This window comes from Hylobates moloch, unplaced genomic scaffold (assembly GCF_009828535.3).
Source record: "Hylobates moloch isolate HMO894 unplaced genomic scaffold, HMol_V3 SCAFFOLD_6, whole genome shotgun sequence".
In the NCBI taxonomy this organism is placed as follows: Eukaryota; Metazoa; Chordata; class Mammalia; order Primates; family Hylobatidae; genus Hylobates; species Hylobates moloch.
Window position 1 is genome coordinate 102,972,213 of NW_026652281.1, and position 138,714 is coordinate 103,110,926.

Below are 138,714 nucleotides of genomic sequence, written 5' to 3' on the forward strand. Positions count from 1 at the left end.
TGCACATGGACTTCCTTCTACCTAAACTTTCGAACTTTTTTTAGACACAGGAAGTAGCAAGAAGGGAGATGCCAAGTGACAATCACCAGGAAGATGGTAAATATTTTGCTCACTGAGTATTTTTCCCCCACACTAATCAGAGAAGTCTGGATGTGATGGGATTTGGGAGATTAAGATGTCTCAATATGGGGGCCCTATTTAGTCAACTAATTTCTGCTTTTGTGAGGGACTGTCCTGGATGATTAGTAACCTGTGAGACTTTTCTGCTTAAAGAGTGCATATTCTGACCTCCTTTGTTCTTATTTTTTTTTGCATTGACTGACTATTCTTTTTCTTACCTTTCTTGCCTTCTTTTGTATTTATTATTTTTTATTCATCCATTTGTTTCTCTCTACTAGTTTATAAGTTATATACATTTTCTATACTTTTAGTATTATTCCCCAAATGATAATATGTATCCCTAACTTACATAATTTTTCTGCCTCAGCCTCTCTCAAGTAGTGGGATACAGGTCGCCACCACACCCGGTAATTTTTTGTTTTTTAGTAAAGAGGGTTTCACCGTGGTCTCCGCCCGCCTCGGCCTCCCAAAGTGCTGGGATTACAAGCGTGAGCCACCGCGCCTGGCCCATAATTTTTAAATTGTTAATACCTTAAGTCTTCTTTTGGATAATTCAAAAACCTTACAGTTCTTTATTTCATTTATCTTTCCTGACTTATATGTTGTTATTATGAATTTTAATTCTCTATATTTTTAAAGACTTCACAAGATATTATTTTTTATATAGTCAGTGTAGATTTAAGTCTATCCATTTATTTACTACTGTTTGCTCACTTCCTTTTTCTTCCCAGGCTTCCCTTCTGATATCATTTTCCTTTGCCTTACAGTGATACATACTTTAATGTAGGTCTATTACTGATGAGCTCTTTCAGCTTTTCTTTGTGTGATAATGCCTCTATTTCACTATCATTCTTGAAGGGTATTTTAGATGGGTATAGATTTCTAGGCAGTTCGTTCTCTCTCTCTCTTCCCACTTCCTTTTTTATTTTTTTTGTTTTTGAGACAGGGTCTCAATCTGTTGCCCAGGCTGGAGTAGAGTACAGTGGCACAATCAGAGCTCATAGTAACCTCAAACTTCTGGGCTCAAGCAATCCTCCCACCTCAGCCTCCCAAGTAGTTAGGACTACCACCACACCTGGCTAATTAAAAAAAATTTTTTTTCGGACCAGGCGCAGTGGCTCATGCCTGTAATCCCAGCATTTTGGGAGGCCGAGGCAGGTGGATCACCTGAGGTCAGGAGTTATTGAGACCAGCGTGGCCTACATGGTGAAACTCCATCTCTACAAAAAATACAAAAATTAGCAGGGCATGGTGGTACATGCCTATAATCTCAGCACTTTAGGAGGCCGAGGTGGGTGGATCACTTGAGGTCAGGAGTTGGAGATCAGCCTGGCCAACATGGTGAAATCCCATCTCTACTAAAACTACAAAAGCTAGCTGGGCATGGTGGCATGTGCCTGTAATCCCAGTTACTCGGGAGGCTGAGGCACGAGAATCGCTTCCCCCCGGGAAGCGGAGGTTGCAGTGAGCTGAGATTGCGCCACTGCACTCCAGCCTGGGCGACAGAGTGAGACCCTGTCTCAAAAAAAAAAAAAAAGAAAGAAAGAAAAAGAAAGAAAGAGACAAACAGAATTTGTCTCCAGAATGTTATAGATTCTTTACTGTTTACACAAAAGTCCCACATTTTATTGGTGGTGGTGGTGGTGTTCCGTCCTTTCATCACTTTATGCTACCATTGATCAGAATTATAAACCACCTCTTCCTGAGAGGTGTTTCTGGCAGACAGAGAGTATGTTCAGTGAACAGAGGTACTCCCAGCTAGGCCACAAAGAATTCTTATCATGTTTTGTTTTTTTCCCTTGGTGGTGTTCAGAGTTCAGACACTACTCGCCTCATCAGTCCACAGTCTGATCCCCAGAGAAGATGACTAGAGAAGAGTACCAAGTATCTTTTTTGGACAATAAGTCTTCAGGTTCTTCTCCAGAAAAGGAATTGATACCAAAACCTGATACTTTTCATCTTACCCATGATGCCTCATTGAGTAAATGCCTGGATGTGGGTGATTCTAGCCAGATCCACCCCTATCAGTTACCTTCAGATGTTGGTCTGGAAAATTATGACAGTTGTTATTCTCAAACTCTATCCCTGCATGGAAGTCTTGGTAAAAGGCCTCAAAGAAGCAAGAACTATCAAGAATATAGCATAAAGCCTTCAAATGACATAAAGGCCACCGCTTCACATTCCTGTGGAGACTTACTAACTTCTCTGTCAAACCCTGACTCCAGCACTGGAAGGCTTTTGAAGCTTAGTTCAGGTAACAGCTTCCTGTCAGTTTACAGGTCTTCTTCATAGGCATGAAGATAGAAGATATAACTGAAAATTTTGGAATTAACCCTTCTGAAATTGTGTTAGCATTTCTTAAGTTGTATTTTAGGGTCACCAGTGGTCCTTGGAACCTCCAGAAATCTGTAGGGTATGAGTTTAACATGATATATATATATTAGGGAAAATTTGTAGGAAAGTGAGCATCGCAGCTACTTGCTATTTTAGTTAAGCAGCATCCCAGGACATCTAGTCTTTACTCACAGTCACTTCTGTTCTGAGTTACTTTCAGAAGAAGTTAGTTTCAGGCTAGGCACGGTGGCTCATGCCTGTAATCCCAGCACTTTGGGAGGCTGAGCCGGGCGGATCACGAGGTCAGGAGTTCGACACCAGCCTGGCCAACATGGTGAAACCCCGTCTCTACCAAAAATACACACACACACACACGCACGCACACACACACACACACACACAAAATAGCTGAGCATGGTGGCATGCGCCTGTAATCCCAGCCACTCAGGAGGCTGAGAGGCAGGAGAATTGCTTGAACCTGGGAGACAGAGGTTGCAGTAAGCCAAGATCGGGCCACTGCACTCCATGGGCAACACAGCAAGACTCCGTCTTGAAAACAAAACAGAAGTTAGTTTCAGAGTTAGTGACAGAGATCACTCTTCTGTTATTTATTTATTCAACCAAACTCATTGAACACCTACAGTGTCCCAGACACTGTCCTAGCTCTGGAGATAAAGTAGCAAACAAAATAAAGTTCCATGTATATTTTACCATAATAAGAAGACAGTTCCTACTTTCATAGAGCTTACATTCTCACGGGGTAAGACACATGATAAACATTTTAGCATGTAAATATATGTCAGGTTATGGTAAATGCTGTGAAAAAATTATATAAGGGCATAGAGTGTGATAAGGAGGAGGCGATGCTTTAGATAGAATGGTCCAGAAAGCTTCTCTGATGAGGCATCATAAAAGTAGAGACTTGAATGAAGTGGGAGTGTAAGCCATGTGGGTCTGGGAGGAGAACTTTCTAGACAGTGGGAATGAATACAAAAGTCTTGAGGCTAGAACATACTTTTCATGTACAAGGAACCTCAGGGAGGCCAGTGCAGCCTCAGCAGAGAAAGTAGAGTGTATAGATGAAGTAAGAAAGACGCCAGACTTTTTTCTGGGTGAGATCAGAAGGAGTTGGAGAGTTTGTAGCAAGGGAGTGATGTGATCTCACTTAAGAATTACTGTGGATGTTGGGTTGAGAATAGACTATGGGGAGCAGGGTAGAAATTTTTTTAAAATGCTTTGGAGAGATTGGAATCAGCGTAACAGATGATGATGGCTTGGGCTAGACAGATAGCGGTGGAGGTGCTGAGAAGTAGTCAGATTCTGAATATGTTCTGAAGATGACACTCCATGGTTTGCTGATGGATCCAGGATGAAGTGTGGGAGAAAGAGGGTCAACAGTGATTCTGTGGTTTTGAGTCTGAATAACTAGAAGAACAGAGCTTTCATTTACTAACATGGAAAAGAATGGGAGATACAGATTTTAAGATAAATATCAAGAGTTGGGTTTTGGACATCTTAAGTTTCAGATGCCTTATTAAAACTTTCCAGAGATGCCAATTTGGTAATTGGACATACTAGTCCAGAGTTTAGGGAAGAAGGTATGGCTGGAAATATAAATTTGGAGATTATAAGTGTACGGGTGACAGTAAAACTCTGAGACTGGATGAAATCTCACGGAAAGAGTGAATATAGATAGAAAAAAGATCTGAGGACCGGTCCTGAGCCCTCCAACAATTAGAAGTGATAAAGAGAAACCATCATGGAGAGTGAGAAAGCAGCAGCCAGTAAGATAGAGGGGAAAAAGCCAAGAGGAAGTGATATCCTGGAAGCCAAGTGAAGAATGTGTTTCAAGAAGGAGGGAGTGATCAATGCTAGGTCAAATGCTTCTTCTGATAGGGAGGGAGGGAGCCTGGGACTGAAAAGCGATTATGGTATTTGGCAATGAAGAAGACATTAGTGAACAGCTTCAGGGGATGCATGAGAATGAAAGCCTCACTGAGGTGAATTCAAGAAAAAAATTGGAAGCAAGGCGCTAAAGTTACTGAATATAGACAACCCTTGTATTAGTCTGTTCTCACACTGCTAATAAAGACATACCCAAGACAGGGTAATTTATAAAGGAAAGAGGTTTAATTGACTCACAGTTCCACATGGCTGGGAAGCCTCACAATCATGGCGGAAGGTGAATGAGGAGCAAAGTCACGTCTTAAATGGTGGCAGGCAAGAGAGCTTGTGTAGGGGAACTCCCCTTTATAAAACCATCAGATCTCATGAGACTTACTATCACTGACAACAGCATGGGAAAGACCCGCCCCCATGATTCAGTTACTTCCCACCAGGTCCCTCCCATGTCATGTGGCAATTATGGGAGCTACAATTCAAGATGAGATTTGGGTGGGGACACAGCCAACCCATATCAGCCCCTTCAAGGAGTTTTGCAGTAAAGGGAAACAGAGAAATGGAACTAGCTGGAGAGGGGATGGGGTCAAGGAGATCCTGGTAGAAGTGATCTAGTAGACGGAAAACTGATGATGCCAGGAAGAAAAGGGACCGTTACAAGAAAATGGAATCCAGTCCACCAGTGGAGAGGCTGGTTTTAAATAAAAGCACAGATAGTGGCCGGGCGCGGTGGCTCACGCCTGTAATCCCAGCACTTTGGGAGGCCAAGGCGGGTGGATCACAAGGTCAGGAGATTGAGACCATCCTGGCTAACACGGTGAAACCCTGTCTCTGCTAAAAATACAAAAAATTAGCCGGGCATGGTAGCGGGCCCCTGTAGTCCCAGCTACTTGGGAGGCTGAGGCAGGAGAATGGCATGAACCCGGGAGGCGGAGCTTACAGTGAGCCGAGATTGCGCCACTGCACTCCAGCCTGGGTGACAGAGCGAGACTCCGTCTCAAAAAAAAAAAAAAAAAAAAAAGCACAGATAGTTCATCTATTGTAATAAGAAGGAAGGCAGAGAATTTATTAATACAGATACAGGAGAGTTGGTAGATTTGATGGTGTGATCATGTAGATGTTTTATTTGATTGCCTCTCAGGGAAATAAAGGAGGTTGGCACCTGGCAGTAAGGAAGGAAGAGAAGGTGTTGGAAGTTTGAAGAGAGATGTGAAATATTTGTCTCAGAGAATAGAAGAGTAAATTGGCCAGAGTATTATATTAGGAGAGGCCGGGCACAGTGGCTCACGCCTGTAATCCCAGCACTTTGGGAGGCCAAGGCCAGTGGATCACTTGAGGCCAGGAGTTCAAGACCAGCATGGCCAAGATGGTGAAACCCCATCTCTACTAAAAATACAAAAATTAGCTGGGCATGGTGGGTAGACCCAGCTACTTGGGAGGCTGGGGCAGGAGAATATCTTGAATTCAGGAGGCGGAGGTTTCAGGGAGCCAAGATTGTGTCACTGCACTCCACCCTGGGCAACCGAGCGAGACTCTGTCAAAAAAAAAAAAAAATCAGAAGAACTGGGCACCACTAAGGGCGCAGTTACAATAGTGATCATGAGTTTAAAGTGAGAAAGGTCAGAACAGATGCATTTTTTCTCCAGCTATGTTCCTCTGCTCTGGTGTAGGCTTGGAACACGTGGACGGTTGGATTTAACCAGAATTGGAGTTTTGTCAGAGAGTTGAGGGTGTATGCTAGGGAGTGGTTATTATGACCCTTGGACTACAGGCCAGGTATAGATAGAAGTGAGACATGAGGCAGGCCAGGCTCGGTGGCTCACGCCTGTAATCCCAGCACTTTGGGAGGCCGAGGCGGGCGATCACAAGGTCAGGAGTTTGAGACCAGCCTGGCCAACGTGGTGAAAGCCCATCTCAACTAAAAATACAAAAATTAGCCAGGCGTGGTGGTATGCGCCTGTAATCCCAGCTACTGGGGAGGCTGAGGCGGGAGAGCTGCTTGAACCCGGGAGGTGGAGTTTGCAGTGAGCCGAGATCACACCACGGCACTCCAGCCTGGGCAATAGAGCAAGACTCCGTCTCAGAAAACAAACAAGCAAACGAAAAAAACAAAAAAACTAGAAACTTAAAAGTTGTTTGGGGTTAAAAAAACTTTTTAAAAAATGTCTAAAGGGACATACAGAAGAAGAAATCCTAACAGTTATTTTCCTTCTTATGTTGACCTATTGCTCCCATTTTGTAGGAAATTATCCCCAGGGCCACTAATCAATGACTAAGGAATTATGCACTCACAAGGGGCTGCTGTTGTTTCTCCATAGAGTATGTAGGATATACTTTCTTGTCCTCTTAAAAATACCTCTTTCTGCCACTTACTAAATTCTGGTAAAAAGGAGATAATAGATTAGCCTATTTAATCCAGAGAGCTGGTAGTTACTGACTAGGAATGCTGTGCTTTAGCTTTTAAGATTGGCCGGTGTGCCCATCCTGAATTTTTGGCAGGTCCTGCCCGAGATTTGCTTCCGTCTTTGGTAGTCCCGGCGCCTTCTCAGGCGAGGTGTTGCTCACATCCTGAAGACACGACGAAAGCCTTCTGCAGGAGGGAGCTTGAACTGAAGGAGGCTGCACAGCTGGTCCCTAATGACATGGTATGCCCCTCTCATCTCCCTTTAGAAAAGGACAGAGCAGCAGGATTACAACATCTCTGTGCCTTAATGATCAGCATCACCATGAACACCTAACCAAAATATGGCAAAAGTCTGGGCACAGCAGGAATACAAAACTTGCTAGGACAGGGACAAGTTGGAAGTTCTGCAGGGATGACTCCCTCATCCTAACCCTAATCCAAAAATTCTGAAGAAAGACTTGAAATGAGAAGAAACAAACAAAAATTCCATAAAACTCTAGAGTGGAAATGTTTAGGATAATGTTCTTGAAGGTTATGGTTTGATCCCAGCAAATGTATCTGGGATTGTCTTTCCTCCCTTCTAAGGGAGCTGAGAGCCCTGAACCAGGGGCTAGGGGCCATTCTAGAGCATCAGCCTGCTGGCTCTAGGAAAGGAAGAAGCAAGTCATATCCCCATGCTTTGTTCCCTTTTCTCTTTTCTTTTCTTTTCTTTTATTTTCTTTTCGTGAGGCAGAGTCTTGCTCTGCTACCCAGCCTCAAGTGCAGTGGCACGATCTCAGCTCACTGCAACCTCTGCCTCCCGGGTTCAAGCAATTCTCCCTGCCTCAGCCTCCCAAGTAGCTGGGATTACAGGTGCCCAGCAACATGCCCAGCTAATTTTTGTATTTGTAGTAGAGACAGGGTTTCGCCATGTTGGTCGAGGTGGTCTCAAACTCCTGACCTTAGGTGATCCACCCACCTTAGCCTCCCAAAGTGCTGGGATTACAGGCATGAGCCACTGCGCCTGGCCGCCTTTTTTCTTCTTTTTTTTTTTTTTTTTTTTTGAGATGGAGTCTTGTTCTGTTGCCCAGGCTGAAGTGCAATGGTGCGATCTCGGCTCACTGCAAGCTCCGCCACTTCCCAGGTTCAAGCGATTCTCCTGCCTCAGCTTCCCAAGTTGCTAGGACTACAGGCACACGCCACCATGCCCAGCTAATTTTTGTATTTTTAGTAGAGACAGGGTTTCACCATATTGGCCAGGATGGTCTCGATCTCTTGACTTCGTGATCCGCCTGCCTCCGCCTCCCAAAGTGCTGAGATTACAGGCCTGAGCCACTGCACCCAGCCTTAGCCGCCTTAACATTAGAGGATTTTCAGACACCAAGTTCAGTTCTAGAAACTTTAGATAGATCACTAAGAATGCTGGCCATTTGTCAAAATGACAAATGTTTGTTCTGCAAGAGTAGTAGATAACTCATAAGAAAGATTGCTAGTCCATGTAATAAATTTGTTTACTGCATTTGAGCTGTATTTACCAACGAATTAAAATTCTAGTGAGAAAAGGATGAGTTTATCACTAAATAGAGGAAAAGATCTTTCAGTTCTCTAAACACACCTTAGCATGTCAGATTCTTTTTTTTTTTTTTCTCTTTGAGACAGATTCTTGCTCTGTCGCCCAGGCTGGAGTGCAATGGCGCTATCTCAGCTCACTTCAACATCCGCCTCCCAGGTTCAAGCAATTCTCCTGTCTCAGCCTCCCGAGTAGCTGGGGTTATGGGTGCACACCACCATGCCTGGCTAATTTTTTGTATTTTAGTAGAGACAGGTTTATCATCGTGTTGCCCAGGCTGGTCTCGAACTCCTGAGCTCAGGCAAACCACCCGCCTCAGCCTCCCAAAGTGCTAGGATTACAGGCGTGAGCCACCGTGCCCAGCCTAGAATGTCAGATTCTTAATGTATTTGTATTTTGTTTTCTAATCTAAAGGAAAGTTTGAAGCAAAAACTGGTCAGAGTGCTGCAGGAAAACCTCGTTTTGTCAGAAAAAATTCAACAGTTGGAGGAAGGTGCTGCCATCTCAATTGTGAGTGGGCAACAGTCACATACTTATGGTAAGTTGAGGAAAGCCATGATATATGGGGCCTCTCAAGACAACCGTTTGTTTATAGATGACCCATTTAGTAACCTTCATCATGCTAACTCACGTGGCTGCCTTTGGCCTACTTGGTCATCAGTTTTCCTGACAGTTAACAGAAACAATAATCTTACCGCAGAGAATTGTAATGCAAGTGGCTTGAGTTACCAGATGAAGCTCTTGTCAGTGGAAAGCATGTACAAATGTTGTTACTATTGCCATTAATTTTGAGAATGACACATGCTTTTGTGATTATAACACCAAGAACATGTTCTTTATACAAAGTTTGGAAAATACAAGGAAAATATAACCCCATGATCCAGCAATAACTTCCATTAGTGTTTTTGGTATATTTTCTTCTACCTTACCTCTCTGTATATTTTTTAACTCCAAATTTAAAATTGTGGCTGGGCAGTTGCAGTGGCTCACACCTGCAATCCCAGTACTTTGGGAGGACAAAGTGGGAGGACTGACTGAGTCCAGGAGTTTGAGACCAGTCTGGGAAACATAGTGAGAACCCATCTCTACAAAAAATAAGAAATTAGCCAGGCATAGTGGTGTGCACCTATAGAGCCAAAGAGGCTGAGGCAGAAGGATCACTTGAGCCCAGCAGTTCAAGGTTAGAGTAAACCTTGATCACGCCACTGCAATCCAACCTGGGTGAAAGAGAGACCCTGTCTCAAGAAAAATAATAATAAAAATAGGCCGGGTGCAGTGGCTCATTCCTGTAATCCCAGCACTTTGGGAGGCCAATGTGGGTGGATCACTTGAGCTCAGGAGTTCAAGACCAGCCTGGCCAACATGGTGAAACCCTGTCTCTACTAAAAATACAAAAATTAGCTGGGCGTGGTGGCAAGTCCCTGTAGTCCCAGCTACTCGGGAGGCTGAGGTAGCAGAATTGCTTGAACCCAGGAGGCAGAGGTTGCAGTGAGCTGAGCACTCCAGCCTGGGCAACAGAGCAAGACTGCCTCTCAAAAAATAATAATAAAAAAACTGTGTCCTGGTTTTAAAAAAAATTTACATATAATTAGATGCACACATTTTAAGTTTGATCTCAATCAAAATACAGAACATTTCTAGAAAGTTTCTTCATACCTTTGTGTAGTCAGTTTCCCCTACTCTTGATCTCAAGTAATCACAGACCTGATTTCTACATCCTAATGTTATTAATTTCATGGTATAGGCATTTCTACAATATCACAAGAATATACTATATTTATCTATTTAGTCCTCTATATAGTTGTTTTTATAATGGTTATATAATATTTAGAATAAAATGATTTTAAATTATTTCTAAACATTCAAAAGAAAGACCTGAAGTGAAGGAAAAGACCCTAGAATCAAATACTTTTCTGAGATTAACCTTCTTTCCTTTTGATGGAGCTGAGAGTCCTAATATTTAATATTTATACTATTATAAATAATGCTGCTATTAATGTCTATGTACAGAAATCTTTGTGTACATTTCAGACTATTTTCCTAGGAGACAGTCCTAGAAGTAGAATTAGTGAGTCAAAGGATGGGATATTTTTGAGGCTTTTGTTCCATAAATCACTCCCAAGAAAGTTGTTTCAGTTTACACCCACCTCATCAGTGTACTTGAATGCTCCTTTCACTCCCCTCTGCCAACACTGGGCATTTTTTCAAAATTTGCCATTGTGATAAGTGAAAAATAATATCCTATTTAAGTCTTGATTGTACTACTTTATTATCAGCATAGTTTAGGCCAGTATGTTAGATAAAGTTTGCCCTTGACAGACTAGCTCAGCACCCCTAATCAAATTATGGGTACACGGATTTATACGAGGAACTTGATTTCAAAGTTCTGATGTGGAAGCACTGAATTTCCATTGTTAAATCTCAGCACTAAATAAATAAATAATTCTCAGCACTATCTGATACTCACAGGCCCGAATAATAAAGATATCAGTCTCCACTTACCTACTTTGAAATTAAAAGTAGGTATTTGTCCACTAGATACTTACTTTCATTCAGCCTGGAGGCCTAGTATAGTATTTTGGCTTACTGGTGATAAACAAGCTTTTGCAGCCTTGTTTTCCACCTTCTAGAACCTCCTACTCAAGATGTGATCCACATTAGTATCACCTGGGAGCTTGCTAAACAAGTGGGGCCTCACCTCAGACCTACTGCATTAAAATCTATTTTTAGCAAGATCCCCAGGTGATTTGTAAGCATATTAAAGTTTAAGGCTGGGCACGGTGGCTCATGCCTGTAATCCCAACACTTTGGGAGGCTGAGGTGGGTGGATCACCTGAGGTCAGGAGTTTGAGACCAGCCTGGCCAACATGGTGAAACCCCGTCTCTACTAAAAATACAAAAATTAGCAGGGCATGGTGGCACGCGCCTATAATCCCAGCTACTCAGGAGGCTGAAGCAGGAGAATTGCTTGAACCCAGGAGGTGGAGGTTGCAGTGAGCTGAGATCGCACCATTGCACTTCAGCCTGGGCAATAAGAGCGAAACTCTGCCTCAGAAAAAAAAAAAAAAGTTTAAGTATAGAAGATTGGCATCATTACAACCGGAATCCCTGTTCTTTTACCTCCTTATTATTGCAAGCAATGGTAGTATATTGGTAGTATATTGGGGAAGCTAGGTATAAGTGTCTTAGCCACAAATTCAGTTTCTACAAGTATTAATTGAGTAGACACCATTCTAGATGTTTTCACATACTACGTAGGGAGTGAAGGATGTACAAAACAAACTAAAATGGAGAATACAGTGTGAGACCCAATATCTATTGACTGCCTATGCTAAGTGAGGGTAGGTGTCTCATTGAATCCTCATAACAGTGCTAAGGGGCAGGGTTATTAGCTCTAATGAAAGTCAGAAAAATAAACCAACACGTGCAATATTTGTGTTTTTTTTGAGACGGAGTCTCACTCTGTTGCCCAGGCTGGAGTGCAGTGGCGCAATCTCGGCTCACTGCTACCTCCATCCCATCTCCTGGGTTCAAGCGATTCTCTGCCTCAGCCTCTCGAGTAGCTGGAATTACAGGTGCCCGCAACCACACCCGGCTAATTTTCATATTTTTAGTAGAGACGGGGTTTCACCATCTTGGCCAGACTGGTCCTGAACTCTTGACCTCGTGATCCACCTGCTTCGGCCTCCCAAAGTGCTGGGATTACAGGCCTGAGCCACCGTGCCCAGCCCATGTGCAATACTAAGTGGCTGAATTTTAACTCAGATCTGTTGCCAAACCCTGTATTCTTGCCACCATATCTCCTATCTCCAAGTAAGGAAATGGAGTGTGAAGTTGGGTGCCATGGGGCCCCCAGTTCTCAAGATGTCCATCTGAATACTTATATTCTGCTCAAAGACTAGCAGCTTGGAATCCTTTTCACCCCTGGCTACTGTGCCCTTTGTAGATGATCTTCTGCACAAAAACCAACAACTGACCATGCAGGTGGCTTGCCTGAACCAGGAGCTTGCCCAGCTGAAAAAGCTGGAAGAGACAGTTGCCATTCTCCATGAAAGTCAGAGGTAGGAGAGGGTCTGTCTAGCTTGCTTCTAGAAGCAGATATTTACTCCTTTTATCTCCTTTGTTTTGCGTGGAAAGTTAATATCTATGCACTTTGCAAGTGAACTCCATTCTGTGTGTAAACCTCCTGTATCTGGCCAGTTAGCTCAGGGATTATAAAAATGACAGCTTCCCAGGACACATCAGGGACTAATCGTCTTTGTTGGCATTGGTGGGTTGCAACACCTCGATAATTAGCTTCTCACTGGATCTGATGGGACCTTTGTTTGGGTCAGCTAACGTTTTTGGGAGGTCAGTACATACCCCTAAAATCGGCCATCTGGCTCCTCTGGAAAGTGCCTGCTATTGGTCACGGAAGACATCAACAGCACTTGGCAGGGAGTGATAGAGAAAGAACCCAAAGTGTGTTGTTTCCTTCAGAGGAGCTCAACAGCATCAGTCCTTAAAGAACAGCACCCCCGGCTGGGTGCGGTGGCTCATGCCTGTAATCCCAACACTTTGGGAGGCCGAGGCAGGTGGATCATGAGGTCAAGAGACCAAAACCATCCTGGCCAACATGGTGAAACTCTGTCTCTACTAAAAATACAAAAATTAGCTGGGAGCTTGCTAAACAAGTGGGGCCTCACCTCAGACCTACTGCATCAAAATCTATTTTTAGCAAGATCCCCAGGTGATTTGTAAGCATATTAAAGTTTAAGGCACGTGCCTGTAGTCCAGCTACCGGGGAGACTGAGACAGGAGAATCACTTGAACTTGGGAGGTGGAGGTAGCAGCAAGCCGAGATCGCGCCATTGCACTCCAGCCTGTCGACAGAGCGAGACTCAGACTCAAAAAAAAAAAAAAAAAAAAAGCACCCCCAGGATACAGGCCAGGCAAAAAAAATCAGAAGAGACTTCAAGAGTATGGCTACATTTAGAGAAGCCCTTGAGATTTTGGCATGCCGATAATACACATTTACGAGGACTTTCACTGCAGTTTAAATATAAGCACTCCATCCCCAAACCTTTCATTTGGTTAGCTTTATATTCAGAGGATTAGACCCAGAACCATTCTGGATTTGTCTGAAAAGCTTTTCATTATAATTATTTCAAACATTACAAAAGTAAAGAGAATAGCATAATATGGTTCTCAAACTTGGGTATGCCTCCATATTAACTCGAAGGACGTGTTGAAATGCAGATTGCTAGGCCTCATCCCACAATTTCTGAGTCAGCAGGTCTGGGTTGGGAACTGAACATCTGCATTTCTAATTAGCTTCTGGGTGATGCTATTGCTGCTGGTCTGGGGACCACACTTTGAAAACATTAGGATATATTGCTTTAGTGATGTACAGTCAAAATACTCTCTTTTAAATTAACCAGAAATAATCCTTCTGAAACCATACAGGTTCATTTGTTTTATTTTGCCCTTGATTCTTAGGGGATTTTAAAAATAATTTTGGTTTAATCTTGTTTTCATAATTAAGTAAAACATTTACACAGTCCCAATGTCAACTCTATAAAATAAGATAAATCCAGAAAAATCCAGCTTCCTTTCCTGTCTTTGCTGTCCTTTCCTTCCCTCCCACCATCCTTCTATTGTAGGTGTGGGTGTATATTTGTATTCCCCAATTATTACATAAGAAGACACAGTGTTGCTTTAATATTTCATCTTGAAAATCTATTCACAGTGGTGTATAGAGTTCTCATTCCTTTTTCTAGCTGCATAGTGCTCAGTTGTGTGGATGATATACTACTTAATTAGTCCTCTATTGATGGACATTTAGTTTAACATATTTTGCCATTAAAAATAGTGCTATAATGAATAGTATTATGCATACATTTTTTTCTTTTTGCCAGTGTGTGGATGGCTTTTAACATTAGATGGAATACAGGCCAGGTGCGGTGGCTTGAGCCTGTAATGCACACTTTGGGATGCCGAGGCAGGTGGATCATTGAGGTCAGGAGTTTAAGACCAACCGGACCAACATGGTGAAACCTTGTCTCTACTAAAAGTACAAAATTAGCTGGGTGTGGTGGTGCACACCTGTAATCCCAGCTACTTGGGAGGCTGAGGCAGGAGAATTGCTTGAATCCAGGAGGCAGAGGTTGCAGTGAGCCAAGATCCCACCATTGCATTCTAGCCTGGGCAACAAAAGTGAAACTCTGTCTCAAAAAAAAAAAAAAAATTAGATGGTAATACAGAGTTCAATGCAGCCATGACTATCACCATTAGTGAATTGCAGTGGCAGGATAGATTAGAAGTAGATGTTATGATTTGGGGTAGAAATTGGAGGCCTGATCAGGTGCCAGTGACCCAAGGCTTCTACTTACCTCATCATCAAAGTGCTTTTGAAAGAACAGAACAACTGCTAGCTATATATAAAATGGGAAATGTATTATTGCTTCAGTAAGTTTGGAATATAATCAAACAGAACTGTAATGAAGAAACTGTAAGTCTGCTTTTAAAATAATCATAAATTGGACAGTTCCTTCTATTTAAAGATGTGACTTCATTTCACATTTGTCTTTGGGAAATATTTTGGGTCTGCATGGTATCTCTCTTGCTTTTATGATTTCATGACTGCCTTTTTCCCCTGGGCCTCAGATCCCTGGTGGTAACTAATGAGTATCTGCTGCAGCAGCTGAATAAGGAGCCAAAAGGTTATTCCGGGAAAGCACTCCTGCCTCCTGAGAAGGGTCATCATCTGGGGAGATCATCGCCCTTTGGGAAAAGCACGTTGTCTTCCTCCTCACCAGTGGCACATGACACTGGTCAGTAATACAGAGTGTCTTGGATGCTGCCCCAGAGCCTGGCTTATGGAGCTAGCATGGAACTCACACCACAGCTTCCCTGGTCCACAGAGGCTCTCACCGCCATTGCCACCAGTGTGGTGGTATGTACTCACAAAGAGTAAGAAAGAAATGTATTCTGATTAGATTGTATTAGTCCTTCTTTTCATATCTCTATTTATCTCCCCCTATTGAGTCATTCTTTCCTTCTGCTCACAGAAATAGTTGGCACTTGGTCCCAGCTATTGTATAGATATTGCATAAAGACATTTGGCTGAAAATGTTGAAAGGGAAAAAAACACTAGACATTTTTCCCCTGTGTCATTTGGAACTGTGGTAGAAAGTTTAAAAAGAACATCCGCCAGATTCATCAAACAGGGTTTGATTCCCTCCCGCCATGGTGAAAAGCTGACATCTGGTGTCTGCCCTGGAGCAGCCAACAATTTAGTCAGGGAAAAAAGCAAACTCATGTGATGGGGCCCAAAGCTTCGTATTGGTACTAAATAGGTCTAAACAAAAGCCTAAAGATGCCCTGAAGAGGGAGAAAGAGTGAGTAATGGCCACTGTAGGATTGGAGAAGGTGTCAGTGAGGCTTGTTTGAATGGACGCTGCAGAATGAATAAGAATGGTAGCAGGTAGAGGGGATGCAGAGCCTCCCAGGCCAAGAGTACACAGAAAAGTCTGGAACACCACAGGGGGATAGTGGGGCAGGGATAGAAGTGTGGGACATGGAAGAGGTGTAATGTCATGAGAATGTCCCCAGAGCAAGTGATCGTTCATGAAGGGGGAGACATGAAGAGGTTACTAGGCAAAGCATGTGGCTGAGGACAAGAGCAATGGGGAGAAGCTGCAGAGAGCAGCAGCATGTGCAAAGGCTGGGAAATGGAAAGGGACGTGGTTTCTTCAGGGAGCTGAGGGGCTGAGAGGAGGTAAGCAGGAGCAAAGTTGCACCGCTCTTTGAAGATTTTAGATTGGGAAGGCAGAGGAGTGACAGATTGTGTTTGAGAAGCTTTCTCAGGACCAGGCACAGGAGCTCACGCCTGTAATCCCAGTACTTAGGGAGATCGAAGTGGGAGGATTGCTTGAGACCAGCCTGGGCAACATAGTGAGACTCCATCTCTACAAAAAAAATTTTAAAGTTAGCCAGGCACAGTGGTGCATGCCTGTGGGCCCAATTACTAGGGAGGTTGAGGCATGAGGATCGCTTGAGCCCAAGAGTTCAAGGCTGCAGTGAGCTATGATTACACCACTGCACTTCAGCCTGGGCAACAGAGCAAAACCCTGTCTCCAAAAAAAAAGAAAAACAAAGAAGAAGAAAGAAGAATAAGCAGGAGAAGGAGAGAAGAAGAGAATGGGTTGATCATGTGTGAAGCAGGGACCAAAGGGGGAGCTAGGCAGCCCAAACAAGAGGCAGAGGCAGGCCGGACTAGATATGCCGGTTCTGAATATGTTGGCTTTGGGCTCAGCATCCAGTTTACATGCAGGTGCCCTGTACTTTTAATCCTGATTGGGCATTTAAAAAATCAATGGGGAAAGATGATGTAAGTGGTTCTAGGTATGTTTCTGCTTCAGTGGCCTCCCAGCACGCTAATGTCACCAGAGAGCGTGTAGAAGGTGAAGGATTTTCAACCTAATGCCACATGGTTCTTCTCTTCACCTTCAGGGCCACATCAGAGAGAGAGACAGGTGGAAGGATTAGATAACTTACTTGTACCCCTGATTCCATGCTGTGCAGGGAAGGAGAGCCACCACCACGCTAATAAGACATGACAGTCACAAGTTTCTAAGTTATAAATCCACAGACTTCTGGATTTTAAGTGGCTTCCCAAAAGCAGCTTGTACAGAGGAGCCAGAAGTTTCTTTGAGCTGCAAGGCTCTGAGGGAGCTAGAGCAAGCTTGTGCTCTGTGGAAATGTCAGTAAGAGCAGCCTCCCTGCACCCCTGCTGCGTCTTTCCTGGGCCTGTCTTTGTCTCCCAGGTAGGGCAGCATCAGCCAGTGGCCTTGCATCCCTGAGTTGTTACATTTCAAGGTCTCAGCCCAGTGCGCAGGCCAACCTAATGGACACACCAGGGGGCAGGGAGGAATAATGCACTGCTTTCCTCCACCCCAGCCCTTCCTGCATCCTCCATGAACACTGGATGGTGCCAGCCCCAGAATCTGCTCAGGACACCTCCTAAGGGGAACAAAGAGCCTGGCCCAGCATGTGCCACCCTCCACCCCATTTTCCATTGTCATTGAAAGTGACCAACCCTGCCCCAGGCCAGGCACCTGCTAGGGTTGCTGGCCACTCCTGGGGAAGTCTTCTGTGTTTCTGATTTTTTCCCTGTATGGCACTTGGTCTACAGGGCACGGGTAGGGGTTGCGATGTCAAGGAGAGAGCCAAAGAGTTGTTGCCCTGAGGGGCTAACTGGACTCAACATGGAAAGCGGAGGACCCTTGAAACAAGCAGAAAACACATGGAGCAGAATCCCACACCCTAGGCCTGGCACTACCACCAGAAAGCAAGACAGGTCTGGGATGGAGACTGGTCCTCAGGGAGGTTCTATGTCCAGAGGCAGGGGCAGAGCCACTCTCAGGTTGAGAGTTTTCCCAGCCATACAGAGCAGGTTTTAAAGGCTCTGTCCCTCTGATCCTAACCTCTCCTTTGTCTAACCTGATTTTGCTAGCAAGGGTATCCAAAGCTTTCGACCACAAGGAGGCTGTTAGGGGAGGAGCAGTGGCATTGCTGGGCAGTGGCTGCCATGTGCCAGATTCTGCCAGACCCATTTGGTCTTAGGGTCCTCCCAGCCCTGACTGGGCCTTAAATTCCCTCGGGCGACATCACGGCATTTCGAGAAGAGGCGGCTTTACTCCTACGACGTGGGGTTTTGGGGCTCAGCCATTCTCTCTGTGTTCTTCCAAGCCATACTGCCAGTCACAGGAATGGAGAAGCCACTGGGCCCTCTACCATTGGATGGTACTGTCACCTGCAGTGGAATAGTGGGAGCCTGGCCCAATTTGGAACACAGTTAAATTTGCTTCCCTGTGAGGCTGTTTTGGTGAAAGCCAGAGGATTTGGGTTTCACTCCTATTATGTTCATTTTAAGCTTGCAATTCAAATGAATTTTCCAAGGCTAGAGGAATTGTTCCTCTGCATTTTTTTTTCATTAAACACCTTGCATTCTACCTCTTAACATTTGCTGGTGGGAGGATCTGCCTGAAGGTCCCTGAAGCTCTTCCCTGGGCCACTCAAGGAGACGCGGTCAGCTGGGTCAGGAGGAGCTGCGCTGTGAGGCAAGTCTCTGCTGTGGCCAGGTGCCCACTTGCTGCATGCCGATTCCCACCTGACATCCCTGTCTCAAGCCATACTATTCCGCTACACCCCTGTCCCCAAGGAGAGCTGGGCTTAAGGGATGTGGGGCCACCTGGACAGGAGCATCCCCCAATAGCCTGTGGGATGAGAGGATAAACAATGGTGCTGCTTTGTCTTGTGATCTGGGTCAGGAAAGCAGGCATTTGGGAACTGGCCCTTTTATACCTTTTCTAGCCCCTTTGGGAGCCACCCTCTCCTGGGTAGGCCCTAAAGTCCCATCCAGCCCCATTTTCACAGCAAGGAAGGAAGGACAGGTGGCCCGAAAGCCTTGGCTTGGGAATAACTCTGTCAAAACACCCAGCGCCTCAGTGAGATGATCTGGAAACGCCCAGGACCAGAGAGGCTCCCCTTCCCCTACCAGGGATGTGGAACAGATGGGAGGACATCAAAGAGGAGGCCCCTTCACTGAGGGATGCCTACCCCCCACCACAGGCTAGTGCTGGGTGCCAAGCCAGTCCCAGTTTTGGAAGTCAATGCTGGGGCTTGCTAGAAAGACCCTGACCTGGGAGGCAAGAGGCATAGTCTGGCCTCTAGTCTGCAGAAGCCCCTCCACTCTCTGGACATTTCCTCAGCTATGAAATTACGGAGTCAGATGAGCTACTCTCTTTTTTTTTTTTTTGAGACAAAGTGTCTGTTGCCCACACATACTGGAGTACAGTGGCACGATCTCGGCTCACTGCAACCTCCAACTCTCGGATTCAAGCGATTCTCCTGCCTCAGCCTCCTGAGTAGCTGGGACTACAGGCATGCACCACCATGCCCAGCTAATTTTTGTATTTTTAATAGAGACAGGGTATCACTATGTCAGGCTGGTCTTGAACTCCTGACCTCATGATCTACCTGCCTCAACCTCTCAAAGTGCTGGGATTACAGGCATGAGCCACCGCGCCCGGCCTGGATGAGCTACTCTCTAAGGTTCTGCATTTTCTGTATTGTGAGCCAGAACCCAAAATGACTTGCCTCCGTAGCCCCTGTTTGCAGACTGAGAGCTGATGCCTGGCTCTGGGGCCTCTGCCAATGCTTGTCCCAGGCCGAGTCGGCTGTTTCATCCCTCCTACTGCTGTGAAAGTGGAGAGGGGGCCAACTCTCCAAACCCAAGGCACTGATCACAGGAAGGCAAGCTTTGATGTCAGGACTCCCATCAGGCCCAGCTAAAAGGCTTTGGACTTCCTCAGGAGTCTCCTCAGACAGAATGGCTCTGTGCTAACAGAAGGGCACTCATGAGTGCCTTTTTCTGGGCAAGGCTGCCAGGGGAAGGGGAGAGATTAGCAGTGTGTGGCATGCAGCGGGGTGATGACCCTGAGGGGGTCACTGGGGTGTGAATGTCATTCCCCCGTCATCGTCAAAAGGTGATACGTACCATACAAAAGGTGTCTTTATTGAGGTCTGGGTTAAAATTAGGCACTTGGCCAGAGCAGCAGCTTAAATAGGAGGCAAGCAGCCAGGGGTTAGCCATGCCTGGGGCTGGGTTGGGGTCATGAGGCTACAGGCACAGACTGTCCCCAGGTGGACAGAAGTCGGAGCGGGAAGAGGAGGAGGAAGGGGCCGCAGAGCAGCCTGGGTCAGAGGCCTGGTAGGCCGGCCCCATGGGACTAGGCAGGAAGCTCTGGGTGGCAGGTCCAGCAGGGAGGGGACCAGGATCTCTTGCTCCACATGCCCCTTAGACCCAGGCCTGAGCCTCTGGCAGGGGCAGCCGCACTTGGCGGGGCGGTCTTCCCAAGCCTCACTTCTTCACCTTGGCATCGTAAGTGCCTGCATTCTTGTAGGCGCTCACGTAGCCACTGTCGTCCAGGATGTCCTGCCGTCCTGCAATGCCCTTGCCCTTGCCGCTCTCGTCGAAGCGCTCCTTGTGGGAGCCCGTGTATTTGCTGGTGTCCGTCAGCCGGTCTACAGCACCCCCTGTTTTTGCTTTCTGTTTGGACAGAGTTTCCCCAGGGGCACCTGATGAGGGAGCCCAGCCCTTCCCACCCACAGCCACGATTCCCCACACCCCATTCCGTGGCCACCTGAGACCAGCAGGGCACTTACCGTGACGCCCACATTGGCTGGCTCTTTGCCTGCCACCAGCTGGCAGATGGCATCGAAGGCCTCCTCCTTGCTCTTCCCCTTGAATCGCTTGGTCGCCAGCTCTTCCAGGGCCTTCTTGAACTCCTCATAGTTGATGACCCGAGCAGACTTCCCCCTGCCAGGCATGTGGGCACGATGAGGGTTCCCCTTTCTTTTTTCTCCCCCAGGGGAAAGCACAAACACAGTCGCTGCCACCACAAATTATGCAGTTGCGTTTCTTTCCCACGTTTGGGGAAATCGCGGGGGTCAGCACCTCTGGAGGGCAATAGATAAGGTTTGCCCTGGAAGAAGGACTTTCGTGATCATGGTGTTCCCCTGACCCCTTCTTGATGTCCTCCCTGGTTCCAGCCCCCCAGTTCCCCACCTCCTGGGAACATGAGAAGCAGGGGCTGCTTAGGGCTCACTTGACTTTGGAGAAGACGATGTCCACATCGGTCCCTGTCACGGACTTTCCGTCAGCCACCTTGCAGTCCTTGCACAGCTTGGCCCAGTTCTTGCCATTCATCTCTTGCCCACTGGCCTTGGGGTCACCATGGATGGCAAACTTGCGGAAGCTCTCCTCCAGCCCAGCGATGTCTGTGCTCGCTGCCATGCCACCCTGTAGAGACCCACCTGGGTCATCTCCCAGCCAATCTGCCCTTCCCCTCCCCCAAGCCCAGAACATCCCAGCCTCTACCTCAAACCTGCAAGACCTGGGCAGGTTCTGCTACAGAGTTGGTGCTGGAGCTGCCTGGGGAGAGGGACCAGTCACTGTCGCCCTGGGCCACAGAGCCCCAAGGAAGAGCCCCGGGAGGCACGGTCTTGTCACTAATGCCAGCCCTGGCTCTCAGCAGGGTTCAGCAGATGAAATAATGATGCCCACAGCAGGCTGGGAACAGAGTGGCACTGTCCAGAAAGACTGTGAGGGCAGCAGCTGGGGCCCTGGCTTTGTCTGGCCCTGGCACAAGGCCTGCTTGGGTGGAAGTGAGGGTGGCAGAGCAGGCCCCCTCCCTGGAAGCTCCATGCCAAGCTGGGTTGGGGCCAGGCCAGGCTGCTGGTCGGGCAGGCATTTGGTGAGGACGGCATCTCTGTAAGGGTCATGAGGACCCAGCAAGAGCCAGTCTGGGCATGGGTGCATGCCCTGGGCAGGGGTGCAGCTGGCCCAGCAAGGCCTTGTTACTATTTGCTGTTAAACAAAAACATGAGGGGAGCGGGAGCTTGGGGCTGGCCTGGCCACAGTTTGTGAAGCCTGGAGACGGTTGCTAAGGGAGGGTGGTGCTGCTTGGAGAATGTTGCTAAGGGCAGGATGGTGTCAGGGCAGCTCAGGGAGAAGCTCCCAGTGCTGAGGGGCTGGGCTGGGCTGGGAAGCTGGGGCCCACGGGTGGGGCACGCCAGCACTCCCTGCGCCTGGGGCATAACCGTGGCTTCCTGGCCCCTTGACACGGACTGGGGCTGTAACCTCCCACTGTGGAGTTTTGGGGGAGCAGGAGGTTGGGGGCTAGTAGGGTGGGGGCTGTAGAGTTACGAACCCCAAGAGTCATGCTGGCAAGTGGGGCTGTGGCTGAAACACACTTCCTCATGTCTACACCTCAGACCTCCCCTGGCCACGCCCTGAACTTGGCCACACACCCCCACATTCCCAGCAACCCTGTGCACTCAGCCCTCGCCTGCCACTCCTTGGGCCTTGTACCCCTGGCCATACCTTCAGCCCTCTATCCTCCATCCTCACACCCACAGCCACAGCCCTCGGCCACCAGCCCCCACATATATACTAACAAACCTGCACCGACCCCAGTAATGCCCACAGTCCAGCACTGAAGTGCCCCCCACACTCACAGCCCTCCGCTGCAGACCCCTGGCCACACCCTGAGCCTGCACAGCAGCCTTCTCCATCCCCACACCCGCAGCTCTGGGGCTGAGGCCCCTGGCCACAAACCTGCATCCTTTCCTGAGACCCCTGACCATAGCCTCAGCCACTGACCCCCTCCAATACCCACAGCCCTTTATCAAGGCACCCTGACCCTCAGCACCCCTTTGTCCACACACCTGCAGCCCTCTGGCCACACCCTCAGCCTGCAGTGAAGGCCCCAGTCCACATCCACACACTAACATTATGAGACTCCCAGGTACTATGCGGAGATCCCCTGTGTAGAGACCTCCCTGCCACATCCCCCTCCTCCACTGCCACCTCCTGACCACACCCTCAGTCTCAGCAACCATCTTCTAGCCCTGCCTTTTACACTAGGGCTTCCAGTGACCACAGCCTGGGCTCCGCCCGGCTGCCCCATCTTCCACCGAAAACTCCTCCCCAGTGACCACACTCCCATCCCTAAGTGGCAGTTTCTGGGACTGTGAGCACCGGTGGCTCCTGCGTTGCAGGGACCACAACCCCAGTCCACACTGCACTCCCCTTCCCTTTCCCTGGGTGCAACCTCCCACCAGGGACCCCAAGACCCGCACTTGGTTCACCAAGGGTAACGTCCAGGGGAGCTTGGATGCCACAGGGTGCTTGGCCCAAGCACTGGGCGGATCCTGCATGCAGTGCTCACTCCTGTCTGTGGAAAGATGGATTCTTGATCATCTCAGCGCAGTCAGCTGGCGCTGGGTTGCAGGCCGCAGCACCATGGGTTTGCAGGCCATGGATGGAGTGGCCACACCCGTGAACTGGAGCCACCCGTCCCGCTCCCACTGGGACAGCTGGAGTCATCAATCAGCCGGACCAGGAGGTGGGGGCTGCGAGGCGGAATGCTTGGGGCCAGGGCAGGGCCGCTCAGCTGGCTCCTCGGCTAGGACCGCCGGAGGTTGGGACCCTTTCCAAGCTGTTCCCCCCAACCCTCATCGTGCAGGATACTGATTGGGGTGGCGGGCATCTGTGTCTCCTATGGGCTTCTACCTCGCGGCTGCTCCTGAAGTGTGCGTTCGGACGGGCAGAAGGACGCAGGAATGGACAGATGGACGCGGGAGACCAGGCGGCTCCACAGCTCCGCTCCCTGCAGGCTCCCGGGTGGGACTGCAGCCCAGGCGGCTCCGCCGTATTATCCCCTGTTTCTCGGTCTCCATAGAGACAGCGAGTCCCACCCCCGAGGCTGTCTCGGCGGGAGAGTGACCAAGGTCACGCCGGCCCCGCCCACGAGGCCCCGCCCTCCCCGCGCCTCTCCGAGAGCCGCATCCCGCCCCTCCCCCGCAACTCCGAGGTCCTCGCGACGGCGAGACAAGCGCTCTGCAGTTCGGGGCGCCTTCGGACGGCCCCCTGAGGAAACAGCCTCCCATCCTGGGATGTGCCTAAAGCTCTAAGCAGCCCCAGTCTCCAGGGGAGATCCAGCCCCCCCAGAGAGTCAATCAGAGGCCATTGGGGGGCTGGAGCGGGGCATTGGTGGGGCTTGGGGAATCGGGAAGGAGCTCTCCCTCAGTGACAGGGGTCTACAGTTGGCTCAAGAGCACTGCCATCCACTGAACGGGTGGCACCCCCAGGCCACAACTCCCGTGCTCTCTTGGGTAGGATTCAGAGCCTGGAGCAGTGGGGAAGAAGGGAGGGGACTCCCCACGAGCGAATCGCGCTCGCCCAGACCCAGGATGCTGGCATTCGACGGCAGCCCTCTGCCGGGGAAAAGCTGCGGGACCTCCGGGCTCGGCCCCCTCCTTTCGCCGCCACCTCCCCGCGGCCTCGCAGCCTCAGCGCCCACTGCTGCTTTCGGAGCCCAAAGCCTGCTTTCTCTCTGCTTCCCAGTGCAAAGCCCATCTTTAAGAAAAATAACCTCCTCCAGGCCGCCTTCTAAGGCCTTTCTTAACCACGAGCCGCACCTGAGCACCTCCACAGGGCAGCCTGGGTGGCTACATACTGTACAGGGACCTCCTCCTCGCCCCCGGTCGACTGGCCAGGGTCGGGCTTCTGGATGGCCCGTGGCCCCTGCCATTAAGAAAGTAAGCGCGACGTCCGCAAAAGCATACAAAAGTTTATTGGAGCATCACAGCCGGTGGGGCGGGTATTGCTGAGTCGTGGGGGAGGGAGGCCGATCCCGCCGGCCGTAGGGGCCCCTAAAGTGCACTCGGTGAGGCAAGGATGGGGTGTTGCATAGAGAGTCGGGCCGGCAGCTCCAACTCGGCCCTCTGGCCTCTTGGCCCAGCTAAGCCAGAGCAACCTCCCGGCCGCCTGGCGCCCTGGGCTCGCCGCTGCTCGGGCTCACGAAAACGGCGGGCGCACGCGCCTGCCGCGCCAGCGTGGGCTGTCGGCCCCGGCCCCGCGGGGCGGCCAGAGCGGCGCTGCCCAGGCGCGTCTGAGCCACTGGAATCTCGTCCACGGACTCTGCCGACGCCGAGTGGTAGGCGCTGGCAGGGCCAGCGGCGTGCACAGGGCTGGCGTCCGCGGAATCCGTCGACGAGCTGGAGCGGCGGCCGGGGGCCCTGGGCCCTGCGCAGGTGAAGGGAACATGAGCCCAGTGGCTGCGGCTCGCTTGTAGCTCTGCCTTCCCCTCCCTCGAGTTCCCAGAGCAGGACCCGGACAGGGAGGGAGAGGCACTCACCCGACGCCGGATCCGAGGTCTCAGAAGTTCGCACTTTATACACGCGCCTCTTCCTCTTTTTCTGCAGAGACACGGGGGAGACTGAGGGCCCCACATCGCCAAAAGAAGCAGAGGCGAGCGCCAGGGTAGAGGCTTCTTTCTATCCCACTCCACCTGGACCGGAGGCCCAGCACAGTCCCTCCTACCTGGGGTCGGATCCGGGGAGGCAGGGCGAGAGTGTCTGGGGAAGAGGGTGGTGGAGGTTCCGCTTGGCCACGGGTGGCAAGAAACTGAGAGGGACTGAGGGGGAAGCAGGAGGGTAAGCCTGGGGCCTCTTCCCCAAATCCCTCCCCACTGGAGGTGCTGAGAGAAGCTTCCCTTCCTGTTAGCTCAGAGAAGGGCCAGCCAGACCCATGCCCTGACCTTAGCCTACCCCCTTCTCCTGCCTCGATGGCCCTGCCATGCTAACTGGAGACGCCCAGTGGCACATGCCCAGGTTGCACTCACTTGGCATTCACTGCTGCTGGCCTGGCCTGGCCAGAGGGCTCTGGGCGCATATGTCTGAAGGTCCGCATGTAGAACTCCATCTCCTGGGGAAGGTGGAAGTCAAGGAGGCTGGGAGGCGGGGTGTGGCTCCCGAGCCTCCTGAGCCCTAAGCTCATGCAGTCCTGCCCTCACTGGCCTCTGTGGGACATCTCAGGCCTCATGCCAGGCTCCCAGCCATGCTGGGAAAATCCCATCTGTAGGGTAAGGCTTAAAACACCCATTTCTGGCCCTTGCCCCATCCCCAGGTCCTTAAACCTCATCTATTCAGCCTCTGCCTCCTGCGGGAAGGCTCCCAGCCCCCATGGGTCTATAGGCCCAATTAAGAGAGGCTCAGCCAGGGAGTGGTGGGAAGCTCAGAGCTGCCCGCACCTGCTCCTGGCGTCCCCAGGGATCCAGCCTCTGAACCAATTGTTTTCCCCTGGCTGAGAAACAGGCCTGAGTGTGCATCCACCAGCTCCCGCAGAGCTGAGTCCTGGGCGCACCCCTCGCCCTCACAGAGGACCAGCCACAATCCCGGCTCCCGAGAAGGGGCTGCGTAAATGCACATGCGGTGGTCTCCCTGCCACTACACCAAAAGGGAAGGTAGTAGGTGGTGGAGCAAACAGAGCCACAGCCCCATTGGGCACCAGGCTTATGGGCAAGCCCTGATCTTCACAGCAACCCTGAGGGTGCAGACGCGACCCCTGAAAGCAAAGGGGTCTTGAAGCCAGGTGGTTGCAGGAGTGGCCTAGTCCTGCACCCCCGCCCGCAGGACTCGCCCCAGCTTTGCCCAGGAGGACTCCAGGTGAGGAAACAAAAACCAGGGGAAAGCAGGCCCAGGAAGGGCGTGGTGCGGGATGGGGGCGGGTCCCGGGCGGGGTCGGAGGGGGGAGGGGTTGCCGGGAGCACCCGGACAGCTGTCGCCAGTTCAGCAGCCGTTTCCATGGAGACGGAGGCGTCCTGACTAATGCAGAGAGGACACTGTAACAGCAAGGCCGTCTCTAAAACAAGCCTATGTTTGGGGGCAACGGCTCCAGAGAGGGGCCCCTCCCGCATTCCTGCTGGGGTGGGGGTGGGTGGCTGCCTGCAGGGCCCTGACAGATCTGGGGGAGGAGCCCAGCCAGCGGCCCCGCCCAACCTCTGCCCTGGCTGCTGCTCTGCAGAGGGGTGTGGGGGCACCAGCCTGGGCCGAGGAGCGCGGGGTCAGGGGTCAGAGGCCAGTCACAGAGACTGGAGACCTCAAGATCACTCTCCCCCACACCTCTTTTCTGCCCCAGTGTGGACTCAGTGACCCTCCAGGGTCAGCAGAGGGGCAAAGCCCACTGGGGGGCCCTAGGCTCCAGAGGGGGAAGCAGAGGAGGGGGCAGCGGTAGAGGAGGTCTCAGAAGCTGAGGGGCCAGGATGGGAAAGGCGCCAGGCCCTAGCCAGCTCAGGAAGTCTGAAAGCGTCCCCAGTGAGTCCCCACTCAGAGCCCTGTCCTCTCTCGCCGTGGCTGTCCAGAGGATACTTCCTCAGAGACCTTCAAAACCGTGTATATTCCTGAATGGTACTGGGCCCTCAGCCTCAGCTCTCTGCTTTGTAAAAGGGGACAAGAACACCACTCCTGTCCCCCGGGTTCGCCTCCCTCAAGTCACTGCAGAGGGACAGAACAGAAATTAAATGTCTTTGCTGTGGCCACATTTGGCCCCAAAGCCTTGGCAGGGCAGGGCCGAAGGGCCCGCCCTGCCTCAGTGGGTGCTGCCTATGAGGCTTGAGAAAGTCTCCTGCCTACTTCTCTGGGCCTCCATCTCCTCTTGATGTGGGGCTGGAAACAGTACCCTCTCCCCAGCACAGCTGCCACCATCAGAGCCCAGCACCGGGGCAGGTATACGGTGGTGTAACAGTGGAGTTGCCACCCATAGCCAGCACACCCCAGGCCCAGGCCTGCCCAGTCTTGGCAGCCTGGCCCACAAGCAGTGTCCAGCCCTGGTGACAAGAACAGGAGAGGCAGGGTCCTAGGCCCTCCCCAACCCACCCACCAGCCTCTGTTTGTGTCCAGTTGCCATGAGGCCTCGGGATCCAGGGCTCAGCCTTCCCCCAGCAAAGCCTGCCTGGGGCCCGCCTTCCTAGTCCCTAGGGGCTCCTCTGACGACTGGATCACCCCCACCCCAGCTGCTGACCTCAGGAAGCCATGGGGCGTGGGAATGGGGATAGGCTGGTCAGCCACTAGCCTGGCCAGGCCGGCCAGAGCGTGGAGACCTTAACTCTTCCCAGACCCAGCTTGTGGTTAACCTTCTAGGCCTCAGTATGCACATCTGCAACAGAGGCTGTTCTAAGCATAAATTAGGGTAATGGGTATAAGCGTTCAAGGTCATGGATGAGGAGAAGTGATGGCTCCATCCTGGCCACCCATCACTGACCCCATCGCTGGTCCATCCCTCTCTCTCCTGCTGCAGCCCCAACCTGCTTGCTTCCAGGCTCCCACATCCCATGCCCTACCGTGCATGCTTGGCACCTGGGCAGGTGTGTACGTGGGGTCCGGGAAACACAGGGCTCCCTCTGGCTGTGCCCATGCTTGGGCGAGCGGACACAGGCTCAGCACAAGCCCAGTCCCCGCTGCCCCCAGCACCCCCGCCCCCAGAGGCTGTTCCAGGCTTGCCTCCCTTGCCCTGTCTCCTCACTGGCTGCTCGCTGCACAGCCCAACACCCCCCACACCCAGGCCCCCTCCCACCCCTCATCCTCTATACCTGAATGGGCCGCATCTTGCGAGGACATGACTCGAGCTCCCTGTGAACCCCCTTGGCCTCCTGTGGTGGGCGGTGCTGCACGATGTACTCATAGGTGGTGAGCTTGTGCCACACTGGTGGGGGGAGGAGAGGGCTCAGTGCGGTGGAAGGGGGACCCTGGAGCTCAGAACAGGAGGGAGGACAACTAGCCCCAGGCTGAAACCAGTGTCCCCAAATACACAAAGCCATCGGGTGAGACCTGGCCACCATAGCGAGCCCATACTGGGCAGGGGCATGGTTTCAGGGTCCACCATCCAACTGGGCACCTTCCTGCAATCTGAGGACCCCTGCGCTCCAGAAGGCAGGTGCGGGAGGCACTTACTGAGATAAATGTGGAAGCAGAGCAGGTGCCCCAGGAGGGCTGTGGACAGGAGGCCCAGAAGGATGAGCAGGGCGGCTAGGGCCAGGATGGCAGGGGCCTGGGTCTCCACGGGGGCGGCGGGCAGGAACACGAACCACACATCCGTGTGATTCTTCAGGACTGCAAGGCACAGGCAGCGTGTGCTCAGCCGGGGACGTGATAGGTGACCAGGGTTGGGGGTGAGAATAGGTCCGGAGCCTAAACTGACCTTCAAAGTGTCGGTTGGTGCGCAGACGCATGGGGTTGACAAAGAACTCCACGAAGACATATGTGGCCACCAGCACCAGGAGCAGGACGCCCAGTAAAGCGGATGCAACACTGTGTAGAAAGAGCCTGGGCCCAGCCATGGGTAGCTGTCAGCTCCAGGGAGCTCCAGCCTTGGAGGGCCCATAGGAGTTGGGGCTGTAGGGTCATTGCTATGGGCTCAGAGGGCTGAGGGTGACCCCACAGCCCCAACTCCTCAGAAGCCAAAGGCATACGGCAAAACTGAAGATGGGTGGCCACCCCATCAAGCAGCCCACCTTTCTCTGGGCCAGCTCAGTGGAAGATTCCAGGCCCACCCTTGGCCATCTCAGCCGGCACCCGGGAGCATCACTCTCTGGGCAGCACCCCCGCATAAAACGGGCACAGGTCCTCGAAGCATCCCCATCCCCTCCCGCCTGCCAGGCGGGCTGCAAGGTCTGTGGCTCCCACCCTCAGACAGTGCATCCCGAGGCCCGCGTGCGGCCGAGCTGTCCTCACCGGTAGTTCCGCTCGCCCACACAATTGTTGAGCCACTTGCAGTGGTGGTCGAAACCGCACACGCACTTGTTGCAGGCACTGCAGTGCTTGGAGCGAGCGCTCCTGCAGGGAGAGGGGGCACAGCGCGGTTGGCCGGCTCATTCCCCGCTCTGCGGCCCAGCTGGTCGGGGCGGTTGAGTGGGGTCCGTGGAGGGACCAAGCGCCAGGCCTGAGGCAGCCCCGAGCGAGGCGACGAGGAGCGCGCGCGCCCTCTGCAGGCGCTGCGGGGTAGGTTCCCTGGAGGAGGCAGCGCTCCCGAAGAGCTGGGGGACCCCGGAGGCCGCCGGAAGGGTAAGGAGGTGCACGCCTCCTGCTCTGGGATTGTGCGCTTAGCTGATGTGCCATGAAACGGAAAATGGGCGTCCTTTCCAAGCAAAGACCCCGAGAGAAGCCAGAAGATGCAGGTGTGGGCCCAGGGAGCTGCAGACAGCAAGGTGGGGGGCCCAGGGCCTGCACTGCCCTTCCCGACACCCCTGCACTGCCCTTCCCGACACCTCCGGCAGTGGGCCCGTTTCCCTGCCATTCTATGGGAATGGTACTGGCATTTTTCCAGAAACTTCAGTCTGTGTTGACTAAGAGAAAAGAGGCAAAAGAAGCGCAGGCTGCCATCCGCATGAGTATGCAGATGCTCACCACAGGGGCTCAGGGGAGTCTCTCAGCCCAGGGAGGCACCCGGGAAGGCCCAAAGGCACAACCCCTCCCCCAGAACAGGGCAGAGCCCTGCAATGGGCAGCAGCTGCTGGAGCAGCTGCTCGGAAAGTGTGCTGGCGGGTGCCCAGTGAATGGCAGGATGGCCTTATGTCCAAGTCCTTAGTGCCTTAAGGCTAAGGGCTTGCGCAGTCTGCAGACAGACCCCTTCAACAGGCTTCCTGGGGGGGGGATGGCCTTGGGCCATGTCCCCATCCCTGATCGCCCACCCGAGACCTGGAGACTGGGGGGCTCCAGAAGGGTGGAGAGGGGCTCCTAGAGAGGTAGCTGGGACCAGCCAAGGTGGCAGGGGCGCAGCACATAGTGACTCCTCCATGTTAGCAGAGGGACCTGAGCAAGCCACCTGGCCCCCCTGGGCCTCAGACTCCTCCTGGGTAGACCCCAGGTTAGCAGTATCTACTTAGGGGCCTGGCCGGCCAGATGTGAGTCTGGCTTCGCTATCAGTGGCTGCGTCTGGCCTATCAGCCTTTCTAAGCACTGGGCTCTTCCTCCTCCATGAAGTGAGAAAGCCATGCAGGGTGGCTGCAGGAAGAGCTCAGCACACAGTGAGTCTCAGGCATCAACACCCCTGCCCACCCCTATATGGGAATACTGGCGAGAGATGTGGGGGTGTCACTGGCAGAGCCGCTCATTAGAAATGTTTGGGCAGGGCCAAATGTTTCCTCCTTTAACTGCTGGAATACTACTCCTCATCTTCTGTTTCCAATCACCTTCTCCTCACCTTCTCAGGAACCCAATTCTCTGTCACGCCATCAAGGTTCTTGACTGCATAAAACATGAGGGTTCTGAGGCATCAGGGATGGCTGTGAAGTCCTGGCACCCCCTCTCCACCATGCACCCCACAGCACACTCGGCAGCCACAAGCACCCACACACACTCACACATCCACGTCGCACAAGTTGCAGTGCAGGTCTTCAATGACATGTACATGCTGGCTTCGGTTGAAGATGGGCAGGGGCCCTGCATAGCTCTTGTCCCGTACGTTGGCATCTGCTGGATCGATGGAGACGGCAGTGAGGTGCACCACAAGGTGGCTGGCAAAGATGGCACCCATGCACTGGCCCAGCAGGTTAAAGACTCACTCCACTCTGCCAGCTGGGAGTCCTGCCCCGTTCCTTGCAGCCAGAGAACTCCCCACTGCCATGCCAGCCCGCTTTGTGCAGATTCTCTACCTGTGCCACCTCCTACCTCCAGTCCCCCAAAGCCTCCTCATCAGACCTCTCCAGGTAACCCCTGTGCCCCAAATGGAAAGAGGGAGGGGCCATCTAGGAAAGGAATCCACAGCCAGCCAGCAGTGCCTGCTGTCGCCACCTAGGTGCTCAATCACAGGGTCCTGGCCTCACTGCTCCAGGCCTGGTGCAGGCCCTGGCTGATCTGACCTCAGGCCGGTTTCTGGTTTCAGATTCCAAATGGTGATGTGAGACTGAAAGAGAGATCAACCCCACCTAAGGTCCAAGAACCTGAAGTTTAAGTCCCAGCTTCCTTATCTTGCTTTCACAGGAAGTCACCTCCAAAAGGGATGCAGCCACCCCCCTTTTCAGTAGCTGGGCTAGATGGAGAACCCCTTGCAGACAGGGGTTCGGACACTTGCTACCTCCCCTACCAAGAATCTAGGCACTTGGAGTCCTGGGCTGAGTGTCTGGGATGGCCTGCCATGTTCAGGGCCTGGCCAGGGGCAGCATGGCTAGTCTCTGAAGCTGAAACACAGCTCTTCCAGGACCTATCTGCTCAATGACTGGGCCAAATGCAGGAGACAAGTTTGCTGACAATTTGCTACAAAGTCTGATGTGTAAAAATTCACCCATAGATTCCACCCAGGCAGCCATCCACTCTCCCTCCCTTGATCACACCCGCTTCAGCCCAAAATTCCACTCGTCCTCTTGCTAGCCAGGTAGACATCATTCCTCCATCATTCATGCTCTACCCATCATCCATCTGCCATCCTTCATTCATCAGCTGTCCAATCTCTTTTCCTCCCTTCCTCCTCCTCCCAGCAGCCAAATTTCTCTACATATCCACATAAACCAGGCTCCGCCCTAATGTGCCGCAGCACAGCTAAGAGAGACAATCCTGTGGCCATCACTACCCCTTCTATCCCTATGGCCAAGTCTTCATCTCTTGCCTGTGCCACTCTACAGCCTCCCAACTCTGTGCCTCCTGTCTGAGTTCCCTTGAGTCTATGCTTCACATGGTTGCAGAGTAAGTTTTTAAAAGCTCAGACCCAAAGCGCTCCCTGCTTGCACCCCTACAGTGGGTCTCAACAGCTCTCTGGCTGAAATTCACTCCTCCGCTCGGTGCTAAGGTCCCTTTCCCTCTGGCTTCTCCCAAACCTCTCTGCTATCACCAGCTACTGTGCTCACCATGCCATCCACTCTTTAGACACTGAATGAGGGAAAACATTTACTCCCTGCCTGCTCCAACTCTTCTCTTGCCTCACCCCCAGGGTCATTCATTCACCTGTCTACTGAGGTCTTCTGTTGTGTGACAGGCATTGAGGGATATGGCAGGGGCAAGAGTCCCTAGCACTGAAGAGACTGCAGTCTGGTGGAAAACATGGATTTTTTTTTTTTTGAGACGGAGTCTCGCTCTGTTGCCCAGGCTGGAGTACAATGGCGCAATCTTGGCTCACTGCAACCTCTGCCTCCCAGGTTCAAGTGATTCTCCTGCCTCAGCCTCCCGAGTAGCTGGGACTACAGACGCTCACCACCACGCCTGGCTAATTTTTGTATTTTTAGTAGAGCCAAGGTTTTGCCATGTTGGCCAAGGCTAGTCACAAACTCCTGACCTCAGGTGATCTGCCTGCCTTGGCTTCCCAAAGTGCAGGGATTACAAGCATGAGCCACCACTCCTGCCCAAAAACATGGATATCAATCAAATAATGGGTTAATTACAATGAAGAAAGTTCGTGGGACTATGCCAGTTTATAACCAAGTGACCTCATCTAGTCTGAAGGGGTCCAGAAGGCTTACCTAAGGAAGTATTGTCTCAGCTGAGACTTGGAGAGGAATGGATTCCAGGGACCTGGCAGGTAAAGAGGAAAGGGGGCCTGGCTAGGGACTGTGGCTATGGGGAACTTGTGGAATGCCAACCAGCAGTTCGGCTGAAGTGTGCCTCCAGCTCACAGCTGTCTTGCAAGAATGCAAGAATGAGGGTCTGTGTGGCCAATTTCTGGCTTCTCAAAAGGAACCAAAGTCTGGGTTTTTATGTGAGATCTCTCAATGTTTAAATGTTAAGGAAATAAATAATTTAAAAAACATGCCTATAGAAGGAACATTAAGATCTGTGCATTTTCTTTGTTAACTATCCTGCAGGCTGGACTGGCCCATAGGCTGCTAGTTCTCGGCCTCTAATTTAGCTGGGTGTTGGGAGCAGGGAGAGAGACAAGGGGCTTCCAGGCAGAGACCAGTGCCGTGGAAACAGAAGAGGACAGGGAAAATCACATCAGAGGAAATGGGGGAGAGAGGCAGAGTCCAGAATGCGGAGCCTTGACGCCATGTTGAGCCTCATTTCTTTTCTTTTTTTTTTTTTTTTTTTTTTTTTGAGACAGGGTCTCCCTCTGTTGCCCAGGCTGGAGTGCAATGGCGCTATCTCGGCTCACTGCAGCCTCCACCCCCCAACCCCGGTTCAAGCAATTCTCCAGCCTCAGCCTCCCAAGTAACTGGGATTACAGGCGTGCGCCACCACACCCAGCTAACTTTTGTATTTTTAGTAGAGACGGAGTTTCGCATGTTGGCCAGGCTGGTCTGGAACTCCTGACCTCAGGTGATCCATCCGCCTCGGTCTCCCAATATGCTGGGATTACAGGTGTGAACCATCGTGCCCGGCCTTGAGCCTCATTGCTTAAGGCAGGAAGAAACCATTAGAAAGCTTGGAGCTGAGGCGCAACATTATCAGATTTGGTTTTTGGAAAGAGCAGGAATGCAGATGGGGGCTGTCCGAGGTGAGTGTGTGTGTGGGGGACCCATTTAGAAACTCAGCGGTCATCCAGGGAAGAGAGGCAGTTGGCAGTGGCAGAAACCAGGAGCCAATTCAGTGTCTATTTAGGAGGCAAAATCAACAGGGCTGGATGACTGACTGGATTTAAGTGAGGAAGGAAGGGGGAGGAGCCAAGAGCACGTGGGGAGAGGTGGGGCAGGGGAGGAGGGGAGCCACAGGCCGCGAGTTTGCCTGTGGACATGCGGTGATGCTGGTGTAGGTGGCCTCCGCCTGCCCTCACAGTCTGCTGCACTTACCATGTGGCGTGATCACCATCTCCAGTGCACCAGCCTTCCCTTCAGCTGGGGGCCCAGCACCCTAGGGCTCAGCTTGCATCCCGAAGGCCCAGGCCAGTTCCAGGCCCAAGGTGGGTACCTGGTACCCATTATGACCCTACCTCACTCCTCAGGGGACCTGAGAGAGCCTGCAGAAAGGAGAAGGCTTGATGGAAGGAAGGAGAGCATATAGGCTGGTCAGGCACGAACCAGGTGGTTCTGTGAGCCTCTGCAATGCTCAAAGCAGACGAACCCTGAATGTGGAGACAAAGCCCTCAACCCGCCCCTCTCAGGACAGTCAGGCTTCCTGGGCAGCCCATCTGGCCTCACTGGGTGCCCGCTATGTGATCTCAGGAAGTCACAGAACCTCTGTGCCCAGCTTCTTCATTAGGAAATGGGGAGAATACCTCCTTACAGGATTACTATGAGGACCAAATGAGATCATTCATGTAAAGTGGCTGACGCAGGGCCTGGCACATGTAAGGGCTCAATAAAGGCTACTGCCTTCTGTTTATGATTTGATCTGCTTCTACTTGTCCAAGCCATGGGGTTGTTCATCTGGTTAATCTGGTTTCCCAGGTATCCTGATGGGAGGAACCCAGGTGATCCCTAGTGAGGGGCGTGTCCATTCCAGATCACAGGAGGAATGTCCCATGACACATTCCCATGTCCCATGACTTAACAGCACTAAGACCTGTTGGTCACCTCAGGCAAAGTCCAGTTTTCCATTCACAGAGCTGATGACCAGCCCCTGGGCTCTAGTGAACAAGAAGACCCCAGATGGCACTGCTGTGTCTGAGGATGACAACCTCCTCTAGGGTCCCCCTCCACACACCTACCCTGTCACTCACCAGCCCAGGGCTTTGCGGTTTCCTAAAAGAGCATGTTCACATTTGTGGCTTAATGAATTCTAGTGCTCACATATATCCTAAAGTGCTCCAGGTAGGAGCCTTCCCATCAGACAGAGGAGGAGGCTAAGACCCGCAGAGCTGGCAGGAGCTGCTCGGTCCTGTGCAGCTCCGAAGGTGCTGAGCAGGGACAGAGCTCACCACAGACTCGATGTCCCAGGCTTTTAGGCTTATCCCTGCCAACCACCCTTAGGCCGCCCTCACCTTCCCCACAAGAGTCATCTTTGTGAAGGACACTCAAATAGGAACTCTCCGGAAAAGAGCACAGAGATGCCTGCTTCACTGCAACCCCTGGCCTTGCAGCCACATCCTCTGCTTCTGGGAGCTGTGGCCAGGGAAGGGGCAATCACACCACTGGGCTCAGGCAAGTCTGGGTTTGTCACTATTCCCAGAAGCATTCAGGGTATCTCCATCCCATCTCTTGTCACATTCAACCTCACTCTAAAAGGGTCTGATGTACAGAATCAATGTGCCCATAAACAGTCCTGGGCACAGTCTGTCCATAAATAAAACCATATTTTTAAGGCACCAGGACACTTACTATGTAAAAGAATTCTACGGTGACTCTTTGAAAAGTGAAAAATTCTTTGATAGATGGACTAATTACTCCCTACTTCATCCTTTGTTCAGCTCTGAACACAATTAGCGTCAGGATGGTTTGAGGCTCCTCCTTCTACGACTGCTCCTGTGGTGCCTCTGTGGACAGGATTCACATCTTTGCAGGGCTTGACATGCTCCTAGGTATTTTAGGCATGCCCACTCACCCTATCAGGTGGAGAGGTCAGGTGGAGGCTGGAGGCAGGCTGGGAAGCAGCAAGTCCCCAGGACTGGGCCTGCCCTGCTCCACTCTCCTGACTGTGCTCCCCGAGGCTCTGAACCCGGCTTTGGGCCTCCGCTGTGCCGGCCATCCTTTGCCTCCCCACTTCCACACACCAGCCCTACACTTTCCCAAGGATACAGCGTAGCCAGCGGGCACCCAGTGGTGAGGCAGGAGGGGAACAAGGACCCCAAAGCCGATCACAGCAAAGAAGAGGTACAGCAGCCAGGCCACAATCTGGAGCGGGTGAGGGGGCCAGCTCCACCCATTCCGGCGGGATCGCTGGCCCTGCAGCTCGGGGGAGGGTCCGCTGGGCTGCGCCGGCGCTGTCCACACACTCTTCTCAGGGGCCGTCTTGTTGGAGGGCTTGTTGCAGATGTTCATCTCCAGAAGGAGAAACAGTAGAGAGAGCATTAGCCCAAGAGGCCAGGCTGGAGCCCAGGGCCCCGTGTCTGCAGCCAAGTTTCAGTACAGGGGAAGTAGGCTGCGACAGCTACTCTGCCAGGGAAACTGGGGTCCTAGCACAACAGAGATGAGCAGTGGGGAGAGGGTGGGAGTGGGCTGCTGTCTCAAAGCCCAAAGCAAACCCTGGCCCCAGCCTGGCCAGGACAAGGTAGGAGGGCCCAGGGTTTATTCAGGACACAGTGCTGCTGCCTGTTACTCAAAGTGCTGTCTCCACAGCCATCACAGTTAAACCCAATAAGACATGTTCTCATCTGGTAACAATATCAGGCTGGGGCCAGAGTGATGAGAACACATGCTGATTCTGTTAGGATTAGTCACCTCCTTCCTGAGGTCCAAATGCAAGTGTCAGACACCCCCGCTATCCTTTGCTCAGGGAAACGGGGAATGGGGTGCCCAGAAAGAGGATCTGCCCTCTGCCCCACAGTGGACAGAAAATCCCTTTAGGACTGGGGGAGCCTGAAGCTCTGCCCCATGCTGCCTGAGGGGTCTCAGCTGGGGAGGGGCCAGCACATGAGAGGAAGGGAAGGATTCCTCTTTAGTTCCCTTCAGCAGCAGAAATGACCACGTTTCTCTAAGTACATCTGGGCCTGGTGTAGTTTTGTACAGAAAGGTGGGCTAATGCCCTTGGACTCAGAGCCAGACACCAGATGGCATCAACCACCCCCTCCACCCACCACCCTCTAGCTGGACAGCTGGCCCAGTGGCCAGGGATGAATGCCAGGCAAGACGGGGTGGGCTACAGGAGGAAGACCCCCATCCCTAGAATATGGGCCCAAGATGGGACAACAGCCCGGGCAGGCAGCACCACACCTGGGAGACAGGCCAGCTCTGTGCTCGAGGAGGGAAGGCCAGGAGCTGGGACTAAAACCCTGGTAGCTGAACTCTCCTTTCAGGAGCCCCTGCCCATGAGACAGGGAACCTAAGCAGAAAGGGTGCCGCAGACCCCGACTCAGTGCATCTTCCTGGATCACCTTTCTCACTTCTCAATCCACAGAATGAGGCTTGATCTTCAGAGCCAACTGCAAGCGTTGCCTCATCCAGGAAGCTTTCCCTGATGCCCTGAGTCAGGGGGCCCTTATGCTAAGTCATTGTTGGGCAAATTACTTTGCCATTTGGGACGCTTTGCAATCCTCATGTCTGCCCCCCGTCAGGACAGCTTTCCCCAAAGGCAGCAAATGTGCTGGGTGGGGTTTATTCATCTCTGTCCCCTACGTCCCTTCCCCCAGGCACCCAGAATTGTACCTTGTACATAGTAGATCCTCAGTAAATGTTTGTTGACTTGAAAACATCTGAAATAAAAGGAAACGTGGGCACAGTAAATGGTGTGGAATCCTGGTCCACCCTAAGCCATCTGGCCCGCTTTCCCCTGCCTTCCATCCATCCAGCCCTGCCCTCTTTCTGCAGGGTCATGAACCCATGCCTCCCGCAGCCCATCTCCCTCTGCCGGCTGGCTACCACCCTGACTGCCAGACACTCCTAGCCACCCTGCCCTTCAGCCCACCTGAGGTTCAGAGCCTCCTGCAGGCCAAGCCGAGCATTATTTGAAGTGACCTCTGAGTGGTCCCATCTCAAAGCTAAATGGAGGACTTAGTTTTCCCCCAGGGATTCAACTGGTGGTATTTTGGTTTTGGGTTCAGGGGTTTTTTTTTTCTTCTGAGACAGGATCTTGCTCTGTTGCCCAGGCTGGAGTGCAGTGGCACCATCACAGCTCACTGTAACCTTGACCTCCTGGGCTCAAGTGATCCTCCCACCTCAGCCTCCAGAGTAGCTGCAAGTACAGGCACGCACCACCACACCTGGCTACTTTTTTAATTTAATTTTTATTTTTTTGTAAAGACAGGGTCCCACTATGTTGCCCAGGGTGGTCTCCAACTCCTGGACTCAGGACCCAAGAGATCCACCAGCCTTGGCCTCCCAAAGTGCTGGGATTATAGGCGTTGAGTCACCGTGCCCGGCCTTGCTTTGTTTTGTCTTGTTTTTTGTTTTTGAAACAGGATCTTGCGCTGTCACCCAGGCTGGACTGCCGTGGCGCAATGATAGCTCACTGAAGCTTCAATCTCCTGGGCTTAAGTGATCCTCCTGCCTCAGCCTCCTGAGTAGCTAGAAATACAGCAGCGTGTTGCCATGCCTAGCTATTTATTTTTTATTTTTGCAGAGACAGTCTCACTATGTTGCCCACGCTGGTCTCCAACTCCTGGGCTCAAGCGATCTTCCCACCTTATCCTCCCAAAGCACTGAGATTACATGCATGACCCACTATCCCAGCCCTCACTTTCTTTTGCCTGTCCCCAAAGATAGCAAATCTTTGTCCTTGTATTGTGGAAATTGTCAAAGGTCATCAGGTCAAGCTCTGTGAATACAATTGGGCTGGATGGTTCTGCTCTGGGGCCAATCTCTGTGGCTTGCACATCAGCTCTCCAGTGACACCATCACTACGGCAACTACTTTGAAAGGAATCCATGAATTTGGATTCCTAAATTCTGGCTCTCCTTTTGCCATCCCCAAACCTGAACAACCCTACACCTTGCAGGAGTTTCCAAAGAGCAAAACAGAGGCATGCGGCTGATCTGGCCCCACTGCCTGGCAGCAGCCACAGGCACCCCCAGTGCTGCTGTATCCCGGATTCCTGAGGCAGGAGGAGTCACCATCTGCAGCCAGGTGCCCGCCACATACAGCCTTGGGGATGGCTCTGACTCCAAATCAGGATACCCCCTTGGCCCAGGAAGGGAGCACTTGTCTGAGGCTGTGGATGTGGCGATGGTGCTGCCAGGCAGACCTCCCTCAGCAGACGCAGCATTCCGGAATAGACGCCCAGGCTGGCCCAGAAGCATGCCCAGGCCAGCCCACTCTTCACTGACGACATTTTCTCCCGCAGAGTTGGTGGCTACAAATTCCTTCGGCCCAAAAGATTTTGATTAAAAGGGCTGGGAGGTCGGAGAGAATCCAAGATGGGGCTCCCAGGCCCATGGATGGGACCAAGCACTGTCATCAGACCCCAGGACTTCTCTGGCTGTTGCTCCCCTCTCAGCACTTTTCTAGGAGACCAGATTGAAAGACATGTGGCTCCGTTCCCCAACAACGTGGCCAGCTGGCACCCTCTGACCTTGGCCAGTCAGCACTTATCGGAGCCCAGCCTGCGCACTTAGGATGTAAACACAGATGAGACCGGGTGCGTGCCCTCAGGGGCTTATTTTCTGGGACCCGGACAGACACGAACAGATACCAGGGCAGTGGGTGAATGGGCATTTTGGCAGCCCATGCAAGGGCCAGCCATCCAATGTGGCAGAACAAAGGGTGGACAGGTGGCGGGGGTGGGGGATGGCGGAAGGAGGGAATGGACAGCAGGACCCAGTGAGAGATGGGACCGGAGTTGCGGGGCTCAGATCACAGGGGTCTAGGAGGCCAGGTGAGGACACATGGGCACTGCTGGAAGAGCCACATGGAGGCAAAGCAGGCTGAAGGCATGAGAGTGACCCAATGGCTCAGGGTGCTTCGGAAAACTTTCTAGCCAGTGGGGAGGAGGGCATGGGGGAAGCGGCACCACAGTGGCCCAGCAGGGAGCCCAGCAGCCCTGTGCTTTGGGAGAAACTGGTCAGAAGGTGGCGGTGAAGCCCACAAGCTCCTTGCTGCCCACCTGGCTACCCCCAGCTGCATCTTTGCAAGGCTCAGAGGTACACGGCCTTCGGAAAACATTCTTCATGTACCTTTTACTGCCACAGAACAAACCATAGAGAATTAGGCTGGCCAGAATAAAGGGAAGACAGGAAGGAGGGTGTCCCGTGGCCTGGGTAAGCCAAGGATCCATGTGGCTTCTAAGGCATGCAAGAGGGGCTGTGGAGGCCCCTCCCTTGTCCCCCACAAGGTGAAAGCCATTGGCAGGATGACAGTAATCTGTTCACGTTAACATTCACTTGCTAAAAGCCTTAGATGGTGTTTTCAATATAAGGTTAGGCTACCTTAATTAATTATTATTATATTATTATTATTATTATTATTATTATTATTTAGACTGAGTCTCACTCTGTCGCTCAGGCTGGAATACAGTGGTACAATCTCAGCTCCCTGCAACCTGCATCTCCCAAGTTCAAGCGATTCTCCTGCCTCAGCCTCCCAAGTAGCTGGTATTACAGGCAGGCACCACCACGTCCAGCTAATTTTTATGTTTTTAGTAGAGACGGGGTTTCACCATGTTGGCCAGGATGGTCTCAAGAACTCCTGACCTCAGATGACCCACCCAGCTTGGCCTCCCAAAGTGCTAGGATTACAGGCATGAGCCACCACACCCTGCCTGGGTACCTTAATTTATATGCTTAAGTCAAATGAAGGAAATCTTAACATTTTAAGTTCTCATTATGAACTACATTATAGCTACATGAGTGACCCACTTTCCTCCTGCCCACCTCTGCTCCCAACAAAAAAAACATTTAGGAATGTTGTTGTGAAATTCATGCCTAGCATTCTCAAAGTGAAAAGTACCAGCCCTGGAGAGACTGCGGGCATCCCTGGATTCCTGCAAGCTACCTGAGGGCTTCAGAATCAAGTTAATTACTAAAGAGAGTTTGCCAGGAGAGGACAAGGAACTGGGAGGGCAGGGTGATGGGGTCAGAGGAGAAAGCGACGGGGTTGAAGCAGGTGCTTGGAGGACCTTGCACCGCCAATGGGGAGATGCAGGTGGGATCAAAGGAAGAGGGCTGAGCCTGGAATAGAGCCCTTTTCTGGTTCCCGAGCTGCCACTCACAGATTGAGGAACATTGGGGCAAATTTCACAGATCCACTTCTTTGGATCTCTTCTGTACTCATCTTTCAACAAAGTTCAGTGAAGCAATTTGGCAACGTCCAAGTCTGGCGAAACTTTAGAACATATATGCCCTTTGACCCAGACATTCCATTTCTAGGTATTTATCTTATACATATACTCACAAAGATTTAGTGCAGCATTGTTTGCAATAATAAAGGACAAAAGACAATACAAATAAACTATGGCACATCCATACAATAAAATGCTAGGCAGCATCAAAAACAAGGGAGAAAAAAAGAAAAAAAAAAGGATGAAGTAATCTTTGATACACAATTAAGTGAAAAAGCAAGATGAAGAACACTTGTAGATGGAGCTACCAAGTGAATAAAAACAAAGGGGGCCGGGCGCGGTGGCTCACACCTGTAATCCCCACACTTTGAGAGGTCAAGGAGGGCAGATCACTTGAGGTCAGGAGTTCCTGACCAGCCTGGTCAACCTGGTGAAACCTCATCTCTGCTAAAAGTACAAAAATTAGCTGGGCGTGGTGGTGCGGGCCTGTAGACCCAGCTACTCAGGAGGCTGAGGCAGGAGAATCGCTTGAACCCAGGAGGCGGAGGTTGCAGTGAGCCCAGATCGTGCCACTGCACTCCAGCCTGGGCAACAGGCGAGACTCCGTCTCAAAAAAAAAAAAAAAAAAAAAGGGGGGGGGGGGGGGGGGGGGGCGGGGATGGATAGACATCTACAGTCTTATATGCACAGATTTTCTCCAGAATGAAATGCAAGAAACCAAACACAGGAGCAGCCCCTAGGAAGGAGATCTAGTGGTCCAAGAGCCGTAAGACAGAAATTGCATTTCCTGGTACTCCTTTGAACTGTTCAAATATATATATATTTTTTATCATGAGCATGTACTGCTTTTGAAAAAAATATATGTCAAATAACAAATGATTAGGGGATGTCACCTCCTGCCTTCCTGGCCCCACTGAGCTGCCTTGTGGACAAAACACACTTATGTGATCTAGAGCCCTGTTATCATGCCAGACAAAGAATTCCTGCCTAACAAGGGGGCTTGGTTTTAGTGAAATGTTTTCTCACTCTTGAAAGCAATTCTAAGACGCTCGGCTGCAGAGCTATGAGGAAAAGCCACAGAACTTCCTATGAACTGTTAGGGATCTTGTCAAAGCTGGAATCACACAATCAGACAGCACAACAGAGGAGCTGCTAGGCAGGACCTGCTTCATCCTTGGCCACAGCCAACTCAGCTACCTGAGACTCCCAGAACCCGAAGGGAAAGTGCACTCCACAGGAAACTTTTGTTCCCATGCATCTTGTCCTTTTGCTAGAGGACTTGTGGTTTCCATGTGAGAGATTTTCTTCTCTTTTCTTTCACTTTTTTTTTTTTTTTTTTTTAAGACGGAGTTTTGCTCTTGTTGCCCAGGCTGGAGTGCAGTGGTGCGATCTTGGCTTACTGCAGCCTCTGCCTCCTGGGTTCAAGTGATTCTCCTGCTTCAGCCTCCCGAGTAGCTGGGATTACAGGTGCCCGCCGCCATGCCCGGCTACTTTTTGAATTTTTTTTAGTAGAGACGGGGTTTCACCATGTTGGCCAGGCTGGTCTCGAACTCCTGACCTCAAGTGATCCACCCACCTCAGCCTCTTAGCCACTGTACCCAACCTACTTTTTTTTTTTTTTTTAAGAGACAGGATACTGCTTTGTTGCCTAAGCTGGAGTGCAGTGGTGCGATCACCGTTCACTGTAACCTCAAACTCGTGGGTTTATGTAAGCCTCCCACCTTGGCCTCCCACAGTGCTGGGATTACAGGTGTAAACAACCATGCCCAGTCGGGAGATTTTCTATCTATGAGTATTCCTAAATGAACTTTCCGTTTCCCCCAGGATCTGCTTTTGAAATAATTTTCACTGAGATTTAACAGATGCCCAGCTGAACTACCTAAAGGAAAGCTAGAAAGAAAACACTTCACGGTACACAGTTTTTTACAGTGCAAAAAGTCATTTACAAAAGATTCTTTAGGGACGAGTACTTTGTTTATTAAGATTCCCCACAGGTGCCAGAGAAGTCTCTGGCCTTAAAATTCTGAGAAGCAGCTCTAGCTCAACTAACGGATGCGCATCACACAACTACCAAAAATTAAACTGGAACTTCAAGCTGTTCCCAAAGACCTCTCAAGTCACTGGTCTCAGACGTGGCTGGGCCCTCACTTTCTCTCTCATAAACAACAGGTGGAAGTCTGATGCTGGTTGGACGCAGTGGCTCATGCATGTAATCCCAGAACTTTGGGAAGCCGAGGCGGGCAGATCACCTGAGGTCAGGAATTCGAGACCAGCCTGGCCAACATGGTGAAACCCCGTCTCTACTAAAAATACAAAAATTAGCCGGGCATGGTCGTGGGTGCCTGTAATCCCAGCTACTCAGGAGGCTGAGGCAGAAGAATCTCTTGAACCCAGGAGGTGGAGTTTGCAGTGAGCTGGGATCACGCCATTGCACTCCAGACTGGGCAACAGAGCGAGACTCTGTCTCAAAAAAAAAAAAAAAAAAAGTCTGATGCTATGGCAAGAAAAGCTTGAAACCCCAATTATTCCTGAGTTGACATGGTTTGCAAACATTTTCTGTGCCATTCTCCTCCTGAAGCAACCACTGCAAATTGTTTGGGATACAAATGAAGCCAAGGAAAGGGGACAAGAAGGAGGGAGTAACACAGAATAGAAACAAGGCCAATGAAGAGAGGCCAAGGTTGTTGATTTCAACCAGGAAATCAACTCATATGACTGTAGGAGCCAGCCTTGGGGAACACCCACCACGCAACAGTCATTAAGAACAAAGTTGTGACAGAACAAAGAAAGAAAAACAAAAACAAAACAAAACAATCTGGCTAATTAAGCACCACTGTTGCTTTTACTGCATCTCATCGTGATTATCTGTTTACAAACCCATCTCCCACAGTGAACCACCAGTTCCACAAAAGCAGAGACCACCCCTCACCCGTGTCTGAACCCAGCTCTCCTTCAGTAAAGGAAGTCAAGCCACTTTTTTTTTTACCATCTCTGATGTTATTACCCCAATCCAAACCTCCAGCATCGCTCTCCTACAGTGTTTCCATGATAATAACGAACACCAGCATTTAGAGGGCACTTATTCTGTGCCAGGCACTGCTTCAATGGAATTCACTCATTCAATCCTCATAGAGCTCTAAGGAAGGTCCTATCATTTCCAACTGTTCTTGTAGATCCCTGTAGTCACTGATTTCAGATGTGACTGGCCTCTCACTTCCTCATAAAAAACATGCAGAACACCCACTCCCATCATGAGGACACTGAGGCTCAGAGACACTAAATGAGTTATTTTAGGAGGCACAGCTAGATTGGCAGAACTAGGATGGCCCTCAGCTGACTTCCCGGTATGTCTGTCACAACCATGCTGCTCAGCAGCCAGAGTGAAGTGAGCTTTTCAAACGTGAAACTCATCCAAACTCTTCTTTGGGAGGCCAAGGTGGCTGGATCACCTGAGGTCAGGAGTTCAAGACTAGCCTGGCCAACATGTTGAAACCCTGTTTCTACTAAAAATACAAAAATTAGCTGGGTGTGGTGGCAGGCGCCTGTAATCCCAGACTCGGGGGGCTGAGGCAGGAGAATCGCTTGAACCCGGGAGGTGGAGGTTGCAGTGAGCCGAGATCATGCCATTGCAGTCCAGCCTGGGTGACAGAGCGAGACTCTGTCTCAAAAATAAAAATAAACAAAAAATAAAAAGCTCTTCTGCCGGTTGCAGTGGCTCACACCTGTAATCCCAGCACTTTGGGAGGCTGAAGCAAGAGGATCCCTTGAGACCAGGAGCTCGAGACCAGCCTGGGCAAAATAGTAAGACCTCATCTCTACCAAAACCTTAAAAAATCAGCTGAGCGTGGTGGTGGGTATCTGTAGTCTCAGCTACTTGGGAGGCTGAGGTGGGGGGATCGCTTGAGCCCGGGAGCTGGACACTGCGGTGACCCATGTTCACACCACAGCACGCCAGCCTGGGTGACAAAGAGAGACCTTGTCTCAAAAAAATTAAAAATTGGCCGGGAATGGTGGCTCACGCCTGTAATCCCAACATTTTCGGAGGCCGAAGCGGGTGGATCACCTGAGGTCAGGAGTTCGAGACCAGCCTGGCCAACATGGTGAAACCCCGTCTCTACTAAAAATACAAAACGTAGCCGGGCGTGGGGGCGGAATGCCTGTAATTCCAGCTACTCGGGAGGCTGAGGCAGCAGAATGGCTTGAACCCGGGAGGCGGAGGTTGCAATGACCCCGAGATGGTGCCACTGCACTCCATCCAGCCTGGGTGACAAGAGCGAAACTCCGTCTCAAAGAAAAAAAAGAAAAAATTAAAACTCTTCCCATGGTTTCCTTTTAAAACAGACCCTCCATGACCAACCCCTCCATTTCAATACCAAAGAGCCTAACCCGACCTGAAATCACTTTAGTCATGTATGACATCCGCTTCCCAGCCCCCTTCCTTAATGCTCTGGGTTCTGGAGACGGGCCATGTCTGTTCGGAGTCCTCTGTGCCCACGCCTGGCACAGAGCCTGGCAAAGAGTAAGCGCTCAAGGAAGATCTGCGAACTTGATGCATGCTAAAAGGAAGCTCCGCGCTCTGCCCGGGCCCTGGAACTCAGGCCACCGGCTCCAGGCGGAAGCGAGCCCACAGCCGACCAGGCAGCAGCATCCGCTACCCCGTGGCTCAAGCCAGGCTCCGAGGTGAGAAACCGGGCGGGGACTCCTCACCTGCGCGTCGCGAAGGCCGTGCCAGATGGGCCCTGCCAAGGTCAGCCAGAGGTTCGGGCCCCACGCCTGGCCTTCCACCCTCCCCGGGGCAGCCGCGCCTCAGACCCTCGCGGTAGGGACGGTCCCCGGGACTGGGCAGCAACGCGCCCGGGAGCGGGGCCCCATCCCGGACGGAGACTGGGCCGGTGAGTCCTCGGGCTCTGGCTCTGGCTCTGGCTCCGGCTCTGGCTCCGGCTCTGGCTCCGGCTCCGGCTCCGGCTCCAGCTACAGCAGGCTGGAGGGGCGGCCAGGCCAGGCCCAGACTGGCTGGGCCTCGTCCGGCGCTGGGCCCGTTCCCCTGACAACGGCGCGGGCTACGGCGCCCCACAGCGGCCAAACCGCGCTGCGTCACTCCGCCCCGGTCCCCCGGCCGGGGCGGGGCTTGCCAGGGACCCCCTTGGTGCCCAAGTCGGCCCATTCCCAGATTCTTCCTAACCTTTCGTCTAGAAAATCCACTTTTCCCTACTCCCGAGTCACAGCTTGTCTCCCCGAAATCCTAACATCTCAAAAGCGCCCCCTTCCAGTTTCTATCCTGAGACCACCGCTCTCAAGAAGAGACCTCCCCCAACGCCAGTCGACCTGCACATTTCAATGAGCTTATGTGCTGGAACATCCATGATATCCCGACCCTTCTGGGAGCTTACAGGTTAAGGGGCAAACAGATCTAGACAAATAAATTACACCACTAAAAATGCAAGTACCCCAGAATATAAAGCGAGAAGTGTAAGAGCTTAAAATAAGTAGCACAAAATATCTCATTTATGTATTGCCTTTAAATCAAGCAAAAATGAAACCCCAATCTTCCAGGCTGATGGGAAATTCAATCTTTTTTTTATTTTTTAAACTGGTCTCTGTTACCCAGGCTGGAGTGCAGTGGCACGATCACGGCTCTCTGCAGCCTCGAACTCCTGGGCTCAGGCGATCCTCCCACCTCAGCCTCCAGAGTAGCTGGGACTACAGGCGAGCACCATCACCCCCGACTAATTTTTGCATTTTTTCGTAGAGGCGTGGTTTTGCCATATTGCCCAGGCTGGTTTCGAACTCCTGAACTCAAGCGACCCGCCCACCTCAGCCTCCAAAAGTGGTAGGATTACAGGCGTGAGCCCCTGCCCGGCCGGGAAATTCAGTCTCAGTCTCCACTGGACTCCTCTTAGCTAGGTAATTCCAAAGGACTCATGTTTTCCTACAGCAAAAGACAACAATCAAAAACAAACAAGCAAAAAACCCTCTGGTCAGGGTTTTGTCTGGTACTGAGGCCACAGCCATTGCTCCAGTCCACAAAGATTTTCAGGTCTGGGCTCTATGAGGCCATCCCTGCTGAGGCCCCTGCCTCTCCCTGGGGCTGCCAGGGACAGACACCTGCTTCCTCTGCTCCATGGCCTGCAGCCTCCCTTCCCTTTCTCTACCTGGGAGACTTCCCTGCTAACTTGGTTTCCCTAAAAGTCCCCTCTCCTCTTCTCCTTGGAGACACTCAGAATGGAATCTTCTATGAGCTCAGGCTTTCTCAAAAGACAGGAAGACACTTTGTCTTCTGCTATCTGTCCTGTGCACATCTGCAAGGCAGATATGACAGATAGGGAAAGAAAACATCCTTATCTCTAAAATGTATAAGTCACAAGCATACTTATTGTATGTTTTATTAGGCAACATAACTACTCCTGCTCTGTCACATGACAGGTGTGTGGGTCCTTGTGCAAGTGACATAACCTATTACTTAAATTCTTGTTTTCAAGACTGATAAACTCAATGTGAGATAAATATCAATGCTATTCTGGCTTCAGAGTACAAGCTGACTACTTAACTCTTACCCGGAATTGGAAAACTTCGGGTCAAACAGAGATCATGACCCAGAAATCAAGGTGGAGGATGAGGCTGGACGCAGTGGCTCACACCTGTAATCCCAGCACTTTAAGGAGGCTGAGGCAGGAAAATCACTTAAGGCCAGGAGTTTGAGACCAGCCTGGGAAACATAGAGAGACTCCCATCTCTACAAAAGATGAAAAAAATAGCCGGGCCTGGTGGCCTGTGCCCATAGTCCCAGCTACTCACGAGGCTGGGGCAGGAGAATAGAATCACTTGAGTTCGGGAGTTCAAGATTGCAGTGAATTACAATCATGCCACTGCACTCCACCCTGGGTGAGAGTAAGATCTTATCTCTCAGCTGGTCTCAGTGGCTCACGCCTGTAATCCCAACACTTTGGGAGGCCGAGGCAGGTGGATCACGAGGTCAGGAGATCGAGACCATCCTGGCTAACATGGTGAAACCCCGTCTCTACTAAAAGTACAAAAATAAGCCAGACGTGATGGCATGTGCCTGTAGTCCCAGCTACTCCGGAGGCTGAGGCAAGAGAATGGCTTGAACCCAGGAGGCAGAGGTTGCAGTGACCCGAGATCGCACCACTGCACTCCCGCCTGGGTGACAGAGTGAGACTCTGTCACAAAAAAAAAAAAAACTTATCTCTCTCTCTCTCTTTTTTTTTTTTTTTTTGAGACGGAGTCTCGCTCTGTCTCCCAGGCTGGAGTGCAGTGGCGCGATCTCAGCTTACTGCAACCTCCACCTCCCGGGTTCAGGCGATTCTCCTGCCTCAGCCTCCCGAGTAGCTGGGATTACAGTTGCCTGCCACCATGGGATTGCAGGCATGAGCAACTGTGCCCGGTCAGATTTTATCTCTTTAAAAAATAATAAATAAATAAATAAATATTTTAAAAAACAAGGTGGGACTGGGCATAGTGGCTCACACCTGTAATCTGAGCACTTTGGGAGGCCGAGGCAGGCAGATCACTAGAGGTCAGGAGTTTGAGACCAGCCTGGGCAACATGACGAAACCCTGTCTCTACCAAAAATATAAAAATTGGGTGGGCATGGTTGTCTGCACCTGTAATCCCAGCTACTCGGGAGGCTGAGGTGGGAGGATCGCTTGAACCCAGGAGGCAGAGGTTGCAGTGAGCCGAGATTGGGCCATTGCACTCCTTACAGGTGACAGAACAAGACTCTGCCTCTAAATAAATAAGTAAATGCAAATACAAATAAAAATTAAAAAACAAAGTGAAAGATGAGTCCATATATTCCCATAATAAGGGGAGGGACCCAAAAGACCCTGCATCCACTTGACTCAGGGGCTTCTCTCCTGGATGTCCCATTGGTGTCTGGGATGTAACACATCCCCACATGCCCCCTTTGTCCTTGCCACAAACCTGCTCCTCCCCTTGGGCCCTCTGAAGGGCACCACCATCTACCCAGTGAGCCCATCTGTACACTCAGGCATCTTCCCATGTCTCTCCTGCTAGTGCTTGCCCACCTAAACCAGACAATGCCTGTGACCAGGCTGCCCTCACTCTGAAACACATTCTGTGTCCATTCTTCCTGCTTCACCCCAGCCCAGACCACCAGCATCTTCCTTGCTGAGCCTGCAGCAGCCTCCAGTTCTCCCTAATATCAGCCTGCCCACTTCCGGCCCATCCTCCTCTCAGTTGCCAGACTATCTTTCCTTCTCTTTATTTATTAGAGGAGGTGGTAGTCTGAATAATAGCGCCACAAAGATGTCATCGCCCTAATCCCTGGAAACTTCGAATGTGTTACATGATATATCAAAGGGGATTTTGCAGATGAAATGAAGATCTCAAGATGGAAGAGATTATCCCAGGTTATCTGAGTGAGCTCAATGTAGTCACAAAGGTCCTGATAAGAGGGAGGCAGGAGGGTCACATGGGAGAAGGACCACGTAACGACAGAGGTCAGAGAGATTTGAAGGTGCTACACTGTGGGCTTTGAAGATGGAGGAAGGGGCCTGAGCCAAGGAATGCAGGCAGCCTCTAGATGCTGGAAAAGGCTAGGGGGCAGACCCTCCTCTAGAGGCTCCAGAAGGAATCAGCCTGCTGTTACCTTGACTCTAGCCCAGGGGGACCCATTTCCAACTTCTGACCTCAAGAACTGTCAAGACGACACAATTGGCAGTCATTTGTTTCAGCAGTAATAGGAAATGGATACAGTGGTTTGCAAACAGGGTTAAGTGCACATATACATGACCAGTGAAAGCTGTTTTCAATTGAAACAAAAATCCAAGAGACAGCTCAGATTCCTTTGACATCTTTTATTTTTTGAGCGGGCGGGTTGGGGGGTGGTTGGGGGGGCGGGGGATGAGTTCTCTCTCTGTCACACAGCCTAGAGCGCAGTGCCATAATCTCGGCTCACTGCAGCCTCCGTCTCCTGGGCTCAAACGATCCTCCCACCTCAGCCTCCTGAGTAGCTCGGACTACAGGCATACACCATCACACCCGGCTCGGGGATTTTTTGTTTTTTTTGTACTTTTGGTACAGACAGGGTCTTGCTATGTGTCCCAGGCTGATCTCCAACGCTGGAACTCAAGCCATCCACCCACCTCAGCCTCCCAAAATGCTGGGATTACAGGCATGAGCCATGGCATCTGGCCTCCCTTGACATCTTTTTTTTTTTTTTTTTTTTTTTGAGACGGAGTCTTGCTCTATCACCCAGGCTGGAGTGCAGTGGCCCGATCTCGGCTCACTGCAAGCTCCGCCTCCTGGGTTCACGCCATTCTCCTGCCTCAGCCTCTCCGAGTAGCTGGGACTACAGGCGCCCGCCACCACGCCCGGCTAATTTTTTTGTATTTTTAGTAGAGACGGGATTTCACTGTGGTCTCGATCTCCTGACCTCGTGATCCGCCCGCCTCGGCCTCCCAAAGTGCTGGGATTACAAGCGTGAGCCACCGCGCCCGGCCTCCCTTGACATCTTTTTGCGTGACTCCAAGCCAGGCTCTGTGAGAAGATGACTCTCTCACCCCAAATCTGCTTTTGAAAAGCACAGGCAATTTGATTATGCTTTTTTTTTTTTTTTTTTTTTGAGACAGAGTCACCCAGGCTGGAGTGCAGTGGCGCAATCTTGGCTCACTGCAACCTCCACCTCCCAGATTCAAGCAATTCTCCTGCCTCGGCCTCCTGAGTAGCTGGGATTACAGGAGTGCACCACCACACCCAGCTAATTTTTGTATTTTTAGTAGAGTTGGGGTTTCACCAGGTAGACCAGGCTGGTCTCGAACTCCTGACCTCAAGTTGATCATGCTCTTTCTGAGTCTGTCATCCTTGTGTGGTCCCCAATCCAGAAGCTGACACTGCGCAGGGCATCACCGACTGAGGAAAGTCACATGTTGCCTGGCAGGTGCCAGAGAAATCTTTCTAATGTGAAAACACCACCTCATCAGCCTTGCTCAAGAGATTCCAGGGCTCCCTTTTGCCTTTAGGATCAACTGAAATGACACAGTGTGGCTTCCAATGCCCTGCTGGGCAGGCTTCTGGTATGTGGAGCTTCTTCCTGTCCTCTGTGACGATTCTGCAGCTCCTGGAACCGGCAACATCTGTTTTCACCCTCAGGCCTCTTCCCACAGGGTTCTCTTTAACTTGTGTTGTTCCAGCTCCTCCCGACAACACCCCCTCCCCAACCTGGCCAATTTCTATGAAAACTTGAGACCATTTTATAGAAGTTGGCCCCTTGGGCAGGACTTGTTCCTAGCCAGAGCTGCAGCCAGTGATTCGCAAGGCAGGTCTGCCCAGGATAGAACAGCCAAGGGCCACAGGGAGAAAAAGGCCAACTGTGGTTTTCCAGGTGTGCACACACATGTGAGCTGACTTACAGGGCTCCTGGGAGCTGCCAGAGGAGACTCCACAGGGGCAAAGCCGGATCAGCCCACCCTGGGCCTGAACTGACAGATACGTCCATAATTAGAGCCAGTGTGATCCCAGGGTTCCGTGCACTCTTCACCTGTCCCAGGGCAGGTTAGTGGTTCAATCTTAATGGTGCCAGTTATAAGATGGTGACCTTGGGTAATTTTTTTTTTTTTTTTTTTTGAGGCGGCATTTTACTTTGTCGCCCAGGCTGGAGTGCAGTGGCACAATCTCGGCTCACTGCAACCTCCACCTCCCAGGTTCAAGTGATTCTCCTGCCTCAGCCTCCTGAGGAGATGAGATTACAGGTGCCCACCACGCCTGGCTAATTTTTGTTTTTGTTTGTTTGTTTTTGTTTTGCTTTTTTTTTTTTTTTTTTTTTAGTAGAGACAGGGTTTCACCATGTTGGCCAAGCTGATCTCCAACTCCTGGCCTCAAGCGACCTGCCCGCCTCAGCCTCCAAAAGTGCTGGAGATTACAGGCGTGAGCCACTGCACCCGGCCATAAATTCTTCAACTTTAATAATCTCAATTTGCTTGTATTTAAAATGGGGGTAACGATAGCTACTTCCTAGGGCTGTGATGAGGACTGAAAATGTGGCCATGCATATAGAGCACCCAAAGAGTGCTCGATGGGTAGTAATCACGGGTGCCTCCCATCCAGACCGTCCTTGTCTTTCTACCAGGAAATGATGCTGTCCGCATCATCAACGAGTGGAATTAAATTTAAAATTATTAAATTAGACTGGGTGGGAGATGATCAGCCACAGCTCTCACTCTCTGGGCCCACTTCGTCTGGGTCACAGTACCCTCTCCAGTGGGCCCTGGATGACTCAGCCCATCCACTTGGCTTGTCTTCATGGCCACCAGCATCTCTTGCCCTGGCCTTCTGACTGGCTCTTGATTTCCACGGGGCCCTCCCTGTCCCTGTCCCCACCCTTATCAGTCCATTCTCCTTACAGCCTGTGGCTGTCTTAGAACAAAAACAAAATTTTAAAAACCCACGCCAAGCTGATTCTTTTACTTCCTGCTTACAACCCTCAACAACACTCCCCACTCCTTAGGGAGAGTTATTTCCATATACCATGAAATTGGAATAGAAACCTCCTCCTCACTGTGGCCACCGCAGTCTCCAAGACCTTGCATGCCCCCTGGCTCGGGCTGACCACAGTTCTGTCTATCCCACGGCCTTTGCATTTGAAGCTCACACTACCTGGAAACTTACTTCCTCTGGGAAAGCCCTCTGTGGTCCCCAGAATAGAGACCATCACTCCCATAGCATCATGGGACTCTGTTTTCTCGTTCCTTCTGTCCGGGTCTCCTTGATTGTGTAATGATCTGATAAGGGCCTGTCCCTCCAGTCAGACAGAAGAGGAGGGAATTATTATTCCTCCCACAGGGGAGGAATAATGTTTGTATTGTTTACTATTGCTTCCCTAGCACAGAGCCCAGAACATACTAAGCACTCAAGAAATGTGTGTTGAGGCCACTGTAATCCCAGCACTTACTAAGCCCAGAACATACTAAGCACTCAAGAAATGTGTATTGAGGCCGCTGTAATCCCAGCACTTTCGGAGGCCAAGGTGGGAGGATTGTTTGAGCCCAGGAGTTCAAGACCAGCCTGGGCAACATAGCAAGACCCTGTGTTTACAAAAAATTTAAAAATTAGCGGTGCATGATGACGCATGCCTGTAGTCCAAGCTACTCAGGAGGCTGAGAAGGGGAGGATCCCTGGAGCCCAGGAGTTCGAGGCTGCAGTGACCTATGAGTGACTGCACCACTGTAGCCTGGGCAACGATGCAAGACTTTGTCTCTAAAAATAATAATCATAAAGAAAGAAATGTGTGTCAAACACATGAAGAATAAAAAAGGATAGTGCTACTTACAGGAATTCTTCTGTGAAGCCTTTTGTAAATAACCAAATTATTTTTGTGTAAAAATGGACTTTCCTATATTATCCCACCTCTTCAACATAGTAAATCTATTTTTTCCATGTCCCTTGTTAAGCTTTTTGTAAAATTTGCTGCATTCAAGGCACTTTCCTCCCATTAATTTTCTTCCCTGTTAAGTGGTTTTTACGACCACTTCATGCTTTAAGAAAGAAGTGCTATTTAGTATTTAAAATATTCTCTCAGCTTCCTTGGTGAGATCTTTGGCAACCTTCCTACTGTTGATTGTAACCGGTGCGACTTGGAACACGATGTCACTCTTCCAGAACTCTTCTCAGACCTAGATAAAACTTACTCTGTGTCACCAGTTGGGGACAAGGTGTTTGGAAACAGTACCTTATGCAACAGAACTGCTGGAGGGCCGCCCCTCAGAGGCAAATGAAATAAAAATCATGGTGTGTGGAAAATGTGCCCGCAGAGTCCTAGGAACCAAAGATTTTATTTTATTTTATTTTATTTTATTTATTTATTTATTTTTGGAGACGGAGTCTTGCTCTGTCGCCCAGGCTGGAGTGCAGTGACGCAATCTCGGCTCACTGCAAGCTCCGCCTCCTGGGTTCACGCCATTCTCCTGCCTCAGCCTCTCCGAGTAGCTGGGACTACAGGCGCCCGCCACCGCGCCCGGCTAATTTTTTGTATTTTTAGTAGAGACGGGGTTTCACCGTGGTCTCGATCTCCTGACCTCGTGATCTGCCCGCCTCGGCCTCCCAAAGTGCTGGGATTACAAGCGTGAGCCACCGCGCCCGGCCGGAACCAAAGATTTTAAAGCTTCTCTGCCAGTAATTCAGTTTTTATTTTATGTTTCTTGGAAAACTGAAGTCTTGCATTTACCACGTGTCACCTAAGATGCAGAAAGGGGGAAAAAAGTGATCCTAGCTGGTGAAGACTTCCATTCAATGGCAGCCTGGTCCAAGCTGTTCTCTTGCAACTGACTCCCGCCTCTCCCCCACCAGCCCCCTCCTGCCCCTGCACAGGCTCCCTGGGGAGGGGTATTTCCTTTCAGTATGAAATCTGTCTTTTTGCTCGCTCATTTCTATGGGGAATGACACATCCATGCAAAGTTGTTGGCTGCTCTTATTTTATTTCAAAAATGTGCTGGCCTCAGACACCTGAAGTTTTCCTCGAATACTTTAAAGCAAATTATGTGCCGGAACCTCTCAGACCTGCTCTCACCGGAATTTCCTTTGAGTGTTCATATCTCAGAGCCTTATGTAACCTGACACAATTATCTGAAAAAGCTTGGGATCCAAAAGAAAGGTGTTCTGAGCTAGGAATGAAGGTCAGAGCTGGGAAAGAAGTGCTCTCCCCTGCCTGGGGACTGGGTCACACTTCACTACCACAATGCCCAATTCACGTTCCAAAGAAAAAATACTAAACCTCTGGCAGGGTGACCAGTGGGTACACTCGCTTTATTTCTCTGAACAAGGAATCGCTTAATGAGGGCTCCCAGGACATTACAAAGCCTTGGACCTGGCTGGCGGTTAAAAATATTTCGATAACCACCTCCAGCTTCTGGCCTTCCCAGGATGGAAGCAGGAGTGGCTTGCGCCCCTTTAGGAGAATATCCCCTCCGCTGACTGCAAAAATCAACCTAGCTGGAGAGTTGGGGTCTCATGCCGGAGGTCAGTGCTGCAAATGGGGTACAGGTGGGGGTCTGGAATTCACATTTTTATAACAAGTGGTTAGTCTAGGTGATTTGACTCAAGCCCGGCCCAAGACTCCCCCGCCCTAGCCCACTCCCAACACAAGGGGGAAGGACAGCGAGGACATTAACTGTAAGTACAGACCTAAAACTGGGGGCAACCAGGAGATGACCCCGCATTCTGGAAAGCCCTCAGGCCAAGAAGCTCTTTTTCTTCTTCTTTGAGAAATATCAACCCTGCTCGATATTTGCATACCAGCGGTGAGAGACCTCCACGGAGCAGAGGCACCACTCATAGGTGGTTGACTTTTCAAGGAATTCGCTGGAGAAAATTGTAGGCAAGGCTGTGAACAAATCCCCCCTCCATCTGGTTTCAGTTTATTTAAAAAGACAACACACACAGGCCTCTCCACCAGCAATCAGAAGACAGCCACAGCTTCCCCAGGGGGCGTATTAGCCACCAGGGGTGGGGCTGAATTATGTATATGCAAATAAATTAAAACAGCCAGCCAACAGCAACTAATTTTTGTATCTTTTGCAGTTGTTCTGCCAAGAAAAGGCCTGAATCGGGGTGACGGAAGCTGTAAGGAGACAAGCTTTGGAATGAGTTTTAACAATCAAGTTGCCTTAATTCCGTCGTTGGGAGACTTGTTTTTAATCGAGCAGCAAATAGCAAAAGGTCAGTAGCCTTATCCTTATGTATTGGATAAGGATAATGATAGTACCTACTTCATAGTGATGATGTGAGGATAGTAAATAAAATAAAGACCAAGCAAGCTAAGCACAAGGACTGGCATGCCACAAACACACAACCACACTGGAGGATACAAGACAGATCCTAGAAGGATTTCATCCAGAGTCAATCAAGCTCTCCCTCCAAATGCTGTCAGCTGGGGCTTGCTTTCCGCCTGGGACTGGTCCAGAAAGCCCTGTAGAGCATACTCTCTCTGTTTCCCAAACTCAAGGACCCTAATCCCTAAACATCTGCCTTTAATCCTGGAGACAGTAAAAGTTCGAAGGAGGGTGCCAGACACAGGCTGAAAACACAAGTGATGCTCCTGGCTTTCTGTGTCTTGCTGCCCCCTCTCTCGGTAACTGGAGGGGAGGTGTCCTTCAGTTCCGTAACTGAAGGACCTGGTTTCCAGGTGCCCAGCCCAGATGGGATAGCTCTGAAAAATGGTGGGGGCAGGGGGGAGTTCAGTTCATGCCTAGGGTAATCAGAGGGGAGTCGGCAACCTCCAGGGCTCCCACACTACAGGAGCAACGTGCTGGAGCCCACAGGCTTCCACCTGCCTTGGGGCTCAGCCTTTGCATATTCAGGGGTGCTTCAAGCTCAGTTTGTTTGAACAGACCTCTACTCTGTCCCTCATCTGGATGCAGGAACAAGACTCCCAGCCTCAAGGATCAGTTAAGGCCAGCAGTTCAAGACCAGCCTGGGCAACATAGTGAGACCCCTGTCTCTACAAAAAATTTAAAAAACAATAGCCAGGTGTGGTGGTGAGCACCTGTAGTCCCAGCTACTATGGAGGCCTGAGATGGCAGGACCGCTTGAGCCCAGGAGTTCAAGGCTGCAGTGAGCCGTGATTGTGCCACTGTACTCCAGCCTGGGTGGCAGAGCAAGACTCCATCTCTAACTAAAAGTAATAATAATAATAATAATAATAAAGTAATAATCATAGTAAAATTTAAAGGTGATAATAATAATTTCGTCAGCCTCCACTCTTCCCCAGATCCATTTCCTGTCCACCTGGGATGGGGGTCTCATTTGCTCAAAACCATTTCAAGCTCTCCTTTGCCCTCAGGATGAAGTCTAAGATGCCACAGGTGACCAACACAGCCCTGTATTAACACAGTTCTCAAGAGCCCAGACTTTGGGTTCAGGTACACCTGAGTTTGAATCTTGGGGCTGATCCAAGACTCCAACGCAAGTGGAACTTGAGAGCTTGAGCAATTCCCTTCACCTCTGGAAGCCTCAGTTCCCTTGAATGTAAAATGGTGATAATGACAACTACTATAAAGGCTATGATGAGGTATCTGCACCCAACCCAGGGCTTGGGACACAGCAAGAGATTTGGAGGCCAGTGCGTGGCATGAAGGTTGAGGATGTGGTGGGGCACGATGGCTGCCAGGACCAGCTTTAGACACGCTGAGGCTGAGGGGCCTATGTGTGTCCAAGGGAAGTGTCCAAGGGCAGCTGGACATGTGGGCCTGTGGTCAAAAGGGAGGGCTTGGCCAGAAAGCAAGCAGGGAGGTCGCCAGCATGTGAGTAGAAAGATGAGCTCATGGTGTGGGGAGGGCCGAGGGTGAGGCCTCCACAGCCAGAGCTTCACCCACAAGGAAGAGAAGCTGGAGAAGGAGGCTGAGAAGGAGAGGCAGTGAGGAAGGAGGAAACCTGGCAGCCCCAGCTTTGCAGGCACCCAAGGGAGACAGGGCTTGGGGCAGGAAAGAGAGGCCAGCAGGGCCGAGGCTTTGAAGAGGCCAAATTAGCTGAAGCTAGAGATGGGTCTATGGGATTTGGGGACTAGGGGGTTACGATTGGGAGCTGGTCCCAGGCAAAGGCCAGGAGGGGAGAGTGGTGATGGTGATTATGGACAACTTTAGAGAAATGCAGCTAAAAACAGTAGGAGAAAACACAAGAGAGATGCCTTTTTTTTTTTTTTTTTGAAACAGAGTCTTGCTCTGTCACCCAGGCTGGAGTGCAGTGAGTAGTACAATCTCGGCTCACTGCAATCTCCGCCTCCTGCATTCAAGAGATTCTCCTGCCTCAATCTCACAAGTAGCTGGGACTACAGGCATGCGTCACCACACCTGGCTAATTTTTGGATTTTTAGAAGAGGCGGGGTTTCGCCATGTTGGCCAGGCTGGTCTCGAACTCCTGACCTTAGGTGATCCGCCTGCCTTAGCCTCCCGAAATGCTGGGATTACAGGCGTGAGCCACCGCGCCCAGCCACAAGAGAGATGCTTGTGGAAAGGGATACGGGCTTGAGGTTCCCAATGGGTGAGGCTAGAGCCAGTACACTTGCTGCTGGGGCCAGTAGTCAGTTGCTATATCTGTGGTGCCCAGCACAGGGCCTGGCATGCAGTAGGAACTCAATACAAGTTTGCTGTCTTTGAGGACAGGGAGCAATGGGGTCTAGGACCCTGACCACTGGCAGGAAGAGGTACCCTCTGCCATTCTGCCAAGAGGAGGCGTGGTGGGGCTGAAGGCATGAAGCAGAGTGCAGGGCAGGGGCTCCTTGGGAATCTGCAGCCTCTTAGCTGCAGAGGGAGGAGGAGGTGACAAGTCAGTGCTGAGTGCTCTGCCCCAGGAACCCAAGTACAGTCAGAGGACAGAGCGTGAGGGCTCCTGGAGTCTGCCACTTGGTACCCCCTACTGTAGACATCTGTTCCCTCCTCCTCAACCCAGCAGCCGGTGGGTTACCTGGTCTTTAGCTCCTTCAGAGCCGTGCTCTCCCTACACGGCCAGCAGAGGGTACCAGTGAGCTGCTGGACTGCACTGGAGGAGACCAGAGCCAGCCTGCCCACCCCTTTGTCCTCCAGAGCCTGGGGCGTGCTAAGGGTTTGGTTAACCAGGTTTCTGACCAAGGTGGGTTGGAGGCTGGGACAAAGGACTAAGGGAGGCTGGGGGCTGAGGGCTTAGCGACCAAGTGGCTCAGGGGCTCTGCTCCTGGTCACCCTTCATTCCTCTGCCCTGCCAGGCCCTGCTTTATCTGTTGAGGCTCCCGCCCACTGCCCCTCTCCGCTTCTCTTCCCTGGAGGCCCCTGACAGCCTAGACTCCTGGTTCTAGCAGAGGCTGGTTTTCTGCCCCTAGGCAGGCACGACTTGGCAACAGGCCTCAGACAGGGCTGGGCCAGCTTCTCCCAGCCATGACTGCCCTAACCACCTCGTACTTCTAGAACGTCTCCACCTAATAAGGGATAAGGGGTCAGTGGCTGAGGAGGCCACAGGAGCTGGAGCATAGGTCCTGGGAAGGAGGAGGCTTGGACTAGGAAGTGGGATGAATGGGCAGGGGGAGTTTATATAAAAATGTGGCAGATGGTCCAGTCCCACCAAGACCCAAATCCCATAAGACTAATGGCTCTGCCTGAGGTGGCACGAGGTTCCAGAAGCTGAGCTGGAAACACCCGCTTCCTCATCCTAACCACGTTATACTCTTCAGCCAAAAGCAAATCCCAACATTGCCTCCCGGCAAGTCTCTCCCTATGGTGGCCTTCACGGTTCCTTCCCAGGACAGTGTAGGACCCTACTTCTGTCTCTTTCCTTTCTTGCCTTCCTGCCCCATCCCCCTACTGTTCAACTCCTGCTTTAGCAAGTGCTGGTTCTATCTGTGTCGCCTTGACCTTGAAGGCTCCCCAGGACCCTCATCTCAGCTTCTACTCCCTTCCCCACTCCAAGGGGAAGACTCCAATGGACTGAGGCTGGAGAAACCACAGCCAGAATCTTGGTGGGATGGCTAAAGCTGGAGGGTCTGGCCAATCCAAGCTCTACAGCTCAAATCAGGAAGTCAGGCCAGGGGCGCTGTGTCTGCCTCCAAGCCTGGGCCATATATTCACTGCAACAGCAATCAGTGACTTTGGAAAGGGAATGTTTCCCTGAGTTTCTAGAGGCAGGATGACCCAGACCAAAGTACAGAGAGTTACCAGAAACACACACAATGCACACAAATGTACTCATTTGCACACACAGGGTCACGGCATAGGGAGTGACACAACCAAATGGCCTGGACAAGCCACAGAGTCCCATGGACACAAGTGCTTGCAAACACAGGCACACAAGGTCGTGTACCCAAGGTCAGGCACACACACCCTCCTCATTCAAGTCCTGCCTCCCAGGTCTGGGGCTTGCCTGTCTTCTGTCCTTAGGAGGAGGGATAGGTGGAGGCACAGGAGTGGCTCAGGGCAAATTGGTCCTCCACCCAGAGTCTCTCCCTTTAGGTGGGTCTGGCTCCCAGCCCCCTCTGAGATTTCCCTGGCTCACCAGGGGGCTGTGTCTGGTGGCAGAGAGGGCTTTGGAGGAGGCATTGCCCTGAAACCCTGGCAGAGCCTGGGCACCTAAGAGAGAATGAGCAACAGGGCTAGGAGGTGTGACAGGGAGTCCACAACCTCCCAGGATCTTGGGAGGGCAGGGATGAGGCATTGAGCACGGCCTGGAGGCCCACGGGAAGCAAGGACCCCTCTGCTGAGGGCTGCACCTACTGCTCTCAGCATCAAGCCTGCAGCCAGGTACTGGCACCAACTCCCAGTGCCTGGCAAAGCCCTGGCATGGATGCTAGGCACAGGGTGCCAGACACGGAGGTGGGCAGGGTGGGGGGCCACTGGGCCACACACAAGCATGGAGACCTTCACACACGCAGGCAGAAAAATCCACCCACACTCATACCACTTATTTTACCCCCTGGGGGTTCAGGGGAGCAAGGCAGGGACCACCCTGTCCTAGAGGCTGCCTTCACCGACGTCCCTCTGGCCTGGCTCTTGGGGTTGGCGGGGGTGGGCCATAAGTAATGGGAGACCTAGGTGCTTCCTCTGACACCCCACCCCCCACTGACCCCCGCACACATACATTTGTGAGGCAGGAAGTGGGTTGTGCGTCCCCAGGGTTAAGCCCTGGAAGGAAAGGGAAAGACGGGGCAGAGACTCCAAGAACCCGGATCGGTCGTCCTGCTCCCCCGCCAGCCCGTCCCAGGCAGGTTTTGTGGCCGCGAGCTGCTCAAGGGTGAGCGCGACCACGTGGGAGTGCGGCGCGTGTACGGGCGCGGGCGGCAGCGGCAGCGGAGGCCAGGTGAGCACCGGCTGGTTCCCCGCGGTGTTCCTGCAGGCTTGGCGGCCGCAGTGGTGCGATCAGCAAAGGGCACCGGGATGCCGATTGTGCGTGTCCTCAGGTGTCCCGAACAAGCGTGAGTGGCATGTGCTCACCTGAGCGCGGCGGCTCGGCGGCCCCGGGCGTGTGGGTGGGGGCGCGGCGGAGAGCTGAGGCCGGGCACCCGGGCTGGACCGACGGGCCCTCTCCCCGGCACCGCCCGCAGCCAGGCGGCTCCTCGAGCGCAGCAACTTTGGGACTTTGTTCCGGCTTTTTCCAAATCGAATCTGGTCGAGGGGGCGGGGCGGGGGGGGGCACCTGCCCTGCAGGGGGTGCCGGGAGAGAAGTGAAGGAAAGCCCCGCCCCCGCCCCTCCCGCTCCCCGCCCTCTCCCCCGCCCCCGGGGCTCTTTATAAGCTCGGCCCGAGGGCGAGCAGGGAAAGCGAGTGTCCCTCCTGCGCCCCAGGCCGGTGTTCCCCCGCACTCCGCGCCCCGGCCTAGACTCTCTCTCTCCCCGCTCCCCGGCCCGGCCCCCGCCCCGCCCCGCCCCAGCCCGCTGGGCCGCCATGGAGCGCTGGCCTTGGCCGTCGGGCGGCGCCTGGCTGCTCGTGGCTGCCCGCGCGCTGCTGCAGCTGCTGCGCTCAGACCTGCGTCTGGGCCGCCCGCTGCTGGCGGCGCTGGCGCTGCTGGCCGCCCTCGACTGGCTGTGCCAGCGCCTGCTACCCCCGCCGGCCGCACTCGCCGTGCTGGCCGCCGCCGGCTGGATCGCGTTGTCCCGCCTGGCGCGCCCGCAGCGCCTGCCGGTGGCCACTCGCGCGGTGCTCATCACCGGTGAGTGCGCGGGTCGCGGAGCGCGGGGACTCCAGGCTCGAGGGCGGGACTGGACACTCACAGGACTGACTCCCCATGGGCACGGCCAAGGCGGGCTCCTCAGCGCAAGAGTGGGAGAGGTCTCCACCCCTGGGTGCAGGGAGCGAGCCAAGTAGGGAGCGCCCGGCACCTCCCCAAGCCCGGGTTCACTACCTGCCGCTGCGGGGAGTGTTGGAGGGAAAGTGAGACAGGGAGTGGGCAGGTTCGAGAAGGAAACTGACTGGTGGCTGAGAAGAGGGAACCTCCTGGAGTTTGAGAGTTTATGCCATTCCGTTCCCCAAGAGAGCAGTCACAGGGGACTTTGGAGGCCTTGAGAAGGGAGGATCGTTACCCCTTGAACTCTGCCTGCCATCCCCACCTGAGATACCCGTCTCCCATTCCTGGGGCCAGAGGGAAGAGCTTAGATGGGGAACTTCTCCACCCCACCCATCCCCCACTGGCTGGGATCCTTGGAGTTCAGAAAAGCTTGAGGTCACCATGAGGGGCAGCTGGACATTCAGCTGTCTTTCTGTCTAGCCACCCACTGCCAAACTGCTGAGGCAGTAGTTCGGAGCCTGCACCCGGCACCCCACCCCCAAGCCCTTCTGGTCCTCTGTGCCCAGGAAAGAGCTCTTGGAGAGCTGGGCTCAGGTACCTCTGGCCTCCTAGCTGAGCTCCTTTGTCTGGAGCAGGGAATAAATCTGTCACCAGAGGGAGGGAAGGGGAAGGGGGGCTGGAGGCCTGGCCGGAAGTGGGGAGGGGGAGAAAGGCCAGGGGGCACTGACTCCATTGCATCGGGGGAGGAGCAGCCTGGTCTCTCCCCAACACCCATGGCTTTGGACAGGTGCTCCAGGCTTTGTCCTTGCACTGGGCCTCTGCTGGGGCAGCCAGCAACCTGGCTTCTCAGAGACCTCGGTCTAGTAGGGGCCGTGTGTGATCAGATGGGGCTGGGAGAATTTTCTGGAGGAGGAAATCCTTGAGTGGGGCCTCGGAGGATGAGTGGAGATAAGTGGAGTATGAAAGGGATCTCGGATCAGAGAAAGGATGTGGGACAAAGGCTTAAGGCAGGAGTACACATGGTCTCTGTAGGGTACAGCCAGTCTGGCTGTGGGGGTGGGGAGAAGGGGATATGAGGTGGTTTCCTTGGGAGGGGCCATGAACCAGGTAAGAAGCCAGACTGCTGAGGGAGAGTAGGGGGGAAGGAGGCACAAGGGCCTTGCGCTCCAGCAAAGATGGTAGAGATGGGGAAGCATTCGGGCTGGACAGGAGAGACCCAGGTTCCAGGAGCAGTGTGAAGCCTCAGCGGACGCCAGTTTCAGGGGTTTGAGGGAGGAAAGTCAGCAGACACCCCTGGTATGAAGTAGGGGCCAGGTTGTGGGCTCTGCCTCTGGGGACAGGGCAGATCCCTTCCTGCTTTATTTGTGAGCCACCTCAACAGGACCCAGGCCATCTGCAGGTACTAGTAGCCTAGCTGGGTAGTCTTTCCTGAGGTCTCACCTCACGCCTTTGTGCTGCTGCTGTTGCTTCTGGCCTTGAGCCTGAGAGAGAGGTGAGAGGAGGGATGCTTTCTCTAACTTGGGCTCCCCCGATCTCTGGTTGCAAAGCTGGGGTTGGGGGAGAGAGGACCACCCAACCTGCCCTGTACAAGCATCAGTAAGCCTTTAAGTTTCCCAGGGCCCGAACACTTGGGGGTTGTCTTTCAACACCCGGCTGGAAGACAAGTAGGTAACCAGGTTTGGCCTCACCTGCCAAGAACACTGTGTTTTGGGCCTGGCAGAGCTGCTACTCCCCCTCTCCCTCCTAAGAATGCCCAGAGAACCACTTGCCAAGGCTACTTCTGGAGCTCAGCTGTGGGATCAGGGTTTGGGCTGAGGATCAGGTGCCTGTGTGCACACATGTGCACATGTGTGCGCCAATCGGTGGTAGGGATTGAGCCCGTTGTGAGAACATCCAGCAAGGTTGGAAGTATGTACAGGTATCTGAGGGTGTGCACGTGAGCAAGAGGGTGTGCAAGATGTGGGTGATTGTTGGGACCACAGAGCTGAGGCCTGTGGTCAGCTCAGGTCAGAACTGGGAGGTCTGTTTCCCTTGGGAGAACCTGTCTGCTCTGAGAGGGACCCGGACAAGTGCACATATGCATGTGTGTGTCTACACACACACACACACACACACACCCACATGCTTGCCTCCCTCTCCAAGGCAGACTTGCCTGGCAAGTATCCCTCCTCAGCAGGAGCTCGAAGACCCCTGCCCAGTGCTGTTTTCAGTAGAGGGAGTGGAGCTGAGATGGGGAGACAGTACTGAGCGGTCCAGGAGTAGGGAACCAGAGCTGCTTTGCAGCTTCTGTTCCAGAAGATGGGGGTTGGGGGGCAGGGTTGAGGGCCAGGGGTGGGAGCAGGAGCAGAACAGAAAGCCTCCCCACTCACTGGCCTTTCCCCTTCCCTCACTGGCTGCCCATGGAGCCAGGATCAGCATGGGAACAATCAAGGAGGCAGGGGCTTATCAGTACTATGGACCCCTACACTGGCTCTGCCTGGTGGTTCTTCTCTCCGCATACCAAAGACAGAAATTAAGCCTCCAAGAGTGTAACTGACCTCGGTCACACTTGGCGGGTGTGGGAAAGGATTCAAATGTAGGTCTGTTCTCTTCTTCATCTATCATGGTCCCTGTCCTGGAGGCAAGTAGTCTGGGGCTCAGAAAACACCCGTTGCCACTGACTGGAATTTCAAGGGTCTGGGTGAAGTGGGGATGGGCCTCCAGCTTGCCTCCAGCCTGAAAAAATAGTAGAAGGTGTTGAGGCTGGGAAGGGAGGTGGGGCTCATGTTGTACAGGGCCTGAGCCAGGGAGCTTGGGCTTCATTCTGAGGACTGTGGCAACCTTGGAAAGGTTTGCAGCACAGAGGGATATTGTCATTTTTGGAAAGATCCCTTTGTCTGCTTAGGTAGAGAAGGGCTTCAAGAGGGCAGGAAGGGACAGGACTACAGAAGGGGCTGCTTCAGAGTCCAGATTAAGGAAGGAGAGGCGTAGGCAGTCTGAAAGGAAGAGAAGCCGGATGTGGTGGCTCACATCTTCAGTCCCAGCACTTTGAGAGGCCAAGGTGGGAGAATCACTTGAGCCCAGGAGTTCAAAACCAGCTTGGGCAACATAGTGAGACTCCCATCTCTCCAAAAAAATTTAAAAACCAGACAGGCAGGCTGGGCGCAGTGGCTCACGCCTGTAATCCCAGCACCTTGGGAGGCCGAGGCAGGCAGATCACGAGGTCAAGGGTTAGAGATCAGCCTGACCAACATGGTGAAACCCCGTCTCTACTAAAAATACAAAAATTAGCCAGGCCCGTGGTGATGTGCACCTGTAATCTCAGCTACTCAGGAGGCTGAGGCAGGAGAATCGCTTGAACCCGGGAGGCAGAGGTTGCAGTGAGCTGAGATCACACCACTGCACTCCAGCCTGGGCAACAGAGCGAGACTCTGTCTCAAAAAAAAAAAAAAAAAAGAAAAAACCAGCCAGGCGTGGTGACACAGGCCTGTAGTCCCAGCTACTCAGGAGACTGAGGAGGAAGGAATGCTTGGGCCCAGGAGGGGAGGCTGCAGTGAGCCAAGATCATGCCACTGCACTCCAGCCTGGGCGACAGAGCGAGACCCTGTCTCAAAAAAAAAAAAAAAAAGAGAGAAAGGGAGGCTCCTACTAATACTGTACCTGTGCCTGTAATTAGAGCTGTGGCCTGAAATCAAGAAACCAGAACCACATTGGGGCCTGGGACTGTCCCAGACCTGACCTGTGTGAATTTGGGAAGCAACTTAGTATTACTAGGCCTTAGTTTCCTCTTCTGTAAGCACATTAGTGGGGTAGCCATGGGGAGTCAGGCAGATGACAGCTGTCACAGTTAGTGCCCAGGGCTCAGCTAGAGGGGCAAAGCCTGCCAGGGATAGGCCTAGGGAAGGAGTTAGGGTTGTTGACTGCTGGTGGCTTGGGTTTGTAGGGGCCTGGATTCCATCCAGACCCTGGTGATTCTGGGGTTGTCTCAAGCTGGGCTGGGCCACAGTGGAAGTTCACTGACTGCCCTGGCCTGGCCAGGCTGTGACTCTGGTTTTGGCAAGGAGACGGCCAAGAAACTGGACTCCATGGGCTTCACGGTGCTGGCCACCGTATTGGAGTTGAACAGCCCCGGTGCCATCGAGCTGCGTACCTGCTGCTCCCCTCGCCTAAAGCTGCTGCAGATGGACCTGACCAAACCAGGAGACATTAGCCGCGTGCTAGAGTTCACCAAGGCCCACACCACCAGCACCGGTCAGTGGCAAGTGTCCACCAGAAAAGGGTGTGGCAGGGGAGTGGGAAGGACACGGGGACTGGAAGTTTGCTGCTGGCTGACCTAAGGCTTCCCTCCTCTGCTCTGTGACCCCAGGCCTGTGGGGCCTGGTCAACAACGCAGGCCACAATGATGTAGTTGCTGATGCGGAGCTGTCTCCAGTGGCCACTTTCCGTAGCTGCATGGAGGTGAATTTCTTTGGCGCACTTGAGCTGACCAAGGGCCTCCTGCCCCTGCTGCGCAGCTCAAGGGGCCGCATCGTGACTGTGGGCAGCCCAGCGGGTGAGTGCCCACCTCACTGGAGCAAAAAGGAGCCCCCTGAGGTGGGGGAGGGCTTAGGGAGCCCCTTGCCGAAGCTGAGCTGCCCCACTCCCAATCCATCCGCAGGGGACATGCCATATCCGTGCTTGGGGGCCTATGGAACCTCCAAAGCGGCTGTGGCGCTACTCATGGACACATTCAGCTGTGAACTCCTTCCCTGGGGGGTCAAGGTCAGCATCATCCAGCCTGGCTGCTTCAAGACAGGTGGGAATCAGGGCTGGGGGTGGGGTGAGGGTGGGGAGTGGGGCTGGGAATGGTCTTATGGTGGCAGGTCAGGTTTGATGAATGCTCGTGGTTTGGGTTGGGTGTGGTTTTGGCTGGAGACCTGGCACGGGTTAAACAGTCCTAATTGGCTTTGGCTCCCCCAGCTGACCCCGCTCTGACCTTGCCACTCCTTCCCCAGAGTCAGTGAGAAACGTGGGTCAGTGGGAAAAGCGCAAGCAATTGCTGCTGGCTAACCTGCCTCAAGAGCTGCTGCAGGCCTACGGCAAGGACTACATCGAGCACTTGCATGGGCAGTTCCTACGCTCGCTACGCCTGGCCATGTCCGACCTCAGCCCAGTTGTAGACGCCATCACAGATGCGCTGCTGGCAGCTCGGCCCCGCCGCCGCTATTACCCCGGCCAGGGCCTGGGGCTCATGTACTTCATCCACTACTACCTGCCTGAGGGCCTGCGGCGACGCTTCCTGCAGGTCTTCTTCATCAGTCACTGTCTGCCTCGAGCACTGCAGCCTGGCCAGCCTGGCGCTACCCCACCACAGGATGCAGCCCAGGACCCAAACCTGAGCCCCGGCCCTTCCTCAGCAGTGGCTCGGTGAGCCATGTGCACCTATGGCCCGGCCACTGCAGCACAGGAGGCCCCTCGAGCCCTTGGTTCCTCCCCGAAAACCCCCGGCATTACGATCCCCCAAGTCTGTCCTGGACCCTGGCCTAAAGAATCCCACCCCCCAGGCCGGGCGTGGTGGCTCACGCTTGTAATCCCAGCACTTTGGGAGGCCGAGGCGGGCGGATCACGAGGTCAGGAGATGGGAGCTTGCAGTGAGCCGAGATTGCGCCACTGCACTCCAGCCTGGGCGACAGAGCGAGACTCCGTCTCAAAAAAAAAAAAAAAGAATCCCACCCCCACTTCACACCCACTGCCGATGCCCAATCCAGGCCCGGTGAGGCCAAGGTTTCCCAGTGAGCCTCTGCGCCTCTCCACTGCTTCATGAGCCCAAACAGACCCTCCTGGCACGACGCTCTACCCTGCAGCTTGGAGAACTCCGCTGGATGGGGAGTCTCATGCAAGACTTCACTGCAGCCTTTCACAGGACTCTGCAGATAGTGCCTCTGCAAACTAAGGAGTGACTGGGTGGGTTGGGGACCCCCTCAGGATTGTTTCTCAGCACCAGTGCCTCAGTGCTGCAATTGAGGGCTAAATCCCAAGTGTCTCTTGACTGGCTCAAGAATTAGGGCCCCAACTACACCTCCCCAAGCCACAGGGAAGCATGTACTGTACTTCCCAGTTGCCACATTTTAAATAAAGACAAATTTTTATTTCTTCTAAAATGCGGCAGGTGCTGTTTGGAGGGGGTCACTGGCTGGCTGGCTGAATGACACGGTGTGGCCATGTGACAGGGTGGCAACTCCTGGGGCTCAGCGTGGAGGCTGGGACTCCCCTGGTAGACTCTGTGGTTCACACCTCCCCCTCCTCCACTGACCTGGGGCAAATCATTTAAGACCATGGGTTTCCTCATAGTGAAATGGGGGTAATGACACTGATCTCAATTGCTTGAAGCAACTGGGGAGGCCAGGGGGGCCTCCGGGGCCAACACCTAGCTCCCCAGGCCTATATGTATCTGAGCCTCCAGCAGAAGAAGGGGCTATCTTCCTGGGACTCCCCAACCCTGAAGAATCTCGGCTGCTGACTGAGGGAGGGAGGTGGAGGATTAGGCAGGGTTGCTTAGCAAGGTGGGGTCACGGGGGAAGTTAGGGGTCATGGAGAGGTACTAGGGCCTAAACGAGACAGCAGACAGTTGGGCTTAGAGAGGGCAGTTTTATTGTCTCAGAGGGGCAGGGCTGAGGGAGGGAGCTGAGGAGCAACATCCCCTCAGGCCCCAAGGACACACACACTCTATCCTTCCCATAGGCCATGGCTCTGGGAGCAACCCACAGAAGGGAGAGGAGGCTCAAACTGCCCCCAGGCCCCAGGGTTCTCAGGTTAGGGAGTTAGGGAGGAACATGAAAGTGACCACATGCTTCTTAGACACATCAGCAGCTGTAAACACAGGGCTGAGGGGGCCTCCTTGCTCTGGAGGGGGTCTTGGTCCATCCTTGGTGCGGGGGGTGCCCAGCCCCTTTTCAGGCCTAAGAACAGTCTCTAAGAGGGTCAGGAGAACTGGGCAGCTGCTAGGACAGCGTACTACACCCCGGACAGGCAGGTGAGCCACAGGCTTGTCACAGACCCCACCCCCGCCACACACACACACACACACACACACACACACACACAGAGTGCAGTTGAGAGCCTTGGGCTAGGACGCTAGAAGATAGGGATGTAGTTGTCGATTTTGGCGCGGTGGCGCTGGGCGATGCATTCAGCAATCCACACGATATTGCGACACTCCTGCTCCTTGAGCTTCACAAAGGCATAGAAGACACCAAAGTGGAACTGGTTCAGGAAGGCCAACTTGTTCAGCTTTACCTGCGGACACAGGCAGATGTGGTGTCCAGGTGGCCATGGCCACAGAGTCAGGTCTAAACCACCAGGTTGGCCTCCCTCTGACAAGCAGACCCTGCAGACTCACCTCGTGCTCAAAGAATCGGTCCTCCAGCGTCTTGTCTCCAGGGTTGCTACCTGCACCCTCGAAGAGCAGCTTGTACTCCTGGCCAGGGGGGTGGGAGGAAGCACGAGCATGAGGGTTCTGGGTGGGGGTGCTTGGTGACAACACACCCAACTGCTGTCCTGCCAGCTGGGGCACTCACCGGGTAGTAATCGGCCACATTCTTGACCTGCTCATAGTCGTCAGCCCGAGCCAGCTGCGCCAGGCCCTCAGGGTAGAGCCGCCCACAGTGTGGAAAGAGCTTGGCACGGTCCTCTTTGGACAGCTCTGTGCCGAAAGAATTGATGGTGATGATGAAGGCGCGGCGGTCTGCTTCAAACTGTGGAGCCAGTGCACAGGTAAGGAGAGAGGGAGGAAGAAGGAAGCAATAGCCAGTCAGTTGGCAGAGCCTCCCCAGGCCAGGGCTAGCGGGCACCAGCAGGCAGGAGAGCGGACAGGCACTCACCTCCAGGATGGGGCACATGGCATCGGCCGTAGTCCCGCCTAGTAGGGTGCAGAACTTGTAGAAGGACTCCAGGTAGGCCTGTAGAGAGCATGGAGCTTGCTCAGCACAGGCAAGGAGGCTATGGAGGGCTTGCTAGGCACAAGCCCTCACAGCTCCCTCCTCCCCTCCCTAGCCCCTTTCAAGGTGGGTACAAGCACACCCATGGATGGGCCAGGGCAGCCCTTACGGCAAAGCCAATGAAACACTTCTGTGAATCAGCCAAGTGGCAGCTGCCCACAGCCTCCCACCCAGGAGTGCCAGGGCAGGGCCCACCTAACTGTCTGCTTCAGGTTACAGTCTCCTTCACCCCCTCATCTCACAGAAGGCTGGGCTCGCAGGGGTCCTCTGACTTTCCCCTGCTGCTCTGCCTTCCTTTTCCCCAAATCTTTCCAAACCTCCCCTTCCTCAGCCTCTGAAAACCAGGTGTGGCTGGATGCGGTGGCTCACGCCTGTAATCCCAGCACCTTAGGAGGCCAAGGCGGGTGGATCACGAGGTCAGGAGTTCAAGACCAGCCTGGTCAAGATGGTGAAACCCCGTCTCTACTAAAAATACAAAAAAATTAGCCAGGCTTGGTGGCGGGTGCCTGTAATCCCAGCTACTCGGGAGACTGAGGCAGAGAATTGCTTGAACCCGGGAGGCAGAGGTTGTAGTGAGCTGAGATCATGCCACTGCACTCCAGCCTGGGCGACAGAAAGAGACTCTGTCTCAGAAAAGAAAAAAAAAAAAAACAGGTGTCTGTGGGCTGGTGAGGAAAGGCCACGCCTGAAAGTCCACAGGGATGGCAGGGACTGAATGCCCCTGGCCCTCTCTGCCACCTTCCCTTACAGAACACCTCCTCCTCCCATCCTCCAGGCAGCCCCTCAGCATCACACAGCAGGAACAAAATTGTCAGGCCAGTTCCTGCTGAGGGATGGTTATTGCCTACACGGACGTCAGCTGGGCACAGTACAATGGCAGGCACATGGGCTGCCGGCGGGAACAAGCACTCCCTGCCCAGGCAAATTGGATCTGCTGGGCATGAGGAAAGAAGGGGTCAGCCCAGGCCCGAGGTCCCTCCCAATGCTCACTCACAAAAGCAGCCATGCTTCCTCCCAACACCTCTCCATGCCAAGGAAGGTGGATGATCTTACGGGCCCCATGGGAAGCTCCCTTGTAATGGCCACCCTCCACTCAGACCTCCCTGGTCCCATCTGCTGGCATGGGCTCAGAGACTCTGGCTCCACAGGCTAGAGACTATTCTTCCAGATTGTAGGCAAGGGTTGGATGGCATGGAAAGCTTTTCATACTGAGGTCTGAACTCCAAGGTGTGGAGACCTTTCCACCAACCATCAGCCAACTTGGGCTCACAGGCTCTGCTGGGTGGTGCTCCAAGAGAGATGAGATGAGACCCAGGAGTCTGTGAGCCCAGGCCTGCCCTGGCCAGCAATGCTGGGCAAGCCCGACTCAGGGGAAGGCCTGAGAGTGACCTCTGGGATCACGGGAAACAAAAATCTAGGACAGATCAGGAAGTAAGAAGCCTGGAAGAGAGGGGTGACCCCAGCACAGAGGATCCCAGGAATGAGAGGGCCTGGGTGGCAGAGACAGCTGCCAACTCCTCCCATGGCTTGATGGTATCTTTCACAGTCCCTCTAGGGGTCTGTCCCCAGCCACCTCCTTCCCTGTGGCCAGCCAAGCTGGATATGTCAAAAATCGCACAGCCTGCCCAGTGGGGCCTGCACTTCTTATTTGTGGGGGAACCAACCAACCAGGTCTTGAGCTCCATGCCCTGCTACCCACCCAATTGCTTAGCCAATCTGTACCAATCCCAGGAGAGGCTGATCCCAGGGTCAGGGAGGCTGGTGGGACTCTCCTCTGGAGGCTAGGGCAGCTAAAGAAACTGGCAAGATCCCAGCAACCCCGGTACCAAGGTCACCTTCCCACCCCCGCCCTGTCCCCTAGAGTCTGCCAATCCACGGCTGCTGCACCAGCTGCCTACTGTTCCCACCTGCTGGGTGGTTGAGGGTCCACCTAATCTCCCATCTGTGGTCACCGGGCTGGGACATCGCCTGACAGGCTGGCAGTCCTGGCACAAGGCCCACAGCATTGGGTCTGTGTTTATGAGCTAGTGCCTGGGCAGCCCTCGCTGGCGACTCCAGCTAGAACCAGTCAGGCCCGGTGAGGGCATGGGTGAGGCTGGCGGACAGCCGCACCCCTCACCCTGTCTCAGGGCAGGGAACCTGGCAACAGGCCAGCTAGGCGCGTGCGTACATGCAAACACACACACACACACACACACACAAACACACACGTGTGTATGCTCTCTCTCCTCTCAGCTAACTGGCTGGCCTGTGCCCTATTAGCGGAGCGGGTGAGAGCACTCACTTTTGCAAACAAGCTGAGCCACGTGTGATCCCTGGCGCTGCCAGTGACTTATTATGTGCTTTAGGCAACCCACCCTACTTCTCCGAGCCTTTGGTTTCCCCATTTTCACATGGGGATAACGACACCTTCCCAGTTCCTAGCGCAGTCCGAAGGATTAAAGAAGCTGACGACCTTCTCACCTCTGGTTTTAGGCCCTCTAATCTGCTCTCCACATTGTGGTTAGAAGGGGCTTTCTGAGAAGACTCTGCTCTGTTGGAAACCTCCACTGGCTGACCCTGCCCACGGGACTATGTTCAAACTTCTGGCCTTATATTCAAAGCCCTGGGTAACTTGATCCCATGCCTGCCTTTTCTTCTAGACATCCCCCCGTCCATCTGGAATGTGTCCTTCCACAGCAAACTGCCTGCCACTTGGCCCATGCTCTATGCTTTCCTTTTGCACGTGCTGGTCCCTTGCCGACACCACTGCAACCTCCAGGCAGGCCCTTCCCCTACCACCAACCCTCACTGTGCTCTGGCCCAGGCCCCTGCAGGGAGATTGGCGGGCCTGGGCTCAGCCTGCAGCCGAATGTCCGCCAGCTTGCTCCAACCAGGGCAGGAGAGGACTCTCACCCAATAGACAGGTGAGGTCAGCAGGTCCCTTGGCCAGGGCCATCCTCAGCCCTGCTTTGGGGCCTGCCCACTGCGGATCCATGTTCCTGACTACAGCCCATCTGGGGTCCTGGCACTATAGCTCAGTGCCTCACTGCAGCCAGAGCAGAGTCTATCCCAAACACCCCTAACCTAACTGGTCTCAGGCTATTTTTTTTTTTAGTTTTTAAACTTTCCTCTCCTCTCCGGTCCCCTGGCTCTTTAATCTCTTTGGGCCAGGGTAGTGCTGACCCAGAAATCCCCAGGGGTTGCCCAGTCTATGCTACAGCCCGGTGGGAGGCAAGAGGTGGGCAGGGGATAAGGACAGTGGGAAGTGGCACTGACTCCAAGCTTGGGAACCTACGAGGGACATGAGGACCTGGCTATGCCTCGCCAGATCCCTCCCCCCACCATAAGTGAGCACACTGTTGCCTTTGCTCAAGTGCCTGTCCTTGCTGGCAATAGCTTAGGTAGGGCGGTTCCAGGGGCCACGGCCTGGGTGGTAGCCCGTGACCCTCCTGGATGCTGGGGGAGTGGCTGTCCAGGAGCCAGCTGTAACAGGCCAGCGGTGGAGCACCAGCCACTCCTGCTGATTTTATCTGAGCCCGCCACAGGCACTATGGGATGGAGAACCTGTTCCACACAGCCTTGTGCCCAGCATGAGAGCCAGAGAATAAGCAGAAAAGCCCCTGGGATAGGAGCCTGGCATAGCTGCATCCTGTCCCAGCACCTCACATAAATCACCGCCCTACCACTTCCCCCAGCCCCACCCACTGACAGGCCAATCCCCCATGGCTTGCGTGGGGCATTACCTTGTAGAGGGTGTTGCGGATGATCTCGATGTTCATCTCATCAAGGTCCTGCTCTGAAATGCAGTCCTGGAAAAAAGCCGCTGGGGAGGAAACATGGTTTGAGGGGTGGGCAGGTGGCCTAGGCCAGAATCCTGATGTTCAAATACCCTACATGGCACAGAGTGCCCGTGCCACAAGGCCCACAGGGCTGCGTATTGAGGGGTCCCCAGCCTGGGCTGTTGCCTTGGAAGTGGCAGAAGCAATGCTCTGGGCCATGTACACTGACCTGAGCTTCTCCTGCCTCCTTGCTCCTAAAATTGATTTATAAAGAAGGCAGCTAGCCATAACATGATCTAATCACCGCTGGGGCAGACCCAAGCTCAGACCATGCCAAAGACAGGCTTGCATAAGAGGCCGTGACATCCTCCCTTCTGGAGGGGCAGCTGTGGATTCGGGGCCTAACGCCTACTTCTCTACACTCCCCAGGAAGGCCTGGCGCCCACATTTGGAAAACCAGCCTCCTCCTTAGGACAAGTCCAACAGCAGGGTAGGCACAGACCAGTGACCCAGGGGGCCACTGTGGGGTTGGAAAGAGAGGCCAGAGCAGGATAGAGCACCCCCATCCCCCAAGAGGGCCTGCAGACTCACTGGTCTATCTCTTCATTAAAAATGGAGAAACTGAAGAAGCCACAAACAGCCCAGAACCAGCTCAGAGCTGCTGGGAGAGCCTACAGCAGACAAGGTCAGCAGGTAGGGCTCAGGCCTCTCAGCTCAGAACCCAGTGCAGCTTAGAGCCCTGTGGTTCAACCCTGGTGGCTTCTTGGAGATGGTACCCCAGGCCCAGGACTCTGGCTACGAGGACACTTAGTGCCTTCTCCTCAGCCTCCTAAGCAGGCAGGAACTAGTACTGCCTAAGCAGGGCTCTGCAGGAAGCTCTTGATTCCCCTTCCCTGGCTTCTGACATGGACCTTGCATCCTGCTGGACGCTGTCTGACCTGGCCCAGGGGACCTGCTCGGTGGAGGGAAGTGGCGGTGTTTGCTTCGCTCCTTGCCTCACAGGCAGCCACTCTGGCTCTACTCAGGCTCCAGCTCCAGGCCACAGTCTGTCGGAGCTCTCAGGACTCCAAGGGACTTGGGCCTCTCTCTCACTCTTCTCCATGAGCTCAGCCCTCCTCTGCACTCTGGGAAATCAGACTGCTTCACAAAGTGAGACAGTCCCAGTCAGGCCCTGGGTAGCCTGCCTGGCCCAGCAAAAGCAACAGGACAGGAGCAGAAGAGAGGTGAAGTGAGGAGAGAATGGGAGGAGGAAGTTGAAGGGAGACAAAGGTAAGCAGCAGTGGGCAGGTCTCACTTTTTGGCTCAGGGTCACCCCCCAGCGGGTCCACAAACTCCACCCTGCTGCGCTGATGCTGACACCACTGCCCACCTCCCATGACCACCACAGCGGCTCACCAAGAGGCGTGTCCACCAGAATGGCATTGTAGAGCTCAGCAGGTGTCTGAGCAATGTTCACGGCCTCCATCTGCTCGAAGCTGCCTAGTGGGTGGCACTTGGGCACGAGCTCAGCGATGGAGCGCTGGTGCAGCGTGCCCGTGATGAGCAGGATCACGTTGTCGATCATGTAACTGTAACTACAGGGGGCAGGCAATAGCAAGGAGCCCATCAAGGTGGGGGCCGGGAAGTCCTGGCATAGCACCATGCCCTCGCCCCCCTGCACAGGCCATCACCCCTTAACAATGTGTGCTGACTCAAGGGTGCTGCAGATAAGCACCAGTGTCTCCTCTCCCTCCCCATGTTCCTCTCAAGCTTCTGACCACCCCCACTGCCAGAGGCCTAGGACAGACACAGCCCCCCTCAAAGAGGGGGGCAGGGGATTCATGCCCTGTGAGGGATTGAGACACTAGTTAACTACCCCACAGCATGAACAGCATTCTAACAGGACACGGGAACGGGGCATAGGAGGTGAGATATGCAGCCCAGCCCAGGGGGTGAAGAGTGTGAGAGCCTGGGAAATTAAAGGGCTAGGAGAAGAAAACGTGTTCTGGGAAGAGGGAACAGCATGTGCAAAGGCCTGGAGGCACTCACTGAGTGATGGATGCATTGGAAGAACTGGCACGGTCAGGACTAGCAGAGGGAGAGAAAGGCGCAGCAGCCGGCAGCATGGGGCTGCAGCGGGCGGCGGGGGGCAGAGGCTAGGCCTGGAGGGCCCTGGCTTTGTTTTGAGCACTAGGGATCTATGAGCAGGGTGTAAGCAGGGGAATCGCCATCCAGTTAGGGTCACTCTGTCCCCCAGTGGGGACAGAAGAGGAAGAGGCAGAGATAGCGACAGGAGGAAAGGCTGAGGAGTGGAGTGGAGAGAAGCTTCTCCAGGGAAGGCCAGCAAGGAGCCAGTGGGGGTTCTCTGGAGTGAAGGCCCAGGTCAGGCAGACCTGCACAGCCCATGCCAGAGATAGAGAACTGTCCTCTTCTTTTAGGGCCTGAGGCCAGGGCTGGGCATTCACCTAGGACGGCCTGGATAAGACCCAGAGACCTGAACAGGAGGCTGGGTCAGGTCAATCCCAGGCCGAGGCTCCCATCACTCTGCCCTGCAGAAGGCCAGTTCTGTGGGGTACATGGGCAGCAGAGGGGGCTGTGGAGCTGGGGAGGGGTGAGACTGCCCAGTTCAGACTTGGCAAGGGACAAGGCTCTGCCTCCAACCAGCTACAAAGGGGCTGAGGCAGAGTTCTGTGTAGTCACCTGTGTGGGGATGCAGTGAAGGGCAGAAAGCCCCAGTCCACAGTTAGGCTGCAGTAGCCACAGCTATCCTCCAGTCTGTCACCAGAGATGAACTCAGGGTACGGGGGAGCTAAATGAGGCCTAGGGGAAATTCCTCCAAGGTCAGGGTGAGGCACCTATAGGAGGATAAAAGTTGGGGTGGAGGCTGTTCTGAGCTGGGCACTGAGCACGGGTCTTGTCCTAGCTTCTGCGTGGGCCACAGCTAGGCCCCTGCCCTGTGACAGGACCTTGTGCAACTAGTGCTCAGGCTGTCCAGGGAAGACCTTGGTAGGAGGTGTCTTCCCCATACTGAAGAAAGAAAGGAGGGGAGGTGGCAGCCCAGGGCCCAGGCCTCGGCTCAAAGCACTGGCCACTGGGGGAGCTTCCACAGGGCCCTCTAGAAAGGCGGCAGGAGGAAAAGGCCCCAGCTCCTGTCCTGGCCTGACCCCCACTCCCCCTGCTTGCTCTACACTACCCCAGCTCCCACCCAGCCTGGCGCCCTGCAAAGACCTTTGCTCTCCTGGGCCTGGGGCCAGGCAACTGCCCTCTCTCCACCCCCAATCTGGCTGGGTCAGCTACAGGATGTGCACTGAGAAGAGACAGTCCCCTAACTCCCAACCATAACTGAGAGCCTCAAGCAGGGCCCACTTGCAGCTGCAAGCCAAGAGGCCCAAATGGGCAGCCTCCTGCCCCCAACCCCACAGTGCTGGCAGAGTAAGGGACCTCAGAGCTCGCCAGAGCTTTGGGCCATGGTCTGCAGCTCCAGCTTGCATCTTTGTGCGTGGACAGCACACACACCTCCTGCCTATGAGGCCTCCAACATCTCACATACCCCAGAACCCATGCTGCATACGCGCCACCCCGTAATACTCTAACTGCACCCCATCCAGCCCCAGTGTAGCCTTGGTGCTCCCTGAGACAGCCACAAATCCCCTGCCCCCAAGCAGAAGGATGCTTTCTTATGCTCTCACTCCCTTTCAGACGGGAAGAGGGAGAAAAATCACACCCAAGGCCCACCTTATGCAAGTGATCCCACAACCACTAGCATTACCAGCCCCACTGTCAGAGCAGATAAGGCCCAGAGAGGGCCAGCACCAGGCCCTATCACACCACAAAGCAGAGGAGCTCCACGTCCCCATGGCAAGTGTCCACACACCTCCACCCATGGCCAGGGCCCCCTGCCTGGCTCTACATACCTCACCTTGTCTCATTTTCTCAGAGGGATCCCCACCAGTCAATTTCCTCTTTTTCAATCTCCCCCTCCTTGCGCCCCCCACTCAGGGCATCTGTTTATGTGGGGGAAATGCTGAGCCTAGTAAGGGCCACTCACAATCACACCACCCCAGCCCCTTCAAGGCCCTCTTCAAACCCAAGCCAGGCCAATCGTGGGCGATCCTGTGCCAGACCCAGCACTTCCCTTCCCGGGCTGGCTATAAGCTTGTTGCTGCTGCAGCCCTGCTTTTCTCTCCTGCCCAGTGAGGGGCAGAATCCTCTTTTTCAGGAGATGAGAGGCAAGACAGGCCTGGCAGAGATGAGGCTGGCCCAGCAGTCTGCCTTTCTCCCAAGGCTGAGGCCTTCGGCAGGCAGGGAAATCCTCCTCTTCCTCCTTGCCTGGCTTCAGCAGCTGCCTCCCTGCCCCCAGAAAGCCACTCCACCATTCCTCCCCACATTTGGCCTCAATAGGAGGGAATAAGGTTCCAGCTGGTCAGCATCTCCCTCCAGGGGAAGACAGCTGGGGAGTGGAGGGCCAGCTGCCCGCCAGGCCAAAGAGGCCCTTGTGGGGTGGGGGTGGGGCCGTCTGTATTCCTCTGCCCAGAGGTCCTCCCTTGCCCTGTGCCTTCAAAACTCAGCTTGGGCCCACAGACATCTTGGGTTGGAGTTTAGGAAGCCACTTCCTCCAAGAAGCCTTCAGAGTCCCTAGCCAACCCTGCCCCTCTGCTGTGCCCTTTGGTGCCACCTGCTGGAACAATATGGCTTCTCAACCCTGGGGGGCTGGTCTGGTGCTGGTGAGGCAGCCATGATGCCTGGGTAACCCTGCCAGCTTGTCCACTGCAGTCCCCAGCAGGGGCTCTGGTGAGCTGCTAGTGACAGTATCTGTATTCAATCACATCTGGGTCCTGAAGAGCCCTGTGCAGAGTGGAAAGTGAACAGAAATATCACTGTTTCCGAGCTCTGTCCATGGCCTCAGCACACCACCTCTCGAGACTTAGTTTCTCCTCCATATCAAGATGAGTGAGGGCCAGGCATGGTGGCTCACACCAGTAATCCCAGCACTTTGGGAGGCAGAGGTGGGAGGATCTCTTAGCTCAGGAGTTTGAGGCCAGCCTGGGCAACATAGCAAGACCTCATTTCTATTAAAAAATCAAAAAAATTAGCCAGGTGTGGTGGCATGCACTTGTAATCCCAGATACTTGGGAGGCTGAGGCAGGAGGATCACTTGAGCCCAGGAGATCAAGGCTGCAGTGAGCTATGATCATGCCACTGCACTCCAGCCTGGGCAACAGAGCAAGATCCTATCTCAAAAAATAAAATAAATAGAAGATGAGGGCGGGTGCTGTGGCTCACGCCTGTTATCCCAGCACTTTGGGAGGCCAAGGCAGGTGGATCACTTGAAGCCAGGAGTTTGAGACCACCTTGGCCAACATGGTGAAATCCTGTCTCTACTAAAAATACAAAAATTAGCCAGGTGTGGTGGCGCACACCTGTAATCCCAGCTGCTCTGGAGGCTGAGGCAGAAGACTCACTTGAACCTGGGAAGCAGAGCTTGCAGTGAGCCGAGAACATGCCACTACACTCTGGCCTGTGCGACAGAGTGAGACTCCAGCTCAAAAAAAAAAAAAAAAAAAAAAAAAGCATATGAGTGAGGTGTGGCTCCAACAGAGATAGTGAGCTCTAACCTGCTCATAAAAGTCCTGCCTCTCCCCGAGGCCCAATTGGGTCCTTCCACCTGGTCTGAGCCTTCTGGGCCTCACGGAGCTCCTGCATGCTTGACCCCAGGCCCAGGAGAAGAGTGAAAGTGCTGGCACTCCTTCAAGGCAGGAGCCAGGTCTAGCCCAGGACCCCAAAACCACAGCAGGCCTACAGCCCTCAACTGCAGAGTCCTGCCATGGACCCAGAAACAGTGACTGTAGATAGCAAAGACAGGAACTGGGCAGGGGAGTGGGGGCCAGAGGAACCTGATGCCCCTCTGTGACCAAGCAGGGCCCCAAGGTTGGGGTGACAGGTCCTGGAGAAAATCACAGATGTGCTCACAGGCCCATTAGGCATTTGAGGCCACTGTCCTGGGACAAAGCCTCTTTCCAGCTGCCCACTCCAGGCTGGTGGCACTGAGGCCCCTGACACAAGAGAAATAGGGGCCCTCAGATCCCCCAGGTGGTGCAGGTTACCCAAGCCCAGGCTCTGCCAATGGGCACCTGGGCTAGGCCCCCTCCAGGGAGGCTCACTCATTCAAAGACAAAGGCCTTTAAAGCCCACCTGGGACTCCCCAGAGGCCACACTCACTCCTCCCACAAGTCTCTCAGCTTCTCTTCCAGGACCGACTCTCTCAAGGGAAAACATCATGGAATGGCCCAGATCAAAGTCCCCTCCAAGGCCAAAAAACCCTGACAAACACTATCCCAAGTCTCACAGCAAGGTAATGACTGGGCTTGGGCACGGTGACATAACAACATGTTAGTGGCATGAAACTGAGCCAGATCCTCTCAAGAGCACATGACTACAGTCCACTTCAGGGGCCCTATCTCACTCAGGCTGTCGGCCCCATGCCAGAGAGCTGCCTCATGCCAGACAGCTGCCTCTTCTCCAGCCACCTACTCTCTCCAGTGGCCTCTCTATCCCCACCTGATCCTGGAGTCCTCCCAATGCTGTGAAGCCACCTGTGACCCCCAGTTCCATTTGCTAAAGCTGCTCACAGTCCTCTCCAGGCACTGTCTATTCTATCACTGGTGCCATCCCACTGCATCCAGGCATCTCCCTCCCAGCCCCAGGCCTGGCCCAGAGCAGGTACTGGTTATGTGTGTGGCTGAAGGCTGGCCAGGACCTACAAAAGCAGGGGACACTGTCTCTCACACAGAAGGGCAGAGGCAGCCTCAGCCAGCTCCTGCTTTCATCACCTCCTGGCAGAAGCCTGCTCCAGCCAGCCTGGGGCAGCTCCAAAAGCAACTATGAGGCCTTGAGGTATGGAGCTAAGGTGACCTCTGTGATGGTCCCAACCTCTGTCCCCAGCTGGGCCAACTTTGTCTGTGGGCAGTCAGGGCACTGTTCCCTCAGGTCTTCACACCCAGGACAGGTCCTCTCGCTGATGCTTCTACTGCCTGGAGGACTGTACTCTCCTCTCTGAGTACATTCTTCTGGGTTTTCTAGGGTAGCTTCCTCATTCCCAGAGTGGGCGCCATACCTGGAGGCTGTTGTGTGGGGCACAGAGCCAGGTGCACCATGCTCGCTACTCAGGACATGTATAGTTCCCTCAACCTAAAACCCCCCTATTCCAATGCTTCCCTTAAATGCTTTTCCCCTCAGCCAAACTAGCCACCTCCTCGGGGAAGCCAATCATGAGCCCCAGCCTGAGGGAGCTCAGGCCTCTATGGAAGGCTTCACCCCTTCCTGCAACACTCCACACACACACTGGGGATGGCCTGCTGGGGCAGAGTGGAGAAGGAAGAGTGGCCAGAGAGGTAGGAGTTAAGTCAGAGAGGTATCATGGGAGCAAAGAAATAGTTAAGGGGGCTGGGAGGTGGACACCGCATAGTAGTCACGCCTGGAGACCTTGGCAACATGAAGGTCGGGGTGGCTTTAGCCAGGGCCTTGTGGTGGAGTGACGGGACTGTTGAAAGCTCGAGGGATGAGGGGAAATGATGGAACAGACAGTGAATGTAAAAGTTTAGGTCCCACGAGATGATTTTTCATTATTTGAGCTTGCTTAGATACTGAAGAGAAGAATTTGGAAGGGAAGGTGCCTGCACAGACAGGAATGCAAAGGAGTGGCCACTCGGCATCCAGGGAGTAAGGTGAGGGCACTCAGAACATTGGTGGAAGGATCCAAGAGAAAAGGAAGGGCACTTCTGCCATTGGAATGGGGTTCGGGGGTAGGGGGGCAGAAGCAGCACTGGGAGGCATATTGGCTTCTACTGTCTTTGTGAAGAAGGTGGGCCATCTGCCCAAGAGGAGGCTGGGGGCAGGAGAGCAATGGTGTTTAAGACGGGAAGGTGGTCTTTGCAGTGCTGGTGGGGTCTGCAGGGTGCTGAGTAGGTAGAGCCAGAGGCTGCCAGGCAGAAACAAGCTGAGGCTGGCTAAGAGGGTGAACATGCATGCCTGGCAGCAAGGATGACCCCCCTCAAGGCTGGCTTCCCCAGCTTTCCTCCCGGCAGTGGAGGTAGGGGGAGGGCGGCTCCAGGCTGGAGGCTGCTGGGATTCCTCCAGGGCTGGGGGGCTGCCAGCCGGGTGGGACCATGAGTCGGACGGCCAAGAGAGCTGCGGATGTTGGCAGAAAAGTGCTCGAATGATGGACCAGGGAACTTCAGCTGGGGAGGGCGGGAAATGAAGACAGAAGGGGTAGCAGGGGAGGAAGCAAGGCCTAGTGTCCCGCTGAGTCCGGAACCCGTGTCCCACAAGGGACTGAGAGTGGGCTGGAGGGCCTAAAGCCTGTGGGTAGAGAGGGTGCCTGATTCAGCAATTTCAGGGGTGGAGCAGTTCCAGGTGGTGACATGGGCCTGGGCAGCCATCAGTGGGGGTGGCTGAAGTGCAGACCAGAGGAGCAAAGGAGCAGGTCATTGGAGATGACGAGGTCATGGACCAAGCAGACACAGGCCCTGATGGGCTGACACGTGACTGCTGAGCTCCTCCTGAGTAAGGGCAGGAGTGAGTGGCTGGTAGGACTGGAAGCCACAATCACCCATGAATGGAAGGGGTGGGAAGTGGCAGATTCGGACAGCCTGCCACAGGACAGCACTTGGCTGCTTTAAGCACCCTTGGTGCTTGCAGCCAACCTCCAGCTGCGGTTGTGCGGCCTCAGTCACGCTCAGAGCCCTCTCCAGTTTCATGGCCTGGCAGGCTAAGACCAAGACAGGCCAAAGGCTAGCTGCACAGGCAGGTGGGCTAGTGGGCAGTGGGATGGGTGACATCTACCCTCTGACCATGGGCATGGGGTCAGGCCTCCTCTGGCCAGCCTAGCTGGCAAGGCCAGAACATTCACTAGGAAGCTGAAGCAGCCTTGTGCAAACAAGTCTCAGGCTGGGCTCTGGCAACAAATGTACTGCTTCCTGGTATGTCCTCAGCTCTGGCTTTGCAGCAAGGAACACAGAGACCAAGGCCAGGGAATGATCAACAGATGGGGAGCTGCAATGTGACCCCTAATGTGGCACCACAAGAGACACCCCATTACCAGCCTCCTGCCCCAGTAGGTCCATGTTGGCATACCTTGATGGAGGCCAGGGCAGCAAGAAGGCTCTCAGGAAAGGAGGCCTGTGGCCAGGAGAGGGCTTGCTTCCTAGCTTGGGCATGTTCCCTGGCCCTTCAGGTGTCCCAGCCTGTGACTCCTGCCTGAGAATGCAGCCCTTTGGCTGCAGCACTTCCTTGAGCAAGTGGATCCTGGGCAAGTGGCTCCTAACTGCAGGGGGTAAGAATCAGGTCAGGCAGCAGGCATCTAACTCTGTCTCTGTAGGGACAAGTGGGGCAGGTGTGCCAGGTCCCAAGGAGGAGAGTGGGGGCACCATAATCAAGGAATGGTAAAAGTTAGTCAATACCCAGAGAGTTCAGGGAAATGCTTCACCATACTGCACACTCACACTCTGCCAATGCAGGGTACTCTCCTAGATGCTAGCCACCAAGCATGCCTCTGCTCACTACCCCTGTGGGGCCACCACCTAGGCTGGGGCTATTTCTTTGTCCACCAGGACTTGGCTCATGGCTCTTGGGACATCCCTGCAAAGGGACCCTCTCTACCTCCCTGTGCAGTCCAGGTGCCCTCCCTGAGCCTGCAGATCCCAAGGTCCTTTCCTCTACTCAGCTTCTCCAGGAGCTTGATGAAGGCAGAGCTGTGCCCAAGGGTCAGACAATGAAGAAGCTGGGGCAGCCAAGGGTCATAAGAATGGGGGCCTGCCCACCTGAGTTCCTGAGGGCTTGCGTCAGAACTGAGAAAGGCAGCTAGACGTTCAGCCTGCTCCCTAACTCTACTCCAACCCAATCTCCCTGAGACCCAGGGCCATGGTCAGAGCAGATAGAGAATGGGCCTATCCTAAGACCTTGGCCTTTCAGAGCTCTGTCCATCCCCTGACACCTGAACCCTGGCATGGGGATTGGGGCCTGGTGAGTGTTCTGTTTGGGTGCTGTAGGGTAAGAAAAAGGGCTCCCACCTTCCCAGGTTTCCCTGCCCCAGTCTATGTGACTGAGGGAAGAGGCTTCATCCAGCACTACTGCGTGGGACACTCTTGCCTGCTCACCATATCTTCAGCCAGTAGTGAACGTGCTGGTGACCCCATTTTATAGGTGGTGGCCTGGAAGTCCAGGGTTGTTGAATGACCACGCACACAGTCAGGGAGGACTCTGAAGGTAGGGCCTTGTGACAGCTGGCCTGACAGAGCTGCCATCAGCTCTGACAGCTGACACAGGCACGAAGGCAACTAGCCTAAGCCACACTGGGGCCAGCTTCTGCAGGGGTAGCTATCCTGCCCAGGTGAGAGGAGAAGGCGGTACAAGGCACACTCACGTAATGAAGTCTAGGAAGCTGGCGAGTGGCTCATAGGCATGGTTCCTCATGTGGCGGAACTCCACCACCATCTTCTCCTTGAGCCGGTCATCGATGACTGACACCGTCAGAGGTGATGCCTCGTTGGCCAGGAAGTTACCATAATCAGTGCTCTGCAGATGCAGTTTCAAGTCTGAAACCCAAGGGCAGGGGGTAAGGGCTAGCCTTGCTGGGCCTCCCCAAGGGTCCCAAGTCCCCATCCCCACCCCAACTCAGCCCCAGCTCTCCCCTGCAGTTGTGTCCCGCTACTACCCTGACCTCCATCTCCCTGTTGGCTCAGGGCCTACCACAGGGCAATCAGCTAAGGCCCTGGAGATGCACCAGATCTTTGGGCCACAATCCAGCACATGGAGCCCCAAAGTTCGAGCATAAGAGGAATAGTTCCTCCCCAAGATGACAAGACAGCCTGGGAAACTCCAAGGTCCAATCCACAACCCACAGCCTTTGAAGCCCTTCTGTATGTTAAGCTGTAGGCTGGCCCTAACCTAGAGCAGGGTAAGTCATGAGCCCTGCACTCCAGGGCCTCAGGGTCAGAGGGGCAAGCCAACACACCCCGAGGCACATGAAATACAGGACATGCCTGAAGCTGTGGGAGTGGAGAGGGCACCAAAGATCAGACTGAGAAGATGAGAAGGCCACAAAAGGCTGGGCCACAGCAAAGGGCAGGGGCAAGAAAGTACAAAGGAAACAGCCAGGAGGATGGTGTGAGTGACAAGCGTCCTGCAGGGCAAATGAGTGGCATGCGGGGGAGGTGAGGCTGGCAGGAAAGACTGAGCGTCCCTTTAGAGTGGCTGGAGACAGGCAGACCAATCCTGAGGGTTTTCCTGAGCATTCAGAGACGGGGTGAGGGAAAAGGAAGGAGAGGCAGAGTAGAAGGGCCCGGGGGAAGCAGGCCAGGGGAGAGGCAGTGGGATCCCGATGAGAACCTAACAACAGTCTCCCAGAGTGTTTTGTTTGTTTGTTTGTTTGTTTGTTTTTAAGAGATGGCATCTTGCTATGTTCCCAGGCTGAACTTGAACTCCTAGGCTCAAGTGGTCCTCTGGCCTCAGCCTCCCAAGTGGCTGGGACTACAGGCATGTGCCAGCCAGAATGATCTTTTTAAAACACAAGGCAGACCATGCCATTCATTGGCCTTAAACTCTCCCCTACTCCTACTTCACTCAGAAAGAGAGTCCCTTCCGGACCCCTCATGTGATGGTCCCACCGTCCCCGCTTTACCTCTCTGACAGGTCCTGCCATTCCCCCATGCTCACTATCCCCAGCCACGTCCCCACCTCAGGGCCCTTCCTTGTCCCCTGGCCTGAAAGTGGAGCTGTCTCCCTCCCTTCCTTCACATCTTTCCTCACACGCCCCCTCTTCAGAGGCTTCTCCAGCAGCCCATCACTGTCCCTTGTGTTATTCTTCTTAGTAGTACTTATCCCACCTGATACAGGACACAGAAGCTCCCTGGAGACAGTACCAAGGACAATGGCTGAGAAGAGACCCAGGCACATGTTGGCGGAGGCTGGCTTGGAAGACTACATGCCTCTCCGTCCCCTGGGGAGGCTGCCCAGGGGATCAAAGGCGGAGCTGCACTTGGGACCACCTCCACATGCTGTCCTGGCCACGGCCTCCCCAGGTGTCTTTGAGGCTCAGGAGACCATGCTAGCCTGGGTTGTTTAGAGAGGAAGGGAAGTGGGGCATATAAACCCTCTACAAGCTTAGGGGACCCCTGTGATGCCCCTCCTGCTGTACTCCATCAGGAGAAGACAGCCCCAACCTGGAGTCAGGCGTGCTAAAGGAGAGATGGAATATAGCACGTTGGAGATAGGGGTATGCACAGGTCTCTGGAATGGACGCCTTCCACCTGCATCTCTGGGGGGCTGGTGGCAGGCCACACTCATGACCTCTGTGGCTCCTGGGCACTCACGGAGTGAACTTCAACCTCCTGAGGCCTGCAGGAGACACCTGCTGCCTTCACCATTACTCTGCAATTGACCACTACTTTTCTCCTATGGCCACTCAAAAGGGCATAGAAAAGATAGCCAGGCAAGGCAGGCAGAAGCCACCAGCCCCTGTTCTGCTCTGTGAACCCCAATGCCTTTTTGCCTGGGGGATGTGCACTCTCTTACATCCTTACCCCAGGCCATCTGCAATGAGCCCTTGCCCTGGGATCTCTTCTCACATCCTCACCACGTCTAACCAAGCCCCAGCTACTCCTAGAATAAGGCATGGGTGAGAAAAGATGCTTTGCTCAGTAAACTTGGGTGGTTGCAGTATTTCATTACCCATTTGGTTGTTAACTGTTCTTAACTGTAATTGATGGTCATTGCTGAAATAATATATTGCCTGTATTTCTACCTCTAGAAGTGGGTTTCATGTGCTAGATTTTAATATCCTTGAGCTTGGGCAAGTGTGCAAGCCTTTTTTTTTTTTTTTTTTTTTTTTTTCTGAGATGGAATCTTGCTCTGTTGCCCAGGCTGGAGTGCAGTGGCACGATCTCGGCTCACTGCAACCTCTGCCTCCTGGGTTTAAAGGATTCTCCTGCCTCAGCCTCCCGAATAGCTGAGACTACAGGTGCATGCCACCATGCCTGGCTAATATTTTTTTATTTTTAGTAGAGACGGGGTTTCACTATGTTGGCCAGGCTGGTCTCGAACTCCTGACCTCGTAATCCACCTGCCTCAGCCTCCCAAAGTGCTGCGATTACAGGCATAAGCCATGTGTGCAAGTCTTTTTAAGAGAAACATGATTTGTACAAAACTGAGATTGTTAATGCCCCTGATGTGGTTTTTGTGGATGTGAAATGGTGAGAATATTAACTGGTTCCTCTTACTGTGGTATTAAAATGAAGCCTTCTTAATTTATCAAAGTCATGTTCATGCTCTGATTTTATATACTTGGGGTTCTGGCCCAGGCCTAGCAAGTGCTGAAATCTCCACTAGGGGAAGCTGCAGAGCAGATGGCAGCTGGGAGCCAGGACTGGAATACAGTTCTCTGGGTCAGACCCAGGCACTGGTGAGGCAGCTGCCAGACCAAACCTGTCTGCTTATTCACACAGCCACTGCAGCCAGCCAAGAGCCCTTCTCAGGCCAGGAGACTTCTTCCTTTTCAGCTATAGCCTGGGCCTAGAAGCCAGGCCAGATGTACAGGGTGAGCTCCAGGGAAAAACTCAGTCCTTTGGGTGGTGGCACTCCTGCCAGTGACTCCACTATTCCCTGGGACTGGGAGTCTGGACCCTGGTCTGGCCTCCTGATCCCTCCCCTCCAAAGCACCAGGGGCTGGGCCTCACCCGGGCATCTGTGTACACACTGCTCTTCCAGGCCCTGGCACAAGCTGCTGGGAGGCTTCCCCGAGTGAGCTGTCACCTCCCACTCAGGATCCTCATGAGCTCTCAAGCAGCATGAAACTTCCTCTGCTCCAGCCTCCCACTTTGCTCCGCATGGCTTCTCTCCCTAGCTCAGCAACTTCCCCACTGCCAAGCACCTTTCCCCTCCCTAGGCCTCCATGACTCTCTATCCAACACCTGGCACTGGTCAGGGGGGAGTCCCCTCATCCCAACATGAAGCAGGCAACCCAGATCTACTCTAACTGGAAACACATGGGCTGTACGGTGTTCTCAGCCATGCCAGGAGCAACCTGTGTGCTGGACCTCTCAACCATGCCCATTTCAGCCTCAGGAACAGAAATCAGACAGAACATGAAACCTGTCCAGAGTCCCAAAGTTGGGGCGTAGAGGGGCTGGGATGTGGAGCAGGCCTGGGGGATTCTATCTGTCCCCAGATCTGGTCTCCTCCTCTCCTCCCCACTCTGCACCTCCTTTACCGCTCTATTCCCCAGCCCTTGACGCAGGACAGGCTTTTCAGATACAGACTCAGCTGTCCAGACAGATTTCAGTCCCAGATGAGCTGGCAGGTGGTGGCAGAGGGGTGAGAGAAGCCAGGGCATGCTTTCTTCCCCTCCTCAGAGGCAGCCTGGACACTCACTGCTCACCTGACAGGCATGGACCATCAGCACTGTCACTGGACTGTCATCACTCAGGGACAAGTCCCTCTGGCATCCCTTGTGGCACCATCCATTCCTAGAGAAGTCAGGAATGTGTGCATGTGAATGAGGGGGCAAAGCCAAACAGCGGGCTCTCTTCTGCAGGCCCCCCACTCCTGGGCTCAGCACGGGCCTCCAAGCAAACACCCCTGTGCCTTGGCTGCTGCATTCTGCTGACGCTGCATCTGGGGAAGCCACAGCTCCAAGCACTGCTGGAACGCAGGCGGCTGGGTGGTTTCTGCTGGCGTTTGTCAGATCAGAGCAAACCCGGGAGACTCTACTGAGAATCCTGCCCAAGGCCTGAGGAGTCTTCCTTACCAGGAAACTTATTTTTTAAAAGCCCCCAGGGACGATGTCAAAGGGCTGTTCCAGACCACTTTCCCTGGCCAAACCCCACATCTCCCTGTGACCCAGGGAAGGGGGACAGCCTGCCAGCCAAGAAGGCGACTTAGAGGAGGAGGCCTGCTGAACCCTCAGCTCACCCATGAGGAGACCACACAGGGCTTCTAAACCAGCTCTGGCCCTATTGGAGAAACCTAGCTCCCAGACCCAGTGGCTGGCAGCCCCAAGCCCTAATTCAGTACTGGTCAGGCCTAGGACAAGGCTGGTTGGGATGCTCCCTCCTCCCCAGCTTCCTGCTCTCTGAGGGATGCGGAGGAGGGGATGTGCCTGGGAGGGGACGTGACTGGGAGCAGGATCTAAGCACAGAAGGAGAGGCCTGGAACTTGTTGAGCGCTTTGTGGGAGACCTGGCCACCCAGCCCTGGCCCAGCCTCTGAGGGCAGCCAAGGACGGCAGGGGCTCTGGGAAGCCAGGGGCTAGTTCTGCTCTGGGCCTTGGGCTCAGCAGCCTGACAGCCTCAGTGATGGCCACTGAGAGGCCCAGACGTGCCTGGCCGAGGCATGAGCAAGCAGTGTTCTGGCTAGCACAGACTCGGGGGACTGCTCTGGTCTACCCACAAGCCCAGCTGTCTACCCCAAATCCTCCCATCCATGGCCCAACACCAGGAATGTCTGGCCAGCTTGGGATCTCTCACAGTAAAAGACTTCCTTGAAGGCTGATTTCTCATGTTCAAGAAGATGCTGCTGCTCTCAGGAAGTTCTCTCTGCTGTCTGACCTAAACACCAACTCAGAAGCAGCAGACCAACTTGGTCTCCCAGTGTCTCCAGCCTTCCCTCAGGCCTAGGCTTGCTCCTCAGTCTGTACCCCAAGACCTTCCCACACCTCCTCTGCTTCCCACATTCTTGTCCCTATGTTCAGATGACTCTCCCCCCAACTCCATCTCCTGGCACTACCCAGGCCTTCTGCCCCACATCTTGGCTCCCTACTCCCAAGACCACTCTCCACACCATCACCAGAATGAAGTCCTCCAAATTGAACGGTTCGCTGTCACCTTCACCCAGCAGTCCATGTGGCCCTGAAGCTGGAGTTCTGCCTCTCCCCCACAGCCTGTGAGGCCCCGTGCCCTCAGCCCTAGCATTACCTCAGCCCTTGACTGGTCTAACAGTGCTACTTGCTGGCCGGAGTGACCTTCCTGTGATCTCTGCTCCAGCAAGTGCTCTAGGGAAGTCCACAGACTGCCGGAAAGAGAAGCCCTTGAAGTGCAGGAAATAGTGCTGCTTTCTCAGGCCCACAGAGAGGCTGGGTTGGGAAGACACACCCCCAGCCTGGAAGTGAGAGTCCCTGCCCTCCCGCTCCACAGGCCAGCCCTGTCCACCCTGAGGTTGCCTGCGTCAAGGACCATTGCCCTGGCTCCAGCAGGAGCAGCTGAGGTCTTTGAAGAGGCCTGGGAAGGCTGCAGCCCAAGACCCACCTGGCATGGCTGCCCCTCTCAGGGGTCGCCAGGCTGCACCAGACTCAGGCTGGCCACACTGGGCCCCAGCTGGCACCCCTATCACCCTAGCCCTTGATTAGTAGGAGGGCATGGGACACTCAGCCTGCCCAGTGCTTTCTGCTCTCTGTGTGACAAAGTATGGGCTTGGCAGCCAACCCCAGACAGGCCTTGAGAGGTGGCAGCTGGGCAGCCCAGCCCCCGCCCACTTCCTGAAACTTTTCCCAGATCCTGCCAACTCAGAAGGGGATCTTTCAGCCTCTCCAGGGCTCCTAGGGTCAGATGGCACACGGCCTTTTCAGCCCCCAGGCCTCTGCAGTTCCTCCCCAAGGGCTACAGGGAGGCAGAAAGGAGGGTCCTGGCCCATGCCAGAAGGTTGGTCCCACATGCCCCAGGGCCCAGTAGGCATGGAGGCAGCCTCTGGCCAGCATACTAGGCGGGGCAGCCCCGCTCGAGGCTCCCCCGTGGCCTCATGGCCAGCCCATGGAGGGGTCTTGCTGGCCAGCTGGCCACAGCAGAGTGTGAGAGGACAAAGTGTTTCCAGACTTTACTTCTGCTTTTCCAGAGGTCACTCAGTGAGGCTCTCCTGGGGAGCTCAGGGGTTTTCAGGAATTGAGGCCCACTGAATGGAACCAGATGTGAGAACATGCTCCCTAGACTCTGGTGTGCCCACAATGCCATTCTCTGCAAGGGTGACAGAGCCTTGGAGCCTGTTCTACCACTCCCCTGGGCCTGGCTGAGAAGTCTGCTTTGAAGGGACTGGACCTGGGCTCTACCTCCAATGCTACAATTTCTACTGGCTCAAAGTAGGAAAACTCAGACAGATGGACCGATGTGGACAGATGGCCAGGCTGGTGGCCCAACAAAGCGAGAGCTGCCCTGCCCCTCCTCGGTGAATGTGCTGCGCCTGACCTCCTCCCTAGGCTCAGGGGTGGGAGGAGACCTTTTTTTACATATCAGCTCCAAAGCAGATGTGTGCACTGGCTGGCTGGATCTGCAAGGTCAGAGCACCACATCTGGAACTCTCAGTGTGGGAGCCACAGCATGGAAGCCATTAACCCTGGGTTTACCTGGGGCCTGCAGCACAGTATGAGTGTCCTCTTCAGCCCCCAGGCCTCTGCCAGGGCCCTTCGCAGGCTCTCTGCAAACCTCACATAACACCAATTGACTAAGTAACCCCAAGTTCCAACACTTCCTATCAAATGCCAGCTTTCCTCCCTCCCCCAATGCCATCTGCCATTCCCCATCCAGAGCCTTGGCACTACCACCCTCAACTGGGGTATCCATGGCACCTTTCCCTGGCCAGTGCAGGCCCACCCATCACCCATCAGCTGATCTATCCCACAGCCCCAGCCCCCTCTGCAGATCCATTTTGCCAGATCACTGGCTTCAAGACATCATTCCTTAGGCAGCTGAGTGGGACAGGGGAGAAAGAATCTGGGCTTCAGAGCCACAAGGACCTGGGTTCAAATCCTGTCTACAAACTGGCCCTAAAATACTTGTGGAATCTCTCCGGAACCAGGCCCCTGGCCAGTCACCGGGTTAACAGGTTCTGCAGTGCCAGCCTCCCAGGGCACTGCATGGACACTGAGCAAAGGCAGTGGTTTACAGAGAGCTAAGCACAGCATACCACAGTCCATTTCTCCTGGCAGACACCATAAGCCCAGCAGGGTGTAGCCTTGACTCCAGGCTGTTGCTTAGGCTGTCCTACTAAGTCCTGTACAGAAGGTACCTGTTCCTCTTCTCCATGGTCTGTCCCAACCCTTTCCCAGGCCTCTAGCATGTCCTCCTCCCTGTCATAAAGCCTGCAGGGGACCTTGTGCAGCATGAACATGCTAACACTCTGCTATCTCCTGGGGAAAGAGAAACAGGGCTGGCTCAAGAGCCGGGGCTCCTGTCCCCAAACCTACATCTCACCTATCAGCAAGATCATAGAGAGCTCTGAGCAGCCCCAGCAACCTGGATAGACAGAGGCAAGGACAGAACTCTGCACCACCCACCACACCCTGAGTTGCCCTGAGGGTCTCAGGAGCAGGCAGGGGTAGTATAGCCAAGGGCAGCTCTTGCTTCATGGGAAACTTCTGGGCTGGCAGGCCAGCAGTCCTGGGAAGAACCTGGAGTCTCCTGCTGGCACGGTCACATGCAAGTTACTAGGTTTCAGGTGGCTGAGGCAGAGCTCCTGCAGGGAAAAGACAGTAAGTTCTCCTTCTTCGGTCCCTGGACCCACATTTTGTTTCATGCTAGAGGTTTTTCAGTGAGGTGAGGCACTCACAGTAGGGGAATGGGGCCGATCTGCAGAGATGGTCCAGCTGACACCAGGGGCCAGTGGCACCAACCACCAGCAACATCAGACACAGGGATCAAATGGGAGAGTCACCTCCCAAGTCCAGGAAGCAAAAGGATGTCTGCCCTGGGTTCATCACCCCACTCCCTGCTCTGGGACAGGTGGCAGGTGGTGGCAGAGACACATTTAATTACCCTCATACTCTCAGGAACACCTTGTCCCTGCGGCTGGGAGGATGAAAGCATTTCTCACATCCTAGGAGGAAGTCAACTCATTTGACAGTCAGGAGGGTGCCAGGCAGGCGACAGTCCCATGTGCCAAAGGGAGGGGCAGAACTGGTTACTGCTGCACCCAGGGCAAGTTCCAAGAAGCTCTCCTCTGACTGAGTGGAGATCCGCCTGGACAGCCCGTCACCAGGCCGTCCCCACCCAGGCCCGAAGGCTCCATGGGACTGGCATGTCCCAGGAGACACAGGGCTTGCAGAGCAGCTTTCCTATGTTCCCTGGCCACAGCCCAGCCTGAGAATCAGACAACCCAGCCTCACCCTGGCAGGTGGGGGCCGCACTCTCCTCTGTCAATGCCCTGCACTTTGACCGAAGCAAGCTCTTTCTTCTCCAGGTTTGCCACCACGGTTATAGAACCTGCAGGTTGGGGTGGATCTGGAGCTGTGAAGAGCTTCTTTTCATTTTCCCAAAGATGTGAGTTTGCCTGGGCATGAGTAAGAGGTAAAGTGGTCTGGCCTGGCCAGATGCCAGGTAGCCCAAGGAAGGCCAGTTATGGCAATGTGCTGTGCTCAAAAGCTGGCCGAGGCTGGGCACGGTGGCTCACACCTATAATCCCAGCATTTTGGGAGACCAAGGTGGGGGAATCACTTGACCCCAGGGAGTTTGAGACCAGCCTGGGCAACATAGTGAGACCTAGTCTCCACAAAAAATAAAACAAAATGAGCCCAGCGTGGTGGTACGTGCCTGTAGTCTCAGCTACCTGGGAGGCTTGAGTCTGGGAAGTTGAGGCTGCAATGAGCCAAGATCATGCCACTGCACTCCAGCCTGTGCAACAGAGGGAGACTGTCTCAAAAAAAAAAAAAAAAAAACCTGGCCCATGCCCATGTCTAGCTTCTGGGTCTGCTGGCCTGCATCACGTGAGCAATCCTGTCAGCTCTTGATGCTGGGCTCCTGTTCCACATGCACAGCCATCTTAGGAAGGACATGAAGGAAAGTTGGGGCTCACTCAGGTAGAGGTGGAGGGGATTTCTAGGGCTCCCTAGAGGTGGCTGTTCTCAGTGAGAATAAGCAGGTCAGGCTGGATCCTGGCTGGAGCATCCTGCCAGTTCCATGGTGCCTAGAGCCAGCCCAAAGGAGAAAAGTAGGAAATACTCATTTTGCTTTGACCTAGGCCCTGTGTTTGGGATCGTGGGATCAAACCTCATCTGGGGCTGTGAGCTCATGCACTATCAGCATAAAGTCCCATTCCCTGCGGCTCATGGAAACTGGACAGAGGCTGGGCGTGGTGGCTCATGCCTGTAATCCCAGCACTTTGAGAGGCTGAGGTGGGAGGATCACTTGAGCCCAGAAGCTCAAGACCAGCCTGAGCAATACAGAGAGACTCTGTCTCTACAAAAAATACAAAAATTAGCCAGGTGTGGTAGCACGTGCCTGTGGTCCCCACTACTCGAAAGGCTAAGGCAAGAGGATCACTTGAGCCCAGGAGGTCAAGACTGCAGTGTTCGTGCCACTGCCCTCCAGCCTAGGTGATAGAATGAGACCCTTTCAAGAAAGAAACAAAGAAAGAAAAAAGAAAGAGGGAGGGAGGGAAGAAGGAGGGGGAAAAAAAAAGAAAGAAAAAGAAAAGAGAAGAAAAAAGAAACTGGACAGAGCAGCCCAAGCCAGAGGTAGAGTTAATCCATCCCATACCTTTCCTTGGCAGAGCCAAGAGGCTTGGTCCAGGCAAGAAGATGGCAGAAGCAGTAACTATACAACCTGGTCCAGTACAGCACCCCCAGGACCCCACCCACCCTGCCTTTCAGCCCTCCCCTCAGCGGCCCTGCTCAAGGGCCTTGTGGGACAGGTGTGGGGGCAACAGTAACATGCCAGAGTGAGCCGGTGCTGTGGACCTGGGCTGGCCCCTGGGAGGGACGTGGTCACCTGCTGGACCACACAGTGAAAGCTAGGTCCAAATGACTGAAGCCACTGGGGGAGGTGAGAGGCATGGAGCCTGGGCAGATACTGAAGGGTGACATTCCAGGACCCTGTGCTACCCCAGGCCTTGTGATGTGGTATGTAGTTTGAAGCTTAAAGGGTTGGGGGCACGGGAAAACAGGCAGAGCTGAACCCATGACCTGGCAGCCTCAGGGCCCTGTGTGCTACATCATGGATTGCAGCTCATCTGTATTCATCAGCTCCCAACCCTTCAAGTTCCAAGCTAGATCCCATGTGGCAAGGCCTGAGGGAAAGACAAGGGCCCCAGAAGCAGGGTCCTTTTTGCGCAACTACCCCTTCCTGAGTTGAGGGCCAGTTCACAGAGATATAGTCCAGGCATCCTTGAGTGAACAAATGAAAGAATAGATAAAGGGGGAAAAAAATCAAAGAACATAGAGTGATTGGACAGGAACTGCCAAGACAGGTGTCAGGAGACCATAATTACGCCCTTGGGCCTTACCTTGGACCCAGCTTCCCAGATGAAGAGAGCTGAATAACGGTACCTCCAGGAGCCTGTCCAGCTATGACACTGTTCTAGCCTTGTCAGGCCCAGACCACATTGACTCCCTGCAACCCAGCCCCTGAGGGCCCCTCAGGGGCTCCCAGTGAGATCAGTGGCCTGGATACCCATGGAGCAGCCTCAGAAGAACTGATGACAGCTGCAGGGGAGACCCTGGGGCTGTGGAGCCTCTGAGTGGCCACCAGCACAGGGACAGGGGCAGGCAGTAAAGGCTGAGTTTCAGATGACTCCTCAGAGGGGAAAGCCCCATCCACCAGCCAAGAATGAAAGCCTCTGTTGAGGTCAAGGCCTGAAAACCATTGCCTGAGCATCCAAAGCGGGGCAAGGTCTGGGCAAGTGCCCAGGGCCAGGCAAGAGCTAGCCAGGAAAGCAGTGTCCAGCACCAGTCAGGGCTGCTCCTCCACATATTCCTTTCCCCTGCCACCAATCTGCCCAGCAGTCCTCAGGACCACCCACATTCACACAGGGGCAACCCCAGCCCTGTCCCTCGTGCCTACTCCTTGGTTCTTCAGGGGAGTTGCTAGGTTTGGACACACATAGCAGGTGCCCAGGCCACACAGCAGCAGCCTAGCCTACTAAAGCACCCTTCGGGGCCTTGATTTTCCTGACTCTGAAAAGGAGGAACATTCTAGTGCAGGATAGATTTTTTAAAACATCAGCCAGGGAGTAGGTGCTGGATGAGGCAGACGCCAAGGAGGCTAATGGAGAGGCCTCCAAACTGGGGTACAGGGTAGGAGAGACTTGTCAATCAGCTGATGATAACCCATCGCCAGCCTGACCGTGTGGACCTGCAGTGCTTACATGGTGTTCAGGTGCCTGGTTCGGCATCTCCCGGAGTCACCTTGCATATATGTGCCTATACATGCCACATACATCCTACATGCCCCTCAGAGGGAGTGCCAAATGAGGTTGAGGAGAGAGAAAAATTCATCCTCTGTCCTGAAGACAAATTTTCCCTCTCCTGGAGAGGCCAGGGTGGCAAGACAAGAGTGGTAACTACCTAGGGAGGTGCATGGTTCTAGGAGCCTGAGAAGTGTAGCCCTGATCCCTGGGCTGCCTCAAGCGCCTACTTGGAGCTCCCAAGACCCTTAGGTTCATAGCACACTGTGCTGTACCTACAGCTCCAACTCTGAGCTGCTGGCATGACCCAGGTGAGGGCAAATGAGGACAGTGTGGTGGGCAAGGCTGGAGCAGCCTGCACTGGGCACCAAGGCAGAGAGCATCAGGAAATGTCCCCTGGCCTTCTCCTTCCCAACCCAGGAAGATAGGGCATAGGGAGGTGAGGGTGGGTAGAGGTACACAGACAGGAGACACTCAGTGACAAGCCCTTCCTCATCTGAGAAGGCCAACTGGGACTTAAGTGAGGGAGTAGAGCCCAGGGCAGAGACCCAAGGGACAGTACTGGTGGCAGCTGCCCCATGGAAAAGCGGAGGAGAGAGAGCCTGGATGACTTATGGGGTCCAGCCACACCTCCCTCCCCAGGCTCCTTGACAGTGGAGTGATCCTGGCGCACCCCCTTGTGGTGGAAGGGAGGATGGCACTGTCCACAGCGAGGGGCCCCTCTGGTGAGAAGAGGGTACACCAGCTCCAGTTCCCTTTCAACACATCCCTCCAATTTAATCACGGCCTCAGACTCCTGGTCAGCATCTCCCAGTCATCAACCTCTGAGGGAGTGGGACTACAGGTACCCACAGAGCTATGCAGGAATGTCTCATTCCTCTCTATACAGGAGTTGGGCCAGGCGCGGTGGCTCACACCTGTAATCCCAGCACTTTGGGAGACCAAGATGGGCGGATCACCTGAGGTCGAGGGCTCGAGACCAGCCTGACCAACATGGAGAAACCCTGTCTCTAGTAAACAAACACACACACACACACACACACACACACACACACACACACACACAAAATTAGCCAGGCATGGTGGTGCATGCCTGTAATCTTAGCTACTCAGGAGGCTGAGGCAGGAGAATCACTTGAACCTAGGAGGCAGAGGTTGCGGTGAGCCAAGATCGTGCCATTGCACTCCAGCCTGGGCAACAAGAATAAAACTGTCTCAAAAAAAAAAAGAACAGGAGTTGGCCAGGCGCAGTGGCTCACACCTGTAATCCCAGCACTTTGGAAGGCCGTGGCTGGAAGATGACTTGAGCCCAGAAGTTTTGAGACCAGACTGGCCAACATAATGAGAGCTTGTCTCTACCAAAAATAAACAAAATCAGCTGGGCGTCGTGGTGCGTGGTTTGCAGCCTAGGTGGTCAAGGCTACAGTGAGCCATGATGGAGCCACTGCACTCCAGCCCAGGCAACAGAGTGAGACCCTGTCTCAAAAAAAAAAAAAAAAAGAAAAAGAAAAGAAAGAGAACAGTAGGTGGATATAAGCCTGGAAAGCCAAACCGGAGACCACATGGACCTGAGTTGGTCATAAGGAACTGGTCTGTTTTGCATGAGTGAAGACAGAGCCTTCGGAGGGACAAGGCTGAAGGGGACGTGGAGGGAAGCATGGGCATCCTCAGCCCTCTACACTCTTGCTCTCCCTCTCTGCCAGACCCTCCCAAGTCTCCAGTTCCCTTTATCTAAGTCTCAACTCCTTTTGTCTCTACTGCCTAGTATGTGTCTAATAAAAGCAAGTGCTTAATAACTCAGAAACAGGGAAATCTATGATATGGTGCATCCCTGGGGTTGGCGGGGGGAGACTTGGCTTTTCCTCCCCCACACCACCAAAGCTTAGTGGCCAGTGACAATAGAGCTGTCATGGCTGGGCGCAGTGGCTCATGCCTGTAATCTGGGCAGATCACGAGGTCAAGAGATCGAGACCATCCTGGCCAAACGGTGAAACCCCCTACTAAAAAACAAAAATTAGGCAGGCATGGTGGTGGGTCCTGTAACCACTACTTAGGAGGCTGAGGCAGGAGAACTTGAACCAGGAGGCGGAGGTTGCATGACCAAATCCCCACTACACTCACCTGGCGACAAATAGACCCTGTCTCAAAAAAAAAAAAAAAAAAAAACTTTCATCTATTGAGCATCCACTCTGGCTAGGACTGTGCTGTTGAATCCTTACAACCTACGAATAAGTGATTTCTGTTTCATTTTACAAGTGGGCAAATACATCTCTGCATCACACAGCTGTCCAGAAAGGGAGCCATGGTCTGCCTGATGCCTGGCTCCACACAGAACTCAAGAAAGGTTCTGGCAACCCATAGGGGCCCTAGGGTCCTGACCCTGAGCAGGTGCAGATGACTTACAGACGGTCATATCATGTCCTTGCACCTGTCCATTCTGGATGCAGATCCTCCTAACAAGCGGCAGTGTGTCTGACCACTGAGCTCAAAGCCCAAGAGCAGCTACAGGTTGGGAAGGGGACCTTGGTGCTATAGTAGGCATCCTGACCACAGCAGGAAGAGTGAATGGGTGGCCTGACAGAAGGCCCCAGACAAAACTATGGGAGGCAGACCTGGGCCCTCAGGGACAGTGGTTCTGTTCCATCTCATTCCAAGTCTAACAGCCATTAATGCAGGAGAGACTCTGCTATGTTCAGTGTGTGCCACTTAAGAAAGCAGGGAGCCTGGGCAACATAGTAAGATCCTGTCTCCACTAAAAAATAAAAAATTAGCCAGACATGGTAACACATGCCTGTACTCCAGCTACTTGGGGAAGGTGAGGTAGAAGGATCACTTGAGCCCAGGAGGTTAAAGCTGCAGTGGGTCATGATCATGCCACTGCAATCCAACCTGGGCGACAGAGTGAGACCCTGTCTTAAAAAAAGAAAAGGAGCTAGGCGTGATGGCTCATGCATGTAATCCCAGTACTTTGGGAGGCCGAGGCAAGAGGATCACTTGAGCCCAGGAGTTCAAGACCAGCCTGGGAAACATGGCAAAACTCCTTCTCTACAAAAGATACAAAAATTAGCTAAGTGTGGTGGTGCAGGCCTGTAGCCCTAGATACTTGGGGGGCTGAAGTGGGAGGATTGCTTGAGCCTGGGAGGTCAAGGCTGCGGTGAGCTGTGTTTGGGTCACTGCACTCCAGCCTGGGCAACAGAGCGAGACCCAGTCTCAAAAAGAAAAAGAAAAAAAAAACAGAAAGAAGGAAAGAAAGAAAGAAAAGGAAGCAAGCAAGCAGAGAAATGAGACTAATATATTCCAGAAGTGTATTATGCAATGTTTAAAATAAGGTGTTGAAGCATTTCCGTCTCTGCCATCAAGAAACCCTAGTCACCCAAAAACCTTATATTACTAAGGGCCCTGAATGGCTGACATCTGCCTATGCTAAGAGTACTTCAAAAGGCCTAGCAGGGGTTCATGCACTGGCTCCACCTCGGAAACCAGGCCCAAGAAATCGCTGAGTAAACCCAAGAAAAAGTATATGTTATCACCCACCAGAGCAAGTTCTGACAAGACATCCTGTGGCAGGGATTTGGAAACAGCAGTTATTGGCTCCTGTGGGGACTCTTACTGACTTGACCATAAATAGCTTCTCAGATAAAATCGGGCTAAAGGCCAGGCGCGGTGGCTCACACCCGTAATCCCATCACTTTGGGAGGCCAAGGCAGATGGATCACAAGGTCAGGAGTTCGAGACCAGCCTGACCAATACAGTGAAACCCTGTCTCTACTAAAAATACAAAAATTAGCCAGGCATGGTGGCACACGCCTGTAATCCTAGCTACTCAGAAGGCTGAGGCAGGAGGATCGCTTCAACCCGGGAGGCGGAGGTTGCAGTGAGCCGAGATTGCGCTATTGCACTCCAGCCTAGACAACGGAGCAAGACTCCTTCTCAAAATAAATAAATAATAAAATCGGGCTAAAGTATATGCCAGTGCAAGATGTAACCAACAAAGGGAATACAGGAATGGGGGTCAGGAGGAAAAGGCAAAGGACAGACAGAAAAACAGCCAGTTAGGTGGTCACCTGCTCACAGGAGCTGTACCTGGACAGGGGCCCTGCAGCTCTGTCCAGCTGACATGAGAAGAGTCCAGCTCTGGCCTGGGCCCTCAAGCACCCCCATCGGACTTGGGAGTCTTCAGGTGTAAAGAGAAGTGGCTTCATGGGGGTTCCCTAAGACTCAGACCAGCCCTACAATGCTGCGAAACAAAACCTGGACCACAAAGGTCCCAGGCTCTCCAGCACAGGCCTCAGCTTTGATGGCTGCTGGGTGTGGGTACCCTTCTCTTTGCTTACCTATATGTCCTAATTTTCCTTAAATATCTTTATTGAATGTTTCAAATTATAAAATGTGTTCACTGTAATACATTTAAACAATAGAAGAGTACATAAAAAGTCAACATTGAAACCTTCCCCCTCCCAGCCTCTATAAATCCCTCTCCCCAGAGGTTGTCATTCAAGACAACTTGGCGCCTGTGCTTCCAAAAACATGTGTATGTCCATCTGGTAGTCTACCAAGATGGGATTACAAGTAACGCTTTGCAACTTTTCACCTAACAATATATTTCTAAATCAGCCCTTATGGAACTTCACGCTTTGAGCACTCTCTCGTAGCATTCCATTGTAAGAATAGACCACGGTTTATTTAACCAGACCATAACCAAATCACTGGATATCCCATTGGTTCTAGTAGTTTGCTGTTACCAACAAGGCTGGCGTAAACACCTCTGTACATGCTATCCCATGCTAATCTACGGGACACAATCTTGTAAGTTGGGTTGCAGGTCACACGGTATACACATGCAGTGTTTTGACAAAGGGGTGACAATGTATACCCCCTGGAGAGTCTACACCAAGTCATCCTTCTACCAACTTTTTGGAGTTAAAAAATTATATTTAGTCAAAAAGAAAACAAGAAAACAAAAAGCCACCATGCCCCAGCATCATGCAGGAAGAGACACGGCAGGAATCTGGAGGGAGAGCCCGGCTGTCCCTCTCTCTGCTCCGCTTGCCAAACTGGGCTCTATGCCAGGTGTCCTCGTTAGGCCACACTTGTGTCCACTTGGCCCACAGTTAAGGCTGCTCTCTAGCCTCCTGGCAGGACTTGTGGGCAGAGCTAGGCTTCCAAGGCAGGCTTGCCCTGGCTACGAGCCAACAGATGGCCTGGCGCGGGCCTAACTGCTACCAGCCAGTGTACTGGTGACTTCCAGGTTAATATCTTTAGTGTTACTTCCTCACACAGCCAACTGCCTGCCGGACTCCCTCAGACATCTGAGATAGAATACTTCCCCTCCCACACCGCAATCTGCACCCTTAACTTTCCTAACCCTTCTCTGGTAGCCCCCATCTCAAAAGGATCTCCAGCATCCACCCAGTCATTTATTAAGCCAGCAGTCTGACTTCTAACCCCCTTCACCCCACATCTAATAAAAACTGGACCAATCTTGTGGGTTTCATTTCCCAAGCTGATCTCTGACCTGGTCCTTCATCCCCCCTCATTCCACTCCAGCCCTGGTTAGTCCATATTCTCCTACCTGGAGAGCTGCAAGAGCGGCTAGCAAGTGTCCTGCTTCTGGCCTGCTCCCGCAAATCCATCCTCTAGAGCCTCAGAGCAAGTTTCTTTTTTGTTTATAACTGACGTGTAACAATTTCACATATTTATAAGATACATGTGATATTTTGATACATATATACACCGTGTAATGATCAATTCAGGGTAATTAGCATATCCATCAACTCAAACATTTATTATTTCTTTGTTTTTGAGACAGAGTCTGGTTCTGTTGCCCAGATTGGAGTACAGTGGGGGTGATCCTGGCTCACTGCAACCTCTGCCTCCTGGGTTCAAGCAATTCTCTTGCCTCACCCTCCCAAGTAGCTGGAGATTACAGGCATGTGCCACCATGCCTGGCTGATTTTTGTATTCTTAGTAGATATGGGGGTTTCACCATGTTGCCCAGGCTGGTCTCGAACTCCTGACCTCAAACGATCTACCTGCCTCAGCCTCCTAAAGGGTTGGGATTACAGGCGTGAGCCACCACACGTGGCCTATTATTTCTTTGTGTTGAGAACATTCAAAATCCTCTCTTACAGCAGTTTGAAAATATATAATAAATTATTGTTAAATATAGTCACCCTATGGTATAGAACTTATTTCTCCTATCTAGCTGTAATTTTGTACAGATTAACCATCCTCTCCCTCAGAGCAAGTTTCTTTTTTTAAAAAATTAATTATTATTAATTTTTTTTTTTTGAGACAGGGTCTCTCTCTGTTGACCAGGCTGGAGTGTAGTGGTGTGATCACAGCTCACTGCAGCCTCAACCTCCCACGCTCAAGTGACCTTCCCACCTCAGCCTCCAATATTATTATTTTTTTAGAGATTGGGCGGGAGTGCGGTTCTCACTATGTTGCCCAGGCTGGCCTCAAACTTCTGGGCTCAAGTGATTCTCCCACCTCAGCCTCCTAAGTGGCTGAGATTACAGGCGCGAGACACCACGCCAGGCCCAGTGAGTTTCTAATTGTATCACACCACCAACCCTACCTCTTCCACAATTCCCCATTTCTTCACCCACCGAGGGGTTAGGTTCCCACCCTGGCTCATGACAGCGAGATGCCAAACCTCCCCCCTGCCTAGCCCTAGCCTCCATTCCTGCTCTGGGGCCTCATCCTCGCAGGCGGCAGCAGCAGCAAGCTGGAGGGGAGCAACGAGTGCAGCAGGCTGCCAGACACCACCACCAACCCATTCCAGTTCATCCGCCACTGTGCACTGGGGTCTCCTTGTGCAGCAATGCCACTGCCCAGGGCAGTGGGGCCAACATGAGGGAAAAACTTCAGGCTTGTGTGGGGCCCAGGCTCTCACAACTCAACATGCTCGTTCCCTTCCTTCCACAGAGTAAAAGCTCCTTCCATTGTTGCCTTCTGCACATCCTTCTTCCAATGCCCTCCCCGAGCCCCCAGCTCCTCTCTCTTGCTTGTAGTCACTAGATTGCCAGTACCATGTCATCTCTTCCTTTGGATCACGTTTGACTCAGAGGAATTTGGGACTGAGCTAAGCTCATCTTGCTGTCCAAGTTGTGGTCATCTAATTTCACCAATTCAATAGAGTTTCCTTTGACAAACAAAATGAAATGTATAAAATATTTCCAGGCGGCTGGGCGCGGTGGCTCACGCCTATAATCCCAGCACTTTGGGAGGCCGAGATGGGCAGATCACAAGGTCAGGAGATCAAGACCATCCTGGCTAACACGGTGAAACCCCGTCTCTACTAAACAAAATACAAAAAATTAGCCGGGTGTGGTGGCGGGTGCCTGTAGTCCCAGCTACTCAGGAGGCTGAGGCAGGAGAATGGCGTGAACACAGGAGGCAGAGCTTGCAGTGAGCGAGATCGCGCCACTGCACTCCAGCCTGGGCGACAGAGCGAGACTCCGTCTCAAAAAAAAAAAATTTCCAGGCAAGACCATACACAGAAAATCCCAAACAAGATATTTCCTACACATTAACCTTAACCTCAGAATCTCTCTCTTTTTAAAAATTTTTTTTTACCATAACTCTCATCCTTCCTGAGCAATATGTCCTTCTAAGACACCCACAGCCTTCCAGGAACCAGCCCAATGCATCTATCCAGACCTCGCTGCTGTAAACCCTCGGCACACACTCTACTTTCTCCTTCTACCTCCCAAGGCTGCTGTCATGCACGAGGCAGTTTCATGTTTCTGAGACTACTAATGCCATTCCTTCTCCCTATGCTCTTCCCACCTCTTGGCCTGGCTAATTTGGGGCTGGGGCGGGGGGGGGTGGGGGGGCAACAGCTTTAGTGAGATATAATTCATTTGCCATACAATTTTCCAACTTAAAGTGTACAATTCATGGTTTTTAGTATACTCACAGAATTGTGCAACCACCCCCACAATCAGTTTTAGGACTTTTTTTTTTTTTTTTTTTTCAGATGGAGTCTCACTGTGTCACTCAGGCTGCAGTGCAGTGGTGCAATCTCAGCTCATTGCAACCTCCACCTCCCAGGTTCAAGCAATTTTCCTGCCTCAGCCTCCCAGGTAGCTGAGATTACAGGTGCCCGCCACTACGCCCAGCTAATTTTTTGTGGTTTTGTTTGTTGTTTGAGATGGAGTCTCGCTCGGTCACCCAGGCTGGAGTGCAGTGGTGCAATCTCGGCTCACTGCAAGCTCCACCTCCCGGGTTCATGCCATTCTCCTGCCCCAGCCTCCCGAGTAGCTGGGACTATAGGGGCCCACCACCATGTCTGGCTAATTTTTTGTATTTTTAGTAGAGATGGGTTTCACCACATTAGCCAGGATGGTCTCGATCTCCTGACCTCGTGATATGCCCACCTCGGCCTCCCAAAGTGCTGGGATTACAGGCATGAGCCACAGCATTCAGCCAATTTTTTGTATTTTTAGTAGAGATGGGGGTCTCACCATGTTGGCCAGGCTGGTATCGAACTCCTGACCTCGTGATCCCCTCGACTCAGCCTTCTAAAGTGCTGGGACTACAAGCATGAGCCACCATGCCTGGCCAGTTTTAGGACATTTTTATCACCCCAAAAATAAAGCCCATACCCATTAACCGTCACCAACCACATAACATATCCCCTCCCTAAAGTACCCTGCACCTACTGTGCCCTCAATGCTGTTTTGATGGTCACTCAGTTTGCCTGTTAGACAGGCACACTTGCCCTAAGCAAGACCTGTGTGACATACTTGTATTAGCCACTCAAGGCCCACCATGGCACCTGTCTCATAGGAGTGACGGCAGGGAATGACCACAGTGGAGCAGCTGGCCTCTCCAACTGTTCACTTGGTCCCAGGCCCCGTGCTTACACTTCATAAATATCTCAGAGACCCTAATATTATTCTCATTTTACAGCTGAGGATAAATGACTTGCCCAAGGTCACAAAATCAGTTAAGTGGCTGCGCTGGGATCAGTTCATCAGTAAGGTCTTCTCTAACTGTCTAGACATTGTCTCTGCCCATCCACTGCTGCCACCTTCTAGCCTCACCTTCTTCTGTTCTCATTAAGGTCTCCTATGACCTCTGAATGGCAAAACCAAATGGAAGGCTGACTTTATCAATCTCTTGGCCACATTTGGCACTCACTACCTCATTTATTTTCAGGCTCACCTTTGGAGCTACCCACATTTCAGGGAATGACTTTGGCCTTTTTGGCAGGACCATCATCTTCCCCCAAGTCCTTTGATCAACTGAAGTGCTTCCTGGGGGAGGGTCCCATCTTCAGCCTCTACTCTTCTGACTCCATGGTTATCTCTTGGGGACCGTGGACACACCGCTACCTCAATCTCCCAAGCTCAGAACTGTCATACCTGAGCACCAAAAATAGCCTTCGTATCTCCACTCAGATGGCTCACAGATCCCTCAATTTCATCTTCTCACTCCTCCAACCTGTTCCTTCTCCTACATGCCACCGTCATTTCATTTTGCCACCTACACAGTTGCCTAAGCCAGAGATGAGGACATCAACCTTGACTTAATTCTTCCCCCAGCCTTCCTACCCAACTCTCAAGTCCTATCAAATCCCCTTCCTAAAATTCTCCTGCAATACTCCCAGCCAATGCTTGAGGTAAGGCTGCCTTCACCCCCAGCCTGGATTACTATAAGAACCTGCAAACTGTTCCTTCTGCCTCCAGGGTGGCCTCCACCTTCAAATTGCAGGTATCCTCTAAAGTACAAGTCTAATAGCTTTACTATCCCATCCCCTGCACTCAGGACAGAGTCCTTTCTATGGTTTTTACAATCCTTCAAGAGCTAATCTCTCCTTAACTTTCCAACCACACTCCTAACCACCCCACAGTCTGTGCTAAACGACTTGCCACACCATCAACATTTGCATCTGCAGTTTCATGTGACATTGCAACTGGAGATTGGCCAAGCCCAGCCTGGAGTCTCTCTTCTTCTTGCATAAAATTGTCTCTTGTGAAATAATGTTGAAAGGCACAAAGAGATGTAATGGACAGAAGACAAATGAAATCAGGGTAGAGAGGGATAAAGTGTTCTGGACAACAGCCAGCACATCACACATGGGCGCTTCACCCATGGCCTCCAACGATCTAATTCTCTGGCTGAGAAGAACAATCTTCAGGACCACTAGCTCACATGGAAGTTGAGAAGGTTACAGGACTCCTCTTGAGTGTTAATTATATTTCTTTACAACAGGAGGGAGATGTCCTGACTGGCCCAAGTATCAGGTAGAGCTCCCATTCCAAATTAGGAAACTGGCATTCTGGTACTCATCAGCTGAAGTGGTGCTACGTAATCCAGCAAGCCATTTGCTTCTCTGTATTTTCCAAGTTTCTGAGTAAGAGAAGAGCTAAACTAGCCATGGAAAAAACCAAGAATGATGTCCAATACAGTATCAATGAGAACCCCATATGACTCAGATTATGGTCTCTAAATACAACTTTTTAATAAAAAGAACCAAGTCTCCTAAGAGAAATGAAGACTACGTCTGGGTCAAGAAATGTTCAAGGTAAGATTAGAACATACGGGCATCCCAAGCCAGACGGAGTGGCTCACACCTGTAATCCCAGCACTTTGGGAGGCCGAGGTGGGTGGATCACCTGAGGTCAGGAGTTCAAGACCAGCCTGGCTAACATGGTGTAACCCCATCTCTACTAAAAATTAGCCACGCGTGGTAGCGTAGGCCTGTAGTCACAGCTACTCAGGAGGCTGAGGCAGGAAAATTACTTGAACCTGGGAGGCAGAGATTGCAGTGAGCTGAGAATGTGCCACTGCACTCCAGCCTGGGCAAGAAAACAAGATTCCATTCCAAAAAAAAACAGACATCTCAGATAGTAAGGAAGCTTTCAACAGCTACAGGGTTACATAAAAAAGACTTGGCAGTCAACTGAAAAAGCTTCCACTGGCCAAGAGACAATTTAAGCATCAATAAGGTTAATCAACTGAAACATAATAAATACATTAAAATCCATTAGTGTGTTATAATACTAAACAAATCTTGGTTGGTTTAGTCACAAAGCCTCATTAGTCATTTTTGGAGGATGTCAACGAAACAACTCATTATTTTGAAACCTGGTAACTATTGGAAAGAAGTAAGCATTTATCTTAACCTCTCCTATACAGACTGTATCTCAGGATAACTAAGTAGTTGATTACTCAAAGTTTACAGGCATAGAAGTAGTCAAGCTGGCAACTACAGAAGGAAACAGAATTAGAATAGCACTATTTTGCAACCCCCAATGAAATGATGGCTCCAGTCAATAAATGTCAATTATTCCTTACATCATAAAAAGAGAAACTAGGTATTATGTGCCTCCCAATAGAGGTACAAACATTAGCTGGATGTAGTGGCTCATGCCTGTAATCCTGACACTTTGGGAGGCTGAGGTGGGTAGATCACCTGAGGTCAGGAGTTCCAGACCAGTCTGGCCAACATGGTGAAACCCCATCTCTACTAAAAGTACAAAAAAACTAGCTGGGTGGCTGGTGCCTGTAATCCCAGCTACTTGGGAGGCTGAGACAGGAGAATTACTTGAACCTGGGAGGCAGAGGTTGCAGTGAGCCGAGATCGCGCCATTGCATTCCAGCCTGGGCGACAGAGTAAGACTCTATCTCAAATCAAAAAAAAAAAAAAAAAAAAGAAGTACAAACATCACCTATTAAGTATCTACAAAAAAAAAAAAAAAAAAAAAGAATTGAACCAAAATCTGAGCAAGCCTCTAGAACTACTATTAATTTAAAGTGGGAACAAGGGACAGAGGAACAAGTTCAACTATATGTCAGAGATGGGATCAGTAAAACTGAGATGGATGGAAAATCTATAAATCAAGTGATCTAACTTCAATCTATATATTAAAATACTTGAGAGAGTATCAACTGAAATGTATGGATCATATTTGGATCCCAATTGAAACAAATCATATTTTAAAAATTTGAGACAATCAGGGGAATTTGAACACTAAATGGACATCTGATTACATTAACAAATTACTGTTTTTAAGGAAGGAGGAATAATATTGTCATTTTTTTAAATACTCATGACTTTTTTCAGAGACGCTGAAATATTTACCACTGAAATGGTATGCTGTCTGGGACTTATTTTTGAATAATTTGGGAGTGGGGATATAAATGGAACTAGCATTGAAACAAGACAAGATAATTATTCTATCAATAAGAATTTATGATTGTTGTAGTTAGACGATTATTACTTAGGGGCTCATTATATTATTGCTTCTTATTTGTATATGTTTGACAGTTTGACAGTATCCATAATAAAGTTTTCTTTTTTTTTTTTTTTGAGACGGAGTCTCACTCTATTGCCCAGGCTGGAGTGCAGTGGCACAATCTCGGCTCACTGCAAGCTCCGCCTCCTGGGTTCACGCCATTCTCCTGCCTCAGCCTCCTGAGTAGCTGGGACTACAGGCGCCCACCACCACACGAGGCTAATTTTTTTGTATTTTTAGTAGAGACGGGGTTTCACCGTGTTAGCCAGGATGCTCTCGATCTCCTGTGGCCTCCAAATCTGGATTACAGGCTGACCACTCCCCCATCAAAAAAAATTTTTTGTTGTTTTTTTTTTCGCTCTGTCACCCAGGCTGGAGTGCAGTGGCGCAATCTCGGCTCACTGCAAGCTCTGCCTCCCGGGTTCACGCCATTCTCCTGCCTCAGCCTCTCCAAGTAGCTGGGACTACAGGTGCCCGCCACCACGCCCGGGTAATTTTTTGTATTTTTAGTAGAGACGGGGTTTCACCGTGGTCTCGATCTCCTGACCTCGTGATCTGCCCGCCTCGGCCTCCCAAAGTGCTGGGATTACAAGCGTGAGCCACCGCACCCGGCCAATAAACAGTTTTAAAGAGAAAAGAGGAAAGCGAAATTCTGGAGGGTACAGGTACAAACAATACTGAAAACAAGGGTTAACATTTACCTAGCGCTTACTCTGTCCTTGGTGCTGGGCTAAGTGTTTTACATGTTGTAGCTTGTTGACATTTCACAACCTGTGTGAGATAGGTTCTGTTAATATACCAGTTGAAAAACCCAAGGCCCAGAGGTGTTAAATAGGTTATCTAAAGTAGTCCAGTAATTGGCAGGATTGGAATTCAACCCCAGGTTTGCCTAACTCCAAAGTCCACCACACTTTGTGCACCAAGTGCTGGAGGGATGGCTTGCATGAGGGATATGAGGGATAGAAATGTGTGTGAATGGCCAAGCGTGGTGGCTCACACCTGCAATCCCAGTACTTTGGGAGGCCAACGTGGGTGGATCACTTGAGGTCAGGAGTTCGAGACCAGCCTGGCCAATAAGGCAAAATCCTCTCTACTAAAAAATACAAAAATTAGCCGGGCATGGTGGCACATGCCTGTAATCCTAGCTACTCAGGAGGCTGAGGCACAAGAATGGCTTGAACTGGTGAGGTGGAGGTTGCAGTGAGCGGAGACTGCACTGCACTCCAGCCTGGGTGACAGGGCTACACTCTGTCTCAAAAAAAAAAAAAAAAAAAGAAAAGAAAAGAAAAGAAAAGAAAAGGAAAGAAATATGTGTGAATGAGCAAAGGATCCCTGAATGCCACACTAAAGATCTAGATGGTATTCTACAAGGTGGGGGAGGGGGCGGGAGGGTGGGTACCTATGTTGAGCGGTGTTATAGGAAAAATGTGTAGAAAGAATGGCCTAACATGTTTATGGGGGATGATAGAGGGTCCCCTGGGAAGATGAGAAGAACGCTGTACCCCCAGAAGCTCTGTTATAGGACAGCGGACAGCAGCAGGAGTGAGGAAAGTCAAGAAGAGAAACAACCAACCCAATGTCTATTGATGATTAATGATGTTCACCTTAGATTTAGGCAAATAAAGACCTTCGACAAGTCCCAGGCAGTCCACAAAACTCACATAAAGCTCCAACTGTGTGCCAGGCCCTGTCCCAGGCAGCCTTCCTCTATTTCTCCCCTTTTTCCCACAGTAAGGGTAATCGGTTGCTGGCAGATGCCTACAACCTAGCATCCTAAAGTGCTCTCCTTCCCCACCTCCACTCACATAAGTAAGGTAAACAACTTTTCTTGCAGATGTACGTTAACATCATAACACCTATAATTATTGTACTGCCGATTTTTTTTTTTTTTTGAGACAGGGTCTCTCTCTGTTGGCCCAGGCTGGAGTGTAGTGGTGCAGTCTTGGCTCACTGCAACCTCTGCCTCCCATGTTCAAGCAATTCTCCTGCCTCAGTCTCCCGAGTAGCTGGGATTATAGGCGCCTGCCACCACGCCCAGCTAATTTTTTGTATCTTGATTAGAGACAGGGTTTCACCATTTTGGCCAGGCTGGTCTCAAACTCCTGCCCTCGTGATCCACCCGCCTTGGCCTCACAAAGTGCTGGGATTACAGGCGTGAGCTACCGCGCCCGGCCTGTACTGCAGATTTACATTAAAATCATAACACCTACAATTATTGTATTTTTAACAGTAAGTTTTCTATTTTAAAGGTATTTATTTTCACTTTACTGGTCTAGTTTGCAAGGCAAACAATAAATGATTTTTTAATTTGAGCTCACTTTTAACCTCAAGAAGTTTCTGATGAGAAAATGTTCTCTAGTGGGTGAATCATCTGGCCATCCTCCCCCCACCCAGCTACCAATTATGAGGCTATCAGCACCTCTCCTCAAGAGTACCACTTGAGGATCAGGGATCCCCTCACATCCTGGCCACCCTTCCCTTCCGTACCACCTGCAGAGGGAGTGGTTGGCAAGGACTGGAATTAGGGACATCTCTAACTCAGTACATCTGTTGGAGCTGTGCCTCAGAAGTCAACGCCACTCTGGAGCTGTGTGCCGAGAAGAAAGGGGAACTCGGTTTCTCATTACTCTTGTGCTCAGAAACCCTGTCCCAACAGGCATCCTCCTCGCTGAAGGGGTGGGATTAATTGGCCAAATACTTGTATATGAACTTCCAGACCTGCAAGGGCCACCCTTGTTCTCCCAAACATTGCCTTCAGGAGATACTGCCCAGCCAGCAGTTCAGAGTTGGAAGAAAACCCTCGCTAAACTGGCTCAGCAATTCCCCAGGAAGGCTCACCCCGCAGGCCAACGCGAAGACACAATGATCCCAAAGACCTTAGTGTCTTGGTCGGGGGAGGGGGAAGAGGTGGGGGACTTTTCCGCTTAGCTTCCTAAGCGTTGCTACGGGACAGCTCCTGGGCTACGTCAGGGTAAAGAGGCCTGTATGGCCACACCTCGCACCGACCAACTACCCCCGAAACACCCTCTCCTTCCAAACCGCAGGGTGAGCACGAGAGAAAAGGTGGCCCAAGTAGAGGTGAACAACTGCGGTTCTTAAAGCCTTGTTTGCGTTTGGGCCCGCGCCGAGCCACAGCTAAAGATAGATCCCGCTCCCGCGCGTCGGCTATCAGCCCCAGGATTCCCAGAAAGGCCTCTCAGGCCCTTCAAGACCCCCGCTTCCGGCTTCCCGGCCTACACCTCTGAACCCTCAGGCCCCGGCCAGCCTCTATCCCCGCCTTTCGCGGCCCCGGCTCACCCTCCAGCGTCTCGCACTGCACCAGGTTGAGGTAGTCGGCCTGGCTGAGCACCCCGGCCTTCAGACCGCGCACCAGTCCCTCCAAGTAGCCATTGTCCACGTTAAAATAAAGCTCTGGGAAGAACGACATGGCTGCTGCGGGAGCGGCGGGACCGGAGAACCTGGACCGGCCGGCACGAATCGCGACTCCCAGATCAGCTGACGCCGCGTCCCCAGCGGGCTGTCAAGTGCGTCAGGTGACGCGCAAGCGCCTCACGTGACCACAAGGGGGCGTGGTTCTGAGCGGCGCCCGGCTTCCGGGTGGATGCGCGGAAGCGCGGCGCAGGCGTGGGTTGGGGGATGTCCCTGTGGCGCCTGGACGCTAAGAAGAGGACGTTTGAGGCCGGCCGCGTGGTGGCGCCCGTGGCCGCAGGGATTTGACTGGGCCTTCTCTAGCTTTCCCGGGTTTGCTGCATTTGGCGCTGCAGGGGCGGGCAGGGTAAAGAAGGGAGCGAGCCCTTCTCAAGCTTGGAAGGTTTCCAGACTGCTGGGCCAGCCTCCTCCCCAGAGGGAAACTGAGGTTCGATTGAGGCAGGAGGATAGGGTCTGGAGGCAGGGAACTTGAGGCCAATACGTGCTGAATTCTGAAGCTGAATCAAGGGAAGACAGCAAGGTCTGGGGCAGGGAACCGGAGGCCAACTAAGGCGAACTTCCTAAAGCTAAACCAAAAAGAAAAACCCCATCTCCCCATGTCCAAGTAACAAAGGATCAAAGGCCACTGTCCCCACAACCCTCCCCCTTCCACCACGTCTCAGTTGAAAGGGAGAGTGCCTTGGATTGGCTGCGGGCCAAGCACGGGGCCATCCCTTCGTCTGCATAGGGCGCCAATTCACCTTAGCCCCATTTATGCCTAGTGTTCCATTATTGGAACGCTAAGCATATGGGAGTTATTTATATCCTACTGCTCAAGGTCATGGCCAAGGTCTGATTGCAAAAATTCAAAAGATTGCAACCTCAGGCATAAATGGGTTAATTAGCCATGGACCCAACCCTTCATCCAGATAAGGGGTAACAGACAGGGACTGCAAAATGGGTACTTAAAACCCAGAAAACTGTAACTGAGCCCCTTCAGCCTCTTGCTCAGGCCCACTCCCACCCTGCGTAGTGCTTTCTCGCTTTAACAAATCCCTGCTTTCTGCTTTCTTCCTGTGTGTCATTCGTTTGTTACTTTCTGGGTTTTGTTCAATTCTTCGTTCAAAACGCTAAGTACCTGAACAATGCACACTCCCGGCCTTCCCTCTGGTAACAGGATGAGGGGCAGGCTTTGCGTGGAAGTAGCAGCAAGCAAGCCCTGGAGCCTAAGGCTAATTCGTTAGCCAGTAGTGATAGCCCCTGTGCCACGCTGCATCCTGCTTTCCCCGCACTTGCTGTACAAGATTTTCTGGAGTGTGGCTCTTCTCTACTTTTCCCAGGGGCACCAGGACCCCTAAAAGCGCCCGTGTATGTGCCTCCTATGATAGGGTAGCCCAGGCCCTGGGATAAGAGTATGTGTGGTTTCTTGGCTTGGCGACACTCCCAACCCCTCCATGAACCCTCCCTCCTTTGACGGCCACGTTTGAAATAATCACAGCCTTGGGGTTGGTCCCATCCTTTATTCGCATTTCCTTGCCCCTACCCTAGCCCCGACCCTGACGTTGGCCAGCTAGGTGCGGCTGCAGGGGTTCATGGCAGTACCCAGCTTTCGGCAGTAGCAGAAGGCATTGAAGAAGCGGCAGTAGCACGTGGCACACGGGTCACAGCAAGGCACCTGCTGTCCCAGGCAGGACTCATGCAGCCTTACGCAGCGACGTGAGGAGCGGGGCTCGCGGTCCTGCGGGTCTAGTACCTGCGGGGGTGGGGAACCAGCACAGGCCTCTAAAGACAGATCCAGGGACCTTACCTGTCCCAACCTGTGCAGGATGGCAGTGGAGCATGGGGAGAGGTGGTCTGTAGTATCGTCGCTGGCGAGGGAGTTTGGAGCTGGGGAGAGGAGCTATTACCCAATGCCCCCTCCCAAGGGCCACCACCTTACCCTTTTCCCTGAGCAGTTACCTCTGCCAAGGCCTGAGCCTCCTGCAACAGATCCTCTTCTGCCTGTTCTGCAGTTGTCTTCTTCAGTGGCGCCCGTAGGCCCAGGCCTGGGGCAGAGGATGTGAGGGCAGGAACCCCCATGCACAAAGCACCCACCTCCCAGGGCAGGGTTTGGGAAGGGAGAAAGAGGGTTTATGCCAGGGGAGACAATTTGTAACCAGAGGGTATTCAGGCCCCGCCCAGTCCCACCCTTGCTCACACTGACCTGGGAGCTCTGGGAACAGGGCCTGGTCAGGCCTTCTGATGCCCTCCAGGGGGGCCAAGCCCATCTGGGCTCCTTGCGTGGCAGGCAGTGCCAGCAGCAGGGCACAGCTCAGCACCGCTGCGGTCAGCATGGCCTGGCTCAGCAGGAAGATGCACCACTTAGTCCCTCTTCAACCTTGGAGTCCCCTCTAGGTGCCCAGATAGAGACCCCACAGAGAGGAGGAGTCCCTGCCCAACCTGAGGACTCACCTCTGCCTCCGGGATTCTTGCCTAGAGAGTTCCCGGCCACCCCGTGCCCTCGGCTTATATGGCAGGGCCTAATGAAGGGCCACACGTGACTGATCCTGCAGCCAGGCCGTGAAGGACCCTTCCTGGAGGGTGGGGGCACAGTTCAGGCCCTCACTCCCTGAACCTGAGCCTTTTGTTCTACAAGAGGAGTGCCTATCTCCAATTTGGGGTGAGGTTTCCAGGAGCCAATTAAAATTTGGGAGCAAGAGAGGGTGCCCAGGGTCCCCAAATTTCCACAGGACAGGGACCTAGGAGCTGAGCAGGGCTGGAGCCATTAGCAATAACAAGGCAGGCGGCCCTGAAAGCTTAATTTAATTTGTGGCCCCAGAGATGCTTACTCAACCCCTATGTGGCGTGTTGTTTCCTGTGCTTCCAAGAATTCGGGTCAAGGACATTGGAGAGGGTGATGAGCCAATGACCACTGTTGGGCCGGGGTAGGTGCAGAACCAGAACCTGGGTTTCTTTGGAGGGAATGGGGAGGGAAAAGCCCACCTAACCAATCCTAGGCCCTCCTGACTGAATTTCTGGTCCTCCCCTCCCTTTCTCCCTCCAGGTTTCTCCAAGACCCCCCACTGCTGCTCCTGTCCCCAAACCCCTTTCCACCTGGGGTTCCTGGAAGCCAAGGAAACAGAACGAACTGTTCCCTGGGTGGGCGAGCCACTGCAGAGTACAAAGCTTTCAGGCCGCCTGCCTCATTAGCGCTAATGGCTGCTCCCTTCCGCCCTGTGTCGTCAGGACTGTCTATGCCTGGTCTCATCAGCACAAGGCTGGGGTAAGGACTGCCCTTTTGTGGAGACGGCAGGACATACAGGACCCCACTGCCCCTGCCTTCCTTCACCCCACTGCAGAGCTGTTTATCACACACGTGTCCATCTGGGAAAGGAATGCAGGCTGAATCAACTTTGAGAGGATCACAAAGCCCCAGTGCACAAACTGGATTGGCACAAGGCAGTGGAAAAAAAGATGAAGGGGGACAGGTATGGTGGCTCACACCTGTAATTCCAGCATTTTGAGAGGCCAAGGTGGGAGGATCACGGGGCCAGGGGTTTAAGACCGGCCTGGGTATCATGGTGAGACCACGTTGCTACAAAAAATAAAAAAATAGCTGGGTGTAGTGGTGCATACCTGTAGTAGAGGCTGAGGTGGGAGGATGGCTTGAGCACAGGGATTCAAGGTTGCAGTGAGCTATGACTGCATCACCGCACTCCAGCCTGAGTGACAGAGCAAGATCCTGTCTCAAAAAGAAAAGAAGATAAAGGGTGGCCAGGCACGGTGGCTCACGCCTGTAATCCCAGCATTTTGGGAGGCCAAGGTGGGCGGATCACTGGAGGTCAAGAGGTCAAGACCAGCCTGGCCAATATGGTGAAACCCTATCTCTACTAAAAATACAAAAATTATTCAGGCATGATGGCACATGCCTGTAATCCCAACTACCCGGGAGGCTGAGGCATGAGAATCGCTTGTAACACGGGAGGCAGAGACTGCAGTGAGCAGAGATCACACCACTGCACTCCAACCTGGGTGACAGAGTGAGACTCCATCTCAAAAAAAAAATGCTATTTAAAATGAAATGAAGTAATCCATACTCCCAATATTTATATATACTGGGACATCCAAGAAATTAAAATCACACCTCATTATGTCTTTTTCTTTGAAACAGGGTCTCACTCTGTCACCCAGGCTGGGCCTGGTCAGCACCCATGCTATGGAGAGCTCTTCATGGTCTGGTGTGGACAGGGTGGGAGTGGAAGACCTCCTCCCACCCAGGTGCTCAGTGTCTTACCTCACCTACGAGCAGTGGCTGTCTTCACCTGAGTGTGTGCACACAGGTGTATCAGCCCCATGGGCAGTGATGGACGAGGGCTGAGGCACTCACAGGGCAGCCCATGCCCTGGTCAGGTCCAGTGGGGGAGAGATCAAGAAAACCCACCGCCAAAACACAATGAGCTGTGATCACACCACTGCATTCCAGCCTGGGCAACAAAGCAAGATGCTGTCTAAAAAAACAAAAACAAAACTAAACAACAACAACAAAAAAAACAGCCAGGTGTAGTGATTCACACCTTCTTGAGCCCAGGAGTTCAAGACCAGCCTGGGCAACATAGTGAGACTCTGTCTCTACAAAAAAAAAAAAAAAAAAGATTTAATTAGCTGAATGTGGTGGTGCACACCTGTAGTCCCAGCTACTCAGGAGACAGGGAGGAGGATAGCTTTGGCCCAGGAGATTGAGGCTGCAGTGAGCCATGGTGGTGGTGACTCACGCCTATAATCGCAGCACTTCGGGAGGCTGAGGCAGGCAGATCACCTGAGCCTAGGAATTCGAGGCCAACCTGGGCAACATGGCAAAACCCAGGTTCCATTTAAAAAAAAAAAAAAAAAAGGCCAGGTGCGGTGGCTCACGCCTATAATCCCAGCACTTTCAGAGGCCGAGGTGGGCAGATCACGAGGTCAGGAGATTGAGACCATCCTGCCTAGCACAGCAAAACCCTGTCTGTACTAAAAATACAAAAAAAAAAAAAAAAATTAGCCGGGTGTGGTAGCGGGCACCTGTAATCACAGCTACTTGGGAGGCTGAGGCAGGAGAATGGTGTGAACCCAGGAGGCAGAGCTTGCAGTGAACCGAGATTGCGCCACTGCACTCCAGCCTGGGTGACTGAGCGAGACTCTGTCTCAAAAAAAAAAAAAAAGTTTCACGGCCGGGTGCAGTGGCTCACGCCTGTAATCTCAGCCTTTTGGGAGGCCAAGGTGGGCAGATCATGAGGTCAGGAGTTCAAGACCAGCCTGGCCAACATGGTGAAGCCCCACCTCTACTAAAAATACAAAAATTAGCTGGGCATGGTGGCACGCACCTATGATCCTAGCTACTTGGGAGGCTGAGGCAGGAGACTTACTTGAACTGAGACCCAGGAGGCAGAGGTTGCAGTTAGCTGAGATCGTGCCACTGCACTCCAGCCTGGTGACACTCCAGCTTGGTGACAGAGTGAGACTCTGTCTCAGAAAAAAAAAGTTTCACTATGTGGGTGATTTTACTGGTAAGGAACCAGCTTGATATTCCCAGGACAATGCTTGTTGGCAAAAGGACCTTCAGAAATATGTGGCATGTCCTGGAGGAGGATTTGGGAAACCCTAGGGGAGGCAGAGCCTCCTGAGTGAGGGTGTGGGCCTGGAACACAGGGACTCTGTGCAGGGAGGAGAAAGGGGAGAGTGTGCGTGCTCGTGCCAGAGACCACATGAGGACAGAGAGGGGTGCTCAAACCCTCTCCCTTCTCTCCTTTTTCCTCCTGCAGTGTACTCCCCTTCAAGGGCCCTGTTCCCACTTTGTCCAGGGGAGAGGGTGGGGGGTGCAGGGAAAAACTGCAAGCACCCGTGGCTCTGTCAATCAGGGTTGATTTTGAAACCCCTACCCAGCCCACTGCCCCTGCCCCAGAGAGCACAGCCATGTGTTTCCTGTGAATCACCTGTAGGATTTCCTAAGGCAGAGATTGCCTGGAGAGGCACGATCTCCTCAGTCATTCAGGGAGAGGAGAAGGATGGATGGGGGTTCTCTCAGGCTGGTGTATTGAGCCCTGAGCTAGAGGGGATCTGTGATGGTTAATTTTATGTGTCAACTTGACTGGGCCAGGAATGCCCAGATATCTGGTTAAATATTATTTCTAGGTGTGCCTGTGAGGGTGTTTCCAGAATCGTCCAATCCTTTGAGGGTTGGAATAAAACAAAAAGATAGAGAAAGTTGGTGCCATGGCTCATGCCTGTAATCCCACCACTGTGGGAAGCCGAGGTGGGAGACTCTCTTGAGCCCAGGAGTTTGAGATCAGCCTGGGTAACATAGGGAGACCCCATCTCTACAAAAAAATTTAAAAATAGCCAGGCACGGTGGTGCACATCAGTGGTCCCAGCGACTCCAGAGGCTGGGGTGGGGAGGATCGCTTGATCCCAGGAGGTAAAGCTGTAGTGAGCCATGATCACACTACTGCATTCCAGTTTATGCACACGAGACCTTGTCTTAAAAAATTTTTTTAAAAAAAGAAAGAAAACTGAAAACAATCCAAATATCCATCAACAGCAAAATGGATAATAACATTATATTGATATAATTGGGCCAGGTACAACAGTGGCTCACACCTGTAATCCTGGCACTTTGGAAGGCCGAGACGGGTGGATCACTTGAGCTCAGGAGTTCAAGACCAGCCTGAGCAACATGACAAAACCCTGTCTCTTCAAAAATTACAAAAATTAGCCAGACATGGTGGCGCAAGCCTGTAGTCCCAGCTTCCCGAGAGACTGAGGTGGGAGGATTGCTTGAATCCAGGAGGCAGAGGTTGCAGTGAACCAAGATTGCACCACTGCATTCCAGCATGGGTGACAGAGTGAGACCCTATCTCAAACAAACAAACAAACAAAAGTATGTTTATATAATTGACAACTATACAGCAATGAAAAGAGAATGAACTGCTGCTACACACTGCAACATGAATGAATTGCACAGACATAAGGTTGAATGAAAGAAGCATGCTGCAGAAGGGAGTGAGGATAGAATGATTCCAGCCCTATGACATTCAGACCCAAGCAAAATTATAATAAATGGTGATAAAACACAACAGCGGTTAACTCTGGGAGGGTGGGGAATTATTGACTGAGGGGGGAAATGAGGAAAACATGTGAGGCGTTGGAAAGGTTTTGTATCTTGATCTGAGTGGTGGTCACACAGGTATATAAGTATGTAAAATTTCATTAAGCTGCACATTTAAGACTTGTGTATTTTGCTAAGTGCAGTGGCTCACACCTGTAATCCCAGCACTTTGGGAGGCCAAAGTGGGCAGATCACCTGAGATCAGGAGTTCGAGACCAGCCTGGCCAATATAGCAAACCTCGTCTCCACTAAAAATAAAAAATTAGCCAGATGTGGTGGTGTGTGCCTGTAGTCCCAGCTACTCAGGAGGCTGAGGCAGAAGAATCACTTGAACCCAGGAGGCGGAGGTTGCAGTCAGCCAAGATCGTGCCACTGCACTCCAGCCTGGGTGACAGAGTGAGACTCCATCTCAAAAAAAAATAAAAAATAAAAAAAGTATTGTATTTTTTGCTGGATATTGTGTCTCAATGAAAACATTTTTTCTTTTCCTTTATTAGTGGCTCAAAAAATAATGGAGTGTCTGGCTGGACATGGTGGCTCCCACCTGTAATCCCAGCACTTTGGGAGGCTGAGGCGGGTGGATCACAAGGTCAGGTCAGGAGTTCGAGACCAGCCTGACCAACATGGTGAAACTCCATCTTTACTAAAAATACAAAAATTAGCCGAGCATGGTGGCACGTGCCTGTAATTCCAGCTACTCAGGAGGCTGAGGCAGGAGAATTGCTTGAACCCTGGAGGCGGAGGGTTGCAGTGAGCCGAGATTGCACCACTGCACTCCAGCCTGGGTGACAGAGCGAGACTCCATCTCAAAAAAAAAAAGAGAAAGAAAGAAACTTCCCTCATCTCTGTAGCTATTTGTGTAACTTCCCCTATCTGTGTAACTACTGTTAACTGTGCAGCTGTGGGCATGTCTTTAGGAAAGCCTATGTAGCTTCTCTTGTCTCTGTGGTTGCAGGTATGTTTTAGGTAAGTCTCCCCATCCCCCTCCCTGTGCAAGTTCCCACAGAGCTCACCATTTGCATGCCTGAAAAGGGGAGGAAACATTTTCCTGGGAGCCTGCTGATTACGCAAAGAACAAAGGCCTCTATCCTGGGCCTTGCTCCCTTATCTGTGCAGCTGCAGCTTGATTTTTCCCCAGGCTGCTCTATCTGTGCCTGTAGAATTTTCAAAAGAATTTTCAAAAGAATTTTACCAAGGACTAGCCTTAGCTCTCTGCCCAACTGCTTTTTTCCTTTTCTCCTCCCTCAGCATCCTATAGGAGAAAGTCACCTTTGTCTCCAAATTCCCTGGTCCTGGTTTTGAAAATCCTGCTGGCACCTACTGCTGAAGGCTGTGGCTGGAGAATTCAGTGAGCTACTTTGTTCTGGACAGGATCTGATGGTCCTCACTTGACCTAAGCTGAGCTCTCCCAGGCTGTGAGCATCCCCAAGGTCAGCCTGTGACTCTCACAGAAGTTCTGACCTCCAGAGCCTTCCCCCTGCTGTGGCCTTTGGGGTAGAGTAGGTTACATAGGCCAGCACCATCTGCCAAAGTCAGGGCCAGAAACCTATCCATGGGAGCCAGATTTGGCTTTTGGCTTGGGCTAGTATTGACTTTGGGCACATTTGCATCCCAGAAAGAATAATTTGGGGTATGGGATTTCATGTTTTCTTTAGTACAGCCTTGAAAGCCACGTGTACAGGGTGTTTTCTTACGAAGATAGCAGTCGGGCTATATTTGAGTAGTCCAGAGAAGTTTAAACTACAGAGATGTCTGGATATTGTCACAGTCTTGTCTGAGGTCAATAGCTTGCAAGCGGTAGAGCTGAGAGTCATACTGGGGAGTCTGACCCTGTAATGACCCCCTGGTCACTATGCTCGGAAATAATGACACCTGGAGTTGTATTTTTCAGCACAGATTGACTTTGAATAATAAATACGTAAGAATATTTCTCCAGTTACACACACACACACACATATACACAATTATGCCATTTCTCATCTTCCCTGAAGCACATGGCCCTTTGGCCTCTATTTTCATACTTTTTTTTTTTGAGATGAAGCCTGGCTCTGTCACCCAGGCTAGAGTGCAGTGGCGCAATCTCAGCTCACTGCAACCCCTCCTGGGTTCAAGCAATTCTCCTGCCTCAGCCTCCCAGGTAGCTGGGATTGCGGGCGTGTGTCACCACACCCAGCTAATTTTTGTATTTTTAGTGTAGACGGGGTTTCACCATGTTGGCCAGGCTGGTCTTGAACTCCTGACTTCAGGTGATCCACCCGCCTCGGCCTCTCAAAGTGGTAGGATTACAGCCATGAGCCACCATGCCCAGCCTGTCATACTTTTTTTCGGAAACAGAAGATTAGTTCCGTATTTCAATATTAACAATGACCACACTCTGACTCAATATTGGGGAAGTTTTGAAACCAACCCAATAGTCCCATAGACGGCTTTTTTGGATAAACATAGAAATCAACCCTTCTGATCTTAAAGCTTGAAACTTACATTTGTTTTATCTGAGTTCCCCTCTCAGGAAAGGACCCCCAGTCCTCTCAAAAAGTAGCAAAGAACTGAAACGGACCAAATCATCCCATCCAGACAATGAGACTCAAGGGCCCTCGTTCATCATGATTTACTTCCTTACCCCTTGCATTCATTTTCCCACACACAGTTACATTTCTTCCCTGCTATATAAACTCCTAATTTTAGTCCATCAGGGAGATGGATTTGAGACTGATCTCCCATCTCCTCACTTGCAGCACCCGATTAAAGCCTTCTTCCTTGGCAATAATTGTCTCAGTGATTGGCTTTCTGTGTGGTGAGCAGCAGGACCTAGACCAAACCTGTGGTATTTTAATAACAGGTCGAAAAGTGTGAGTTTGGCCTGAAGGGAGAAGCCACTGATGGCAGGCACAGATGTAGGTCCAGGTTTGCCAGAGCTTCAGACTTTTTTTTTTTTTTAAGACGGAATCTCGCTCTGTTGCCCAGGCTGGAGCACAATGGTGTGATCTTGGCTCACTGCAACCTCTGCCTCCTGGGTTCAAGCAATTCTCCTGCCTCAGTCTCCCGAGTAGCTGGGATTACAGGCATGTGCCACCACACCCAGCTAAGGGCTTCAGATTTTTTAAGAAAAGAGAGAAAACAGAACTTTTTTTTTTTTTTGAGATGGAGTCTCACTCTGTCGCCCAGGCTGGAGTGCAGTGGTGCGATCTCGGCTCACTGAAAACTCTGCCTCCCAGATTCACGCCATTCTCCTGCCTCAGTCTCCCGAGTAGCTGTTCTACAGGCACTCGCCACCATGCCTGGCTAATTTTTTGAATTTTTAGTAGAGACAGGGTTTCACCGTCTTAGCCAGGATGGTCTCAATCTCCTGACCTCATGATCCGCCCGCCTTGGCCTCCCAAAGTGCTGGGATTACAGGCGTGAGCCAAGAAAACAGAACTTTTAAATGATGTTTACACGTCTAGCTTCAAAAAGTGCCATGCAGGTTGTCAGTTTCCCACTTCCAGGGTAACTGGATAGAATTTCTGCCTTCATGGTGGTTCAAGCCTGAAGTGCCTTGAGACCAGCAGTGAAGAGTTCCTTCCTCCTGCAGCACTGCTAGGTTTCCTGGAAGAGACGGTCTGTAGGCGGGGTTCCTAAAGGTGGAGAGAGGAGGAAGTTACTTCCTAAAGAGAAGGAAGATAGGGGGTAACTTCAGTGTGGCTTTTGCAGAGTTGTTCATGACAGGAATCCTATCAGGCCCTGAAGTTTCCAGCAGCACAGCCTCCAACCCCCACTGTCCCACACCCTTAGCTTCCTGGTTCTAGTCTCAAGGGATTCTGCTCACTTCTGTCCTCGTTTTTTTTCTCCCTGGGAACCAAATAACAGCTGAAGAAGTCCCAGGAGTCTTCCCATGTCCTCTCAGCAACCCAGGCTGGAGCCTACTCCATGGTGTTGGCAAAGGAAACCATCTTTGAAGGTGAGGCCTTTTTTTTTTTTTTTTTTTTTGAGACGGAGTCTCCCTCTGTTGCCCAGGCTGGAGTGCAGTGGCCCAATCTCAGCTCACTGCAACCTCCCCCTCCTGGATTCAAGCAATCCTCCTGCCTCAGCCTCCTGAGTAGCTGGGATTACAGATGTGCATCACCACGCCCGGCTAATATTTTTTGTATTTTTAGTAGAGACAGTGTTTCACCGTGTTGGTCAGGCTGGCCTCGAGCCCCTGACCTCATGATCAGGACTTCCTAACCACGCCCGGCCCAAAGGTGAGGCCTCTTACTGCTGTAATAAAGAGAAGAGAGGGCTGGGTGCAGTGGCTCACGCCTGTAATCTCAGCACTTCAGGAAGCCAAGGTGGGCAGATGGCTTGAGGTCAAGAGTTCGAGACCAGCCTGGCCAACATGGTGAAACCCTGTCTCTACTAAAAATACAAAATAATTAGCAAGCATGGTGGCACACAGCTATAGTCCCAGCTATTCAGGAGGCTGAGGCAGGAGAATTGCTTGAATCTAGGAGGCAGAGGTTGCAGTGAGCCAATATTACACCACTCCAGCCTGGTCGCACTCCAGCCTGGGCGACAGAGCAAGACACCATCTCAAAAAAAAAAGAGAGAGAAGAGAGGAGGGTCTGAAGACTTCCTGCTGGCTGAGTGTTATCTGCCTCAGGCTACCCTAACTTTTTCACTGTTTTTAACTTTTTTTTTTTTTTGAGATAGCCTCACTGCATAGCCCAGGCTGATGTGCATAACACAGCAGCCTTGAACTCCCTGGTTCAAGTAATCTTCCTGCCTCAGCCTCCTGAGTAGCTGAGACTATAGGCATGCACTACCTCTCCCAGCTCGCAACTTTTCAGAAAGGGTAGACAAACTACAGTAGCTGCCTGGACACCATACTTGGAGGAGAAGGGGAGGGGGAGGCTGCACCGGATTCTGTCTTCTGAACTATGTTATCTTCTAGTTTCAACATCGTAAATGGCACAGCAATCTTATATGATGGGCCTCCTGATGTGATGCAAAAATCACCAATGTAGTATTCTTGACAAAAGTATTTACCATGAATCCAATCTTGAAGAAGCAATCGGGTAAATCCAGAAAATACTAGAAAAGTGGCCTGGCCTAAACTCCTAAAAAGAAAATCAATGACATGAAAAACAAACAGGCTGAATGTGGGGCAGAGGATTCTCTTCTATATTAAAAGACACTAGAGAGACATAACCAAATCCAATTCGTGAACCTTGCTTGGCTCCTGGACTAAAATAAGAATGCTAAAATGGGCTGGGCGTGGTGGCTCACGCCTGTAATCCCAGCACTTTGGGAGGCTGAGGTGGGCGGGTCACCTGAGGTCGGGAGTTTGAGACCAGCCTGACCAACAAACCCCATCTCTACCAAAAATACAAAATTAGCTGGGTGTGGTGGCATATGGCTGTAATCCCAGCTACTCGGGAGGCTGAGGCAGGAGAATTGCTTGAACCCAGGAGGCAGAGGTTGCAACGAGCCGAGATCGCACCATTGCACTCAAGCCTGGGCAACAACAGCAGAATTCCATCTCGAAAAAAAGAAAAAAATATGGTAAAATGGCATTCTTGGAACAAGTCAGGGTGATACTGCTGAATTACTGTTGGTGTGGTGATGGTGTTTTCATTGTGTAGAGCAAGGTTTCTCAACCTCTACTGTTAACATTTTGGTGCAGATAATTCTCCATTTTTTCTTTTCTTTTCTTTTTTTTTTTTTTTTTTGAGGCAGGATCTTGCTCTGTTGCCCAGGCTGGAGTGCAGTGGTGCAATCATGGCTCACTGCAACCTCCCCTTCCCAGGCTCAAGTGATCCTCCCAGCTCAGCTTCCCGAGTAGCTGGGACCACGGGCCCACATTGCCACGCCCGGCTAATTTTTTGTATTTTTTGTAAAGATGGCGTCTCACTTTGTTGCCCAGGCTGGTCTCAAACTCCTGGGCTCAAGTGATTCTCCCACCTCTGCCTCCCAAAGTGTTGGGATTACCAGCAACCCCAGGCCCAGGTAATTCTTTCTGGTGGGAAGTTTAACAGCAGTTCTGATCTCTGCCCACTAGGTGTCAGTAGCACCACGCCTCTTTAGTTGCAACAACTAAAAAACGTCAAATGTTCTCCAAATAGGTCGTGGTGACGGTTGCATAATATCGTGAATATACAAAAACCATTGGACTGTACCCTTTAAAATGGTTAAAACGGTGAATTTTATATCGTGTAAATTTTCCCAGTAAAAATTGTTATTAGACCGGGTGCGGTGGCTCACACCTGTAATCCCAGCACTTTGGGAGGCCAAGGCTGGCAGATCACTCGAGGTCAGGAGTTTGAGACTAGCCTGGCCAACATGGTAAAGCCCCGTCTCTACTAAAAATACAAAAATTAGCCGGGCATGGTGGCATGTACTTGGAATCCCAGCTACCTGAGAAGCTAAGGCAGGAAACTCGCTTGAACCCAGGAGGCAGAGCTTGCAGTGAGCTGAGATCACACCGTTGCACTCCAGCCTGGGTGACAAGAGGGAAACGCCGTCAAAAAAGAAAAAGAAATGAGTTTCTTCCTCCATACTTCCAGAGCCCCAGCGAGTCCCTGCTCTGCAATGTTCATACCCATTGTGCTGTTACTGCAAGTCAATGAGAATGTTGGTGGACTTCTCTCCACTTCACAGAAGAATGAATGGAGGCCCAGAACAATGGCACGAACCTGTCGTTTCTTGGCCTTTTGGCTAAGATCAAGTGCAATGGCATGAACCTGACCATAGTCATAGACAAACAAGAGGCAGAGACATTGTCTTAGTTTGAGTTCTCACTTCAGAAAACCTTGAGACAAACATTGTAGCACAGGAAGTTTTTTAAGAGGATACATGCCAGGCATGGTGGCTCATGCTTGTAATCCCAAAACTTTGGGAGGCCAGGATGGACAGATTGCCTGAGCCCAGGAGTTCGAAACCAGCCTGGGCAACATGTGGAAATCCTGTCTATAAAAAATACAAAACTTAGGCTGGGAGCAGTGGCTCACGCCCATAATCCCAGCACTCTGGGAGGCTGACATGGCTGGATCACTTGAGGTCAGGAGTTTGAGATCAGCCTGGCCAACACGGTGAATGAAACCCCATTTCTACTAAAAATACAAAAATTATCCAGGCGTTGTGGTGTGCACCTGTAATCCTAGCTACTTGGGAGGCTGAAGCAGGAGGCTCACTTGAACCTGGGAGGCAGAGGTTGCAGTGAGCTGAGATAGTGCCACTGCCAGTCCAGCCTGGGTGACAGGGCGAGACTCTATCTCAAAAAAAAAAAATAGCCTGGCATTGTGGCATACACTTGCAGTCCCAGCTATTAGGGAGGCTGAGGTGGGAGGATTGCTTGAGCCTAGAAGGTCAAGACTGCAGTAAGCCGGCCGGGGGAGGTGGGTGAAGCCTATAATCCCAGCACTTTGGGAGGCGGAGGGGGGCGGATCATGAGGTCAGGAGATCAAGACCATCCTGGCTAACACAGTGAAACCCCGTCTCTACTAAAAATACAAAAAAATTAGCTGGGCGTGGTGGCAGGCACCTGCAGTCCCAGCTACTTGGGAGGCTGAGGCAGGAGAATGGCTTGAACTCGGGAGGCAGAGCTTACAGTGAGCTGAGATCGTGCCACCGCACTCCAGCCTGGCAACAGAGCAAGACTCCGTCTAAAAAAAAAAAAAAAGACTGCAGTAAGCCATGAGCATGCCACTACACTCAGTCTGGGTGACAGAGCAAGACCCTGTCTCAAAAATAAATAAGGAAATAAAAGAGGATACAAAGAACAAGCGTACAAAAATACAGGGAGGGAAGACAGCCGCTATAAAGTGGGTCATAAGCAGGGTTCCACCAGGGATGCCTGGTCCCCCCCGGGGTGTGGGTGGGGAACTCTGGGCTGCAGTGCAGAATGCATGTCTCAGAGAAGTTCCACCCGAGGCAGGAGGAAGGTGAGTAGATACACAGCAACCCTCTTTCAGTCCCTTAGAGGGTTGTTGGGGGAGAGTTAATTCCTAGCACTTCTGACCAACTTGTAGAGTGAGCTCAGAAAGCCCCAGACACATCAGAGGCAGATACCAGCAGTGGACACCAAGAGTCTGTTCCACGTGTGTCTAAGCATGCTTATCCCCCAAAATGTGGTGCCTACACCAACAGCATCAGCCTAAGGTAGGAACTTGTGAGGATGTTAAGTCTGGCTCTGCCCCGACATAATGAATCAGAAACTCCTGGGGTAGGGCTCAGCTGCTAGAGTTTGTTTGTTTGTTTGTTTGTTTGTTTGTTTGTTTGTTTTGAGACAGAGTCTCACTCTGTCGCCCAGGCTGGAGTGCAGTGGCTCCATCTCGGCTCACTGCAACCTCCGCTTCCCAGGTTCCAGCGATTCTCCTGCCTCAGCCTCCTGAGTAGCTGGGACTACAGGCACGCGCCACCATGCCCAGCTAATTTTTGTGTTTTTTAGTAGAGATGAGCTTTCACTATATTAGCCAGGCTGGTCTCGAATTCCTGACCTCATGATCTGCCCACCTCAGCCTCCCCAAGTGCGGGGATTACAGATGTGAGCCACCGCGCCCAGCCAGCTGCTAGAGTTTTAACAGACCTTTCAGGTGGCTCTGATGTGACTGAGCTTTGAGAATCTCTGCCCTAACCCACCGTTTCTAACTCCAAAGCCCAAGGTCTTTCTGGTACTAGATGATGGCTGAGGCCTGCAGCCAATTAGTGGGAAGGGCTGCTGGGGATGTTAGAGGCAGAGGAATAAGCGGCCTGACACTCAGCTCCGGGAACACCAAATAGGTGCTGGCCCTTGTAACCCAGTAAGGAGGCAGAGCTCATTCCTTTATCTTAAAATATGTTCTGAGCACTTACTGCATGCCAGGGCCTGGTGCAAATGCTTAGGGCTTACTAGGAACCTGGGGGTGGAGGGAGTAGGGTTGATGTGAAGGCTGGGTATTGACAAAGAATTTGGGTCTTTTGGGGCTCCTGTGGTCTGGTCCACTCCTTGGAGATACCCACCAGGAGATGACTCAGCCTTCCTAGTCCAGGAAAGCCCCCACCTCTTTTTCTGTGAGCCCAGCCATCACCTTATTGCCTTCAGCATGTCCTGAGTGGATTTTGTCACTGTTACTGGGGCCTGCAAAGCACACAACCCTTGTGGTCCAGCTGAGGCCACATGGCCACAGGCCAGCCCACAGCCATACTTGCAGGGTGAACCAAAGTCAAGGAAGGGTCCAGAGAAGCTGGGTCTGAATGCCACCCACCACTTTCCCATGTCAGGAGATGACACTTATGTGGACACCCCAGGGATTCCTATGGATTCCTCCAACCCATCACCTTTTCTAGAGCACCGCTCACTCCTCCCTCCAGAGTCTCCCACCTTTCCAGCACTGGCTTCCCAAGTTCCACTCTCTGCAGCCTCCATCTGTGGCCTGGACCCCAGGATCCAACCCCCTAAACTCCTTCTAGGCAACCATCTTGGGCAACTTCACCCAATGACAACCTATGCTCCTCCTGTTATTGACAGCCCTGAAAAAATGGAGTTCAAGGTCATAGGCCCCATTGGACCTGATATCTTCACCAGGCTCCTGAGAACCCAACTGAGCAGCCCTGTCCTCAGATTCCAGCTGGGAGATAACATCGGGGGTCAGAAAACTGTCTCCCAAGGTACAAACTGGAACAGCCAGGGTGAGTGCCAGCACACAGGATGGCTTCCTCATCATAGGCCAGAGTCTGGCCCTGGGTTAGCAAGTTCAGGGAGGCCTACAAGAAGAATGAGCTGGAAAGAGCTGTGGCCAACCCAGGGAGGCCCCAAATACACCAAGTCCCAGGTCCTCCTGCTCTTGTCACCTTACTACAGTGATAAGACAAGACACATTGTGTCTACAGTCCCAGTTCAGAACTTCTGTCATGGAGCCTGTAGTGCTGCAAAGGTTGAAGACAGTGACTTACACCCAGCTCAGTTCTTTATTTTCTTTCTCTCTTTCTCTCCTTCCTTCCTTCCCTCCCTCCCTTTCTTTTCTTTTCTTTTCCTTTCTTTCTTTCCTTCCTTCCTTCCCTCCCTCCCTTTCTTTTCTTTTCTTTTCCTTTCTTTCTCTTCCTTTCTTTCTTTCTTTCTTTCTTTCTTTCTTTCTTTCTTTCTTTCTTTCTTTCTTTCTTTCTTTCGTCTCTCTCTCTCTCTCTCTCTTTTTGAGACAGTCTCGCTCTGTCACCCAGGCTGGAGTGCAGTGGCGTGAATTCAGCTCACTGCAAGCTCTGCCTCCCGGGTTCACGCCATTCTCCTGCCTCAGCCTCCCGAGTAGCTGGGACTACAGGCGCATGCCGCCACGCCTGGCTAATTTTTTGTATTTTTAGTAGAGATGGGGTTTCACCGTGTTAGCCAGGATGGTCTCAATCTCCTGACCTTATGATCTGCCTGCCTTGGCCTCCCAAAGTGCTGGGATTACAGGTGTGAGCCACTGCACCTGGCCTTTTTTTTTTTTGACACGGAGTTTTGCTCTTGTTGCCCAAACTGGAGTACAATAACACGATCTCAGCTCACTGCAACCTCTGCCTCCTGGATTCAAGCGATTCTCCTGCCTCAGCCTCCTGAGTAGCTGGGATTAGAGGAGCGCACCACCATGTCCGGCTAATTTTGTATTTTTAGTAGAGACGGGGTTTCACCATGTTGGTCAGGCTGGTCTGGAACTCCTGACCTCAGGTGATCCACCTGCTTCGGCCTCCCAAAGGGCTGGAATTACATTTTTTTTTTTTTGTCATGTGTCTGTTGCCAAGGGAATAAGGTTGGGAGGAGGATCAGGCAAGGGTGTGATTTATATACATATATATATTTTTTAAATTTTTTAATTTAAGGACAGGGTCTTGCTATGTTGCCCAGGCTCTTGAACTCCTGGGCTCAAGCAATCCTCTTGCTTCAGCCTTTCAAAGTGCTGGGATTACAGGCATGAGCCACTGCACCTGGCCAAGCTCAGTTCTTTCTGGGGGTGGGCTTGGGAAGCCTTCCTCAGCAGTGATCCAAAGGCCTAGGACAGAGGAGAGGGGGTGCAGAGAAGAAGGAACAAGGCCTCAACCTCTCATTCTTGGCAAATCTAAACCTAGCAACCAAGATGATGATATTCTCATTTCACAGAAAAGTCTACTTTTCTCAGCTGGGGAGCAAGTGTCAGGAGCACTGGGGCCAGACTCCCTCCCCAACCTGGGCCTGCTCATTTTCCCCCCTTGCCTGAGGACCCTGGGGATGAAGGAAGAGCATCAGACCAGGGGCAGGGTCTATTCTGGGCCAGCACGTGGAGCGGAGGCAGAGCTGGCCTCAGGCCCTTGCCTGATCCTCCCTCCCCTTATTCCCTTGGCAGCAGACACATGACATAGAAATCACTGGTTCCACCAAATACTGCACAGCCCAGATGCTGCTGGCCTGATCGGGGCCAAGCTGAGTCACCACTTTAGGATACGATTCTGCTTTGTGGACTATGAATGCACCCTCATCACCCCATGCTCAACCCCCAACTGAAGGCTGAGGTTACAGCAGATCCGTGGATATCACAGGGTGATGAGGCACTAGGCCACCTGCTGCCTATTCCCTGGCACTTCATTCTTCTGATAATGGAGTATGAGAGAGAATGGGACATGAGGTGGACTCCAATCAGGCATGTCATAGACAGGAGGGACACATACTATCACTGGCATGGCACCCTAGATAATGACCCAGAGGGAGGTTGTAGGTCTTGGCCCTGGGGTCCAAGCTGATGAGGAAAGGCAAGAAAAAAAGAAGGGGCCAGGCGCAGTGGCTCATGCCTGTAATCCCAGCACTTTGAGAGGCCAAGGTGGGCAGATCACTTGAGGTCAGGAGTTGGAGACCAGCCTGGCCAACATGGTGAAACCCTGTCTCTTATAAAAAATATATATATATATTAAAAAATTAGCCAGGGCCAGCCACAGTGGCTCACGCCTGTAATCCCAGCATTTTGGGAGGCCAAGGCGAGTGGATCACCTGTGGTCAGGAGTTCGAGACCAGCCTGGCCAACATGGTGAAACCTCGTCTCTACTAAAAATATAAAAATTAGCTGGGCATGGTGGTGGCACATGCTGGTAATCCCAGCTACTCAGGAGGCTGAGGCAGGAGAATCACTTAAACCTGGGAGGCGGAGGTTGCAGTGAGCTGGGATCATGCCATTGCCCTCCAGCCTGGGAGACAAGAGTGAAACTCCATCTCAAAAAAAAAAAAAAAAAAATAGCTGGGTGTGGTGGTGTGCACCTATAGTCCCAGCTACTTGGGAGGCTGAGGCAGGAGAATTGCTTGAACCCAGGAGGCAGAGGTTGCAGTGAGCCAAGATCACGCCACTGCACTCCAGCCTGGGTGACAGAGCAAGACTCCATCTCAAAAAAAAGAAAGGAAGGAAGGAAGGAAGGGAGGGAGGGAGGAAGGAAGGAAGGAAGGAGAAAGCAGGTAGGATGTCTTGAACAAATAGGTGGATATAGGCTCCAGAACTGGTGGTTGTTGGGAAAAGTGGGAAAACCTTCTGCATGGGGTTGCCTGGGTGAGCTGATTTCCTATTAGGTCCTCATTCCTGCTGCAACCAAGATAAAGTGATGGGTGGCATGGAGATTTCAGTTGTGTCCTTGGATGTCATGTGCTCTGCAGTCCTCATGATGATAACAAGAGTCCATCCAGTCCATGCTTCGATGCTGGCATGACTTAATGAACAGGGATGTTATCGACTGGGAGGGCCACATGGTACCCTCATGGGCTTCCCCAAGGAGTTGACCAGACCTGGAAGCACCTTTGTCTAAGGCCCTACGAGCAGCCTAGTTAATCCTTTTCCATTCCCCCATCCCCTCACTTGGATCCCACTCTGCCTTTGCCATACTGAATCCCATCCTTGGAATGTCAGGAAAGCCCTAAGATCTCTAGGCTCCAGCATAAGGCAGGTCCCCAGTACAGTGACTGACTCTTCTCCCTTTTCTTCTTTTTTTTTTTTTTTTTTTGAGATGGAGTTTCACTCTTGCTGCCCAGGCGCACAATCTCAGCTCACCACAACCTCTGCCTCTCGGGTTCAAGTGATTCTCCTGCCTTAGCCTCCTGAGTAGCTGGGATTACAGGCGCCCGCCACCACACCCAGCCAATTTTTGTATTTTTAATAGAGACAGGGTTTCGCCATGTGGGTCAGGCTGGAATCCAACTCCTGACCTCAGGTGATCCGCCCACCTCGGCCTCCCAAAGTGCTGGGATTACGGGTGTGAGCCACCACGTCCAGCCTACTTTCTTCTTTTCACATGATAGGTATGCACTGGTAATGGAATAAAATAGGCCAGGCGCAGTGGCTCACATCTGTAATCCCAGCACTTTGGGAGGCTGAGGTGAGGGATCTGGGGTGAATCACCTGAGGTCAGAAGTTCAAGACCAGCCTGGCCAACATGGCAAAACATGGCAAAACCAAGTCTCTACTAAAAATATAAAAATTAGCCAAACATGGTGGCACGTGCTTGTAATCCCAGGTATTCAGAGACTGAGGCACAAAAATCACTTGAACCCATGAGGCAGAGGCTGCAGTGAGCCGAGATTGCACCACTGCACTCCAGCCTGGGGGACAGAGTAAGACTCTGTCTCAAAAATAAAATAAAGTAAAATAAAGTAAAATAAAATAAAATAAAATAAATCATCATTATATGATGATACATTTGGTACTCCAAACTATCAAGTTGTGGCCAGGTGCAGTGACTCATGCCTGTAATCCCAGCATTTTGGGAGGCCAGGGCGGGTGGGTCACCTGAGGTCAGGAGTTTGAAACCAGCCTGGCCAACGTGGTGAAACCCCGTCTCTACTAAAAATACAAAAATTAGGTGGGCGTGATAGTGCACACCTGTAATCCCAGCTACTCGGGAGGCTGAGGCAGGAGAATGGCTTGAACCCAGGAAGTGAAGGTTGCAGTGAGCCGAGATCACACCACTGCACTCCAGCCTGGCGACAGAGCGAGACTCCATCTCAAATAACAACAACAACAAAAACAAAACTATCAAGTTGTAACTTCAAAACTGAAATTTATTTATGTATTTATTTATTCTGAGATGGAGTTTCGCTTTTGTCGCCCATGCTGGAGTGCAATGGTGCGATCTCAGCTCGCTGCAACCTCTGCCTCCCGGGTTCAAGCGATTCTCCTGCCCCAGCCTCCCAAGTAGCTGGAATTACAGGCCCCCGCCACCATGCCCAACTAATTTTTGTATTTTTAGTAGAGATGGAGTTTCACCGTGCTGGCCAGGCTGGTCTCAAACTCCTGACCTCAGGTGATCCATCTGCTTCGGCCTCCCAAAGTGCTGGGATTACAGGCATGAGCCACCACGCCCGGCCCAAAACTGCAATTTATAGTGCACTGAGCAGCAAAGCAAAGTGACGAGAGCACCACTTACAATCTCTGTTCCAACAACTCGACTCTGCTGTTGGAACCCAAAAGCAGACACAGGCACCAATAACAGATGAACCTGGCTACATTTCAATAAAATTCCATGTCTGCATACTGAAATTAGAATTTTAGATAACTTTAATGTGTTACAAAATAGCCTCCATTTGTTTTTTTTCATTGTGGTTCACGCCTGTAATCCTGGCCGTTTGGGAGGCCAAGGCAGGAAGATGACTTAAACCCAGGAGTTGGAGACGCAGCCTGGGCAACATCAGGAGACCCTATCTCTACAAAAAAAATTTTAAATTAGCTGAGTGTGGTGGTGCGCACCTGTAGTCCCTATCCTTTGGGAGGCTGAGGCAGGAGGATCATTTGAGGCCAGGAGCTCACTGCACTCCAGCCTGGACAACAGAGGGAGACCATGTCTTGGAAAAAGAGAGAGAGAGAGAGAGATGGAGGGAGAGGGAGAGAAATGTAAAAACTTCAGAAAAACTTCAGTGCTTCTTAGTTGGTTTAAAAAAAAAAAAAATGCCAGGCACGGTGGCTCACGCCTGTAATCCCAGTACTTTGGGAGGCCGAGCGGGCAGATCACAAGATCAAGAGATTGAGACCATCCTGGCTAACACAGTGAAACCCTGTCTCTACTACAAATACAAAAAATTAGCCGGGCATGGTGGCGGGCGCCTATAGTCCCAGCTGCTCGGGAGGCTGAGGCAGGAGAATGGTGTGAACCCTGGAGGCGGAGCTTGCAGTGAGCCCAGATTGCGCCACTGCACTCCAGCCTGGGCAAGAGTGCAAGACTTCGACTCAAAAAAAAAAAAATCCTCGGGAGGCTGAGGCTGGAGGATCGCTTGAGCCCAGGAGGTTGAGGCTGCAGTGAGCTGTGATCCCACTACTGCACTCAGCCTGCATGACAGAATGAAACCCTGTCTCAATCAATCGATCAATAAGGCCGGGCACAGTGGCTCATGCCTGTAATCCCAGCACTTTGGGACGCCGAGGCGGATGGATCATTTGAGGTCAGGAGTTCAAGACCAGCTTGACCTACATAGTGAAACCCTGTCTCTACTAAAATACAAAAATTAGCCGGGTGTGGTGGCAGGTGCCTGTAATACCAGCTACTCAGGAGACTGAGGCAGGAGAATCGCCTGAACCCAGGAGGCGGAGGTTGCAATGAGCCAAGATCACGCCACTGCACTCCAGACTGGGCAACAGAACAAGACAACCTCTGAAAGAAAGGAAAGAAAGAAAGAGAGAGAAGGAAGGAAGGAAGGAAGGGAGGGAGGGAGGGAGGGAGGGAGGGAGGGACCATTCTTGACTTGTGGGTTATACAAAAACAGGCAGGGTTCCACTCCTGGCACTAGGTTTGTTCTTGTGTTTGTTCTCTGTTCAGGGTTATGCCACACAGGGGGTAGGAGGGGAATTGGTCCATGGTTATGTGTCCTCACAGATGACCACTGAGAAGGCCACCATGCCTAGTCGTCACGACTCTAGGCCCAGCAACTTGCTGAAGCCTCTGCAGTGCTGGGGACCTAGGCATTTTTGTGAGGCTGTCCACACCCTATCTGCCTGTGAGGACTGGGCAGTCCATCTGGGGGTCTGGCTGCCTCTTCTGCATGCTGCTGGGAGGCTAGGCCTGACTGTCATTGCTCTACGGCCACATCCCCAGCCACGATCTTCTTTTTCTTCTTTCAGCCAGAGGGAGCCCTGAATTCACACAGAGGAGTTATTCTACTTTCCATCTGCTTCTGCATATCATCTTGTCTACTTAATTCCCCTCCTTCCGGATTTATAGAACAGTATGCATAATATGACCCCAACTGCATTCCAAAAAATAGATGTAGATGTAAGCTTAGAGATGCAAAGAAACTTTTTGAGAGAATTCACTATGCTTCTCTCTGGTGGTGACACAGTTCAAGGAGGTTCCATGGGGTGTAATGTTCACCTTTCTCTTTTATCCCTCTGATCACTGAAATGATGCTTTGTGTGTGTGAACATGTATTACTTTTGTAATTAAAATAGAAAAATTAATTTGAATGGGACAAATGCTTGAAGTCAAAGTCACCTGTTATAACTGCTGTCACTAACAGGCCAACTGTTTGAAAATGCTGCAGAAACATGAGAAATGTTCATGAAGTGACCCTGTGGAGGCTTCTGGTCACAGGATCATGTGAGCGCCACGATCACCCCAGGGGTAGAGCCGATGCTAAGTGTCCACCACACCCAATTCTCTTCCTGGACACACAGGAAGATGACGTTTCCCAGGCCCTTTGCAGTTAAACTGAGGTCTAGTGACAGAGGTCTGGCCAATAAATACGGGCAGCAGTGACATGCCCCACCTCTAGGCCCTAGTCTTTTTTTTGTTTAAGGGTCTGAGTCTTGTTCTGTCACCCAGGCTGGAGTGCAGTGCTGTGATCATGACTCACTGCAGCCTCAACCTCCTGGGCTTAAACAATCCTCCCACCTCAGCCTCCCTAATAGCTGATGTTATATAGGCATGAACCAGTGTGCCTGGCTCAGGCCCTACCCTTAAAAGCATCCCACCTGATTCACCAGCCCCCTTCTCCTCTCTCTCAGTAAACTTGGAAACCACACATTCCAGATGGTATAATTTACAGCATGATGGAAAAAGCCAGCTCTCCATGGGAAGCTGGCCAGTCTTCACTGGAGTACATTTTTATTGCATGAAGCCAATGAGACTTGATATTGTTTAACTCTGTGGTTTCCAAAGTGCGGTCCTTTCAAAGTATCCATAAAGTCTACACTAGGTTCACAGTAATATTAAGATGTTATTTGTTAGCTGGGCGCAGTGGCTCATGCCTGTAATCTCAGCACTTTGGGAGGCCAAGGCAAACGGATCATGAGGTCAGGAGTTTGAGACCAGCCTGGCCAACATGGTGAAACCCAATCTCTACTAAAAATACAAAAATTACCTGGGTGTGGTGATGCATGCCTGTAATACCAGCTACTCGGGAGGAGGCTGAGGCAGAAGAATTGCTTGAACCTGGGAGGCAGAGGTTGCAGTGAGCCGAAATCTCACCACTGTACTCTAGCCTGGGTGATGGAGCAAGACACCATCTCAAAAAAAAAAAAAAAAAAGATATTATTTGTCTTTCATGAGTATACAGTGGGATTTTCCAGAGGCTACATGACATGTGATTTTTTTATTTTGTTTTTTATACAGACAGAGGGGTCTTGCTATGTTGCCCAGACTGGTCTTCCAACTCCTGGCCTCAAGTGATCCTCCCGCCTTCACCTCCCAAAGTGCTGGGATTATAGGTGTGAGCCACTGCACCTGGCTGTTTGTGACATATGATGTTGAAACAGGTTGAGTATAGAAGCAGATATGGGAATTAAACCAGAATATTCAACCAGACATTGAAGAGATTTGCAAAAAATACAAAATAATACCACTGTTTTCACCTTCTTTTTGGTTTGGAAAAATGTAGTTATTTTTCATTAAAAGTATGTTGTGCTGGCTGGGCACAGTGGCTCATGCCTATAATCTCAACACTGGGAGACTGAGGTGGGAGGATCACTTGAGATCAGGAGTTCGAGACCAGCCTGACCAACATAATGAAACCCCATCTCTACTAATAATATAAAAATTAGCTGGGCTGGCCGAACGCAGTGGCTCACGCCTGTAATCCCGGCACTTTGGGAGGCCGAGGCGGGCGGATCATGAGGTCAGGAGATCGAGACCATCCTGGCTAACACGGTGAAACCCCGTCTCTACTAAAAATACAAAAAATTAGCCGAGCGAGGTGGCGGGTGCCTGTAGTCCCAGCTGCTCGGGAGGCTGAGGCAGGAGAATGGCGTGAACCCGGTGAGCGGAGCCTGCAGTGAGCAGATATCGCACCACTGCACTCCAGCCTGGGCGACAGCAAGACTCCCTCTCAAAAAAAATAAAAAATTAGCTGGGCTTGGTGGCATGCTCCTATAATCCCAGCTACTTGAGAGGCTGAAGCAGAAGAATTGCTTGCACCTGGGAGGTGCAGGTTGCAGTGAGCCGAGATCACACCACTGCACTCCAGCCTGGGCAACAGAGCGAGACACCTTCTCAAAAAAAAAAAAGTTGTGTTAACATGTAATGGTTTCATGATATCATTTTAAATAAATAAATTAATAAACATGTAAACATTTTCTCTGTTTTAATTTCTCACATGGTAAATATTAATGGTGTGAACCAAAAAGTGACTGAGGCATCTCAATCAATTTAGAGGTTTATCTTGCCAAGGTTGAGGACATGCCTGGGGAAAAAGAGACACAAGTCACTGTACGATCTGTGTCCTGTGCTTTTTCCAAAGAGGAAAGAGGCAGCAGGAGGGGAGGGAGGAAAGGGGAAAAAAGCGGGCAGGAGGGTAGGCAGGGCGGCAAGTGGTGACATTGTTGTGAGGCTCTGATTAGCAGCTCAGTGACTCTACATTTTATATGTGAAAAGGGGTCGGGGGAGTCAATTATGCATTGTCTCGGGCTTAGCAGATCTACATTTTACATAACTAAGCCTGTGAAATTACAGCTGTCCGTTTGGGAAAGGAAGGCAGTTTTTGTGGTTCCCAAGCTTAACTTTCCCTTTGACATAATGAATTTGGGGTCCCAAGATTTTATTTTCCTTTCATAATAAATATAACCAACATGAACAAAATTCTTTAGAATCCTCAAAAATACTGAAGAGTGAAAAGAGGTCATGAGACCAAAAGGTTTGAGACCCTTTGCTCTGTGACAACTAGCCATCCTGGGACAGGCCGTTTCAATCTGGAAATACACATAGTACCTCAGTTATGGGAAATTCTCTCTCTGTCTCTTTTTTTTTTCTTTTGAGATGGAGTCTCGCTCCGTCATCCAGGCTGGAGTGCAGTGGCGTGATCTTGGCTCACTGCGAACTCCGCCTCCCGCGTTCAAGTGATTCTCCCACCTCAGCCTCCTGAGTAGCTGGGATTACAGATGTGCACCACCACATCTAGTTAATTTTTGTATTTTTAGTAGAGACGGGGTTTCACCATGTTGGCCAGGCTGGTCTCGAACTCCTGACCTCAAGTAATCCTCCCACCTTGGCCTCCCAAAGTGCTGGGATTACAAGTGTGAGCACAGCGCCCGGTCCCTTTCACTTTACACTTCCCATTACTGTCATTTTGCTCTACTTCCTGGAGATTTCTTCAACTCTATTTCCAACTCTTATATTGAGTTTCTCACTTCTGCTATCATATGTTTCATTTTTCAAGAGTTTTAACATTGCTCTCTGGAATTTTTTCCCCCTTTTTTTCCTGAGGCATGTTGTTCTTGCTTTATGGATGTAATGTCTTCTCTGATATCTCTGAGAATATTAATGCAGAATGTACATTTCCTCTGATTTGTTTTGTTATTGTTGCTTTCATCTCTGTTTACCACGTTACCTTTATTTCTCTAATATCTGCTGATTATTGGTTGTCTCCTTATATAGAAGAGTCAGGCCCTAGAAAACTGATTGACAGTAGAAGACATTGAGCGGGGCTTGTGCACAGTTTCAATGTCATATAATCTGAATGGTCATTTCCTTTAGAACCTCCTTCCCCACTCTGCATGATGTCAATGTCAATGTGTTTATTATTTTCTCTTGAGGTCTCTGCCAATCTCCTGCCTGCA

At 52.1% G+C, this 138,714-nt stretch overlaps 6 protein-coding genes across 14 annotated transcripts in view; 2 read left to right on the top strand and 4 right to left on the bottom strand.

The window, feature by feature from the left end:
• Positions 1-15,279, top strand: part of LRRC36 (leucine rich repeat containing 36) — a 53,549-nt gene extending 38,270 nt beyond the window's left edge. Inside the window, 7 exon segments of the mRNA XM_032157643.2 lie at positions 45-96; positions 1,934-2,374; positions 6,853-6,998; positions 8,721-8,844; positions 12,253-12,367; positions 14,952-15,121; positions 15,124-15,279. Of these exon segments, the coding sequence (XP_032013534.1) occupies positions 45-96; positions 1,934-2,374; positions 6,853-6,998; positions 8,721-8,844; positions 12,253-12,367; positions 14,952-15,121; positions 15,124-15,173 (1,098 nt within the window). The 3' untranslated portion in view covers positions 15,174-15,279.
• A 4,571-nt stretch (positions 15,280-19,850) lies between these two features.
• On the bottom strand, positions 19,851-23,592 carry TPPP3 (tubulin polymerization promoting protein family member 3). 3 transcript variants are annotated; one of them, XM_032157644.2, is made up of 5 exons: positions 23,428-23,592; positions 22,995-23,089; positions 20,960-21,153; positions 20,517-20,670; positions 19,851-20,400 (listed from the first exon to the last, which is right to left on the bottom strand). In XM_032157644.2, exons 2-5 carry the CDS (start codon positions 23,070-23,072, stop codon positions 20,212-20,214), a joined length of 615 nt encoding a protein of 204 aa, XP_032013535.1. In that variant the 5' UTR covers positions 23,073-23,089; positions 23,428-23,592; the 3' UTR covers positions 19,851-20,211. The 3 variants fall into 3 exon arrangements, with proteins under 3 accessions (XP_032013535.1, XP_032013536.1, XP_032013537.1); XM_032157645.2 differs by lacking the exon at positions 22,995-23,089 and having other exon boundaries at positions 23,428-23,591; XM_032157646.2 differs by lacking the exons at positions 22,995-23,089; positions 23,428-23,592 and adding an exon at positions 21,232-21,399 and having other exon boundaries at positions 19,860-20,400.
• An 875-nt stretch (positions 23,593-24,467) lies between these two features.
• On the bottom strand, positions 24,468-46,470 carry ZDHHC1 (zinc finger DHHC-type containing 1). 7 transcript variants are annotated; one of them, XM_058441110.1, is made up of 12 exons: positions 46,128-46,470; positions 37,856-37,902; positions 36,290-36,532; positions 30,895-30,914; positions 29,427-29,528; positions 28,894-29,018; positions 28,647-28,805; positions 28,286-28,398; positions 25,541-25,623; positions 25,240-25,333; positions 25,055-25,115; positions 24,468-24,942 (listed from the first exon to the last, which is right to left on the bottom strand). In XM_058441110.1, exons 2-12 carry the CDS (start codon positions 37,862-37,864, stop codon positions 24,659-24,661), a joined length of 1,293 nt encoding a protein of 430 aa, XP_058297093.1. In that variant the 5' UTR covers positions 37,865-37,902; positions 46,128-46,470; the 3' UTR covers positions 24,468-24,658. The 7 variants fall into 7 exon arrangements, with proteins under 7 accessions (XP_058297093.1, XP_032013541.1, XP_058297091.1 ...); XM_032157650.2 differs by lacking the exon at positions 30,895-30,914 and adding an exon at positions 31,055-31,230; XM_058441108.1 differs by lacking the exons at positions 30,895-30,914; positions 46,128-46,470 and adding exons at positions 31,055-31,230; positions 45,812-45,901.
• Positions 46,471-61,794: 15,324 nt separating this feature from the next.
• Positions 61,795-67,674, top strand: HSD11B2 (hydroxysteroid 11-beta dehydrogenase 2). Its single transcript, XM_032157660.2, has 5 exons — positions 61,795-62,059; positions 66,152-66,364; positions 66,480-66,665; positions 66,771-66,908; positions 67,108-67,674. Exons 1-5 carry the CDS (start codon positions 61,795-61,797, stop codon positions 67,521-67,523), a joined length of 1,218 nt encoding a protein of 405 aa, XP_032013551.1. The 3' UTR covers positions 67,524-67,674.
• A 937-nt stretch (positions 67,675-68,611) lies between these two features.
• Positions 68,612-111,756, bottom strand: ATP6V0D1 (ATPase H+ transporting V0 subunit d1). The gene is made up of 8 exons (XM_032157657.2): positions 111,532-111,756; positions 84,250-84,421; positions 75,246-75,424; positions 73,815-73,894; positions 69,973-70,050; positions 69,670-69,846; positions 69,492-69,569; positions 68,612-69,388 (listed from the first exon to the last, which is right to left on the bottom strand). The coding sequence occupies exons 1-8, from the start codon at positions 111,659-111,661 to the stop codon at positions 69,227-69,229; spliced, it is 1,056 nt and encodes a 351-aa protein (XP_032013548.1). The 5' UTR covers positions 111,662-111,756; the 3' UTR covers positions 68,612-69,226.
• A 1,391-nt stretch (positions 111,757-113,147) lies between these two features.
• AGRP (agouti related neuropeptide) lies at positions 113,148-114,124 on the bottom strand. Its single transcript, XM_032157658.2, has 4 exons — positions 114,094-114,124; positions 113,846-113,978; positions 113,602-113,687; positions 113,148-113,395 (listed from the first exon to the last, which is right to left on the bottom strand). Exons 2-4 carry the CDS (start codon positions 113,973-113,975, stop codon positions 113,213-113,215), a joined length of 399 nt encoding a protein of 132 aa, XP_032013549.1. The 5' UTR covers positions 113,976-113,978; positions 114,094-114,124; the 3' UTR covers positions 113,148-113,212.
• Between the last annotated feature and the right edge of the window lie 24,590 nt (positions 114,125-138,714).

Excerpts from the sequence above, each read along its gene's own strand:
- ATP6V0D1 (XM_032157657.2), bottom strand. The coding sequence starts at position 111,661 with ATGTCGTTCTTCCCAGAGCTTTATTTTAACGTGGACAATGGCTACTTG. Across the intron at positions 73,895-75,245 it reads TCTGGTGGACACGCCTCTTG|CGGCTTTTTTCCAGGACTGC; the intron begins GTGAGCCGCTGT and ends TTTCCTCCCCAG. Across the intron at positions 69,570-69,669 it reads ATGTGGCCGATTACTACCCG|GAGTACAAGCTGCTCTTCGA; the intron begins GTGAGTGCCCCA and ends CCCCCTGGCCAG.
- ZDHHC1 (XM_032157650.2), bottom strand. Across the intron at positions 31,231-36,289 it reads GGGTGCCCGCTGGCTACGCT|TGCATGGGTGCCATCTTTGC; the intron begins GTATCCTTGGGA and ends CTGCTGGGCCAG. Across the intron at positions 24,943-25,054 it reads GACCTCGGATCCGGCGTCGG|GGCCCAGGGCCCCCGGCCGC; the intron begins GTGAGTGCCTCT and ends TCACCTGCGCAG.
- TPPP3 (XM_032157644.2), bottom strand. The coding sequence starts at position 23,072 with ATGCAGGATCCGCCCAGTGCTTGGGCCAAGCACCCTGTGGCATCCAAG. Across the intron at positions 20,671-20,959 it reads ATCGTCTTCTCCAAAGTCAA|GGGGAAGTCTGCTCGGGTCA; the intron begins GTGAGCCCTAAG and ends CATGCCTGGCAG. Across the intron at positions 20,401-20,516 it reads CAGCCAATGTGGGCGTCACG|AAAGCAAAAACAGGGGGTGC; the intron begins GTAAGTGCCCTG and ends CTGTCCAAACAG.
- HSD11B2 (XM_032157660.2), top strand. The coding sequence starts at position 61,795 with ATGGAGCGCTGGCCTTGGCCGTCGGGCGGCGCCTGGCTGCTCGTGGCT. Across the intron at positions 66,365-66,479 it reads GGCCCACACCACCAGCACCG|GCCTGTGGGGCCTGGTCAAC; the intron begins GTCAGTGGCAAG and ends CTGTGACCCCAG. Across the intron at positions 66,666-66,770 it reads GACTGTGGGCAGCCCAGCGG|GGGACATGCCATATCCGTGC; the intron begins GTGAGTGCCCAC and ends ATCCATCCGCAG.
- AGRP (XM_032157658.2), bottom strand. The coding sequence starts at position 113,975 with ATGCTGACCGCAGCGGTGCTGAGCTGTGCCCTGCTGCTGGCACTGCCT. Across the intron at positions 113,688-113,845 it reads CCTGTTCCCAGAGCTCCCAG|GCCTGGGCCTACGGGCGCCA; the intron begins GTCAGTGTGAGC and ends CCTCTGCCCCAG. Across the intron at positions 113,396-113,601 it reads AGGCTCAGGCCTTGGCAGAG|GTACTAGACCCGCAGGACCG; the intron begins GTAACTGCTCAG and ends CCACCCCCGCAG.